Source organism: Pongo pygmaeus, chromosome 1 (assembly GCF_028885625.2).
Source record: "Pongo pygmaeus isolate AG05252 chromosome 1, NHGRI_mPonPyg2-v2.0_pri, whole genome shotgun sequence".
Classification (NCBI taxonomy): domain Eukaryota; kingdom Metazoa; phylum Chordata; class Mammalia; order Primates; family Hominidae; genus Pongo; species Pongo pygmaeus.
This window is the reverse complement of record NC_072373.2, coordinates 79,270,824-79,415,002: the sequence shown is the minus strand read 5'-3', so window position 1 is coordinate 79,415,002 and position 144,179 is coordinate 79,270,824. Positions and strand designations below refer to the sequence as shown.

Here is a 144,179-nt window from a genome sequence, read left to right as displayed (position 1 = left end):
CCTTCCCTTCTCCACATTGAAGGTTGCTAGTCCTCCTGTCATTACTCAGGAATGATGATACAGGGCAAGGAAGGAAGCAAACACAGACCAAAGTCATTCTGCCCATTGTTTCTAAAAGCCCAAGCTTCAGAGGAAATGATTGGATGTGGAGTTTGCTGAGGAGGCAAAAAGAAGGAAATTCTATAGCATGAACAAACGGAAAATTATTTCCATTAGGTTGAAAATCACCCTGCCCCTTTTGAGCTAGTGGGTTGAAAGAAAAGAAAGAGATTTGTGAGCTGTTAGAGTAGAAGAGATCAACATCCTGCTTCTCAGGGCACCACAGGAAATGTTCTGAGACCTCCAAGAGGATCTGGCTGAGCAGTTCTCAGGCAGAAGAACACACAAGCAATCTCATCAAGAAAGGGTCTGTGCTGGAAACATTCCAGAAGCAGTAGGAATCTGTTGGTCCTGAAAGGGTCATGTGGGCAGAAGACATTTCCATGGCTATCAATGTGGCAGAAAGACTGAAGACAAGGTGCCTCACTCCTAGTCTTCACCCTGTATAAAATCTAAAAACTATACTGTAACCCAGAATGGAGAAGTCCAAGAAATATTAATGTTTATGTTTTTTGTCTCATGTGTTGCAGTCTTAAAATAGGAATTAAATTGATTTGACAGGGAGGTTGCAACATTTCTTTCTGACCTGAATTTGTAGACATGGCAACACTTTTATTAGATTCTTATGCTCTTTTTAAAAAATTTATTTTCCCCTTAAAGAGTGCAAACTTAGCATTCAAATTATTTTGAAGAATTGTTTCTCTAGCTCTCTTTTAATAGAATTCACCATCTTCAGAAACTTAATAGACATGGGACATGGAAGTCTTTAGCAAAATAGACTTTATTGCTGCAAAAACTACTTGGGATTAAACCCAATATAAATTAATTCAATATAAAACGAAAGGAAAGAAAAATCAAAACGAGAACAAATAAGGAGTTCAGAGGGGTCAAAGATGCTAATATTAATAATATTATAGTCCCCTGATTATGAACAGTGACAACTTGGCCTTGTTTTACACCATTGCTACCGCAGCTCTCCTCTTGTTCAAATGTTTTTTCTTTTTTTTCCCTTTTTTTTTTTTTTTTTTTTGAGACAGAGTCTCTGTTGCCCAGGCTTGAGTGCAGTGGCATGATCTTGGCTCACTGCAACCAACCTCTGCCTCCCAGTTTCAAGCGATTCTCATGCCTCAGCCTCCCGAGTAGCTGGGACTACAGGAAAATGCCACCATGCCCAGCTAATTTTTTTTTTTTTTTGGTATTTTTAGTAGAGACGAGGTTTCACCATGTTGCCCAAGCTGGTCTCAAACCCCTGAACTCAGGCAATCTGCCCGTCTTGGCCTCCCAGAGTGCTAGGATTATAGGTGTGAGCCACAGTGTCTGGCCTCTTGTTCCAGTTTTTGGTTTTTTTTTTTTTTGGTTTTTTTTTTTTTTTTTTTTTTTTGCTTCTTTAAAATCTCCTGACCCAAACAGTATTATTGTTAGGGACATCACATAAAAAATTACTGCAGTTATTGGCATTTCAGCTTAGGAATTATTCCAAGTTTCTGATCATTCAGGGCTCTTTTAACCCCATCATGAACGGGTTCTCTTAAATCTCCAGTCTCCCTTGCTTTTGGATCTTGGCTTTCCCATCTGTTGGCTGCCCAACCTCAGACCATCCTTACTGTTTTGGGTTGAATTGTATCTCACCCTCTCCCCTCAAAAGATATGTTGTAGTCTTATCCAGTGCCTCAGAATATGACCTTCATAAAGGCCTAAAGATGGAGTATTCACGGAGATAATGAAGGAAAAATCACTGGTACCCAATATGACTGGTGCTTTGCAAAAAGGAGACAGAAATACATAGAGGGAAGACAATGTGAAGAGACACAGAGAAAATACAGCCATCTATAAGCCAAGAAGAGAGGCCTGGAACAGATCCTTCCCTCACAATACTCAGAAGGAACGACTGCTGTGGATATATTGATTTCAGACTTCTGGCTTTCAGAGCTGTGAGACAATTAATGTCTGTTGTTTAAGCCACTCAGTTCATGGTACTTTGTCATGGCAGCACTAGCAAATGACTACACTCATCCTAACCTGACACTACCTTCTATTAATTGTTCTTTGGCTTCAGGCACTGAAGCCAAAGTCAGGATGCTGCTACCCTATGGAAACACAGCAGCAAAACAACACACGCTCCTTATGCTTCACTTATCAGGAGAAGTAAACTGGATAGCCACCCCGTGGGCTTCAGAAATATTTTTGCTATATAACTCTATCTATTTAATAGTAATGATTAGGATTAGTCTCTTTCAAACACATAATTCACTATTGCATTAATTCATAAACATTGTCAAGAGTATTGTTCACAGTATCACCCATATATCTAAATAAAATCCTACGTAAGAAACATCTTCTGAAATTCAGTGTTTCACAATTTGGTGATACCTATAAAACTTTCAAATGTAATGATAATCCATGACCGAGCAATTCTACATGGCTCTTAGGTAGGCAAAAGCTTGGAGTGTTTGTGGAACATGATAAAGGCCAGCCTTAGTCTTTAGGTGCTTCAAGATATGGATCTTGGCCAGGCAGCGTAGCTCATGCCTGTAATTCAGCACTTTCGGAGGCTGAAGCAGGTGGAAGGCTTGAGCCTAGGAATTCGAGGACAGCCTGAGCAACATGGCAAAACCCTATCTCTACCAAAAAATACAAAAATTAGCCAGGCGTGATGGCACCTGCCTGTAGTCCCAGCTACTGAGGGGGTGGGACACTGAGATGGGAGAATCACTTGAACTCAGGGTGGGGCAGAGGTTGAAGTGAGCCCCCTGGTTGCATCACTGCACTCCAGCCTGGGTGACAGAGGAAGATGCTGTCTCAAAAAAATAATAGTAATAATAAAGTAAATTTAAAAAAGGGTATTTCTGGAACAGTCTGTTCTTCATCTTAGCGAACAATCAAGGTTACAGCAAAGTGAAAAATATTCCTAAAACATAAAATGCACGCCTGTAATCCCAGCACTTTGGGAGGTTGAGGCGGGTGAATCACCTGAGGTCAGGAGTTTGAGACCAGCTTGGCCAGCATGGTGAAACCCCGTCTCTACTAAAAATACAAAAATTAGCGAGGCGCAGTGGTGGGCACCTGTAATCCCAGCCACTTGGCAGGCTGAGGCAGGAAAATCGCATGAGCCTGGGAGGTGGAGGTTGCAGTGGGCCAAGATTGTTCCATTGCACTCCAGCCTGGGTAACAGAGTGAGACTCCATCTCAGAACAAAACAAAAAAACAAAAAACAAAACATAAAATATTTTCTGTTTGGCCCTTTTGACTCCTTGGAATTTACAACGTTTAGACTGAGGGTTTCAGTTTAATGTAGACCTCATCTATACCATATACGTGTGACCCTTCACGTTGTGGGTCCTCAAATATGAGATTAAGGCTAATGATGCTGATATGATCAAGTTAATAGAGTAGAGGCAAATTCAGGTATGTCTTTTCAAAGAGTTCTGCAGCATAGCTGAGATAGCCCTCACCCCATATATATGGCCATGATGATGGGCTGCTTGTGAATTATTTTTTGTGTTGTCATTTTTTCAATTGACAAGTAAAGATTGTATACATTTATGGTGTACAGCATGATGTTTTGATATATGTATAACTTGTGAGATGGCTAAATTGAATTATTTAACATATGCATTACCTTACATACTTTTTTTTTTTTTTTTTTTGAGAGAGAGTCTCCCTCTGTCACCCAGGCTGGAGTGCAGTGGCACAATCTTGGCTTACTGCAAGCTCCACCTCCAGGGTTCATGCCATTCTCCTGCCTCAGCCTCCCAAGCAGCTGGGACTACAGGCGCCTGCCACCACGCCCGGCTAATTTTTTGTATTTTTAGTAGAGATGAGGTTTCACCGTGTTAGCCAAGGTGGTCTCGATCTCCTGACTTCGTGATCCATCCGCCTTGGCCTCCCAAAGTGCTGAGATTACAGGCATGAGCCACCGTGCCTGGCCTACTTACCATTCTTTATGAGAACCTGTAAAATCTCTCCTAGAAATTTTTAAGTATAAAATATATTGTTCTTAACTGTAGTCACCATGATATACAGTAGATCTCTTAAAGTTATCCCTGTTGTTTAACTGAAACTTTGTGTTATTTGACCAATATCTCCCCCATTAAACATCATTTTACTCTCTGTTTCTAGGAGTTAGACTTTTTGTTTGTTTGTTTGTTTGTTTTTAGATGGAGTCTCACTTTGTCACCAGGCTGGAGTACAGTGGCACAATCTTGGCTCGCTGCAACCTCTGCCTCTGCCTCCCAGTGAGATGTAAAGCCAGCTGGACTTCCTGGGTCGAGTGGGGACTTGGACAACTTCTCTGTCTTACAAGAGGATTGTAAAATGCACCAATCAGCAGTCTGTAGCTAGGATTGTAAAATGCACCAATCAGCGCTCTGTAGCTAGCAAGAGGTTTGTAAAATGCACCAATCAGTGCTCTGTAAAAATGCACCAGTGTTCTGTAGCTAGCAAGAGGTTTGTAAAATGGACCAATCAGCACTCTGTAAAATGGACCAATGAGCAGAAGTCTAAAAGTAACCAATCACGGGGAGGATTGAGAAAAGGGCATTCTGATAGGACAGAAGCAGGACATGGGGGGAGACAAATAAGGGAATAAAAGCTGGCCACCCCAGCCGGCAGCAGCAACCCACTTGGGTTCCCTTCCATGCTGTAGAAGCTTTGTTCTTTTGCTCTTCACAATAAATCTTGCTGCTGCTCACTCTTTGGGTCCATGCCATCTTTAAGAGCTAAAACACTCACTGTGATGGTCCATGGCTCCATTCTTGAAGTCAGCAAGACCACGAACCCACCGGAAGGAACCAACTCCAGACACACCAGTTTCAACTGATTATCCTGCCTCAGCCTCTTGAGTAGCTGGGACTACGGGTGCATGCCACCACGCCCAGCTAACTTTTGTATTTTTAGTAGAGACGGGGTTTCACCATGTTGGCAAGGATTATCTCGATCTCTTGACCTTGTGATCCACCTGCCTTGGCCTCTCAAAGTGCTAGGATTACAGGCATGAGCCACCATGCCCGGCCAGAGTTAGACATTTTTACACTCACATGGGAATGAGGACATTTGGTACTTATCTTTCTGTGCTTGGCTTATTTCAGTTAACATAATGTCCTCCAGATTCATTCATGTTGTCGAAAATTACAGTATTTTCTTCCTTTTTTAAGGCTGAATAGTATATATTTTGATTTGTAGTTGTATATATGTTTGATTTGTAACTGACTACATTATTGTGGATATATACTATATTTTCTTTCTTCATTCATCTGCTGATGGCCACTTAGATTGATTCCACATCTTGGCTATTGTGAGCAGTGCTGTAATGAACAGAGGAATGCAGTTATCCTTCAAGAGTCTGATTTCATATATGCCCAGTAGTGGGATTGCTATATCATATGGTACTTCTATTTTTAATTTTTTGAGGAACCTCCATACTGTTTTCCATAATAGCTGTACTAATTTACATTCCTGCCAACAGTATGTGAGGGTTCTCTTTTCTCCAGTCTCACTGGAATAAGCCAGTTTCCTGAGGCTTGGTTGCACCAGGGCCAAGAGTACCTACAGTTCAGAGGGGGTGAGCAGAGATTAAGTTGGTGCAAGTTTTTTAAAATGAAATATAAATTAACAAATATGAATTATTAATATGAAAACTGATGCCTTATTTTACACCCAGAAGAAACAAACACTGTGCACCTGCTTCTGTAATCCTTATGTAAGTGAAGGAAGTGCTGTGCTTTAGACTTTATTGTGGTTTCTTTGGCTTCTATCTGCCCCCAAAGAAAACAAATACATACACAGCTGTTACAGCACTTGCTTTCTACTCCAGAAAAGGGCAAGTGTGGAATAGAAATATTGGGTGCCTTCAGACATTGCCTAATAACTAAAAAGTGTCAAGCAGCAGGACTCTCCTAGTTCCCAGTAAGGAGGCACTAATTCATTATAAAAGCAACCCTGCACCTGCAGTGATAGCTGTTTTATGCTCATCTGTGTACTGGAGGCTGTCCTTGCATAACTGTGAGTCTGAGGCTAAGGAAATAACATCACTACTGTGAGCCTGGAGAAAGAATGCACAATGGTGATTCCAAAACCAAAGGAGACAGATTTTCAGTCACACTGGGATAGACCAGTTTCCAAGCCTTGGTCCCATCAAAACTAAAAGTGCCTTCAGTTCAGAGGTGGTAAGCAGGGATAAAGTCAGTGCCGTTTTTTTTTTTTTTTTTTTTTTTTTTTAATGAAGTATAAACCAAAGACTTGAGAATTCTAGGCTATGCCCATTTAAAATTCTTTCAAAGGTCCAGGCAGCTGCAATACAATAGGTGCTTGGCTGAAGTTGACAATGTCAGTGAATTTAACCTTTCTTTCAACTGTTTTTTCTCATTGTCATTATTGGTGGTTTTGATGAAGGATTAGGTGATATATGGAGAATATCTTTTGGGCTTTATTTTAACACATCCCATTGGTAAAAGAGAGATGGACTGTCCTTTGACATTTCCTCTAGAAAGCTCTTGTCTTTTCTTTCTACTATAAATCAAGTAATCTTGTAATGATTTTAAATATGAATTATTTGGCATAAAATGAAGATACTAATTACAAATGCTATGAATCATGTTACAGAAATATATTTACTGGTTCATCCAACCAACGTTGATTGATCCCTGAGAGCCAACTACAGGTTGTGCCAAACACTGGGAGAACAGAGATAATAAAAACACTCCATACCCAGAAGAAACACACATTTTAACAGGGGAAAATAGACATGTGAACTAATAAAAGCAATAGAATTTGATATATTCTATGATAAGAGGGTAAACTATGATTCAACAGGGCCCAAAGATGAGAGTGATCAAATAAGATTTCTAGAGGAAGTAAAGTTTGAGTCAATTTCTTGAAATAGGACCAAATACAGGTTTTCAGGAGAAGGACAAATTCTCCAAGCAGATAAAACTAAAAATGTGAAAGTAGAGTCTGAAATAGTCTGACACAGTTATACAGCTGAAGATAGATTCGATCAGAATAAGGGTGCAACTCTTTATTTATTAAATAAGTTCCTTAGAGTAGTGAACAAGATATGTTCAGTCCATGCCCACAGGAAGACTATGTTACATTAATGAAGGCAGATTTTAAAAATTACTATGTGAATAGATAAATAATATAATTACAAAGTATAAGTGCATATAAAGAGAAAGAAAAGTGGGGGCTGAGATAGAAAATTGGGCAAAGAAGATGAGAAGGGCCAGAAGTATTCCTTAAAGTTCAGGAAGTGTTTTTGTGAGAGGTGGCTTTGAAACTGACACCTGAAGAATGAGCAAAAGCTAATCTTTAGCAAAGCAGGTGAGATAACCATTACAGACAAGTAAAGGGCACAAGCTAAGTCCCTGATACATGAAAAGGAAGGTAGGAGATAATGCTAATCTAGTCAATGTAAGGAAGTGCATGCCATCACTATACTAAGATATTCATCCACTCTTTTACTGGCAATAAGGAACCACTGGATAATATTAAAAGAGACAAATATGATAATATTCTTTTTAAGAAATCCACTTTGGTGGCATGGTGGAGAGATATTGATCATAATGAAACCAGTTAGCAAATTACTGCAGTAGTCCAGTCAGTGGAGACAGAATTGAGGCAAACAATATTAAGGAAAGAGAATTGAAAGGACTTAATTTCTTTTTGGATATAGGATTTTTTTTTTTTTTTTGAGACAAGGTCTCATTCTGCCACACGGGCTGAAGTGCAGTGGTGTGATCACAGCTCACTGCAGCCTCTACCTCCTGGGTTCAGGTGATCCTCCCACTTCAGACTCCTGGGTAGCTGCTACTACAGGCATGCACCACTATGCCTGGCTATTTTTTTTTTTTTTTTTGTATTTTTTGTAGAGATGAGATCTCACTATTTGCCCAGCCTGGTCTTGAGCACCTGGGTTCAAGCAATCTGCCCTTGTAGACCTCTCAAAGTGCTGAGATTACAGGTGTGAGCCATTGATCCCAGCCCTGGGTAATTCCTTTCTATTTGCTTTATTTTACTTTTACTTATTGCTTATAATACAAGAAATGAATGTAAATTTGGAAGAAATAAATAATCACCAAACAAAAAATTATACAATTAAATCATGAAAAATTCCAACACGTGCACTTTCTTCCAGTCTCATTTCTATGCAAATACATAGTTTATAAATATGCTTGCCTAATTTTTTTCACGTAACACCTGTACTGTGAATATCTTTCCAAATCAGTAACTCCATTGACTTCATTATTTTAATAGCTACACAATATTTAATTGCATTTATAATTTATTTAATCACCCCATTATTAGACTCTTTGGTCGTTTCCATATTTTTTATTATAAAAATGCTGTAAGGAACATTACTTCGTATAGATCATTGTCTTCTTTTTTGATTGTGTTCTAAGCATTTATTCCTAAAAGCTGGATTATTATGCCATAGCAATTTTTTAATGCTTTTAATACAATTTACCAAAATACTCTCCAAAAGATCTCCAAAAAAAAAAAAAAGGAACTTTTTTTTTTTGAGACAGGGTCTCACTATGTTGCCCAGGCTGGTCTTGAACTACTGAGCTTAAGCAATCCACCTGCCTAGGCCTACAAAAATACTGGGATTACAGGTGTGAACCACAGTGCCTGGCCAAAACAAGTAACTTTTATTGGGACTGCATTACATTTACTGATTAATTTGGAGATAATTGGCATTTTTAATATATTGAGTATTTTCATCTGGGTAGGAAATGCCCGTCCATGTCAAGGTATATCTTCTTTTATGTCCTTCAACAGTGCTTTCTTAGTCTTCTTTTGTATGCCTTACACATTTCTTTTTCATTTTGCACTTAGGTATTTGAAATTTTATTATCATTATGATTGGGTATTTTATTTAACATCATGTATTCTGACTGACTATATTTGATATCTAGAAAAACTTTGGAATTTCAAATGTTTGATTTGTAACTGACTACATTATTGAATTCATTAGTTTTAAGGAACTTTTTTTGTTGATTTTTTATTTTATGGTATTTGGTAAATTTACTTTCTCTTTCCAGTATTATTACATTATTACATAGTTTCCCTATCTAATCATGTTAGTTGGCATTTTCTGTATAGTCTTATATAATCATTGCAATGATAGACTCCTTTCATTAGTCTTGACTTTAATGAGAATTTCTGTAGGATTACATCATGATGAATGATATTGTTCAATCATTTTAAGGTATGCATTTTTATCATGTTAAAAAGTCACTCTCTAATTCTATTTTTTAAAGTTTTATTGAGAATATATGCTCAATTTTATTAAACGCCATCCAAGTATCACTTCTGATACTTTTTATTTGATGAATAATGGTAATACCTATTTTGCTATCAAACCATCCATTTCTTTTGCTTAGTCATTATGGCTTGGCATTTTAATAAATAGTTTAGGTTGTTTAGTTAATATTTTGTTTAGGAAATTGGTGAGTCTTTTGATTTTTGTGCTCTAAGACTTTGGTATCCAGATTGTGCTAGCTATATTTTTAAAAATTAGAAACAGCCAATTCTAGCAATTTAATTAATCCTTTCTCTAGTTTTCTATACAGCTATATGTTCCTTCTTGGTGTTTCCATTGTAATTTATACATTTAAAATGGGATAATATATATTTTTAAATAATATATAATAGCACATAGTATATTATAAAACTATAGAAGTGTAATATATTTTTAATGTCATAAGATATAAATATAATATACAATGCATATTAAAATGTATACCTTTCTTTTATATTTCTTTTATATTTATATTTATAAAGTTAATGTATACATGTAACTTTCTAGTTATTCAGAAATATTAATCTACCTGAAGGTGGTAAATAGGAATGGAAAAGAAAAAAGCAAGAAAATAGTTGACATTCAACTTCTGACTACCAAAAATGGGACTTTTTAGTCATTTTTGTGACAGTATTCTCAGAAGGCTGGCATTGTGGAGAGAGTAAATAAATTTCCGTTTTTAAACTTTCTTTATAATATCAAGAATTAGGACAGGCTGACCTCAATATCAAGCTCTCAAGGGTAGAGAGAATTCATAGGCATAATTCCTTCCCATACAGGGAAGGGAGAATAATATGGCCTAATATTGGTCTAATAGATTATGAGAAGGAAAGGAGAAAAAGAGGTAGGAGGAGGTAAAGGTCAGACCTTGTCCCTCAGACGTTCTCCCCATGGGGGCCCCATCTTCCCCATCTTTCACTAACTCCAAGAGCTTGTCTCCCTACTTCCCAAAGACCAGAGTTTTGGAACTCTGAAAAGAGATGGCCTCACAGGGTACAATCCTGTATCAAAATAAAATGGTGGAGAGACTTGGCTTGCTTGTAAGGCCTGAGTTAGCCATTAAAAGACTCCCTCATCTCCTCTAGTATATGGAAGGGATCCAGAAGTTTGCATGCTTCATGGTGTGGAGCAGGGCGGGAGTGAGAAAGGTAATTGAGTTGAGTCATTAGACCTGTAAGAGACTGCTGCGGTAAACAGTGAGAGGACCTACTCAATATACTAGTGCTGGGAAGCTGAACCCAGCTGGCTCAGATTGAGAGGAATGTGCAATCCTGGAGAGAGTTGAACTGGAGCTTAGTGAGTCGGGGAAGACTAATATAAACTGATCAGCTAAGTGAAAAAACACTTTTATTAATAATAACTGCAAAAGGGAGCCCAAGGATTGATCCCCACCACTTTGTCACAGAGAAACTAAAAGTCAACATAGAACTTCTATTCATGGAAGTTAGACTCTCTCTTCCCAGCTTCTAGTAGACTTTAGACCCCTCCTTGATATACAGTAAGTTGTCACTTAATGTTGTCCATAGGTTCTTGAAAACTGTAACTTTAAGAAAAACAGCATATAACAAAACCAATTTTGACATAGGCTAATTTGATATAAACAAGATTTAAGTTCCTATGGCATACTTCTGGTCACATACACACAAAAATCACCAAGCTTCTTAAAAAAAAAGAACACCAAATACTTCTAATATGAAACATTGAAATAAAAGTGAGCTCTACATACGTCAAAGAAAGGTTAATAAAAGCAAGTAAGACACGTATTTATCCAATTTTTGGCGAATCATTGAGTGACAATGGTCATAGTGGTGGTGGGTTAAATCAAAGAATAATGTTTGCAAAGCAAAAATTGTAATGAGCTCTTCCTACCCACACACCATTAGAAAATAATAACAAATGTGGTGGGCTTGCCAAGTGCTTTTGTACTGCATCATTTATTGCCATGCATTGTATGATTATTGTACACTTTACTGATTTTTATTTGACAATAATTTGTGTCTATTCATTCATTTCCCAAACCATTTATTCCAGTTCAGGGTCATGGATGGCCTCCCATGACCCTATCCCAGCCGCTCAGGATGCAAGGCGAGAATTAACCCTGAACAGGACGCCATTCCATCTCAGGGCTGTTCACCCACACACACCCACTTAGACTGGGACCAGTGAGACACAACAATTCACCTAATGTGCACAGCTTTGGGATATGGGAGGAAACTGGAGTATCCAAGAAACCCCATGAAGGCATGGGGAGAACATGCAAATTTCACACAGACAATGACCCTGGTCAGAAATCAAATTTTTTCTTCATCAATTTTATAGCAAAATGATATTGAGTAAAATGACATTATCTGAAGATCTGCTGTACTAAAATGCCATTGTAGAAGAAACTCAGAGGAAGGGAAAGCAAACTGAAAGACTGAGCATTGACATCCCCAAAGAGATGAAGTTATCTTTGAGAGACTATTATACACTCCCCAGGGGTTTGAGATGCTGTTAATTACTTAATTTAGGCTTTCCTTTGGCCCTGATGGATGAAGGGCTAGGATAAATAGATGTTATAGAAATTTTAAAAAATACTTCTTTTAAGATTTGAGAAATAGTGTGTTCAATCATTGACTCTACCACACAGTTGTTTTTACAAATATCAGTTTGTTTTTCTTCCCTCTTAGATAGTGAGCACACTGTAGGCAGATCTGATTTTTTTTTTTTTTAACCCCTCAGAATTGGTAGGCACTAGACACCTTTTTAGTAAGTGAATAAATGTGTGTCTAACTCAGAAAGGCCTGAAGGATTGTTTTAAAAATACACATTTTGCTGGTTAGGCTTTGAGATAAACAAACATGAAAAGTGCAATGAAGACACACATCTTGTTGAGAAATAAAGTTTTAGGTGAAAAGGTGAAATAGTTAAGAATCTGCAAATATAGAAAAATCAAGACATACAAGGGTTATTGTGTTGAATTATATTGGACCTTCAATCTCAAATGCCATTAACAACAATATGGGCAATAAGAGCATTGTAATCCTCACTTCTTGTGCTGTCTGACTCAGTATTTATACTTTTTATTTGATCTTCAATAAAGCTCCCTTTGTTCTCACACATGAGTAATGGGTTCAAGGTTTTTATTCTTCTTCTCACTGCAGTAGGGTGCAGTAGCTGAAAATTTTCTTCAACTTATGTAAGTTCGGATTTTTTCAGTTGAAGCTGTTATCTCCAGAAAGAACATACCTCACCAACACAATCCAGAGGCAGAGCCATGACAAATCTTCCTTTCTGTCCAAAAAGAGGAGCCTGATTCCTAGCACCTGAGAAACATACTGATAACAATATGCATCCCGATGTGACATGGCAAATGAGTTTTTCGTTGCAAAGAACGAATACCTTTCAAAAATAGGGTAGGTGTAAAGATAAAGAGAAAAAATAATCTAAGTACAAGTAGTCTCTGATTTATAGGCTAAGTATCCATTTTGTAATTCCCTCTTTTCCACTGTTTTACCAAGAAAAACAGCAAGTCTGGATGCTGACTATATTACCTCCCTCTTTACTCCATCTTCAGGAAAAGCATTCAAAAACTAGACAGATTCTAAAACAATCCATGTTAACCCTACTTTGGGATATGAACCCTTTAATAAGATAAGCAAAGATATCACTGTTTTCCTCTTCCTTGTGATATTTTTATGTTTTCAATTGCCAGTGTAGTGCAAAGTAACTCAAGGAGATCAAGTGAGGGTGGAGTAGAGGCTAAGGGAGGGAAACAGAGCGATTTGGGGGACTAAATTTACTCTAAATCTTACCTATACAGTTTCAGACCATTGAATTGTTCTAAATTTACATCATTAATGCATTCCGACATGATACACCATCTAGCAAGGTGGTTAAGAGTCCAAGCCTGGTCATCAGAGGGAACCAGATTCTAATCATGCCTGGGCGATCCCCTGGGAAATCTACTTGTTTGATTTTCTTATCTGTAAAAGAAAATAGTAAAACTTACCTTATGGGGTTATTGTGAAGATTAAATAAGATAAAGAATATACACTTAGCACAGTGTTTAACATATAGCAAATACTCATTAAGCCATTATTACTATTACTACAGTTCCTTGGTTATAAAATTGAGGTCAGTGTGAACAACTGGATAGCTGGGAGAGAATTATCATGGCCTTATATATTTCAGATGCCTGTGTGCAATGCTATATACTTAGCATATAATTTCATCAGACACAAAAAAGCATAGTTAAAATCCTGCTAAATATTAGAAGGCAATTTGTGAAAACATTTTATGTTTTTTAGAGCAATTAACATTCTGTTTTAAGCAGAATAAAAATTCACATTTCCTACTCATTCTTATAGAAATCCTCTGTGGTAGATAAATACCAAAAACTGAGCCTCTGATTTCTTGCTTGAACTATAGTTTCTGTAAGAAATGTAATAATATGAGATGTTTTCAGCTTGGGAAGTAGAATATGGAGAGAACCATTTTTCCTCTTAAATAAATGAAATGTACAAACTGTACTCTGTGCCTGTCATTTTTTAATCAACATTATCTTTGTGAGATTTAACCATGTTGTTGCATGTAGCAGCAGACAGTATTCAACTATATAAATATATTAATTTCTTTTTACCCATAATACTGATATTTGGGTTATTTGCATTTTGGGTCTGGTACAAATAGTGCATTACTGTTTGTGTGTGTGTGTGTGTGAGTGTGTGTGTATTTCTTTGGGTACATGTATGAAAGCATTTCTGTTGGATTGTTACCTATGACCCAGAATAAAATGTCTGGGTCATGGCATATATTTGACTTTAGTAGGTGCTGCTGGTTTTCAAAAGTTGTACCAATTTACATTCCCTGAAGCAGTGTATGGGAGTTTCAGTTGGTTGTACAAAGTTACCAGCAGTATATGAGTAGTTCAGTGTATGAGAGTGGTGTTCAAACTATTCTAAATTCTTAAAAGCACTGTCTATTTCATTTAACTATTTTGGTGAATGTATGATGTTATCTTAATGTGGCTTTAGACTAGATATATCACTATGTCATTTTCACATAAAAAGAGTTTTATTTCTTTCTTTCCAATTTTTAAAATTAGTTTTTCTTCTTTTCTGTTGTACTGCCTAGGGCCTTAAAAGAATGTAAATACAAATGATATTAGTAGGCATCCTTTTCTCATTCTAAATCTCGGGGGGAAAGCTTTGAATATTTTACCAGCAAGTATAATTTTTTCAGTAGGCTTTTCATAAGTGTTATTTACCAGATTGAGGGACTTGTTTTGTATCCCCAGTTTGTTAAGGTTTTTAAAAATTATTATGAATGCATAATTTTATCAAATACTATTTCTTCACGAGTTTAGATAAACATGTAATTTTTCTCTTCTATTCTCTTAAAGTGGTGAATGACATTGATTGACTTTTTAATATTAAACCAGTTTTGCATTCCTGGAATAAACTCAACTTGATTGTGAAGTATTATGATTTTTGTATATTACTCAATTTGATTTGTCAGTATTTCATATAATAGTTTTGTTTGTTTACTTATAGATATTGACCTGTAATTTTCCTTTTTTGGTGATTTTCTTTTCTTATAATGTCCCATTTTGGTTTTGTTTTCAAAGTATGCTGGCCTCATAAAACAAGTTGAGACATGTGTCTTTTTTTTTTTTTTTTTTTTTTTTTTTTTGAGACGGAGTCTCGCTCTGTCGCCCAGGCTGGAGTGTAGTGGTGCAATCTTGGCTCACTGCAAGCTCCGCCCCCCGGGGTTCACGCCATTCTCCTGCCTCAGCCTCCAGAGTAGCTGGGACTACAGGCGCGCCCGCCACTACACTCGGCTAATTTTTTGTATTTTTAGTAGAGACAGGGTTTTACCGTGTTAGCCAGGATGGTCTCGATCTCCTGACCTCGTGATCCGCCCGCCTCGGCCTCCCAAAGTGCTGGGATTACAGGCATGAGCCACCGCGCCCGGCCGACATGTGTCCTCTTTACTCATTCTTCAGAAGAGTATTTATAATATTACTATTATTTCTTCTTTAAATTAGTGAAAAAATTGATCCTTCATGCCATCTGAGTCTGTCTGAAGATCTCTGAGTGGAAAAGATTAATTCAATTTCTTTAAAATGTGTAAGATTACTCATAATTATTCTTGTGTTAATCTTGTTAAATTCTATTCTCTTTTGTTTGTTTGTTCGTTTGAGACGGAGTCTCACTCTGTCGCCAGGCTGGAGTGCAGTGGCGAGATCTTGGCTCACTGCAACCTCTGACTCCCTGGTTCAAGCGATTCTCCTGCCTCAGCCTCCGGAACAGCTGGGACTACAGGCGCGCCACCACACCCAGCTAATTTTTGTATTTTTAGTGGAGACCGGTTTTCAACATGTTAGCCAGGATGGTCTCCATCTTCTGACCTCGTGATCCACCCGCCTCGGCCTCCCAAAGTGCTGGGATTACAGGCGTGATACACCGCGCCCGGCTTTTTTTTTTTTTTTTTTTTTTTTGAGGAGTCTTAGTCTGTCGCCTAGGCTGGAGTGCAATGGCGCCATCTCAGCTCACTGCAACCTCCACCTCCCGGGTTCAAGCGATTCTCCTGCCTCAGCCTCCCAAGTAACTGGGATTACAGGTGCCTGCCACCACACCTGGCTATTTTTTTTGTGTGTGTATTTTTAGTAGAGACAGGTTTTCACCATGTTGGCCAGGCTGGTCTCGAACTCCTGACTTCAGGTGATCCACCCGCCTAGGCTTCCCAAAGTGCTGGGATTGCAGGCGTGAGCTACCGTGCCCGGCCATTAAATTCTGTTTTTAAAGGATCTGTACATTTCTTCTGAATTTTCAAATTTATTTGAATGAAAACATAATTACTCTCGATTTATTTAATATATAGAGATCTGTGTTGATTCCCCCTTTTTTACCCCAATATTGATAATTCATTTTTTTCTCTTTTGTTCTTTCTTAGACTGGCAAATAACTTACTGATTTTCTTGGTCTATTCGAAGTATCTGCTTTTAGCTTTGTGGACTTTCTCCATTATACCTCCTTTTTTTTCTATCTTATTAGTTTCAATTAATCTTTATTTTTTCTTTTATTCTACTTTATTAGTGTTTAATCTTCAGTTTTTTATATTTTTGAGATAGATACTTGAATCACAAGTTTTCAATTCTTTTTTCCCTAATATATCTTAAGACTATAACACTATAAAATCTCCATTACAAATATCCTTAGATGCATTCTATATGTTGGATATGTAGGATTTCCATTGTGTAGTCCAAAATGTTTCTAGCTTCCATTTAAATTTCTTCTTTGATAAATAGTTTATGGAATAAAATAGCTTAATTTCCAAGCATACTGGAATCTTCTGGTTATTTCTTCTGATTATGTCTTTATTTTACACTTGAGTTCTAGCTTGAGCATTTAATTGACTAGTTTCAATGCCTTGAATAATTTTGAGACTCATTTAATGGCTCTGCATATATTTTTCTGCCTTAGTCCATTTTCTGTTGCTACAACTGAATACCTGAGATTGGGTAATTTATAACGAAAATAAATTTATTTTTCATAGTTCTGGTGACTGGGAAGTCCAAGTTCTTGGAGCCACATCTGGTGAGAGCCCTATTACTGGTAGAGACTTTCTTTAGAGCCCCCAAGGTGGCATCACATGGCAAGGGAGCTTATTAGAGACAGCCAAACTGGCTTTAATAACAGACCCACTCTCATGATAACTAACCCACTCCTGCAAACCTATTAATCCATTGATGAGGACAGAGCCCTCATAACCCTTTTAAAGGCCCCATCACATTTTAAAGTTCTCATCTCTTAATACTGTTACACTGGGGACTGAGTTTCCACATGAGTTTTGAAAGAGACAAACATTCAAACCACAGTGCATATAGTCATTAACATTTTGGTCAATGTTATATATGCACTTGGAAAAAATATACATAGTTCGTCATAGTCGACTTCAGTGTTCCATATGTGTCAATTAGGCCAAGTATTTTTCAGACCTCCCCTCTTTTTAATAATTTTTTTTGTTTTTTTATGTTATGGAGAAAGATATATTAAATATTCTCTATAATTATGGTTTTGTATATTTCTCCTCTTGGTCCATCTAATTTTTAATATTTATTTTTGGAAGCCACACTAATAGATGCATACAAAGTTTAATTGTAATGTTTTCCTATAACATTCACTTTATTAGTTGTTATTAAATGTCCTTTTTCATGTCTAAAATTGTTTCTTCCTTTTAAGCTTATCTTTTCTGGTACTCATATTCTTTGTTTTGCTGATCTTTTCACAAAATATTCTTCTCATTCTTTTGCTTTTAACTTCTCTTTTTCTTTATATTTAAGGAGTAGCTCTTGTAGCAATCTGTAGCAGCATGATGCTTCTTGTCTTTTAATTAGTGTATTTAGACCATAAGACATTATTGTTATTATTATTTTTACAGTCAATATTCATTCAGACTTACTGACATATTTGCCATTTATTTTGCACTTTATTTCTTCCTGAATTTCTATGTTTCTAGGTAAAATCATTTAGAAACTGTTTAGTGTGAATTTGCTGGTAGCAAATTGATCTCAAGTTTTACTTTGTCTGAAACTATCTTCATTTTGTTTTAACAAAGATACTTTCACTAGGCATAGAACTTCAGAAGGGCAGTTATTTGTTTCCAGTACTTAAAAAATGTCATCCCATTGTCCCTGGTTTTCATTGTTTCTGTTGAGCAGTCAGCCTAAAGTCTTGCTTTTGCTACTTTGGGGCCAAAATATCTTTATTTCTCTGGCCATTTAAAAATTTTTCCTTTTTGTTGTTTGTGTTTTGTTTGTATCTCACCAGTCTTATTATGATGTATGTAGGTATCATTTTCTTTTATTTGTATTTATTCATCTTGTTGTTTAAAGAGCCTCTTGAATCAGTGACTTGATGTCTTCCATCAACTTTGGACAAATTTTAATCAAACCCCCAATTTATTTAAATTTCCCCCATCCCCTCTTTATTCTTCTTCTGAAATTCAACTACATGGATGTTAGATATTATCTGTATGTCTATATCTTATCATATATATCTCTTCTGTTTTTTTCTATACTTCTCATTATTTTTGCTCTCTGCTTCCGTTTTTTCTTCTGACCTATTTATTTTCCAGCTCACTAATTCCCTCTTGAGCTGTGTCACATATCCTGATAAACTCATCTCTTGAGTTCTTAAGCTCAGTTTTTGCATTTTTTAGTTCTAGAAATTTCATTTGATTCTTATAGTTCCATGTTTTCTTGTGAAATTCTTATCTTATCATTTATTACTTTGATTATGTTAATTAGTTATTTTTTAGTCCATGTCTGCTATCTCCAAAATCTGGGCCATCTTTTTCTGTTGTGTATTGTTTCTCTCAAACTAATTTTTTAATACACTAGATTTTTTGGTGCCTTTTTTTGTTATTTTTATCAAATGTTGGACATTTTGTATAAACATTAAAATGATTCTAGGCCAGATGTGGTGGCTCACGCCTGTAATCCCGGCACTTTGGGAGGCTGAGGTGGGTGGATCACTTTAGGTCAGGAGTTCAAGACCAGCCTTGCCAACAGAGTGAAACCCTGTCTCTGCTAACAATATGAAAATTAGCCAGGTGTGGTGGCAGGCACCTGCAATCCCAGCTACTTGGGAGGCTGAGACAGTAGAATCACTTGAACTTGGGAGGCAGAGGTTGCAGTGAGCCGAGATCACACCACTGCCCTCCAGCCTGGGTGACAGAGCAAGACTTTGTCTCAAAAAAAAAAAAAAAAATGACTCTAGTGCTATATTCCTCCAGAGAGGATTCAACCTATCTTGAAAGGCAACAGAGAGACAGATTAGCTCAATCCAACCTGGGACTAAACTCAGTCTTTCTAAGGCTCAGTCTACATGCAATTTTTTTGCGTTCATAGGGTGTAGCTTTCCAGGACTTCTAACAGAGAGCCTGGATTGTTTCTTACGGATTCTTCTCCTTGACATGAACTTCAGTTTTTGTCTCCTTAGTATTGTCAAGTTGCAAAAATCTCTGATTTGCCATTACTCACATTATGTTCTGCTTCTTAGCCTTTTGCCTATGCAGCTTAATTGGCTAATACCTTGTGGGGAAAACTGATGTGAATGTTGGTCTCATTTGTCTCAACCTCCCTTCTCTATAAAATCTCATCAATACCAAACTCCAATTTCTCTTCCTCCAAAGCCATACAGTTGCATAAATCTCTACTGTTCTCCTTTTTTAAACAAATACTATCTCTTTTTTCAGTCTTTTGTTCTATTCCAAAGTGCTGCCGATAACCCAAGGATAAAAATGGAATGAAACAAGTCTGACTTACCTCAGAGCATCCTTGTCTGGAATATACGGTTGCTCAAGTCTTGATCGCCTTGGCAGGTGTCTGATATTTGAAGTGAGGAAGATATAAATATTTTTAGGTTCTTAAGTTGCTTTTGCAGGGAGCACTACTCTTCTGCTCTAAGCTACTACATCATTGCCAAAAGAATTTCTGAACTAACTTTTAGTGAGTATTTATTACTTGCCAGCCACTATGTTAGGTCTTACTTATTATCTTACTTTTTTTTTTTTTTTTTTTTGAGATGGAGTCTTGCTCTGTCACCCAGGCTGGAGTGCAGTGGCACAATCTCAGCTCACGGCAAGCTCTGCCTCCCGGGTTCACGCCATTCTCCTGCCTCAGCCTCCCGAGTAGCTGGGACTACAGGTGCCCGCCACCACACCTGGCCAAGTTTTTGTATTTTTAGTAGAGACAGGGTTTCGCCATGTTAGCCAGGATGGTCTTGATCTCCTGACCTCCTGATCCGCCCCCCTCAGCCTCCTAAAGTGCTGGGATTACAGGCGTGAGCCACCACTCCCAGCCTTACTTTTTTTTCAGATGTACTTTGAGCTTCTGAGACTGAAAGTGTGAGACTCAGAGGAACTAAGTTACTTGCTCAAAATTTCTTTAAAGAGTTAGAAGCAAAGAATAAACTTTCAAAGCCTCTAAAGCCTCTAGTCTTTACACCACATTAGGGACAAAGTAGGATGTAATACAGTGTCTAGTAATGGTTAAAGATTAATGGTGAACTACTACTTTATGTCATTTGGTCCAAAATAGAATATAAATGTTGATATCTTTGATCCTGTGTAATAATTTTTAATGGAGACTGAGACACACAATAGTAATGAGTATTAGAGAGGTCACTAAATCTCTTTTCATATTTTGAAGAAAATAATTCTGACTTTTGGCTTAAAGGAGCAGATGATGCTCAAAAGAACAAATCAGGAAAGAGGAAAGAATAAAAGGGTAAGTAGCAAAAGGAAGTGTTTTTTTTTTCCAGTATGTATTTCGGAGATAGGTAGTTTTGGTGCTTTAAATGCAGAGCTGGGTACCAGGTTCATGAAAGACAAAGGTATGTATTGTATAAAGAGGTGAATGGTGACTTAACAAAATGTGGAAATAATAGGTTTGTGATCTGCAAAGTGCTGATATAACACATTATTTTAGACTTTTTAATAAAAGCTAGTTTTCTTATTTCCACTATATAAATCCTTACTTCTTTCTGTAGTGATAAAGGCAAGAAAAGAATGTCAGGAAAGAATGACAACTGGAGGTAGTGACAAATGTAACTGGTCCTATATACACTCATACCTTTTACACTGAGTTCCTCACATACACATTATCTCAAAGCATCACTTTGAGGCAGGAAAGAAAAAAAAGTCTCTGAAATTTTGTGAAATTACTGTGGAGAAAAACTTGAAATAAGGCAGATTCGGGTGTCTTTAACAAGATAAAAACAAGAAAAATTAGGGTAAAATATATACCTAACCTAACAGGTATAAAGGGACAAAAGAAGTTGTGACCAGCTTGGATGTTTACCTGTGAGCTAGCATTATAGGAAAAGTGGAGATCTTGGAGAAAAGAGAGAGACAAGTTCAGAAATTTAGAGATTTATAGAAGGGGAGGAAAGCAGGCAGAGAAGTGGGCTGTACTTGGTTCCAGATTTATGGGAGCAGGAAGCCAAGGAAGGTTATCTAAAGTGGCACACACACCAGGTATGCTATAAATAAGCACCAAAGTCAGCTGAAGAACCTTATGCATTTCAAATCAGCCTAACTTACCCAGGTCCAGAGAATTTTGTATTTGTACTGTTAGATTCCATCTCACATCTGCCTGGCCTGGAAACAGAGCTTCAGGGCCCAAAAGTTGAAGAGCTTGCAGAGGCACCAACCTAGTCTGGGATCTCAGTTTAGATGTCTTATTCAGGGCCAATAATCTGGTGAGTATGCAGGTTCTCAAATTCTCAGAGTGAGACACAAGAAAACCTACCAGGCGTGAATTCTTCCTGCAAAGGAATGAGGGGTTGGCATTGGTTTCTCTTGCAGCTCTGTGTGCTGCTGCTTGCCTAGAGCCATTCCCATTTTAAAGCATCTAAGTTACATGCATATGCCCATCCTTAAAGGATTTTTCTAAAATAGGAAGATAGCAAGAATTAAGCTTCCTATTATCCTGTGAAGCCCAGAAGAATCTGAGCATAAGGTAAAGAGTGGAGGAAGAGAACTAACATTTGTTGAGTATTGATTATGATAAGGCATTTTTCCTTTATTCTCTTTCTTAATCCTCTCAATAGCCATTTGTGGTACATCTGAATCGGCCTGGTGAGTAAGATTTGGGTTCCTCAAGACAGAGAAAGTATGACACTTGCATACTCATATTTCCTCTGAGAGCATCTGGCAAGACACCTGGACTACTAACTGTTGTTATGTTTATATAATATGAACACACTATAAATATAATACATACATATTCACATATAGTGTTGCCTATTCACCTCCTTCAGTATTATTTTATTTTCAGTTCCAATTCCATAAGGATGTATTGGCTATTTTGCATCAGGATTGATGCTAGCTAGATAATATAGTCAGACCTGGAGGTGGTATCGAAGAGGAAGGAATTTGGGATAATTCCTAGGTTTACTACTGGGGCAAGAGTTTAAGTTTATGTTTCTTCAATAAATGTGCAGATCCAGCAAGGAGATATCTATCTTTTTTTTCTTCAGAGCTTACTATATGCTAAGCACTGTGATAAATTGATTGCCTGCATTCTTATTTAATTTTCACAAATATATATGGTAGGTGCCATAATAAGCATTATTTGAGAGATGAGTAAGCTGAGGCTTGGAGTGGTAACTTGCTCAGTTTGCACAAAATGACAGTAAGTAGGTGGACAAGCTTAAGGTTTACATTTTGGACTAATTGACAAACAGGTGGTAGTTAACTGCTATGGTTTGGATATGGTTTGTTTGTTGCCACCAAAGCTCATGTTGAAATTTGATCCCTAGTGAGTGCGAGTTGGAGGTGGGGCCTAGTGGGGGCTGTTTGGTTTATGGCAGTGGATCCCTCATGAATGGGCTCAGTGCTGTTCTAGCATTAGTAAAAACATTCTTGTTCTCACAAGAGTGAATTAGTTCTCAGGAGAATGGATTCTCATGAGAGCAGGTTGTTATAAGCTGGGATGCCCCTAAGGTTTCCCTCTCTTCACACATGTCCACTTCCCCTTTTACCCTCTCTGCCATATTGTGATGCAGCAGAATAGGTCTCACCAGAAGCCAGGACTTGAACTTGAACTTATACTTGAACTTCTCAGCCTGCAGAACCATGAGCTAAACAAACCTCTTTTCTTTATAAATGACCTAGTCTCAGGTATTCTTTTTTTTTTGGAGACAGAGTCTTGCTCTGTTGCCCAGGCTGGAGTGCAGTGGCGAGATCTCGGCTCACTGCAAGCTCCACCTCTTGGGTTCATGCCATTCTCCTGCCTCAGCCTCCCAAGTAGCTGGGACTACAGACGTCTGCCACCACGCCTGGCTAATTTTTTGTATTTTTAGTAGAGACGGGGTTTCACTGTGTTAGCCAGGATGGTCTCCATCTCCTGACTTTGTGATCTGCCCGCCTCAGCCTCCCAATCAGATATTCTTTTATAACAACATAAAACAGACCAAGACATAACTCATAAAAAGTATGATATCTTCTAAGAACAACCTATTTATTTTGAAAGACAGTAAAATGAAGACCAGAATTCTGGAGAATATAAATATTTAAGGAGTGAGCAGAGAAAAAGGAGTACACTATGAAAACCAAAATAAGTGGTCAGAGAAATAGAGGACCAGGAGAAATATACTCAAAAAAAAAAAAAAAAGATGCTCAACACTATCAATTATAGCATAAGCATTTAGCAAAATAAGGCCTGAGGAATACTTACTGCATTTGTAAATGTGCAGGTCACTGATGTCTTTAGCTAAAGCTGCCTCGGTGATATATGCAAAGTCAGTGTCCAGCCAGTGATTTGAGGAGCAGATGGGCTTAATGAAACTATTCTAGGTCCCACCTGAATATATTGGGCTTCCCAGCCTATAACAGAGCGGATCAATTACCAGCTCATTACTTGGAAATATATTTTTAGTCTGACTTCCTTTGATTATTATAAAATTTCAAAATAATTCAATGGGGCTATTGGATAAAGAATAGAGCATAGGAGAAATGCTCCTGAAATAACACTTATTATTACAAGAATCAGAATTGGAAGGATGAAAGAGAGTTCCTTTCAAGCCTGACATAAAGAATCCTAAAAACATTAAAATATGGGAACCCTGCAGAATCCATTTTGCATTTGTCTTTTCCCCTATATCACTGCTAATGAATATGTCCTAGATTGTCAACCATGAGAAGGAAAACATTTTGATTCCCACAGCATGTTATTTGCCTGAGAGTGGTGTTGTCTTCTTTATGTGTCATGGAACCTGTGACCTGTCACCTAATTATCATGTTAGTTTATTAACATGTCAGGGAGTGCAACCCCTGGTTTCCACCTCAGAGAGGAAATTGCTTAGGGTGGGAGACATTCTGCTAGCCAGAAAAGGCAGAGTTCTGCCAACTTTCAGTGCCAGGGAAACCCTAGACAGTAATCAGTACCAAACCTGACTATTAATAGGACCACCCAAAGGCACATGGCTGGGAACCAAACCTCTCTCCTACCTTCGTCTGATCTATTGGCAAGTTTCCTTGCTAGATCCAGCTTTGCTCCCACTTACCTAGGGAGGAATTCGAAAACAGGAGTTATTGTAAAGGAGGTAGGGCAGAAGGAATGGTTGGAAAGTGGGTCTCAGATGCTGGAAGGGTCATAAGGGAGAAGTTTCTGGTTAGTTACATCATGCAGGGCTTCAAACTTCAAAAAATAATAATTGATGGATGGAAGTCAAAGCTAAAGCCAAAGAAAGGCCTACACATGTTCAGAGATTTTGAGTTACAAATTCTCTTTTTCCAACTCTCTCTCCCACCCCCAAAAGTCACATGGGGAAAGCAAAGTAGTGATTAAGGAACTACAGGGGCAACAGCAGGCTATTCTCCAGGACCTTCTAAATGCCAGGCCAAGCCTGCCGCCTGCTTGGGAGATGAGTATGTGCTGTCCGCTAAAGCTTCCTCAAGTCTCCTCTCCTGACATCTTTCTGCCAGATGGTCGTTCGAATTCTTAGGGTGCTTGGCCTTCCTGGTTCCTACAACGTGAGCCAAGCCCAGAGAACTTTGGTCCTTCAATTTCCCCGTTGCTCCACCCCTCTTGCGAGCAGGACCTGGAGCCTGGAGGTCAAGGAGAGGCTAGGAGCAGCGACCTATGGGGCTCTGGGAAGGAGCTCCCGGCTTGCCTATGGGTGCCCTGGGGAGAGCATCACCTCCGGCTCAGAGGGTTTCGGGAACGCCTTCTCCAGCTCAAGCACGCCTTTTGTCGTTTATGAGGTGAACGCATTATCAGCTCTGTCTTGAATTTCCCTGAAGGGTTATCCCGATATTTTAAAATTGCAATCCAGACTCTCAACAAATTACAAATGTGTGTAAACATAATCAGAGTGTGGATCCAATCCACTTGTAATTGCTAATAGAAAAAAAGGAAAAGAAAAAACCCACAAAGACTTAAACAAGCAAGAAAAGCCGGGGGGCGGTGGGGGGATCAGTTCTGCAGGGTGTTTGCCTTTGTGATTTGCTTCCTAGGAGACCGTCCCAACGCGTCCCGCAGCCCACCCTACCTCGCAACTCCCTGCGGTGATGTCTGGGCTAGAGGAATCCAGGGCTTGGTCCCTGCAGCTGAGGCCTACGGGATATCCCGGGAAAGAGCAGCCTCTCCCGAGTGGTGAAGAGTCCCTCAAGCCTTCGCGCTCTGGTGACCTCGCGGGATTCTGAGAAAAGCACTGCGGAACGGCGGGAGAGGGCCCTGCTGCTTGCTTCGAGCCCCCGCCCCCACCCCTTGCGCCCCGGGGACCGCAACTAAGTCCCCGACGCCGCTCTTCCCTTTTCCTGAATACCCTGGGACTGTGCTCCCGAGTTCCAGCTCCTAGGACTCAAAGACACTCTCCGTTCCTCACTCTTCAAAGGCCACCTCCTTTTCTAGAGGTGGGCTCCCCGACCTTGCGCTTTTAGAGCTGCAGGAGCGGCGCTGCACAGGTCTGACAAGCCCAGCTCATTGGCGGGTATTTGAGCCATCAGTCCGAAAGACATTTGGGGAAAATATTGCACATAGAAATTCATATTATACATTATGTATATTATATAATATTATATATATAGTCCATAAATTAGTAAGTGTGTGCGGTGTTTTTCTTGAAACCGTTAGCATCCTAGTTGGTATTGGTGGTATTGGTTGATATTAACACGAATGACAAGTGGGTGATTTTCAAGAAGCACCCGGTGCCTCTAGAGAATGCGTCGGAATATCAGCGGAGACGACTGCGTATGCCTCCGGATGCCCATCTATAAACTCTCTTGCTTGTGGCTATTCCTCGTTCCCCAACCATATTGACCATTCACCTGGATAAGGCAATTTCCTCGAAAGGGCGATCTGAGGACGCTGACCCCCTAAATGACTGAGGACGCTGGATCTTTAGGGGAAACATCGTGTCTTGGGGGTGCCAAAAGTCCCCAGCCCTTACCCACACCTTTGTCACGACGGGCAATTCGGTCTGTGTAGGGGAAAAACAGCAACGTTAAAATGCAACTGTGTAAATGAGGATAGAGAATGCGAAAGGAGGGAGAGGCAAGGAGCTGCTCTATTTCTAGGGAGGTGTTGGGAAGACTGATCCGCTCCAAGGACAAACCGCTGGGAAGGGAAAAACGGCCCACATCGAACTGGATGCCGGGTGGAAACCTCTCTGCGCTGTTAGATTGCGTCCAGTACAGCAGATGGCAAGAGCACGTGCGGCGCTCAGCTTAGGCTCTCGGAGGCAGCTGAGTTGGAAATCCCGAAGGAAGGCACCCACAAGCTCCCACTCTGCGCTGGCCCACCCGCGTGCACTCCCACCCCCCACGCGCGTCCCTGGCTCAGAAGCACACAAATATTTACTGCTTAGAGCCGGTACCGCTGGGGAGATCGAGCGACGTGCGCGGCGCACAGTGCGGCCCTGGCAGGGCTCTGGGCTCCGGGTCGGGGGTTCGAGCGGCCAAGGGATGGGGTGGGGGCGGGGAGAGTGGGGGGAGGGCGAAGGACCGCCGAGAGGAGGGGGGAGTGGGTGGGCTAATGATGAAAAAGTCTCCTCCATCCCAGCTCCTTAATTAAATGCATGGAAAGAACCGAGGCGAGCACATCTGGTTTCAATCTGCAGCCCTTTGATGGCATCAAATGTTCTTTTCCCAGATCAGGGCTGGAAGTTCTGGGCTAACTATGGCCGTTTGGAGCCCAGAAACCATTTACACACACTCGTACCCTTCTTTCTCTCCAGTCGAGCCTCTTGGCTATAGGACGAAAAAAAAAAAAAAAAAGTCTAGCAATCAAGGGAGTGCGGGAGTACGGATGCGTGTGTGTGTGTGTGTGTGTGCGCGCGTTTAAAGAACATAAAACGCCACAAATAAGCAATTAATATTTTACTTAGTCGTTATATAGTAACTCATTTCTAATGAGACTGTTAAAGCTGTTACCAAATTCCAACAGGTCATGAAAAAATTGCTCAGCACCTCTCTGTCTTCTGTCAGGTTACGGCTCCGCAGACGGACGACAGAGGATTATCCGCAAACTTAGATGGGGGTTCCTCCCCCGCTCTCTGTCCTCCCGCCACCACAGCCAGGCTGGACGCAGAACTGCACGGAAGCCTCCCCAACTCCTGCCTCTGGGAGTGCTCCTGCCTGCTCCAAAGAATCTGGGCAGCGGGACCCTCTGGGTTTAGCGTCCTCGCCTGGGGAAGCAACTTTGGCCTTACCGTGGAAGTTACAAAATTGGCGGGGGTAGGGAGAAAGATTATAATATATATTTGGAGTCCTTTCCTCCAGTTTAATAAACACGTACTTTTCTCATTGCCCTAGCCCTGGTATTCCTAATGGCGGGGAAAGCCTCAAATAAACTCGGTGCCCTCTGGATCTCCCCAGTCTGCCTTTAGTCCTTGCGAGAGGCGTGAGAGAGCTTCCCATTATCATCCCTCTTGTTATTTTTACTACATTATTTAATAGGCTCCCTCTACGGAACCAAAAATAGCCTTAATATGCTTACTTTCTCCCTGTACTCCACCCAAAACTATTAGAACAGCAGAAAATTGTTTTTTTTGGGGGGGGGTGGGGGTTTGGGGGAAGGCAGAAGGAGAAGAAAATTTGATTGTGATGGTGGCGGATTTTTTCCAAATTTCCCCACAGCTGTTATCAAAACATGCAAATGAGATTTTCCAACAGGATCTTAAACAAATCTGGAGGAGTTAATGCCGAAGCAAAATAATCAGCACGTTTGAAGTGACTGTGAGTTTCAGTTTGTCTTTTCTCCCCGTGATATTATTGCAGGGGAATGATAATTAGACCTTTAGAAATCCAAAGGGGCTCTCTTGCTCTCTTCCCTCTCTCATTTCTCTTCTCTCGTTCTCTCTCTCTCTCTCCCTTCCTCCCTCCCTCTCTCCCTCCCTCTCTCTTGCTCCCTCCCTCTCCCTTTCTCTCTAACTCTGATGTTGGCAAAGGGGGTTTTCTTAATCAGACTGTTTTTTGGTCCCAGGGAAAGGAGGAAGAAGGAGATTGTGATGGAGAAAGGGGGTCTGTGAAACGTCAGGCACGGCACAAAGGCTTTGCCACGTAATTACAGGCTCCTATTAAGTCGAGATCTGCCCTCCCAGGGGTCTCCAATTTTCTTGTATTCCCTACAAAGCCTCCTCTGCATGCCAGTTTGTGCCTTTTGAAGTGCCAGAGAGCTTCTTGATCCAACTGAGAAGGAAAAAGGAGCCCAGCAAGAAGAGGGGGAGAGACAGAAGGGAAAGGGGGGAACCCACCAGCACCCTCCGTCGGACTCTTGAAGCCTTTTTTTTATTCTTCTTCTTATTTTTTTTTTACTCTTTACAAAAAGTAAAGTGAGAATCCTGCTCTCTAATACATCTGCAAGACATCACCCTCTCCTCCTGAAACTTTAGTCACTCCTGAGAATCCACAGGAGTGCAGAGAGGGGGGAACACGTTTTCTTGAAGATGTTTTAAAGCTGGAACAAGCCTTCTTCTGTTGGTGCTTGAACTCTTGCCTGGGAATAACTTTTTTAACCTTTAAAAAAACCATTCACTTTGATTCTTCTCTCCCACTCCTTCTCTCTTCTTCTGTTTGCCTAACTCCCCCGCCCTGCTGGCCTCCGCTTTCCTCTCTCCCCCTTATTATTATTTTTAGTCTGTGCGTGTGGACACTTTTGGAGAGTTGGAAGGGATTTTTTTCTCCTGACTTGAACATAGGGTGACTTTTTAATATTGTATTTTAGTGTGGATTATCTCTTTGGACCGCGCCGGACTTGGCCTCAGGAAAGCAACCAAGGCTGCGGAAGGCGGCTGGTGCAGAACGCTCTGCTCTACAGAAGGGGGTCCCCCGCCCTCTTTTCCAATTTTTTTTTTTTTGGCCTTCCTCTCCTTCCCTCCCTCTTCCTCTCTCTCTCTCTCTCTCTCTCTCTCTCTCTCTCTCTCCACTACCCCCCTCTTTCTTCCCCACTCGGCTCCTCTCCCCCCTCGCGCCCACAGCGTTTGGTGTTGATTCGAGCGGGAAGAGGGGGGTGGGTGGGATCGGTGGGGGAGACCATGACCTCCAGCTACGGGCACGTTCTGGAGCGGCAACCGGCGCTGGGCGGCCGCTTGGACAGCCCGGGCAACCTCGACACCCTGCAGGCGAAAAAGAACTTCTCCGTCAGTCACCTGCTAGACCTGGAGGAAGCCGGGGACATGGTGGCGGCACAGGCGGACGAGAACGTGGGCGAGGCTGGCCGGAGCCTGCTGGAGTCGCCGGGACTCACCAGCGGCAGCGACACCCCGCAGCAGGACAGTGAGTGAGGGGCGCATGCCCACGGGGGTGTGTGCCCGGGACAGAGGGCGGGGACCCGTGTAGGGCAGCTAGAGCCCGTCCGCGGCCAGAAAGACAAGGTCCTGGGACCAGGAGAGGTGATGGCAGACTTCAAAGGAAGGGCCAGTCAGAGGGGAAACCAGATGAGAAAAGCGGGTCTCGGCCGAGGGCATAGCCAAGGAGGACGCTGGAGAGAGGCTCCCAAGGTCCGGGGACACTCCTAGGCCCTGCGGTCTCAGGCAGAGACTCTGTCCGCGGCGGACTCTCTTTACTTCGGCCAGGCACCGGCTCGGTTCATCCCGCACGCGGGGCGGTGGGGCTGGGCTGGGAAAAGGTCTTAGCGGCGTGCAAACTCAGAGAGCCAGCGCTGTTTGGGAAAGCAGCAGGTTAAAGATGCTGAGTCGGGTTGGAAGGGCTTCTCTCGGGCAGCGTATGACGGCTTGAGGGAGGGCACCAGGCACAGGGAGCAGGACTTGGCGCTGCTCAGGCTGCACACTCCATGCAGGCACCGTAAGGCCGGGCGCGACCGGGAGGCCGCGAGAGAACGCCCGGCCCGAGACGCTGGAGCTGCTCTCTGCCCCCTGCTGTTGCCTCTACCGCAAATGGGTTTGACACTGGCAGAGTCAAAAGCCCGGCTGACTGGGGAAAACTCAGGCCAAGCAAAGGGAATGTCCTTTACGGGTGAAACCTGAAATCCAGCCCCGCATGATCCCGCACAGGCGAGCTGCATCCGGGAGGCGCGGGCTTCAGTGCGGAGGCCAGTGTCACCTTAGAGGAGCTCTCCCTATTGGCTCTTAAACGTCCAGAAAAGTCCAGTTTCCCTTCCCCATCCTCACCAACCAACCTCGCGACCCATGAAAATCTCGCTTAGCTAGTGCCTTAAAAAGAGACTGCAATTGTATCCCCATGTCCCCAAGTCTGTAACAGACCGGTCACCCTGTTCATCCCAGGTGACATGTGGCCAGATACGTACAGATACTCCCTCTTCTCGAGGTTGCAAGAGTCTGAACTTAGCTGTAAGTTCTCAAATGAGGCTGGTCGCTTTCTATGTCAGTAGTTGCTGGTTACCATTTTGTCTTCAAATTTGGAAATCGTGGAACCAGGGGGCCCGCCAGCATTCTATGATTTTCACAAAACATTGCCTATTTCAGACTCTCAAAGAATAGACATGCAAATCAAACTGCACATAGAAACAATTGGAAACAGGGCCCGGGCACAGTGGTGGCCCCGCGGGCCACGCTAAAGCAAGCCGCAGAGAGAGCCTCTGGTGTGCTCAGGGCGCCTGGTCTTCACCCTGCTTCCTTAGTTCCGGCATGGGCGCCCCTGGGTGTTTTTACCCAAAAGCGGCCTAGGGCGGATCCACCCAATGCACTAGCAGACGGCTACAGGAACTGAATGAGGAAGTCTGGCCTGGACATCAGAGAAAGGTGGCCAACTCTGAGGAATGAAGAACCAGGTGTCCCCAAGTTCCGCATAAAGAGCTAGGCGCAGAGACAGAGACGTTCTGTTTAGGGTTTGGGTGCTTGAGAGGCTGCACCCGCAGCATTACTTAAGTGTTTGCATAGGCACTCTTAGTTCTAACAAAATGCACTGAGAAATACTATGATTGTTTTTAAAAGTTTTACCAGGGAAAATGAAAAACGAAAAATGTAGGGAGAGTCCAGTCGTGGTGGCTCATGCCTGTAATCCTAGCACTTTGGGTGGCCGAGGCGGGCAGATCACGAGGTCAGGAGTTCGAGACCAGCCTGACCAACGTGGTGAAACCCCTCTCTCCTAAAAATACAAAAATTAGCCGGGCGTAGTGCCGAGCGCCTGTAATCCCAGTTACTCAGCAGGTTGAGGCAGGAGAATCGCTTAAACCCGGGAAGCGGAGGTTGCAGCCAGCCCAGATAGTGCCACTGCACTCCAGCCTGGATGACAGAGTGAGACTCCGTCTCAAAAAAAAAGTAGGGAGAACAGCATTTGGTGTAGACCCCAGCTTCGCCAATTCTGCACGTCCAGTCGTTTCTGTTTTGCCAGGACGACTTATTAATTGCAGCGTTTACCACTGTTCGGATACTAGAGGCTGGACCCACAACAGAAAACAGGACCACGAAGAAACTTCTGCTTAGAAGACCAGAGTGGGGCAGGAGAGACTAGATGCTGCTTTGCCCTATGAGGAGGCTGGAGGATGAGAAAACCAGGGCCAAGGCCAGCGGCCTCGGCCAGCCTGGGGAATAAGCCAGCCGTGGTGGCTCTCAGATGCTGCAGGGGAAGAGGGATGCAAATTGTACCGTTGTTTGTCTCTGAGTGGACGCCACTCCCGAGAAGGGAGCTCGGGATTCGTCGTGACCTTAGAGTGGGTATGGAGCCGGGCTGGCCAGAGGAAGCTAGCTATGGAGCGCCCCCGAGCAGATTCGGATGCGACGCGCGGTGGCTGGGAGGCTGCCCTGGACTGGGGACTGGCTTCTGTGAGACCTGAGCCTGGCACCTCAGAGGCCCTGTGGAGCACGTGGCGTCCTCAGGAGCGCTCGAGGACAAGCTCAGCATCCCGGGCGGAGTTGGGGACTGTATGTCCCAGGAGAAGGGGAGAAGACTCTAGAAACTCGCCCACGTGATACTTGGGCTCATCTCAGAGTTACAATAACTAGAGAGGCCTTGTGGGGAGAAGACCCAGAAAGGAAACTGAGGCTCAGAAAGAGGATGCTCTGAGGAAGCATGATCAAGAGACAGCTTCGGAAGGAGGCCGCAGAAGGCAGAGCGAGGTGATGGGGACGAAGTGACAGGCACCTGGAGCTAGGAAAGTAGCCGAGAAACACATACACGCACACACACACACACACACACACACACCCCAGGCCTTGCTTCCTGGAGAGATGAGGGTAGTGTTCTAACGAATAGTTTGTTGCTTTTATAAGCACTTTTCTCAACCTCTCTTTTCTCCGCTGGCATGAGAATAGGAGGGCCTGATGAGTCTTATGGTAGCAAGCGTCCAGGGTTACCAGCATCCCTAGTTCTTGGGCTCCCATCAAGAGTTGCCAAGAAAGCTGTTGTGAGCTACTTGGAAGTCAGGACAGCTGGGCCTCCAGCTTGCAGTGACAATGAGGCTCAGACTGTAAATCAGGGAAGAGGGGAGTGTCTCGGGAAAGGATGGCTAGAGCAGACTCTCCTCCACCCACAAAGGGACACAGGGATGGAACCAGGAGTCTAGCGCTCTTTGTATCCCGCTGGAAGTCTACTCGAGTGGGAAACGATTGTCTCCTGCAGAGAGATGGGGAACATTAAAAAGAAGCCTTTGGCTCTTTTAGCTATATAGAAACAGTCCTTGTCCTTTCTAAATTTTCTCTTCAGCTGAAATTAGCAAAACAAACTCCACTTACATCTTCAATATCAGATTCTTAATTTTGCAAAATTCCTAACTATAACCTGGGCCGAATATAGTTAGAAGGAGTAGGTATTGTCTAAAGTGAGGGCTTCTCCCAGACCCTCCCCACCCCACTCACCATCAGCAATTCTGTCCCCACTCCCAGGTTGGTTGATATTCACTACACTGTCCTCTCTGTAGAATGCTTTCTTTCCCTTTTTACTGAGTCTCCCAAACTAGTAAATTCTCAACTTCTGTGCTCAAATACATTAAGTGTTCAAAGAAATAGTTCTTTAACATTGTTTGGGATCCAGTGGCTAATGGGAGACTGTGGAGTGTGAATGGGGGTGGTGGCAGAACGTGGGTAATCAGGGAGAGGAAAGAGGAACAGGTCATAAAAATAGGCAGACCTACTTCAATGAGGACAGTGCATCCCGCTGTCATTTCTTAAAGTGAACTTCTGCAAACTCTTTAAAAAAAATGCGCCTGCCTTCCACGTTTCCAACCTCTAAATTAGTGAAACCAGATTGTCCTAATAAGACCTTTTGTTGGAAACACATGTAGTCATAAAAAGGTAGACGGAAAGTCAATTAGACACGCGCGCACACACGCGCACATTCACAAGCCGGTGCTAAGTGTGCACCCGGCGCAGCTGGCTCCCGGGCCGCGGCGGGATGCAAATGCAAAACAGCGACGCGGGAAATCGATTTGTCACAAAGGGAGAGGTGTAAACGCAGCGCAAAGGAATTGCTTGCCCAGTCTACCAGCCACACTCTCTCGGGACCTTGCCCAGCCAACTTCTCTAGGCCAGAGAAACGCCCAGGAGAGCGGGAACATTTTCTAGGGCGCTCCCAAGTTGGAATTCGCATCACAGTAATATCAACTTCTAGAGTCTCAGCGTTTGCAACAACCCTGGCGCCAGAAATTTTCTTATGCAGCACCATCCTGGGACTCTGGAGCCCGTGCTGGCAGTCTAAATTTGAGCTTCAATTATCTCGTTGAAGAGGGGAGCCAATGAAATATATAGCTTTAAGGTTGGCCTGGAAACTTTTCTCTTTAGAGGAGGTGAAACATAGGATTAAGTGCCTCACTAAGTCCCCAAAGCTGAATGTCAAGGCCAGCCAAGAGGTGGTGATTTCGGTTTATTTTACATGCAGAGGTAGGGGCCCGGGTGACCTCCTTCTCTTAGAATTTTGGGGAAATTGACAGTCCAGTGACTCCTACCCACTTTTGGGTGAAGGACGATTTGGAATTTGAAGTGTGGGGAGACAGGCCTGTGAAGTCCGAAGGACTCACCGGGCCTCCAGATCACCCAATTCTGGAATGCAGTGAATACCCACCCCCATGGTTCAGAGCATCTCTCCCATGCGTTAGACGTCGTGCAGTCCTGCATTTTGGCTGAGACACCTAACCCCGGTGCACTCAGGTCAGAGCGCCAGGGTTTCAGGCAGACAGCAATGGGTCACACGGGTCCTTATAGTTCCTTCCTCTTCCCAGGAGTGTCATTTTAGATTTTACAACACGAGCGAATAAATCATCTGCAAACCAACAAGATGTCACCTTCAGGCTCCCCGCTGCAAGCAAAAAAAAAAAAAAAAAAAAAAAAAAAAAAAAAAGTCCATTCAGAAGCAGTGATGCCTTTCTATTCCACCGACCCAGCTTTGAATGTCTCTCCCAGCCAGGACCCTTTTCCAAGAAATAACAACTGTAGATTTTCAACCACGACGATCCCTAGACCAGTCTGATTTTTTATTTTAAAAGGCATGTTTCTTTTACAATCCCTCTCCTACACACTGTTTCCCGCTCCATCCATCAGCCTACCATACCACCATCGCAGACCCCTAACTCCTGAAAAACCCTCCTCCTTGGCGGAAGCACTAGGGCCCTCAGGTACGGGATTGTTGCAAAGGTCTGTACGTGCCTGTGCCTGCATTGCGACCCCCAGCGCGCCTCCAGTTCCAAGGCCGAGCCCACTTTCAACCGCTCTGGAAATATGAATGTATTTTTCCCCCCTTTAGAAGAAGTTATACGAGGAACAACTTTTTGAAATCTGGAGTGTGTTTGTAGAGACGGAGATAAGGATTGAATTTCGCTTATTTTTCTACAGGTGATGAAAGTGTTTTGGGGGTCAGAGTATCCTCTCAAGGAAAAAGTAAAACGTGGGGGCTCGCATTCTCTATCCAAGCCTTTGTAAGTTTAATTAACAGGACCCTTAAATTATTCCTTAGAGCTACAGATAAAAAATTACAGGCAATGTTTGGATAAGGGGCCAGCTCTCCGTGTCCAAACATTTAGAGAACTGCCTGTGAGTGCACACCGTTGTAATCTGATTGGGCGCCCTTTGTCGAATTCTGTGTTTACTTTGATGCTATTTGAGTACCATTCCCATTGTTTGAATGTCCTTTAACTCCGTTTACAACAATATATTAATAAAGAGGATGCATATGTCACGTTATGTATCCACAAGAATTTGGATTCCTTTAAAATCAAACGGCTTGGTGAGCAGGCAAACACTCAAAACCCAACAGTCTCAAACAGCAATAATAATATGAGCAAATGGCTGCCATGCCCCCCTTTTCTCCAAATGCTGTTTATTCTAAAATCAATAAGTTAGGAGATACATTGCAGAGAAAGTCATTAGTGGTTCAGGGTCGGCAGGTTTGTTTTTCAGGTGTAGATGTTCTTGAGTAATACCTCTCCACTGTGGACTAAATATTAGTAGATTGCCGTTGTCATTTTTCTAATTTAATGCGGCAGCCTCAAGGAAGTACTCATCCAGACAATTATGGGGTATCGATTTTTAACTTTAAGATTAAAAAATACCATATTTCACTTGCCTTGGGACTACTTTTCTTGATAAAAAAATATCTGGGAAGATGATTTTAGGGCCATGTTAGCGTAGGGGAGGGGAATAAAGGCACAAAGGGTGGTTGGTTAAGGAAATTTTATGAAAGAAAATTAAGAAAACATGTCAGAATAAATCAATCAGATGCACAAGTGAGTTAGAGGAATCTGAGGACAACCAGCAGCTTGGGGATTCTTCTGTTCCCCCGGTTCTCAGATATAGGAATAAGGGTCTGAGTTATGCCCAGAATACATTCGTCGGGTACTGGATGTCCCAGTCCCTTAGCTGTGCCACGTAATGAAGAAGCTCTAATTCCCGAGAACTTTGGGGCTTATTTTTACCATCATTGAGTCCGCCCAGGCTCAGCTCTCTTACAAAGGGATAAATCTGAAATTCATGTATTAATTTGAATCCCCAAGATCCGAGTTATGAGAAAGGACAAGGGCAGGTTCTACTCCTATTTTGTTTACTTTCACCGAGTTACTGCGAAGTGATTGGAAACTTTCTTAACGGGCAGAGAGAGAATACACGGAAACTCGGATGCAGTAATAAAGTTGACATAGGAGTCGGAACAGGGGGCTCTTTTTGGATCTCACTTTTACTGGGGCTTGAGGGTGTGGAATGGGTGGAAGAGTAATTAACTTAATGAAGAATTTTAACGTTGAAAACAGAGCCCACAGTATTTTTGGTTATAGTGGTGTGGTCTCTGCCTCGGCAAAGAGACAAACACCCCCACCCCATCTTCGCAGTTCTCCTCTCTGCTGCACCGAAGCCAGGCGCTGCTTTCCCTCCGGGTAAATGAGCGGCAAGCCTCTCCAGACGCATTCCTCCTTGCCCTCTTTCGCCGAAAGGGGGCGCGCTCCTCCCAGGCGGCGCTGGTACCTATCCTGCCTTCAAAAATCTCTGGGTTCCTGCAGGAGAGACAGTAACAAAACGTGGGAAATAATAGCTCGAAGACACTTCAGGGACTATAGGAATATAAGCTGCACACACATGCATCTTAATGGAAACATGTAGACAGCTGGCAGGAGCATTGGCTGCCTGCCTCTTCTCCTTTCAAATGAGGGTGGTCGGGGTTCCAGGGTGGCAGGAGGGGAGTGGGGCCAGATGACCGTGGATGGAATTGGTGGGTGCTAGGACTGACGCCTGGGTTCCATGGCGGAGGAGAGGATTTGTCCCCATGGAGCTGTGTGGACTTTTCTGCATATGTACTTGAGGTCTTTAAAGAAAGAAGGGCAGATCTGAGAAATGGAGAAGTGGCTGGTATTAGTGAGACGTTGAAAAACTGCCGCAGAAGCCCTCACAGTGCCTGGAGTGTTAAGACAGAAAAGAAAACTTGGCACCATAGAGTTTTAGGCCCTGGGATCAGGGTAACCTTTCCTCCTCACGAAAGAACAATAACTGCCCCAAATCTTGTGTGAGCCTGCAACTTGGGTACCTAAAGCCATTTGCAATCTGCAAATCTGACTCCTGGCCTCCACTGATCCTCCATTTTTGGGCAAGAGTTTCAAGAGACTCACAGGACAGATGAGGATAAATTTTTAACCCCTTCTGTAAATTTAGGGATTTTCGACTTCTTACCACTCCCTGACAATGGGGGTCAACAAATCAAGGCAACGGTGAGAGTAACAAACTGGAATAATGAATATTTTGTCTTCATAGCATAGATGATGGTTAATACATACTTTCCAAGATAATCTGAGCTGGAGTGTTCACTAGAAACAGGAGCACAAGGCCAGAACTGTAAGGGAAATTGCTTTCCCACAAACGTTTGTCTGAGAATGAGAACATTCACCCCATTCACCTAATTTCTCATCATCAGTCATGTCATTATATTTTCAAGGACCTCACAGTGCTGGAAAGTGGTGTAGTTATAAATAAGCATAAAAACAGATGGGTGATCCCAGTCCTCTAAATATATTCGGGGATGCCAAATCTTTTCAAAGAGAATTCATATATACAACTTAAAGGCCGAGGAGCCCAACTCAATCAAAATTTGAGCCAGGATGTGCTAAGTTCAATCAGCTTGAATATGGGCAAAGTGTTAGACCTAGCCAGCACTTCAGATATATACAGAGAACCACATTTTCTCAAGTTTCCATTGTTATTTTCCACACAAATTTAGTGTTAGTCTTCAAAGGGATTGTCAGATTTGGTTTGGGCCCGGAGGATGGTGAGAGTCAGTGCCCCAGGCTCCTGTCCTTGTCTACTCCCCTTTTTTTGGTACTCTCTGCTTCAACAGTTTGCCGAAAATCTGTGTTGCAGAGAAAATTGACACCTAGAGGCCACAGAGGTCTCCTAAATGTTGTTTTCTAGGATCCTTAGAAAACAAGAGGACTGTTGAGCTCACTTATATGTAATATACCTGGTATCTTTATGTATTTTTCTTCTCTGCTAATTCATTTTATAATAGCCAAGTTAGAGACTTCCTGGAGATTTAGGTTTTGGGGACTGGATATCATTCTGTTTTATTTTCAGCTAACTCATAAATATATGAAGTTGAAAGTTCCCATTGAAGTAGGTATTCAATGTAAACCTTTATACCTGGGCATTTTCACATATCACCATTAATTCAAACTGGGAGGTAACATTAAATAATTATGTACATTGTGACTTTCCATTTTCTACCAGTGCTGCTTCCCTAAATACTGGTCTAGATTCCAGCAGTAGTATACTACTGGGACAGTTGCTAAATTGTTGCCTGTGTTGAGTTAATGCTTACCAAGTGAGAGAATGAGCTCTCCATCCTTGGTGGAACACCTTTCTAATCTAGCCTAAGTACTAGCCACTTTACCCTCCCCTTCCCATTTCATACCTTTTGCCTAGGACGTATCTTCTAGGCCCACCATTTTAATAACCATCTACATACTAACCACTCCCAGTTTACAGCTTCAAGACTCTCCATTGGAGCTGCAGTCCATATCTGCAGCCACTTATTTGACATTTCCATTTGAACATCACAAACGTGCTTCGACCTCAACATCAACAAAACATGGAACTAACGAACTTTCTTTCCCCAATCTGATCCTCCTACAGCTTTCCCTGTTTTCCCATATGGTAACATGTGGATGCAAGACTCAGGCACTTCAGACTCATCCTTGACTCTCCTTCCTTTATGATTCTGTTCCATCCATCCCCAAATCCTATCAAGTTTACCTTCTAAAATAATTTGAATTCATCTACTATTTAAATCTCTATCCTGGCTCATCTGCACTGCTGTACCACCCTCCTAGCCTGTGGAAACTCTCTGTATCCATGCTTGTCCTTAATGTGTTGGTTACGAAGACTGGATATAATAGATCCCTAAAGAATATTTGTTGAATTTCCAAATGATAAATGCTAGTGTATTTTTCTACAAATACATGTAAAAAAATCATGTCATGTTCTTTCTTTAGAACTCACAATCACTTTTCATTCTTTACATCAAAATTGAATTGTTTATCTTGATTTTAAAAATCACTCTTGATAGTCTACCTTCCCATCCCTGCTCTAGCAGCCTGCCTGATACCTCTCTCTCTCTCTCTCTCTGTCTGTCACACACACACACACACACACACACACACACAGATTGTAACTGTTTTCCTATTGTTCCCTAGTATGCTAGCTAGACTAGTATACTAACTCCCTGTGCTCTAGTCTCCTTTCATGTGCTCTGGTCTCATTTTGGCTTCTCTGACTTCTGATGTGAAGTATCCTTGCTCTGTGCCTTGTTTTTGCAAATCTTCCCATGCTTTCTTCCAAGATTCTGCTCCCATCACACCTCCTTGCGAAACCTTCTCTGACTACTTTATTCCAGACCACACAAATCTCTTTTCTCAAGACTTACTATGGAAATAACAATCAGTGGCTCCACAAGTAGTGCTCAATTGTTTTCTAAATGTTTTATGATTATCTAGATTTTTTTAAGATTTAGAGACTTTTGGGGAAAAGGTGTATTCTGCAGTGTACAACACCGCTGCAGTAAGCAAATTTTTTTTTGTACAGAATACTTCTACTGTTTTTGTAATCCTTTTTTTCTCCCCTCCTCCCCATCTCTGTTTTTGTAATCTTAACGGCAAGTAATTTTTTAAATTATAGGAGTAATACCAAAGTGTAATACATGTTCATTTTTGGAAATGTATTATTGTACATTTAAAAATTGAAACGGGACTATCAAGACACCAATTTTTCACCAGTCTGAGCTAGATACAATTAATATTTTGGTGTTAAAATATTTTCTTTTAAACTTTTTACACAATTGGCATCATATTGCATTAACATTCTTCATTATTGATTTGTCTTTACTCAGTGGAAAAAGTTTTAACCCCATTTTCAAAGACTGTGTTTCTCTAAAATTAAAAAACTGCGTAAGCATTTAACCCACTTGCTCTGATCAGAAAAATTAAACAAACATGCACCACACTAACAACAGTTCTCCAAGGATTGTGAAAGCTGTGGCATCAGTTAATTCCCAGCTTTCTCAAGTTCCAGTGGGTACATTTTCAGCAGTAAAGTCCTTCAGAGTAAACAACTTCTTTTCCTTTTCTGCTTGTTCTAGCAGGGAACCTTCCCTAGATATGAGCACATGTCTTCTTTTGAGATGGGAAAAGCCTGCGTAATACCTAAAGGATGTTCTTAGACCACAGTTAGAGAACTACTCCTCCAAAAATTTTGGGGGAAAAATTTTGTAGCAAAGTAGAAATTTTCTATTACTCTTGGTCCCTGAATCTTGAATTTTTAAAATTAAATGTCTTAAGGCTCATACATGCTTTTTGAAAGAAAGAAGGAGGAAAATGACATTTATTTCTTTATACCTTTTAGAGGTATGGGTAAGATAGTGACATCTTCCAGGACATGATAGTATGGTTTGACAGAGGAAGAAGCAATTATAAAAAATTGAAGATAGTGCATTTACCCAGACATGAGCATCTACAGCATCTCAGCTTTTTAAAATGTGATAATTTCAGGGAAACAACATATTTTATTATTATGAAGTCTATTTAAAAATTGTTCCCAAGCAAGTGGACATTAAAACATTTGCCTGATGAATACAAATATTTTATTTAGGGAAAGTATTAACAAGTGATGTAAAATCCCATAGAACAGAAATTTTAACTTATGAATGACATATATGTTAATAATTAATCTTTCTCCTCATGAGAAAGGGAGAAGAGAGAGAGTAAACACCATTTTTGAAAACTAAAAACCACACTTGCCTAATAAAAGTTTCTGAAGTTCCCCCACGTTGCCTATTTCTAAGAGAGGAAAGAAAGAGAACCACCCAGAGAGCTCTTGGCCTGTAACCAGATGTGCTGTTCAACAGTTCTAATCCTCAAGATCAGGGCAAGACCACAGGATGAATCCTCAACACATTTAAGAAATAAAATGTAATTTAGTTCATTAATCATGGAACCAAAATCTGCAGTTTTGCTAGCCATATTTCAAAGACTGAATCCCCCTTCTGACAAGAGAAATAGAAAATAATATCACTCCACATTTGACTGTTACAGTCTGTTCTTAGCTTTCCTCAGGGAAGAAATTTTTCCTGGTATGATCGTTCTTACTCAGAATATACGGACTGCTGTTTAAATTTATATCTCCCCTCTCTCTTTTTTTTTCTTTACCTCAACGTTCTTTTTTTTCTGGGTAGTGAGAATATCTGTTTTCTGAACTGTTTTGGGCTTTTTGATTTGGAGAATCAGAGCTACCTTGAAGGCCAGGATATCCAATCTATGTAGTCCTTGAAATATAATCATTTCAGCTGAATTAATATACTCAGACTGCTGGTTTATTTAGATGACTTACTTTGTCATAAAGAATTAATAAAATTCTTAATATGAAAGATAAGTTGGGATAAAACATAAAACTGCTTCACAAACTTTAAGAAAATGTGCAAATGCTGCTATGTTCTATAAAGCCAATTTTAACAAATAAGGTAGGGCTAATGTAATTATTTTCATTTTACAGATAGAAAAACTGTGGCTTGGAGCTGCTCTGATCCCATTTTATTTATTTTTCATTATATTCCATGATCTTTGATGTCAGCCAAATTCTTCTAGATGCATTATTATCTGGTGAAATCATACTGAGTTAGGAATGAAGAGTCTAGCATGCTATTTCATAACATATTGCCATGCTGCACAGACCTTTTTAAATTCCTCTGGTTCATGTTCTTCATTATAAAATTGGCATGTGACTGCTGCACCTATCTTCTTCATGCTAACACAGCAGGTCGGAAAGAGATTGTGTTTGTGAAAATATTTGAGAAATAAAGGGCTAAATGTATGTGAGTTGTCATACTATAAGGGAGTGAATGGAGAATTTTCTAAATTAAGTTGTCAAGTAACAATAAAAAAACAAGAATGCATTTTGTTGGATTTATAGCAAGATCTCAAAATGTGAAATATTTTAAATTTAGATTTAGACACGTTAGGAGTCTTCATGTGTTTTACGTTGGATTCAGAAAATTCTGTGTTAAATTATGGTTCCACCATTTATTAATACCTGCCAATTGATTTTAGACAAATCTCTGTGTCTCAATTTCATCATCTATAAAACCGGCACATTAATATTTATCACACAGATTTGTTATTTGGAATAATAAAATGATGTAAGCAAAATGCCTAGTACCCTAATCAAATAAATGCTTTATTATAAATTGTTATAAATGCCCTTTAGGGCAAGCATTTATTTGAGTGCCTTCAGTGGGAGTGGTGGTAGGGTACTGGGCATTTTGCTTACATTATTTTCACCCCACAGTACCTCTGACTAGTATGACTTATTTCAGGCATGGATATATGTCCACTGTGGCTTCCCAATCAATGTTGGAGGCCATTTAGTGCCATTGAAATTAGGAATATTTGCATATTCCAAAAGCCATACTCTTACAGCATGTCACTTATTGAGTCTATTTGTTTTCTATCTACAATTAGAAACGATGCCTCATAACTTTCAGTGATACTTATAAGGCCACACCATGAGTATCTGGAAGAGCCAGGAGTTTGGCTCAGAAGTTCCTGACTATGGTTATCACCTTTAGGTCACCCTTCTTCTCTCAGCGTGAAACAATAACACAGATCATTTTATATTTTTGGATGGCACCAATATTAAAGATTTTACAGGGATTTAAGACGTTACAGTGATTGAAGAAGACAAATCCCTTTCCTCTAGCTTCTGAATTTTATAGAGACTCTATGACATATGCTTGGGACACAAGGTGTTAAGGTTTCTTATTCCAGACCTGACATAGCTAGTAAATTTCTGGAGGCCGACTACGTTAATTTCTCTCTGTCATTTAGTGCCTCTAACATAGCACTACCTTACTACTCCACTGAGATTTCTGTGGGTTTACTTAATTTTTTGTACATGAATAATGCTCACCATGTTAACTATAATTATACATAAAGTTGCCATTCTTTTGCCAACTTAGATTTCCTAAACCAGTTGAGTAAGATAAACATTCTGTCCTCCATTTGATATGTGACCTGTTTTCATACATATTTTCCTTTGAAATCTGATAAGCCTGGAAGACATACAGATGGCACTTCTATATCATGAAACATCCAGGACTCTATTTTTTTGCCAAGCAATCAACAATTAAATCTCTCTGGCATATTTGAGCAATAGATCAGCAAGGCTAGCAGTTGTGGTACATGTGGAGAAAACTGGTCACCATGGGTGAGGCACTTTGACAAGTTTATTGCAAGGCTAGTGTGCTTGTGGTCTAGGAAAGTAGCTTAACATGTGCCTTATGCAAGAGAGAAGGGGCAGGTCAGCCCCAACATGCTAAGTGAGTGTTAGGCAAAGATTAGGAGCACAGCTCTCTTGGCAATAGCATTCTGATATATGGAAAAGTGTTTGTGTGTGTGTTTGCTAAAAATGCTGTCAATATTTTATCATATTGTGTAGTATCTCTAACTGGGGATGTAGATAACTCTGGGTCTCTGTTCTTTGGAGTACATGAAGCCCTTCCTCATCTAGGAAGATTTTCTTTTGGCCGTTGTTTTTCTTCTTCTGTCTATGTCTCTCCCATATGTGCAGTTCATGTCTAACAATTTAGAGAATAGGAATGAGAGAAATAACAGATTATGAGATTCTTACTCTAATGTCCTTATACTCTAATCCTGCATATCTTCAATGTGATGTCTGGTTCACTTGCATCAGAATGAACTGAGGTTTCTCAAAATGCAAATTCCAGGGCCCCACTCATACCCAGTGAATCAGAATCTCCAAAGCATATGCATATTAAATATCCCAGATGATTTTTATATCCCACAAAGTCTGAAAACACTGATCTAGACCACTTTCTCCCATAGCAATTGGTATTGAGTAATATTTTCCTCATGACATCCACTGTATCCTGTGTGTTCCATTGTTATTTAACTCTCCTTAAGTGTCAGTCTCATCTCTTCAAAGGAGTACATACAGCTTTAAAGACAAGGACAGAGGCAAACAGTTTAAGCCTCAGAGCACTTATCATGGTGCTTTTTATATTATAGGAGGCTTAACAAACAGTTACTGAATAAACAAATATGTGAACAAACAAGTGAGAAATAAAGAGCACATATATAGCACTTATTAGGCATCTGGCATTTTGTTAAGCACTCCACATAAAACCAAGAAAAACAATGTGAGGCAACTATCAGGGGATGTAAAAATTCTAAGTAAGACTAACTGTTTTATTTATTTATTTATTTTTTGAGGTGGAGTCTGGCTCTGTCGCCCAGGCTGGAGTGCAGTGGCACAATCTTGGCTCACTGCAAGCTCCACCTCCCAGGTTCACGCCATTCTCCTGCCTTAGCCTCCTGAGTAGCTGGTACTACAGGCACCCTCCACCACGCCTGACTAATTTTTTGTATTTTTAGTAGAGACGGGGTTTCACTGTGTTAGCCAGGATGGTCTCGATCTCCTGACCTTGTGATCTGCCCGCCTCAGCCTCCCAAAGTGCTGGGATTACAGGCATTTTATTTTTTGTCATATATTGACAAATTGTGGTTGTACATATTAAAACTAATTTTATGTGGTTGTTAGCACTTATTCTAGAAGAAAAAACATGTGTCAAAGAAGTGGCAACCTACCCCATGGATGACGTTTGCAATTTAATTTTAGTTTTAAGCATGTTTTTAAATGAAAGTTTATCTTCTTTTCTTACAAAGTCCTTTCTTACTTTCAGACAGTTGATAAAGCACAATATTTCTACTTTGAAATTTTGTTTACTTATCTTTTTTATGGTCTGATAAAGCCAAGTTTTAATTTTCCCCTTTTTCAGATGCTGATTTTTGAAAAGGTTGTGTATGAAATTTCAACATAACCTTTCCAAATGTATCATTTAAAGACAACAGCATTTATTCCACTAGTAGTTTTGACATATGCTAAAGTTATATCTCAAATATCCCCTTTTAAGGTATGTTTCAGGGCTCTTGTCCTAAATGGATTTTCTATTAAATATCAGGCTTTTTTTTCTAATAAAGTATATATAATTATGAATTGTTGTCCAAAGGATGTATTTGTTCATCTGCCTTGAATGACAGACCAATGAATGAATTAAAAGGAACTACATTTAGAAAAGCAGGATAAGTATGATTTTAGAAAACTTGAAGGAAGAAAACAAGAAAGAAGGGCACTTGTAGAGATGTGAAGGGGCAGAAAACAGAGGTGAAAGGGTTTCCTGGACCCACGTCTGTAGTAGAGACCACTACTGAGTTACAGTTCTCTAAGCCCATCTGGGATCCTTTGGTGACATGAATTTTGCTCTAGTGGTTTATGACATCACTGGAACCCCGTTGGTGAAATTACAACTTCATAATTCACAGTTAGCTCTTGTTTATTTTATATTTAATCATTTGTGGCACATACTGGCAGCATACTCAGGGGAACTATGTGGTTATGCTCCTGCAAATCTTGTTGTTGCATAATTAAGTACGTCAGAAGTAATTCACCAAGTGTCATAACATCCCATAGTTCAGGCCTTGCAGATGCTGGCATTGGTTATGATTGTCCTGAAAGTTATCCCGGCTGCATCACCTTCTCAATGAGTTTTCCTTTTGGAGGAACAGTTACCAAAGACAGCTGGCCTTCCTGGTTTAAATAAAATACAATTTTCTGAGTAGCAAGCATATTGCTTCTGTAGAAAGACAACTCCAGAACCATGTAGGAGTGACTTCTATAATGTGACTGTAAAATGTGGTTCTATTCCTGTTAACCCATGGGTATGCAAAATGTATCAATGAAACGACAAAGGCAGTTTTTAGGTGAGCGAGGAAACTTCGGATTTGTCTCCATATTTATTTGTGTTTAACCTTGAGACTCAGAAATGATTCCACTTAACTTGTGCCTTTGGGTCTCTTAATGGAAGAAGGGAGCTAAAGGGAAGAAATTAAGGTGTACTGAGTACCATAATGGATCAGGTACTGTGCTGGGTAATTTATACTAATTATGTTGTTTAAATTTTCACAATAATGCTGAGTGATAGATATTGCCACCCCCACCTTACCAATAGGGCTTTGAGACTCAGAGGAGTTGGAACAATGTGCCTGAAGCCTCAAAGTTAGTTATTGACAAACCAGAACTTGTCTTGACCCCTCTGTTCTACTGTATTCCAGTATCTTCTAACTTTTTCTCCAGTGGTTAGAAAATTGGAAGGAAGTGGTTGAATTCAATGGTTTTTCAGTGGCATTTATTCAGTGGAACATAGAACTCTTGTAACTGTGGTACCTGACTGTGCTAGAATTACAAATTAAAACTGCAAATAATCCTTCAAAAAATGTTATCTTTGCAAAAAACAAAAAAAAAAACCCCTCTTGATAGCACTAGATATTTAGATGTCAGATAAGCAGCAAAACTGAAGTCAATTACAGGGCTCAGTGAATGTAAATGAAGAAGTGAGTTGGAAGATAGTACTAGAGAAGAAACAGGTGAGCCAGAGAACTTTCCTGAAGGTGAGGAGTTGATTTTGACCATGGTCCTTCCAAAAGTATGGCCTTGAACATGCCACCCAGCCCTTATGAGCTCTAATCACAGGAATAATAGAAATATCTTCTTGACAAGTCTATTGAAGATTAAATCAGATATTTATGTATCAACCTTAACTCACAGGTGGAACCAAGCACCTAATTTGCATAATCTAATATTGAATTGTAAAATACTGACAAAAAGGTGACAGGTTCAACATTTCTGATTATGTTCTCTGTTGCTGTGGAAATGAATTTTTATAGCCAAGAATATAATCTTATTTAAAAGATTCAGACGGTTGTTTCTAATTTGGCTGTTTGGAACTGGAAATTCATTTGTCCAAATGCAATGTTTTAATTTGTGATTAGGTTCCTAGGAAACCTCCAAAAGATTAGTGGATGGGTGATACAGTTGAACTGTAGTGTAAATGGAAGCAGCTAGTGTGTTGCATCCTGGAAGAAATAGATTTGTGGCTCAGAATGAGGAAGAAAGGGATGGCCCTTCTCTCTTTACTGGTATAGGACCAAAATTTAGGCAAAATTTAGAACTAGATGAATTTAGTCTCTCGGCAGCCTTCTCCAAACCCCTTCTCCCCTGACCTCTAAGGTCTGAATTCAATGTTCCTTCTGTGTGCTCCCATGTTCTCAGTCACCCTTGATAGTATTATCACACTGCATGGCTTAAGAATGCCAGTGAGGTTTTGGTGCCTCAGTCACATCCTACTCACTCCTCTTCTCTAGAGTTCCCCATAAGGAAGATAAACACATAGAACAGTAGCTGAAGAGGAAATAAGGTACTGAATTATCATCATCTAGGCAAACACTCCATAAACTCTGGGCACCCCATGCCCCCATCTCCTGGGATTTGTTAGTATAACAAAGTTGGAGGCCTAGGTTTAAATCTGTTATGTTTGTAGAACAGACTTCCATGCCCATCTCTTTTTCTTTCTCTCACTCATTTTTTTTCATACATATTTGGCAAATATGTCTTGAGTACCTACTATGTGCCAGTCATTATGCTAGGTTCTGGGATGCAGCAGTGAATAAAATAGACACGTTGCTTTTTCTCCTGAACCTTATATTCTCCTGGGAAAAAGAGGCAATAAACAAATAAATGAACACACACCTAGATAAGTAATTCAATTGTGATTAGTAAGTTTTATGAAAGAAATGAAACAGGCTATTTGAGCAGGAATATGAAAGAAAAGAAGGAGAGCTAACTATGTAGAGAGCAGGGTGAAAAGCCTTCCAGGCAGAGGAAGTGAACAGCAAGTGCAAAGGCCCTGAGGAAGGAACAAGCTTGATATGGTCAAGGAACAGAAAGAAGGTCAATGTGACTGGAAGATAGTAAGTGATGAGACTTTGAGAGATGATAAAGTCAGAGAGGTATGTAGGGGCCAGGTGACAGAGACTTGTAGGTCACACTGAGGAACTGGGTTTCTATTCTAAGTGTGATGACAATGGGAAGTCAGGGGAGAGATTGAAACTGGAGAGTTTTGTAATGTGATTTATGTCTTTAAAAGAACAACCCGACTGCTTTATGGAGAATGGATATTAGAGGACGAAGGAGAAGAAGTTGGGAGGTTATTGCAACAGGCCAGATGAGAGATGATGGTGTCTTGAACTGGCTGTATGGGTTAGGACAGAGCGGCAGTGGTAGCCACCCAGAGTGTGCCTCCTACAGGGGCTCAGGAGGCTGATGGAGCCAGTGGAGTTTAGCAAATGAAAGAGGAAAAGAGGGGACAATATGAATGAGGCTGTGCAGCCTGGCCTGGAGGACTGACCTAGGACATTTATCTTTCTTGGTCTCATCTTTTCTCTGTTTCCATACCTGGGTTTTCTCTCAAACTTCGAAGCCTTACCATGGTGGGCTCCCTGGAAGCAGCTGCAGTGGGAGAAGGAGTGGTTGGTTGTGTGCAGTGGGGTATGAAATAGGAGCAATTTATTTTGATTTCGTTATTTGAAAGGTTAGAGCCTATAATTCAGGTACTGCCTTTAATTTTCCTAGAAAGGAAGGGTTCTGCTTTAAATTCTGCAAAATTCTCTGTAATTTAGCAAAACATCAGAAGGCAGCATTGCTAAAGACTGCAATTCAGATATGTGAAGACTTGTGTAACTGAAATGTCTTCAGAAGTTATTAGTGTTTCCTAGGTCTTAGTCTCTTCTTTTTAGTGTGTATGCATTAATGGAGCCAAAGGTCAGAAATCAGTCAGGTCTTTTCTCCAAGCAAACAATGAAATAGTAACCAAAATTCAGGGGAGCTAAAATCAGAAAATTATACCCACCACCAGTTTTTTGGTTAACAAGTATGCATTGTATTCAGCATCATGCCAAGCATTTTAGAGGATATTAAAGAAGTGAATGGCATGACCTCTTGCCAATCATCCAGCTGGCGAGATGGATCTAAAATTGTGCCTCACATAGTTCATATTCAGCATGATTTTAACATGTCTGCTCCTGGGGTCATAGATCCTGTTCCTCCTCTTTTCCCTATCACTCAGTGGTCCCTCATGCTCTCAGGTGGCACCTGCTCAAAATGTTAATAGCAACCTCAACTTCTTCCTGTCTTTTATTCTCTATGCCTATTTCTCAGGCTTATCCTCTGTTTTCCAAGACAGACATTTTATCTCAGAAACTTAATCAGATCTTTTCTTATAGTTTCTTACAGATGGAACTTTGTATGACCCCGAAGTGATTCCAGGCTATGAGAATTTTAAACCCATAGGAAACAACTAGTTGGAATACTATCAGAATAAACTATTTGTATAGATACATCTTGCTTTTAAAGATTTGGAATCGGCCGGGCGGGATGGCTTATACCTGTAGTCCCAGCACTTTGGGAGGCCGAGGCAAGTAGATCACTAGAGGTTAGGAGTTCAAGACTAGCTTGGTCAACATGATGAAACCTCATCTGTACTAAAAATACAAAAATTAGCTGGGCATGGTGGTACACGCCTGTAATCCCAGCTACTCAGGAGGGTGAGGCAGGAGAATCACTTGAACCCGGGAGGCGGAGGTTGCAGTGAGCCAAGATCACGCCACTGCATTCCAGCCTGGACAACAGAGTGAAACTCCATCTCACACACACAAAAAAAGATTTGGAATCTCAGATACTTTAAGCATTCTGCAGTTTGCAGCACCATGAAGAAAGTTAAGAAATGCCTCACTATTTCATTTTTCTCAGCGTCTTGAGCTTTCCAACATTTTTCATGATTTTAAAAATAATTTGGCAAAGGATAAGTTATAATCAGCATAAACCTAGAGTTATGCCATTGATTAGGTAGACCATGCAGAGAAGTTTAGTATTTGAAAAGAAAAACTGGACTTCATGTAAACTGAAGCTTGGAACAAGAAAGTCATCTGACTTCCAAATTACAATTTAGAACCTACCAGTTTTTTAATTTCTTGGCACAGGAAATTTAATCAATATTTTTTCTGATGCTGAAATATTGGTTTTGGACCAGGGCTTATTTGAGGTTTATCTCTTCTTTTGAGCTTTCACTAATGTCTTTATTAATGATCTGAAATAAGGAACGGAGAAGAAAATTGGGTCAGAATAAGCCAGTTGACACCATTTGTGGCTGGACCCATTATCCTTGCTCACCTCCTGATGCAGGAGGACACCAAGGACTGTGTGAGGTGGGTGAGGCCACAGCCTGGGAAATCTTGTCAAAGGGTGATTCAAGTGTGGGCTAGCAGCTGACTCAGGAACAACCCGGCAGTGCTCTGAAGGCTGACTCAAGCTAGGGGATTTGTTACGCCATCTGCAAGACACATTTAGAGGGAAAATGATTTGGTAATGAAAGTGCTGTCATCCAAACTTGAAAGTTTAAAAAGTATTCATTTTGATAGATGGAGACTAAAAGATTTTGGAATTTGGAGTCAGAAAATCTAGATTTCAATTCTGCCTCTATTTCTGCCACTCTTGGCTTGTATTACCTACCTGTAAAATGAAAACGGTAATGCCTGCTTGATTTCTTTCTTTCTTTCTTTCTTTTTTTTAATCATGGAGTCTGAAGAGGGCACAATGTGGAGGAAAGGTTATATATGGTTTGAAGTCTAATGAATACCCCTATGAAGCTCTAATATAATAAGAGGGTAACAAGCTGCTAGGGATTCAGAGGGTGGATTTTTCATATCTAGCAAGGGTATATAAGGACAGGCCTTGAGTGCCCAAGGCAGCATGTGAATGCAACTTCAGTGTAATTGATTTTTTTTTTTTACAAGTCAGACTACTGAGAGTTAAGAACAATATAAACACTAAACAAGCAAATTCAATTGGACATATACCTGTTCATTCCCACAAGAGATTGAACTGAAGGGTGAGGCCTGTGAATTTCATTGGCAGTAGTCAATATTGCTTCACTCTGTTATAGTTAAAATGTAGACCGTCTGCCTCCAAGGCTGTCAATCCGGCACTTTTCACCAGCATTAAGCTCACTTAAAAATGATTTGAAACAACATTACATTAAAAAAAAAGCCTGGTAGATCCTTAGTTAAGGGTACAAAAAAAAAACAAGTTGCTATTTACGTTTCAGATATTTTTTAAAAATACTGTCTGGTGAGTGGAAAATGGCAGCTTGGAAAAAATGCTGGCTTAGAGGACCAAAAACCTAAGAGGGCAAGAGCAGGCAGCTCTGTGCTTCATAAGCGAGCTTTTCTTTAAAAGGAGCTACAGCAGCACTGGGGCACAGGGGAAGCAGAAGGGAAGGAAGAGACATGGGGAATAGAATTTCTTGTTCCAATAATCCCATAGTTTTCAGCAAGGTCAAAAGTCTGAGAGTTGTGTAGAGCCTTGGGGAGTGGGTCTAAGAAAAATGTGACCTGCCAAGGTCAGCAATTCTGACACTGATTCAAATTCTAGCCTTAGGGGGTAGCTGTTTGATGAGAACAGAGAAGGAGGTGGCATGAATAGATGACATTTAGCATTGGTAGGAGACGGGCGGCTGCAGCGGCTTGTGCAGTCGATTCCATGAGAGATATTTCCAGAACAGAGTCGCCTCTTAATTGCCAGCATATGGATTTACCACTTGGTGTATTCTTTTGAAATCTATAGTTGACACCTCTCTCTAACTTGCACACTCCAGAGTTTCTTTATTTCCTTATCAGATAATCTACACTTTGAGGATTCAAAATCATTTGGAAATGAAACAAAAATGAGGAAACTATGTAACGTGGGAGATGGAACTATAATAACATTGGTTGAGTGCCTTATAAATGGTTATGCCTTGCCTCACTCCATTAGTTAGAATAAACAAGAATTGACTGGACGCTTCTCCAATCCCATCCCAAATGCACATCATTTAAGTTTTCTTACTAATTAAGTATCCTCCCCCAGCCCCCCGCCCTCAGAGTACCACAAGGTTAAACAAAAAGCAAGATTTCTATGATAAGAAGAGCTTTTTACAAAAAGGTCACCTTGACCATTTAGGATTTCTCTCTCTTTCTCTCTCTCTTTTTTTTTTTTAATTTTACAAGTCAGAATGTTGTGAGTGAAGAACAAAATAAACACTAAACAGGCAATTTCCAAAACCCCATTTGTGAAGGCTGGTTTTTAAACGATGAGAAAATGTCTGCATTGCACATTTACAGTCTGTTGAAAGCATATTTGGTGAACAAGCCCGTTGGAGGCATTTATTGAAACTAAACAAGAACTCTTGGTCTACAAGTCTCCTTCTCTAGCCTCTTAAAGGCAATCTGTTTGGATGCTCAGGGGTGCTCCCCAACTTTTGTGAATTCTGTCTTTTCTTTCCTGCCTTAAGCTAGCAGTAGATGACGTTTGCTTCGACAGAGCAGCAGGACACAAGGGCTAAGAACACGGACTTGATATAGCACCCTTCTCCCGTCACTTAATTGTTCTATGAAGTCACCCTCTGAGCCTCACTTTCCTTTTCTCTAAAATGAGGATTATAATACATCCTTTATAGGGTTTTTGTAAGCATTAAGTAAAATAATGTAGAGGATGTGGTTAGCATTGTGCCTCGCGTGTAGCAAGTCCCTGCTTAATGGAAGTTATTTTATAGCATGTACTTGATTCTTATTTTACAATTGAACAGACATTGTGGAGTCCGTTATCACTCAGCCATAAAAACTGTGTGGATATATCCTTGAAATATTTGTAAACATCTGGAAACAATTTAGTCTGAGGACACTTTAGGTAACTAAAGGGACTCATTCTCAAAATGAATATATAGTCTCAGGAGACACCAGGGTCAAAGAGCAAGTGACCAAATACTTCTACTCAATTCAAAAAGCTCTGTGGTGAGGAAAAGGGGAAAAAGAAAGGAGAAAGAGAAGGACCAGGAAAGAGAAATAGCTAATCATCAAGAATATTTTGATTGAGAAGCAATGTGTTGCTTACTCTATAATTTAGAAGTCAAGCATGTAGGCATACATTCATTCGCTTGCTATGTGATCTCTAAATTCATTGTCATACTTCTCAAAAGTTGCTATTATTATTATTTTTCTATTACCCTAAAGATCTTGAGAGATGAAATAAATCCTGGAGCTTGTTGTTGACTTTGGACCCAGAAAGCAGTATAAAATAAGAATGTAAGGAAAACTAACACTCCAAGTACAAAGTGGGTCCAAAAAATGTAATGTTATATAGTGTTAATATATATTTCTGAAACTGGACTGTACTTAGGCAGAAAATTAAGGTATCTTTTTTTTCTATGTTTCTTAAAAATTGCTTTTATTTAACCAACCCATTTGAAAAAGTAATGGAATTTTTAAAAATTTACTCTTAAAGATAGCTTTGTCTGGTATGTTTCAACAGTTTCTAACTTTTAATATCCTTGAAAATTAATTTCAGGTGAATGTTCAGGGTTTTACAGATTTATGAAATTTATTTACCAATAAAATTTTATGTTTAAAAGGTATGAATATTTACTTATTTAAATAAAGACATATAAATAAGCCTCCTATAGTCTGCTGACTATATCATTTCATAGATGAAAGAACATTATAAGACCAAAATAATAAAATTGCTGTGCTTGCAAAGTAAAATAAATGGTCATATTTAACATATAAAACTTTACTATGTTATACTGATTTTTGCACCCATTTAATTGTGAAACTTGAAGAGTTTGTCTTTGTTCTGGGAACTGTTTACAGGAAATTTCTGATTGACATTTTTTTCTTCCCATATCTTAACTATATACTTGCTAATTTCAGTATTGAAACTTATTTGATAATTTTGTGCTGACTCAAGTTCAAGTGAAATTCATATTATTCTTTAGCTATACATCTTTTGGTTTTTAGTTCTGTGACAATATAATTGTTATCAATATACATTAGCAATCAATAGCATATTGATAATGAGTTGAAAGATTAACTGAGCTAAACGTAGATATTTGAGACTTTTTCTTCAGGAATTATTGATTTGAAGTTGTATTTAATCTATCAGAATATGCTCTTTTCTAATCCATTGGTTCCCAATCTCAGATTCCCTAACTTCTTGGGGCAGTAATAGAGGACCTTTATTTTTTTTCTGTTATTTCAAAAAGATTAATAAAAATGTATGTTTACTCTCTATAAGCAAAAAAAGAACTTTAAGATTTTTGACAGGATTGATAATAATTTAGTGAGACTCTTTCTGTGGAGCTGTGTACTGTTCTTAGAACAAAGTAAGGACTCATTAAAAAGCTGAATAAATCAATGAATGAACAATATTCCTGGCTATCTCAGGCTAAATGATATCATAGTCTGACAATTTTGAATTTACTTAATGCAAATGACAAAATATAGTTGATTTAGTAGAAAAGGTTTTAAATCATGGAATCTATGTGGGAAGGCAGTCCATGGGGCTGCAACAATTGAGAACATTCATAAAGATGTGAGTGGAAACAAGGGTGAGTTTTGAGGAAGATTTGTGTATTTAATGTTTATATGCCTGTGACCAGATGTCTATGCCAAGAAGCACATGTTTTTGTTTTTGTTGTAGACTGAAAGTTTACGGTTCCAAGGTCCTGATACTTATCAGCTTTAAAAAAATCGTTTTCATTTTTTAGGTAGTTTTCTTGCTTTTGGGCACCAGGTGGCGATATGGAGTCAGGTGGGGAGTGCATGGGGTACAGAGGTTGGGTTGTCATAAAGACCAAGCATCTGTAGAGCGAACTGATGAGATTTAATATTCCGTCTCTCTCTGTCTGTCTGTCTGTCTCTCTCTCTGTGTGTGTGTGTGTGTGTGTGTGCGTGTGTGTGTATGTGTGTGTGAGAGAGATCCAAAAAGAGAAAACTTTGTAAAGATTTGGTTCCATTTTGTCTGAGAAAGACTGGATTGGCATTCCTCATCCGTATGAAACACTTTTCTCAACAGATTCCATACAATATATCGCTTGGAAAATTCAAGAGCTGCCAGGTCTCTAGCTCTTGCTAGCATTTGGTTAGCATTTCACTCTATATAAGATCCTTACTCCTCCCCTCCCCCCCATTTTTTCAACATTTACTGGGCACCTATAATGTCCTATGCACTGTAATAAGTATTAGAAATATTGCATCAGATAAGGTCTGGTCTGTGCCCCCATGAGCTTAGAGTTTAGCAGAGATAGACATATGAACCCTAAATCAGCTGCACGTTATGGCTTCTGCGATGGAGTCAGGATCAAGGCAGGATATAGAAGGGTCACAAGGATGAACTTAGCTCAGTGGGTAAAGAAAAACATCATGGGAGATATGAACTATAAGCTGAATAGCGGCAGATGAGTAGATATTCATCACTTAGAATAGACTTGGAGAGAGAAATTGTAATAATCAATTTTGCTCCTTTGAACCCTTCAGGTGTGTGTGGTGCATATGAGAAAGTCGGTTGGAACCCTTCAGGTGTGTGTGGTGCATATGAGAAAGTCGGTTGGAACCCTTCAGGTGTGTGTGGTGCATATGAGAAAGTCGGTTGGATCTTAGCATTTATTGATAATAATACTCATAAGCACAATCTGTAGTTAACATTACCAGCCTAGTTTTTGAATTGGAAAATGTGAGAAAATAAATGTTTGGTAAAATTCAACTTCCCTACTTCCTCCTATATATGAGAATTTGTGAGATAAGAATAATTATAATATAAATTAGACTTTAAGTATTCAAATGTTTTTATTGGGTCACGGCAGATTAAATATGTGCCACCTGAATTATGTACCAGAGAGGCCCTGGAACTGTGACTCTGGGAAGGTATCAATAAAATTAAATTTAGAAGATATTCAGAGAGATAGATATTTCAGAAAATGTAAGAAACTACAGAGAGAACAGTAAGTTAGCTCAATGCAGTCTTTGCTGTGAGCATCAAAATAAGGAAATGCATGAACTGGTCAGACATAGTCCATCAGAAAAGGCTTGATTCCAAAGAGAAGGTACCCATGGTTTTATCTAGATGGACAAAAAGAGGCTTGAGAGGATAATGTAATGAAAAGATGCTTGACAAAATTTAGGGATGGATAATACACTAATTTGTGTTTTTGAAAGCTATTGAGAGAGCAAGGTAATGTAGCCTTTGAAGTGAGGGCCATATTTTATTCACCACTGTTTTTCCAGTGCCAATCATAGACCTGGAAAATGGTTGTGCAAAAGGTATTTGTTGAATGAATAAATGAAAGAAATAAAGCAGATGGGTTGCATGTTTGCAACCAAAGATTGGATTAAAAAATGTTTATTAGCCAACCAGAGAGTGAAATATAAAGTAATGTCTTTTAGAAACTGTTGATGGATTTAATCAGATCAAACTTACATAAATAATGAGAAACAGCTTGCTTTTATAGAGTTGCCACTCAAATGGATTCTGACATCACTAAGAAGAAATTTATTCCCTCTTTTCCTTCCCTTTCCTTCCATTTCCTTTCCTTTCCTTTCTTTCCTTTCCTTTCCTTTCCTTCCTTTCCTTTCCTTTCCTTCCTTCTTCCCTCTCTCCCTCTCTTCCTTCCTTCCTCCCTCCCTCCTTGCCTGCCTCTCTTCCCCCACCTTTTTTAGTTCTTTTTAATATTTTTGTTTTTTTCAGATATATTGTTGTGTTAATTGCTTTCTTTAATTTCATTCTTTCCTCTTCTCTCTTTCTTTCTTTTCCCTTCTCTTTTCACCTTTTCTCCCCTCCTCTCCTTCCCTCTTTCTCTTCCACTCTTGTGTGTTGTGACAAAGGTAGTATTGAAAATAAACAAAATGAAGCATAGTCCAAATGGTTTAATGTAAAGGATGAAAATATTAACTCTGTTCCCTGGGTTGTGGTCAACAGAGTTCCAGCAGCAGGTTTCAGAGCACTATGGGGCCTTCTGTTAGGGTGAGGGGAAGCAGTGTTCTCTAAGCCTGCCTTATCAGCACATTTATTCAAGAAATATTTAATGCACAGTTATTGTGTGCTTGGTACTGTGTTAAGTGCTATGAGGAATACAAAGCTCCCTGTCCTTTAGGAAACTTAAGAGGTCATATATGGGTCTAGAATCTAGACTCTAGATATACACATAAATATAATATCAAATGGAAAGTCATGCCATGAGAGAAGAGCCAATTCCATAATAAAGTTGTTTTTATCCTGGCAGACCAAAATTGAAGTTGGATCTATTCAGGTTTACATTTCCAGGAAAAATATGCATTTGTATTATTAATAACAATTGTCCAAGATCAGGAAGCCCTTTCCAATAACTGACATAAATCCTTATGGGGTAAGAACCCAATTTATTTTCCATTGTTTCAATATTTTTGATTAAATTCTTAATTTGAAGGGTTTAACTCAAAATAAGAGCCTACAAAATTCCAATAAATAGAATTGGCGAGCCTGTCGGGATATCTTTCCTTAATTCACTCTTGACATATTTTACAATGTAGCTAACTTTCTAGAATGTAGTTAAGGGATCACCTTACATTATTCTTAAATTGTTGTGTGTATTTGATGAAAAATTAAAGCTGTTTTTTTTTTTTTAAATTCAGGTCACTAGAGTTCTACTATTTTTTAAGAACCAAGTCTGTTCTAGTTGAATCTTTTTTTCTTTCAAGATGGGAAGTAATAATCTACAACAAGTACTGGTGATTAAAATGGGTTGAATAGAGAATCTTCATGGAAATAAGTGGAAAAAACCCCTTAACTAACTAACAAATCCTGTCTCTCTCTCTCTCTCTCTCACACACACACAGACACACATGCACACGCACATGCATCTCTCACATTTTTCTGCAACTGAGACTTCTAGAATTTTTATATCATCAAAAGGCTTACCTTCTGCAGAAAGCCCTTGACCCTGAGGTGCCTTGGGAAATTTTAGGACTTGGCCTAATCCTATATATATTCCAGACAAATTTTGACAGCCTTATTGCTTTTCATCATGAAGTGATCCTGGAACTTTTCCTAAATATTCAGGCATGTTAACACCAGCATCTTGATTCACTTCCAACCCAACCTTCAATTTATTCCACTTAGGCTAGTCACAGCATTTTTCCCCAGTCCTTCTGTGACCTAAGCAATTTTGGGAGACTGCAATGTGTGCTGTTAATATTTGTAGCATTCTCAGGAGACAGAAGCTATAGAAAAGCTAAATACCATGGTTTTGTTATTACTACTAATTACAGGGCTCTACCTCAAAGGAATCAGGGTGAGAAGAGATGAGTTAGCATTGATAAATGACTCGCAAAATAGAATATGCTGTAGAAAGGTACTAAATATACTATAAAGAGTGGGGACAGCATGCAAATGTGATTAGGGAGGTGGGGTCAAAGGGGAAACACTGGAATACGGGTGTACTTAGGGTCAGTACGACCAAATTCTAGTATGATGTAATTTCCTGCACATACCAATCTCAGAGGCAGGCTCTCAGGAAAGAGGATATTTGATATGGCAGTACAGACTTTCTTATGAAGGGTACCAGGAAAGAACAACAGCTGACTTTTTTGCTGGGCTGTGATCTTCCACTTTCCCTATCTGCCAGCCCCCACTAAAATCAATAATCACTGTTGTAAATAATTTGGAAATGTATGCTGTTAGATAAAACTTACTCAGCTAGACTCTTAAAAGAAAAACTATTAGAAATAAGAAATTTGATAGTGTGGATAGTATGATGGAAGCTGACAATTTATTATTTAAAATTTCTTTGGAAGTTGGATCAAAAAGATGAGAAGCTCAGACCTTGAATCAGACTAAATTTACAAGAGGAGACACAAGATCGAGGGGCATTTATTTTCTAAGAAATCCGATCTGAATGGGGAAAATGAGATGTAGTGGCAAGGCAGTGGGTCTGCATAGTATACAACTCAGGCAAGGTTTGTGCCCACAAAGAAAAATGGTTGGGAGCAATAATTCCATCTTATTTATACATATTTTATTACTAGTTTTTTTTTCATGTGTTCACCACACAGAGATTCCATGAAGCAAAGAGAGCTTAGTTTTGTAAAGAACTTTGCAATTTTCCTGGAGGAAAGTTGTCGCCACGAAGAACTTTATTACCACATACTTTGGTTTCCAGGTGCAAGTGAGTCCAAACCCCAGGTGCAAATATATCCAAATTTCAGCACCATAAGGTTTCAGTTTCTCACTTGTGTTTCTTTATAGTACCTGCCAACACATGAAACACGGTAGAAAGGTTTGATCAATTTTTTTAAAATGAATTTAGGAAAAAATAGTAACTTACAGAAACTTTGAATTCAGAGTTGAAAGAGAGCTTATAAATGATCAAACCAAACCTATTCTGGGAGCCGAAATTCCTTCTCCGGTATTCCTGGCAGACAGGATCCGGCCTTGCTTAAAGATTTTCACACAGAACAGCTGTTTTCGTTGTAGAGTGGAAATGATTCTTATGAAATTTATATGAAAATTCTGTGAATGTCTATGTGTATGTGCATGCATAATTTATATTTCCATCTAGGAAAGGCATATTCCCTATATAATTGCATTTGCTTATTCAAAAGCTAGTCACATGGGTTGAGAAGTATGAGGGTACTTATGGGGAAAATAAGACAGAATTAGGATAGTACTTTAAATCTGGGAAATGTGCCCACAGTATTTACCGCTGTTTTAAGAAAGCATATTTATGCTTTTAGTACCAAGCAGATCTTCTTGTTGATTCAGGACTTCTGCTATTTTACAATGAAAGCAGATTGTAAATGAAACTTTACTGATTTTCCTTTTTCCCTTTCCTGTAGTAATCAAATGCTCTCAGCCACTGGATCTAATGAGTAACAGCTGTGCTTGAAGTGGCCTTATAGATAAAAATTAAAAGTATGATAACATCTAAGGATTTTGTTGCTTTTAGAATAACAGTAGACTTAGGAATTAAGAGGAGGCTAAAGCCATCAATGCTTCTAATATGTCAGTCAGCCTCTTCATGTAGTAAGTTGGAGAAACTGACATAGTCTAACAATCCGATGCATTGGGAGATATGCTGCGGTGATCTGACCTTACTTGTAGTTGCAAAGACTTGCACTGGAAGAGTCTGTCTCCCCAGTGATGGTGGAGATGGTTTGCTAAATGTCCTTGAAGGCCTGATTTGCAAGATATCTGATGTTGTTATGATTAAATGCAATAACCATACCCCATGAACTATTAGAGACAGAAGGAGCTAGAGAGGGTGCCCTTCCAAATCTCTTACTGGCAAAATGAGGAAACTGAAGTGATTTGCACAAGATCAGCCAGCTAGCTGCACAACTGTGACTGGAAACTGAACTCCTACATAATAATGCTCATTATGTCCCACCAATGGCTTTCCCATAGCTGCATTATGGTTGTAGCCACTCTAAACAAGATGCTATTTTAATACTACATACCTAAGTTTCAATCAGTTGGATGTTTTTCTCTTTTTACCAAAACCTTTTTAGAACATATTTGATACTAGTGTCATTTGTCTGTTGACATACGCTTGGTGGAAGGAGTAATTGTCCTGGGGGAGAAAGGCTATTCTTCTCTGCTGGGGATGTGGGGGATCCTCAGTCACAGTTGAATAGAAAAGAGTATTTTCTTCTTCAGAATCAAGACCACAATTTTTTTATGTGGCCAGGCTTGAGTTTTTTCAACTTAATTAAACATATCAATTCAAATCAATTATATTTCCTATTAGTTCAAACACTTCTCCAGTCAACAACAAATCTGTAAAGAGTCCCTGAGTGCCTGCCCTCACTCTCACACACATTTCTTTGTGTGATCAGTATGAACGTGCATCTTTTCCTTCAAATATCATGATCCCCATCCTTATTTTCTCTTTTCCTTTATTTTCCTGGGTATGCTTTTTTTCCCCCCTCTCTATTCTCTGAGACCTTTGATGGAACCTTTATGGAATGCATAGCACATGCTTGTAGCAATTTAGGATGACTTTTCTAGGATCATCCAGATGTCCAGTGTGGAGAAATAAAATAAAACATGCTTTTCTCTACATTTCAACATAAAGGCTTTGTTTGGCCTTTTAGTTTTCTGTATCTTTAGCAGTAGACATGTCCAAAGACCAGTAGAGAAAAAGAGACAGAAGGGATCAGCATTTGCCTCACACCTGCACTGGTCACTCATTCAAGGTGCAAAGTAGGCAGGAGCAAAGGAGAGAGTGACACATGAAAAGTATCCAGGCCATATGGCAGTAGGACAAGCCAGGCATGCTTGTCTAGGTCTATTTGTAAACCCTGTGGGTGTTATCCCCACACTGCAAGAATAGTGATAAATACGTCATTAACCTTGACCAGCTGTGACATGTCTATATTAGAGAAAAAGAGGCAACCCTGAATCTTAACATTATATTTTATGTCTTACATTGCCTATTCTCTAGTATGCAGTTCTCAGATAGGAATGTGCTACAGTATTCCAATAGTTATGAAAAGATAACATAAGGTGCAGCCAGCAGTCCAGAAGAGATGTGGTTAAGATTTGTCAAACTATTTGAAGTCGTTTATAAGTAAAAATACCTCACTCAATGATTCTTACTAATTCAATTTTCCAGTAAAAAAAAGGGCAAAGAACACATTTTGCCATTTGTGCTAGAGATTAATATGCCTTTATTTACATGCAAATTACTTTAAAAGGTAGGAAAACCTATAAAATTTTAAAGGTTCCACACTGGGGGCTTACACTAAGAGTCTTTGTCAAATAAAATGAATTCTCGCAAATCTGCTTTGAGCTACTTTCTTTGCCTCTAAGCACAGCCTCTCTTAGAGGAAGGAAATGGTAAAGTTCTCACAGAGAAAGAAAACGTTTACCACTCAGTAAAAATCCCTGGGCCTCACTGTATGAAAGCTTTAATTTAGCTCGGCTCATTCCTCCATGAGTTAATTTAGAACACCAATAAAAGGAGATTATTTTTGGACTGAGAATCTGCCTGGCACATTTTTTGAACTTAATAGAGCTAAATAAAACTATCCAAACTCCTGTGATTTTTGGAGGAGGTCATCACAAGCGATAGCCCTGTGATAGTTTTCATGAACATAGCAGACCAAACGTGAAGGAACATTCTCTAATCTGGAGAGATTAGGGGCCTCATACATGAATAGAGCCACTTCTTAAATACACATTAACTGGAAAAGATATGGAATGTGAACATGCATGCACACGCTCTCCAGGCAGGAGACAGCCAGGAGAAATGGAAAGCGCAGAGGCCTAGGAGTAAGATAAGCCATGTCTTAGCTTTGGCTGTGCTGGGGAACTAATTTCCATTGGGAAAACAGCTTCATCTCTTGGAACATTAGTTACTTTTGTAAAATGGGAACATGATCTCCCTTGAAGGGTTATAATATTGCATGTGTAAAAGTTTTATAAATGCATAATCTTCCAAGTGTGATATTTTTGTTTTGATTTATTTACTTGCCTGTATTTTCTATTTTCTTCTAATAATAAATGTAAGACAAGCTTATCTTAAAGAATTAGAGAAATATACAGAAAGGAAGATAAGGGAAAAAGTCTTCATTATTGCATCATTCAGAGGTTTTTCTTCTAATCTTTGCATTATTCAAAGACACTTTCTTCCAATCTTTTGCTGAACATTTTCTTATATAGTTAAGAATACACCATATTTGTAGCTGGAATCCTTAAAAATATATATATTTTACATATATATAAATATACATATATTTATATATGCATATATATACATATACAGATATCTATACACATATATAGATATATAAATATATACATATATAGATATATAAATATATATACATATATAGATATATAAATATATATACATATATAAATATGTACATATAAAGATATATAAATATGTATATATAAATATGTAGAAATAGTTCTCTCTATAAATATATAGATATACAAATATGTATATCTATATATACATGTATAAATAGATTTAGATCTAGGTCTGGATATATTTATATGTATCTAGATCTAGATCTATATATGAATCACTGTGTTCTTTTGTATTATTAAAAGGCCTTTATGTAACATAACTTTTAATACTGCATATTCCACCTCCCCATCATCATCATCTTTATCTTTGTTAGTATCATCTCCAAGATCATTATCATCATCATTGGTTAAACACTATGAGCCAAATCATATGTAAGTGGTTTACACATATTACGCTATTTTACTTTATTCTCAAGAACTATTCACATTTGTAAATGGAGACAAATATAGCCAAGAAAAACAAAAATATTGAAGAGAATAATAATCATCTGTAAGTTTTGTGCCTCTGACAGAAACTCCAGGACCATTTCAAACTAACTTAACTGGCAACAAGGTGACAGAAACACTGATTATTACCTTGTACTTTTTTGGAAAGTTAAAGCTAAATAAGGCTATATACTTATATATGTTTCTTGAAAGAGATTTCTTACCATTATATAACCACTTAAGAAAAACACTTTTTAAAAAAATTAAAAACTGAAAAACAAAGTGTCTCTTTATTTTTCAGTTCCTAAAGAATGGAATCATTTAAAGATGGGGAAATGCTTCAGCTCAATGCAAAAAGGCTTCTTCCAAGAATACATAGGCACTATTCAGGGTTTAGAAAGTTGTTTTAGAATCACAGTAGAGGCCTTTTGCTTATTAAAATAGACTATTTTTTTTCCTGACCATTTAGTCTTGCAAAGCAGCTGAGAGGAGTAACACCATATTATTTCTTCAGCTTTCAGATATCTATCTAGTAATTTCCATTTTCATCCACAGAACACATTCAGAGCAGAACTGGAGTAAAGTTGTTGCTGATTTGATTTGGCTAATGTTTCTTAAGAAATGACGGTGGCACAACTGTCACATCTTTCTGCCAAAACCTTGTCAGTCCAGCAGTCTCCACTGGATGAGGTGAAGGGAGAGGAGGGCTGGAGATAGGAGAGTCAGTCCTGAGAGGGGAGGAGGGTGGCTAAGGAAGTGTCAAGGGGGTCTCTGGAGAAGGGGCCCTGGGCTATTAGCTAGCTGTCTAATCCTCCCCTCAGCAAGGCCTTTTGGCTGCCAAGACTGTTATCCTGTGTGCAGTGTTGATGGTCTGTAATCCTTTGTCAGAGTAATTGACGGTGAAGTCTGCACTTTTGCAGCTAATGATAAATAGGGCTTTTAAAGGTTGTAATTTCTTGTTTAACTGATGCCAGTTGCAAATACTTTGTGCTGAGGAATAATTCCTCTCTGCCAAATAAAATACAGTGGAAGTCTGTGGTGTGTTTTTCAGCTTATTGTTAGTCACAGCTTTCCTGACAGAGCACTTTCTATGCAGGAGATAAATGCTCAGGCCGTCCGGCTGCCAATTTCAGCACATAAAGGACTTTTCTGTGGAAAAGACCTCTGTTTCTCTAGTGAACATTAATAAGGATTTGTATTTATTTTACTTTTTATTTTATTCTTTTACAAAACCCTTTCAGAGGGGCAAATGTTTACTTCCTTGCAATGAGAATTATTTGAGTTTTTAAATGGGTCTCATTTCTTTCTCTGTCCCATTCGTGAGCTCTGGTTTGCACACAGCTCCTCTAGATAAATGGCAAGAAGATGGCTCTCTAGTCTGTTCACAGAAAACTGTATTATGGGCAATGGGATTGGGGAAAGGCTTCCCCAAGGGTCTGTGCACCACAAGACTGAAGGGAAAATTATAGTAAAAGGGGCCAGAGGATGGCAAAAAGGAGAGAAATCAGATTCCTATGGGCTCAAAGAAAGATTGGCTTGCTTGGATATAAACTGAGATTCATACCTTTCACAATGAAACAAAGCAACACAAAAGTGCACCGAGAAATACCAGTGTGCCTCAAAAGTGCAAGTGAATGGATTTGAGAAGGAGTCTCACTCTGTCGCCCGGACTGGAGTGTGGTGGCGTGATCTAGGCTCACTGCAACCTCCCCCTCCTGGGTTCAAGTGATTCCCCTGCCTCAGCCTGCCAAGTAGCTGGGATTACAGGCACCTGCCACCACGCTCAGGTAATTTTTGTATTTTTAGTAGAGATGGGGCGAGGCTGGTCTTGAACTCCTGACCTCAGGTGATCTGCCGGCCTCAACCTCTCAAAGTACTGGAATTACAAGTGTGAGCCACTGAGCCCAGCCAAGTGGATGGATTTCAAGGGTTTTCATATATATGCCTATAATCATATTTAAATGTATTGATGGAGTTACAAACTTAAAAATGTCCTATGGCCTCCTGTGGCCATTTTTTTAAGCAAATGAAACACCATATTCAATTTTATGCATTTGGAAATTTTTTTTTTGTGAATGAGTTGGTTCAAGCCAAACTCATTCATAGGAAATAATTCGCGAGCCCAGGAAGTCCAGTAGGTCTCAGGCGAAATGTTGGCAGGTGGAGGTGCTTCTAGCTAGTATAGAACCGCCGATGAGTGTGTTATGGCAGGTTTTATTATAGGGTGGGAGAACCTTTAGGATATATATTCAGACCATTTGGAAAGTCCTTCAGAGCTCTTCCATACATTAAAAAATGACATGTCCTTGTGTCTTGAATTCCTGCTTTACTTATCTAGTAATTTAGATACACGTGTATGTCATAGATTGAAAGAAAGATGACCAGGAGAATTAAAAACAGACCTAGACAGGGGAGAAAGTGGGAGATGAGGGACAGAGACATTGTGGTGAAAGTTCAGCAATCAGAGAGGCCTTGAGCATCCTATCCATTAAAAGTAGCAGACAGGCTGTATTATTAGTACTGTCCTTCTGAATCTGTAAAGCATTAATGTTTGTCTCATGCCCAGCCAAAACCAAACTCCAAGTTACCAGGATGCTACCTGGGGACAAAACTGCTCCTATCACCCACTTTGCTGCTGAAAACCCATTACTGACTGTCCTACCCTGGAGGGTGCAGTTCAAAGAGTCTTAGCATGTTGGGAAAGGTCCTCTACCATCTGGCCCTACTTTCCCACTACAGCTTCATCTTCTCTTCTTAAAGCTCCCAAATGCTCGGCTGAGACAACATAGGGAAATCATGATCATATCATTTACCAGCACTGCATTCCTGAGAAGTCTATTTTTCTGAACTCCTGAAATTAGGACAGTGACATAGTTTTTCATAGGGCTGTTATGAGGAATAAATGAGGTAAAAATCCACTTTTAGGAATGAGTAATACTGCCTTTATCACCCTGCTCTGTCCATTACAAACAGTATTTTTCCACTGGTCAAAATGTGTATTTTTCCATCAACATCTAGTGCAATTAGTTCCTCTTCTTTATGACTCATCTATTATCTCATCTATTAAGGTACAGTTGATCCTTCCTTTGCATCACAACTTTACAATATATATCCTCCATTATCTTACATAACTCATTTTTGAAGTTACTCGCTTATATGTCTGTTTTTCCTCACTAAATTTTGAGCTCCTTGTGGGAACGATTGACCTTTCATACTTATCAGCCAGTACTCACCACCAGTAGTAAGCATATATTACATTAAATAGAAAGAAAACACAACATAGGAACTCTGAATTGTGATTTGTCACTGCAACTTAATTTGAATTCCATGGTTTAAAGGCTCATATAATCCTTGGGCATGAAATCAGTTTAACTTGTGGGCATCTGATCATTCCATTTCTACTCAGGCCAAATGTTTTGCTTGTTTTGTTCAAGAATTACAAATTTAGAGTTTATGAAATTTTCTTTCCAAAAACTATTAAGAAGTAGAAGAATTTTTTTTAAGAAAAGATTTTATTCAAAAGGGTTATTGCCACAGGGAGAATGCTTCAACTACAAGTTTTACAAATGTCCTAAAGTCAGACAGAAAATAGATTTTGTTTATTATATTATTATTTTTAATTGACACATTATAATTGTACTTGTTTATACAGTACAGCATGATATTCCGATACATGCATGCAATGTGTCATGATCAAATCAGAGTAATTATTAATAGCATACCCATCATCTGAAACATTTATCTTTTTTTGTGTTGGGAACACTCAAAATCCTCTTTTCTATTTGAAGATATACATTAATTATTTTATAGTCACCTGATAGCACTATAGAACAGCAGTCCCCAACCTTTTTGACACCAGGGACCGGTTTCATGGAAGTCAATTTTCCCATGGATGGGGGAAGGCAGGGGGAGGGGGTGAGAAAGGTTTTGGAATGAAACTTCCTCCTCAGCTCATCAGGCATTAATTTAGATTATCATAAGGAACCTGCAACCTAGATCCCGCGCATGCGCAGTTCACAATAGGGGGGGTTTCTGCTCCTACGAGAATCTAATGCTACCGCTGATTTGACAGGAGGCAGAGCTCAGGCAGTAATGCTCACTCACCTGCCGCCCACCTCCCGCTGTGTGGTCCTGTTCCTATCAGGCCACGGACTGTTACTGGTCCATGGCTCTGGGGGTTGGAGACTAGAACACTAGTTGAAACTAGAACACTAGAATTACTCCTCTTATCTAGCTATAATTTTGTATCTGTTATTAACCAACCTCTCCCTATCCTCTCCTCCCCTCACCCTTTCAAGCCTCTAATAACCACAATTGTACTCTCTACTTGGAAGAACTTTTAAGAAGTGGATTTGTCGGACTCCTCCCTATGGAGTTGGCAGTGCTGTATAGTGGGTGTGTGTGCAGGCAAAGCAGATCCATATTTCTGTTAACAAATGTAATTTATAACAAGTAAAAAGAGAACTATTCAACTTAATTTCTTAAGAGTGAGGGTAACTAGTTCCCAGGATTGAGGCTTTTGCCCGTATTCATATAAGAAGGTATCACGTTTTCCATTCTTCTATCACATGAGCACCCTCTAAAGGGTAAACGCTCAAATTTAAAATTTTATTTTTATGGTACTTAAGGCAAAAAGACAATATAACGTGGGTCTCCCATAAATGGCAATAGCAGAGTGTTTTTTAAAACTTGGAAAGTGTTTTTTGGGAGGGATAGCATTAGGAGATATACCTAATGCTAAATGGCGAGTTAATGGGTGCAGCACACCAGCATGGCACATGTATACGTATGTAACTAAGCTGTGCACATGTACCCTAAAACTTAAAGTATAATAATAATAAAAAAAACCCAGAAAGCTAGGTTGCAGCATTTCAATAATTTACGATGTTGGGTGAAATGGATGGGTAGATCTATGCAATTATCTTGCTCTGATTGGCTTCGTGCATAATCAGATTAATACTTCCACTATTCTGAGAGGGATTTATAACCATTTGATCAAGAGAAGAACAGAAATATCTTGCAGGCTGGAACTTCAGTTTGCAAAGCCAGATCAAATGCTCAGAGGCATTTCTTTGAAGAAAACATCTCATGAAAATCATAGAATTGCAATCCAATCGTATCAAGAAGTTTATCTATCTAATTTAATTTCTGGGTTAAAATTATACCCAATACACTGTCATGAATTCCTGTCCATTTCTTAAAAGTTCTTCCACTTCTTAATAGTTTATAGGAAGAAAATTTTATAACCTCTGAATTCTTTCAGGATCATTGGTTCTACAAATGTCAAGTGTTTCAGAACTTGGGCTCTGTAGCCAAACTACCAGACGTCGTCCATTGTGTGCCCTGGGCCTGGATGATCAGCTCCCTAAGCCTTGGTCTCCTCATCTGCAAAACCTCCTAGTGTAGTGAAATACGAAATGGTCCATGTAGCACTTAACAGAGGTTCTTAGCAAGTAGTTAGTACTTAATAATTGTTTGTTATTCAGAAATATTTATTAAGTACTTACTTGGTAAATCATATTGACTTGACATTACATTAGTTCCTGGAAATTATATAGGAAAAGTCCAAAATATTGTCTCTGTCTTCACAGAGTTTATAATAATAATACATTATATAATAGTATTTTTTTTAAGTCATCTTACTTGAACCTCACAACAACTCTTTAAAGCATTTAGGACACTTTCCATTGGTATTTTACATTTTATTTCAGAACTTGGGCTCTGTAGCCAAACTACCAGATATCAGCTGCATGCCCTGGGCTCAGGCAAGATGAGTGAGTTTGCTGAAAGACGGTGAGTGACAGGACTGGCTCTCAAGGCTCTGTCTTCTAATTAATGTCATTTCCAGTCCATGTCAGCTCTTCCCCCTGAATATGTAGTTGAGACCAAAATACATAGAAAACAAAGAAGACATCATGGAAATATACAGCCATGTGCTAAATTGTGTGAATCGAGCACTAGCTCAGAGTTAAAGAAGGAGAATAATTAATGTGGCCTAGAGTACTGGGAAAAGCAAAACAAAAATAAAAATTTTAATTAAAGGTAAAACTAATCAACTTACCCACTGACCATTTTTATTCTGAAATATAACTAAACATTGATTTCCCCAAATGTTAAACTAGATAAATGTAACTTTGCTTAGTTTTGTTAAAATTTATTAAATTAACACTTTTTAAAATTAAAATTGTATTGTATCCTTTTGTTATACTATAAACACATTTAGAATATAAACGAAATAACATACGTGAGGTATTTTATGATCTTTGAAAGAAAGGCCTATATAAATGCAACCTCTCAACGCTGAGAAGTTGTGAACACAATTAATTTTCTCTCTCATGGAATTCTTTCCAACTGCACTGAGAATAAAGTGGGGGACATAGATTTCTACTTATTTTTCTAAAGTTCAAGAATCTCTAAGCTGTGGTTAACTTTTGGCATGAGACCACAAAAAACACACTCCAAATATTCATCATATTCATAGGTTAAGTAGGGTACACAAGATGTAATTGATTTATTGGCCATTGGTCACTGCAGTCGTTGTATAGGCCTGAATGCAAACTTGCCTTCTCAGCTGTACTCTGTTCTTAAAGGAACCTTGAGAAGCAAGATAGACTTTGAAAAGCTGGTGTCATACATCTTTCCTGTTTCCTGTCCTTAGCCTCCACAAATGATGATCTTGGAGAAACTCAACTTCATGAGAGTCTTTGTTGGAACAAATAAAATGGTAAATAGATTTTCCCCAACAGATCTGCACCCGGTGTGTAATAGACTATACCCAAAACATTTCCAAATCTTCAATATTAGTCTTTCACGCTCAGTCTGGAGAACTAAATTTTTTTTCTGGATTCTCTCCTTTTGGAAGAGGCATCATCTTGGGATCAAACTAACAGGCCTAGATTCTGTTGTTACTGGATGCTTTGTGCCATTATTTTTCCAGCCCTGACAAGAAACTGCTCTTCTAGAGGGACCCATAAAACTTACCTAGTGGCTTTGGTCTGAACTTTGAAACATACACTGCAAAGAGTTCCAAAGGCACACGTGTTATTTGGGTCCTAGTGGAATGGTCTCAATATATAAACTCTCACAATTTAATGGAAGAACATCCTTAATGATTCACCTTAAATGTACCCCATTCTTTTTTTTTGTCACCACTTTGTCACTTTCCTACTCCATGTTTGTATCACATAGCAATTTAAGACCTCATTTATATAGTTCATGGTTGTGCCAACCAGCATAATCTGGCAATTTACTTCACTAGGAACCTTACATCCTCTGCCTTGGTTTATTTCGATTTTAGACATTATATATATATACACACACATATATATATATACACATATATATATACACACACATATATATATATATATCTATGTTTGGCAGGGTCTCACTCTGTTGCCCAGGCTGGAGTGCAGTGGCACAATCATGGGCTCAGTGCAGCCTCAACCACCTGGGCTCAGGTGATCTTCCCACCTCAGCCTCCCAGGTAGCTGGGACTACAGGAGCATGCTACCACACCCAGCTAATATTTGTTATTTTTGTAGAGACAGGGTTTCGCAATGTTGCTCAGGCTGGTCTCAAACTCCCAGGCTCAAGTGATTCACCTGCGCTGGCATCCCAAAGTGCTGGAATTATAGGTGTGAGCCACCTCTCCTGGCCCTGAAATCTCTACTTAAAATATATATTTTTTGTTTACTGCTAAGTTCAGCAGGCAGTGATATCATGTGAGCTATTGTCTGGGAGCTCCGACCAGAAACTACTATGTCAAAGTGAGCTACCAGATACAGTTAGTACTGTACTAGGTAACAACAGTAGGTCTCAGCAGTTTTAGTGGGCTATGCAGAGAACTCAAACAAGTAAAACTTTTGCATCGCAAGAGGTCGTTCTTTCTCACGTGAGCAATTGAATCTGCTTCTAGTTCTCATGTTTCTAGCACTGTTGTTACCAGTTCAACTTTGGGTTCTCTGAGCTAAGTCAAACACATACCCACATAGACACACACACACACACACACACACACACACACACACAAACATTTTATAAGAAATTATGCCCCCCACCCTTAAATGTTAGATTTTTTAAAAACTCTGGAACTTTATAAATAGTTTTTCGATAGTTTTCTCTGGTCTCTTGTTAAGTATTTGAATACCTGCTAAATCTGAACATTATCTTTAAAAGTTATCTAAAAGAACATAAGCATTCATGCAATGTTGAAATAACCCTGATATCTGCAAATATCATTACTAGTGTTATTTAAAAATAGTCAAATACATTGCAGATTTGACCACAGGAATGTGTATCCATGGAATTACACAGTATCTAGTTAATCCATTGTTAAATTCATAGATTCCAAAAATGGAGATAATTAGTAATTAAGTATATTATTCTTCAGTATATACCTCTTTGAAGGCACAGATTTATCTATTGGTCAAGTACTTGAAGAAGAGTTTGTAATTTAAAATTAGAAAGAGTTATTAAAAACAATTTAACACTATGCCCTTTTTCAACAGCAACAGTAATAGAAACCTAGATTGGCAAAGTTACAGTCTCAAGATCACATGACTTTTTTGGGCCAGAGACAGAGAACTCAGGTTGTCTGGCTTCTGATCCACTGACGTTCCCCCATACCCCATTATATAAAGTTGACTTCTCATACATTTCTATGAAAAAACTTTACTAACATTGAATTGCTGAAAATGTGGGAAAGAGTGTAAAGTTATAATTGTATAAATTTCGTCTGGGGCTATGATTAATTAGAGATAAGTTTTGATATAAAAAATGGGGTCTCTCAGGCCAAGAAGTTACCTATATTCGTATCACTTGGTGACCACCTACACTTAATGGCCAGAAAAGCTCAGTGCCATTTGGTCTTGGGAAGACCTGAGACTGGTGCTCAAACTGGAATTCTCAGCAGGGCGCGGTGGCTCACACCTGTAATCTCAACACTTTGGGAGGCTGAGGCAGGAGGATTGCATGAGACTAGGAGTTCAAGACTAGTCTTGGCAACATAGTGAGATCCCAAACCTACCAAAAAAAAGATTGCTGGGCATGGTGGTGCACACCTGTAGTCCCAGCTACTGGGGAGGCTGAGGCAGGAGGATCACTTGAGCCCAGTAATTTGAGGTTGGAGTGAGCTGTGATTATGCCACAGTACCCCAGCCTGGGTGACAGAGTGAGACCCTGTCCTTAAAAAAAAAGAAAAAGAAAAAGAAAAAAAGATACCTGGATGTGTCTAGGAAAGAAAATTGTAAGAATCCTTCTAGCCAAGAAGCTTTCTCCTCAAACTAACAGATTTGTAGTAAAGGAATAAGTTTAATGATATCATCAGGGAAAGTATGACCACTACTACTAAAAAGCCGTAGTATAGAAATAACCAAAGAGAACAAAGTGAAGGAGCCCAGCAGGGGTCTGCAGAACACAGCTGAATAGCAAGAAAGGAAAATATTTCCTTTTAACTCTCTCCTTGGCTTGATTAAAAAAAAATTAAAATGTAGCTTAGAATGTCCCCACCTTTGCCCAGATCAGTTATCATACACACATCTTCTTTAATTTACTTAATGCAAACACTGTGTTTATAAAATCTGATTTTCTCAAATCCTTTCTTCCATCTACTCACCTAATCAGTATATGTTTTCTATAAGAATCTCCTGAGTCCATGAAATTTTCAAGTTTATTAGTAGGATACTGTATTTTAAAGGTGCTGACTTCTGAGTAAATTAACCACATAATTACACCCTGTGTCATTTTAATCAAATAGATTAAAGAAAAGAAATAAGAAGGCTGGTAAATGAAACTTTTACCAATTGTTAGAAATGCACTTGCAGTGGAATTAAACACTAGTATATCCAGTTTGTCCTTGTTCTTGGTTCAACATATTACTATCAAAGTCCTTTTACAAAGTAATTCAAAAATTGGAAAATTTTTAGAAATAGGGAAAACCTGAAAAAAGACCCAAGGTTATATGAGGAAATATATCTGTAATTGCCATGTAAGTCATATTGGAAACAGATGCCAAGGAACAGAATGACCCAGGTGGTGATTAAAGAGTCATTGTCCTTCCTTAACCTTATCTTCCTTTTCTGGTTATCATTTTATGTTTAATCAATACAACTTTTTATTAGGTCTTTCCTTCATCCTGCTTTCTTCCTGTTATGAGTTGAGCAGTGTAAATTCTTCTTGCCAAATTTCGGATGATGAGGATTTGGAAGTGTTGGCCACGACATGAGTCACAGTGACACACAGATTACTCATAGATTTCCACTCCAGGCAGACAGAATGACTATTAACAAGGACTTCTTTAGGGCTGTTCAACAACAGAGGACATGATTCAGTGGAATAAGATTATTCCACATGAATTTTTGGGTGTTTTACCCAAATGTAACTTTTTTTTTCACATATGACCTTAGTGCATCGGCTTCCTTACTAGTTAAAACAGTCACATATCCTTGGAGAGGAAATCACCATATAATTAAGGCTTAGGTGTGGTTGGCAGGCCGTAATGTTCCTGTATATTGGAGAATGAATTAGCCAGGCTTTTGCCCAAGCTCCTTTGCCAGAGAAAGGGAACAGAAAACATGGTGACTAGAAATGACTAACTAGAAGAAAATACAACCTCAAGCTAAATATGTTTTTTGGAACATAGAAATAACTGTATCAGGTCACACCTTTTGAGACTTCCTTTGTCTTTTCCAGGAGCAAGATGGTCAATAATTCCATATGTGTCATCATTATCAAAGTCAAACATTTATTGAGCACTACTAAGAGGTTTAGGGCTCTATTCTACACACTTTGTTCACCTGCCTTCAAGGCTTACTTTCTAATCGGAATAATTACTGCTGCAAAGTCATTCACTGAGAAAGTGCATAAGAAACCTGCATAACACTTGATCCTGGAATTTACATGTGTTACAAAAATGCAGTAAGCAGGAAATTTTGTGTGTCAAGACCTTATTACAGAAACTGATCCCTGAGTGGTCAGGTTTGGTGGCTGAGTGTGAATGGACCAGGTTGTTCAGAATAGGCACTTTCACCAAGCAGAGTCTAACATATTAATTTAATAATTCTAAGAAAAGTACCCAAAATATGGAAGACTAATGTCAGGTGCCGCGATAGCACAGTTAACAAGTTAGGTAAGGTGCCTACCCTCATGAAGCTATATTCTAGTGTGAGACAATCAACATAAATAATTACAGACTGTCATAAGTGTTATAAAGCAGATGGTTAAGATGCTGGATGAAGAATAGTGAGAAGCCTACTTCTGATTGTTGATCACAGAAGGTTCCTACAAAGAACTGACAGGTCAGCTGAGACTTAGGGAAGGAGAAGGAGCCATTAATGTAAAAGTTAGTAGGTATGGGTAAGGTCTGTGATGTGTTATTAGGCAAAGAAAGACAAGGTCAGAGAAAAGTATAAATGAAAAGGACAAGAAAATTATGTTTTTATCACCATTAGCAATACAACTAGAGTGGAGTGATTGGGTGAGAAATAATAGGTCAGCTGAGAACAGGATGCTAAGCTTCAGGTATGACAAAGAGAGGCCCATGCAGTGTTTTCTAACCTTGCACTCTCTTTGGTATATTTGTCCTCCTTCCTGGCCCATTCCTGGCTCTGATGGCCACCAAGTGTACTAGAATATTTTTTTTTTCTACTGTTATGTTACTTGTCAAGTGCTTTTGACTTCTTTCTCCAGATCAGTTATAAAGTAAGTATCTTGAAGTGTAGACAACATACAACATTTCTCTCTACTCAGAGCGTCTCATTGCTTGGCATGTAGGTGCTCAATAGATATTTGTTCAAATGAATGAATAAAGTGATAGTGAGAGGATGCTAAAGTCAAGATTGAATGTAACCATTGTTAGTGGCATCCATTTTGGGATTAGCCTAAAATGGTTGATATAGGCAGTGTTTGCAGCAAGTCTGATGCCACTTGACTCATGGTTAAGAGGTCAAAGATGGCAGAGAAATGAAGTATGTAGTTATTCTTATCTCCTTTCAGTAAATTTAGAAGATAGAATAACTCTTTATAGTTATTGTAAAAAACATCTTAGGTTTCTTCTTTCTCTAGACTGTGGTTAGAGGTAAACTAATGTCTTCTAAAGATTCACATTGATTTCAGTCTGGAGTATATCCCTGCAGAGTGCTGTGGGCATGGAGGAATATGTCAATCATTGAAGCTTTCCCCAGGCCTGGTAATTACATTACAGCCGTTATGCAAGATAAAATCCAGCCTAACTTTTTCTCAAAAAAGTAAAAAATCACACCACCAACACCATCACCACCAAAAGAATATAATTCAGTCATCACGCTAAATGAGCAATTATTGAAAGATTTTTTATTAGGCTAGGCATTGGAAATGTAAAAACTATCCTATAACTCCACAATGCTGAATTTGAAACAGATCTTAGTCCCATAGCCCAACCTACAATTATGCCAGTTAGGACACTTTTGAGGGCTAACATCACAGGCTTTCCCAGTAACTCCCCCGAATTAGAATCAAAGTCTCCTTATTCCCAATCCAAAGCCATTTCCACTATTGCTCCATAATACTTATTTTACAATAAAATATAAGCAAATGTGTACAACTAGTTCTCCCAATTTGTATCATTTAAAAATATATGTATCACTTGTATCTTAAAGCAGTTGTCATGGACTAAATCTTTATATCCTCCCCAAATTCATATATTGAACCCGTAACCGCCAGTGTGACACTATTTGGAAGTAAGGCCTTTGAAAGGTAATAAGGTGTAGATGAGGTCACGTGAGTGAGTCCTCATGATGGAATTAGTGTCTTTATAAGAAGAGACCAGGAAGCTTGCTCTCTTTTGCTCTCTCTGCCATATGAGGATATAGTAAGAAGGCAGTTGTTTGCAGGCCAGGAAGCAGGCCCTCAACAGGAACCCAAATAGGCCAGCCCCCTCATCCTGAGACTTCCAGCCTCTGAAACATATTTCTGCTGTCTAAACTACCCAGTCTATAGTATTTTGTTTTGGCAGCCTGAGCTGACTAAGACAACAACCCATTTTACAGATACGGAAATTGAAATCTTCGGATGTTAAAGAATGGTATTTTCCTCAAAAAAGTCAAGCTTTAAGCCACTATTTACACTTTGACTTTTCTTAGTTTTTAAATAAAATTTGAATTTTTGTTCTTTAAAGAGAATTTTATTTCATCTAAAAAGTATTTTAAAATATCAAGCTTCTTATGTTGACCATTTTAGCGTGTTTTCATCTTCAGATTTATTTGGCATCCAAGACGAGAGTAACACCAAGAAGAACTTTGATATCCTTTTCAGCCCTCTTCATTTATTCTATATAGTGTTACAGAATTACCTTTGGTTCTATGTCTTACTGTGATGGAAAGCTAATTCTCTGTTACTGTGGCTTTCTCTGCTATAAGCACCTTGTCCTTTTAACACAAGATAAAAAATTATAAGAAAATTCAAGTCATACTTTTGTTCTCGTAAGTTCAAATGCCTTGTAGCTGTCTTTCTATCTAAGCAGAGAAGCTCTGCTCCATCACTCCTGTCCTTCTAAGAGCTGAGCTTACTCATTAACTATATATATCTCCTTCATTCCTGTCTGCTTCCAGTCTTGGTTTTTTAGAACTTGTGCTTACCAGATTTTTCTTTAGAACATTAAAAATTATAACCAAAAAGATAAGGAATCATTGAAAAAGGTGAGATATGATGCTTGCCTCTCATGAAAACACTAGTTTCTACTGGTAGTGGCAAGATTGATGTTGTCTCTTTTATGAAGTAACAGCAGTCTCACTGCAAAGGGAAAAAAACCTCAGCAGAAGAAGACAAGAGCATATGCCTCATCCTCAGCTCTGTTTGTAATCCTAGTCAAATTCCTAGTCAAATACCAGGCACTTCCAAGGAGACCACACATCTGGAATATTGCAAGTTTAGAAAGCTTCTAATATCTCAGTCAGAAGTCACTCTTTTCCCGGAATTTTGGTTTCTTCCTATCCTTTTGGAATTTACCAAAATAATCAGACATTTCTTTTTAAAAGAGTCACTGAATAAATAATGAGTAATATGACTCAACTGTTGTGTTTTTAGGCATATGGTAACCAAATTAGTTAACCAAAAGCAAATAGGCTGGGAAATAATTGAATTTTCATAACCTGTCTTTAGCTCTTGGCTTTCTTTTCTTTCCTGTCTTTTCTTCTGAAGCTAATTTCTAGTGAGACTATTTGTTAAAGGTACCAATTGCTTATCCGTCTGAGTACTAGAATCTATTTGCTTTCTAGATTTTTTTTTCCAAAATTTGAATTTAGGAAGGCAAGTTGGCTTTTTAGAAAGCCAAGAATTGAATAATAGCAAAAAAATGCCCCAAATGGAACTTTTGGGACAAACACCTGTGCATGATATATATGCTTGTGCAATTTTGAGTCTACCCCATATCTCAGTTCTTGCTGATTTTTAAAGCTTTTATTCATTTTTCCAGTTTCCTAGTTCTGTTATGCTCTCCATCAAACGTGACCAAGCCATATAAACGTATTTGAATGGCTTTCTCACTTTCTCTCCAGTTATTCTGTGATAGAAATCTTACTGAACAGCTAAATAACAACAAAGAGTGAGCAGAAGAGTAAAGGTACAGCAGCAATGTCTTTGACCAGCCCATTTTTGAGAACACATTATGGTAGCAGTGGTAGCAGTAAAATCCACCACTTGTCAAATGCCTACTATGTGTCAGCCTATGTGCCTTTTATGCATTTATTAAATTTTCAAATGACCCCGGGATGCAGGTGATCCTACTCCCATTTTATCATTTTGGAAACTGAGCCTCAGACAAGTGAAGCATCTTATCCAAGGCCACACAGCTAGTCAGTGGCAGGATCTGTATGAGAACAAAGGTTGTTCTTATTTCTAAGCTGGTTTACTTTCTACTCCACTCCACTTCCAACTATGCTTCCATCCCAATTACAGCTAGTTGGGTCTGACAAAAAGATTCTTATTTTCCCCTTTTTTGGCATCCTGCAATGAATTGAAAAAATGAGTAAACTGGTAATACATCTATAGAAAAATTGGAGGTAGCTTACATATCTGAAGCCAGAATTTCATGTCTTTATCAAAGAGAAGGTACTCTGTTCAATAATGCATCTCTTACAGTAAGAATTCTAACATATTCATGAATACATTATTGTTATTCATATCAGTAAATTTTGGATTCATGAATACATTAGTATTATTAGTAGTATTATTATTTCATGTCTGATTATTCACTTACTGAACATTGATAAGAGCTTCAATTAAATACAAACACAAATGTTGTGCTCTGGAGTTATAGTCTAAAACAGATTCATCATCACATGGAAAATGCTCACATAATGCGGTGGGGCGGGGAGATTTATCAACATAGCCTCAGAAGTAAGTACAGTTCCAATATGGGACTACATGGAAAACCTTGCTTTGTGTTGGATATTCTCAGGGGTTCTGATCAATAATCCTTTAAGGAAAATGTCTTAAGAGAGTTAAAGCGCTTAAGGTGATATGGATTGTGTTAACATTTTTGGTGCTATAGAAATGTATTTGTTTTATAGAGGTGAAAAGAAATATATAACAAAGAAGCTAAAAACAGTGCAAATCACATTAGAGTACCTCATATTCTTGAGTGTTTTCTACTTGAAAGGAGGGTTGGCTATATTGAGAGAGTTAAATTTTGAGCTGTCTACACAGAACCACTGTTGCTTTACACAGAGCCACTGACTCATCTCTTTGATCAAAACCATTCAAAATAATGTAATTTTACACTTCTTAGAGCATTTTCTTCTCCAGAGAACATATGTCATTTCCCAAATTACATATAAGATGTTTTAATTCTATTTGCTAAGGCTTAGTCTGATACTTGACTAAAAATGAACCAAGTCTATACCAAGATGACAGTAAAGACCACCATACAAAGTTTAGGGGCTTTAGTGTGCTATAGTTCAGGTAGCTGTGCTGTGATAATGCACAATAGCTGCACAGTTGGGTATTTGTATTGGCAGAGATTTATTCACTCTTGATACTTGCTGGGAGTCAATGATGGAGGACCGCTGAAGGACTATGCTGTTGAGATGGTGCGGGTGTGCTGCTAAACTTGGCTTTGGTCATTGTGATGCACTAAGCTCAGTCTATATTGCAACAGTTTTCCCGGTTAAGTTACCCATGTACCATTTATCAGGGCACATATTAGAAAGATGCTGTCCTAATTTCAGTTAATGCTAAGTGTAGCCAAAGAAACTCAAATGAATGCCACAGCTCTATTTCACTGCTTTTCATAGGCCTTGCAATAAAAGCTAAACGGTTTTTAGTGGCTTTTGCAATTACACTTCCTTTCAATTTTCCAAAGGTTACAGGGCCTGAACCACACAAATCCCATTAAAGTAAGTAGCTGTTGTGCAATATAAGTTCCTTTGAAAACATTCTTCAATGCCCATAAAATGATCAGCAGGCTGCACTTTAGATCCGCTTGCCTGCCATGCTTTCAACCAAAAGGCAGATGACAAGCTTTGATGTGGTAGTTGGTTTCTGCTACTGGAGCTGGCATTTTATCTTCTTGCATCAGATTTTTTCCCAAACTGATGTGACCCAGGCATAGGAAACGCATTTTTCTTCAGATTTTATTCCTAAAATATGTTTTTACCGTACCTTTAAATTACATTTGGCTGACCAATGATTTGGAATCTCTAAGGTTCCTCCCACAGGATGCAGAGCAGAAGAGGGTGAGGGGCGTTGGAGTTAGCTGAAGCTTCCATGGCGAGTGCAAGGCCTTAGTGAATAGGGATTGCCACATGCTGTCAGGACCCCATGCTTGAGGATGGCACTTTATGCCTTCTTCTCCACCTTCCCTCTAGGGCAACTTCAGCAGCCACATGAGGAGTCCAGAGTGAACTTCACACTAGAGCCAAGGTCAGGGCTATTGTTCTCTTTAACTCATATTTGAATGCACAGAGGGTACCCTACCTTGGGCTTACAGCCTTCTTTTCTCAAGAAGTTCTTCATATGTATTCTAACATTGTGATCCATTAGAAACATCCATCTCTTTTAGTACCTCTTTCTTGTGTATTTTCTTGGTGGTTTAAGTAATTCATGTATCCTGCAGCCGCTTTTCTAGTAAAGGATAAAAATGAAAGAATAATTCCTACATTTGCAAAGGAATCAGACCACAAGACTTTTTCCCTCTCTAAATCTGGTGACTATCCTATCTGATAAAGAAACACTGCAAAAGAATTTTTCCTCTGCGGGTAAAACTATCCAGAGACAAAAGACAATGCTAACATAATTACTTGCTATGTATTGTTAAAAAGAATAATTGGAATTCAGAAATTACCCGGTCCTTTAAAACTTTAAATAAATCACTAAAATTCTTATATTCTAGGACTGCTTCTATACCATGACATTACTATAACTCTTTCAACTTTTACTGTAATGTAATATGTCAAGGAATCCTGTCTCTTTTCTATAGAAATACCTGAATGCATTAAGGTGACAAAATATTTACATAGAAAATATTGAACCATAATTTTTAAAAAGTATTTGATAATATACTAATATATATATATATAAATTTAGAGCCTGGGAAATCAATATGAATTGGTGCTATCAGAAAAGATTTATAGGGAAGGTATGATTTGAGATGTGTTTTAGGAACAGAGAGATTTTAAACTGTGTCCTAAAGTGAAAATCATCTCCTATGATTGTGGGAGAAGATAGAAGATGGGGCATTCTACTAAGCTAAAATAACCCCGCACTTATTTAATTGATAAAGCAAGGACTTATGGATATCATTGTAAAGAAGAATGCAAGAACATCTGGATCAAAATGGCTTCCTAGATAAGAATGGTTGCATTTTTTAATGGCTATTCTGGTAGAAAGGACAACATGTGATATTCATCGACCCTCTTTCTCAGACCCTCTTTATAACAGCTAGTATGGAAAAATCTGTCTTTCCTATAAATATTTTCCCTGGGGAATGGTTTCCATTTATGTGCCGGATGCTTTGTTGTTTCTCTCTTGCACAGCGTGTATGTTGTCATCTGCACTTAAGAGTGGAATAGAATTGGGAATCCTGGTTTCTCGCTCTGGCTGGAGGTCCGAAGTCCGCATTGTGATTTTGGGCAAGTCACATTGTTCTTGTAGATCTAATTTAACTCATCTGTAAAATAAGATGGTTGAATTAGACAATTTCATGGGTTTCATTAGATGCCAATATTTTATGACTCATGATCCCAGCAAGTCTACACCTATTTATAAGGCTGTTTTGCTTGTTTTTACTAAGAGTGACAATAACTACATATATTCAGTTTACTCGATCATCAAAAAAATTATAAAATCCATAAACACTTTGGATTTGAAATATTGCGACTTTGATAAAAAATGTATCCATGTAGGCCAGGCGCAGTGGCTCATGCCTGTAATCCCAGCACTTTGGGAGGCCGAGGCAGGTGGATCACGAGGTCAGGAGATCGAGACCATCCTGGCTAACACGGTGAAACCCCATCTCTACTAAAAATACAAAAAATTAGCTGGGCATGGTGGCAGGTGCCTGTAGTCCCAGCTACTCGGGACGCTGAGGCAGGAGAATGGTGTGAACCCAGGAGGCCGAGGTTGCGGTAAGCCGAGATCACGCCACTACACTCCAGCCTGGGTGACAGAGCAAGACTCCATCTCAAAAAAAAAAAAAATGTATTCATGTTTCCGCTGGTTATTCTACGACTTGGTGAATCCTTCCCGTTTTAGAATGCCAAAGAATGAGATGCATCCTAATATCCAATGGGATGTCAGTATCAGACAGCATGTTTCAAAATCAACCTTCACCGTAGTTGTTTTTGCAAGAAAAGATGACCCTCTTGGAATTAGTAAAAATACACTGCTTTCTCTCCCCTGAATTCAACCAGAGCCAAGGATCTGATAAATGTGTTTATCACAGGTCCTTCAGATGCCCTGCATTTGTAAACCTCTACAGTGTTTATGTTTCCTTTTGTACTGCTGAAAATACCGTGCTGGGTCCTGTTCTGCATTCTTAGGGTAAAACAGGGAGCTCACACTTTGTGATTAGTGAGCAAAGACAGACCATCCCCAGGACTGCTGCTCGAGCTGTCTCTGTTGCCCGCTCATCGTCTCTTTCTATTATACTTGCACTCTGAAGGACATTTGCCAGAGCCAAACTCCCTGGATCCCTGTTATTTGTGTCTTTTCTCACCTTCAACATGATCTGAACTAGTGTTTTCATTTGTTAAAAACAACAAGAACATTCACTGGGAAACTTTTGCTGGAATTGCTTCAGGTCATCATAGCTATTTATTCCCTGTCATAAACTATAATTCTCCATTCCCCTTACTCCCACATCAGGGGAGTTGGTGGTTTATGGTGGACAGTCAGTGGAATTTGATTGAACAGTGGAATATTTCAAAGAACTACTGAGATTATGTAGCAGGTTGTAATACTAAGAACAAAACATAAAATATTCTTGGTCTTGATTGCAGTTGGCAGTACAAGAAGAAATAGGCTTATAAAACAACATAAAAGATTTATAATTTGTGGTTGCACCTAAGAAAGAATTTTCTTTGAGAGAAGAAAACAAATCATGGGATTGGCTTAATAGGGGATTTTCTCTATATGATTAAAAATAATGGCTTAGGGTCTAATTGGTCTCAGTTAAAACAATGTACAGAAGCTAAGGATTTTTTTTTTTTTTGCAGACTTCTGTTTCGGGGGCATGAAATACAGATTATTGTGCTATCACAAGGGCTTGTATTACTTAGAAAGACCTGAAGTATGAGACAAAATGATTTGGAAAAATGAACAGGAATGGGAGGAATGCTTCCAAATATTAAATAGGAAGGAGAACGCAAGTGCAATGTAACTACTGAAAGGTATTTAATCCTAGGTGTTTGAATTCTAGTGCTGATCTTATTGCAAACTAATTTTGCTAATAGCTAGTGGTATAATCAGTGATGTTGGTTGGAATATTTTAGGCATTGGTAGATCTCAAAAATTATTATTAAATTTGCTCCATTTCCAAGATGCAGCTGATCTTACATTCTTACTGAGTGTCACAGAAGTGCCACCAAAGCTGGGCCCTAAGGTGAGGCACCACAAATGTAAAATACCAAAGAGAAGGTTGACTGCGCGAAACCATGAAGCAGAGAGAATGGTATGGTAGCTGCTTGGCTGGAGGAATCTGGTTGAGATCATATGACATTTTTTTCTACAGAAACAGTCTTCTAAGGACAAGAGGAGTTTCACGTTTTCCCTGAAAACAAATTCAACAAGCATTTACTATATCTGGGTGCTTTAATTATCAAGAAGAAATGTGCAGTCTCTATTCTAAGCTTCAAGGGTATTCCTGGTAAGGAAGCATTGATGAAGAAGGATTCTCTTAGCAAAAGACTTAGAGGCCTCAGTTATCAGGCCTCTGGATTTCAGCTACATTTTGACTCTATACACAAATCTAGATCATTCCCTCAATTTGTAATAAAAACAATATTAGAGCTGAGGTAGGTGTCATCATGACTTGTGCTAATAGTTTTGCTGAGTACATTGTATGTTTATAATCAGAGAGAATCAGGAGAATTTGCATATTAGAACAGAGAGCCAAAAGTACTTTCTAAATAGCGAATGGCCAAGCTCTCCTTTTTCTCCCCATCCTCACTCCAGCGCCTCATAATTTTCTTTGGGCTGAGCCTCTTTGGGGAAAAGCTATGGGGAATGTAAGTCCAGTTCATTAGATGGAGCATGTGACTTGGGTTTCAGCAGCATGGTGTTGCAAATCTCTGGGACCTAGACAGGCTCTGCAGAGCTCAGGCCTTAGGGTGATAATTTGATGGAGGTGTCAGCACAGTTGGTATTCGACTCAGTTTCACATATACATCACTCCTGACTGGGCTGAGTAGGGGCAGCAGGAGAGGAGCATACTACACTCTGACTGCTACGGACAACCTGGACAATTATCTCACCAGGCTACCTTCAGGGGAACTCAGAGAAAACCAAGGAAGGATCTTGACATGTAAAAATGGAGTTGTGATTCTTCAAAGGTCCCTAAGATCTCAGGGTCCTAGAACTCAAGTTTGAGTGAAACATTTTCAGGGATCTTTCTGAACTGTTTCCTGTTCTTGGGTTCTCAGGGAGTAAGCCCCAGGCTAATGTTAGCTTGGGTTGATGGCATTGTAGCACTAGTCCTGATCTAGGCTGAGGCCTCTGAAGCCTGCCTTTGCAACAGCATGGAGCCTTGAGTGAATGCTGTTAGAAATGACTTGCTGCTTCAAGGAGAGTGCATGGTAAAACAAATCCCTGTAATGTGGTTTGAACATAGTTTCCTCTCTATAACTCTACATTTGTATTCATGTATATATGTTAGGAGAGAAGGAACCAGGAGATAATTGGTTTACTTGATTATTAAACTATGTGAGTGAGCATAATATTGTCAAAGACAAATAAGGTACGAAACCATCTACTCTTCTTTCTTTATCTCTAGAGAAGTCCAAAGAACATGGGCAGGGGTAAGATTTTCCTTGACAAACAGGCATCAAGGAGCATGCAAGTAATGTCTCTCTGACAATTCAGGTCTTGTCCCAGATTCAGAGGCAACAGCCAAGCATTAGAATTGCTGGGATTCTTGACATATGATCTTGAGAGCACTAATGGCCACGTTTGCACATGCAAAGTGGCATTTGGCTATAGGACTTTGATAAAGATGTGAGCAAATGAAGCAAGATCTTACTATAGATATACTGTAAAAAAGTCTTAACTGGGACTCCTACAGTGAATTTGGCTTCTTTTCATCATTGTGTTCTATTCCAGATGATCAGCTGAACTCAGAAGAAAAAAAGAAGAGAAAGCAGCGAAGGAATAGGACAACCTTCAATAGCAGCCAGCTGCAGGCTTTGGAGCGTGTCTTTGAGCGGACACACTATCCTGATGCTTTTGTGCGAGAAGACCTTGCCCGCCGGGTGAACCTCACCGAGGCCAGAGTGCAGGTAACTCAAGCTGTGGGAGGCTGGCACCAAGTAGTACGCTCCTCAGAGGCACATCTCTGAAGACTGTTTAAAAACACAAATTATAGCCCAGCACAGTGGCTCATGTCTGCAATCTCAGCACGTTGGGAGGTTGAGGCAGGCACATTGCTTGAGTTCAGGAATTCGAAACCAGCCTGGGCAACACAGTGAGACCTCATCTTTACCAAAAATACAAAATAAATAAATAACTAGCCAGGCATGGTGGTGTGTGCCTGTGGTCCCAGCTTCTTGGAAGGCTGAGGTGGGAGGATTGCTAGAGCCTGGGGGGTGGAGGTTGCAGTGAGCTGAGATCGCGCCACTGCACCCCAGCCTGGGTGACAAGAGTGAGACCCTGTCTCAAAAATAAATAAAAAAATAAACAAACAAACAAACAAATAATACCCAAGTTATAGGCTTCAGATGGGAGCTGGTACTCATAAGGGTTACATATGGTCAGCATGAGGACAGAATCCTGTTTCCAGCTGTGTTTCTTTGGGCAGCAAGTATTTTCTAAAATAAAATTGAATGCCTTCAGGTAGGGCAGAATAATCCTTGCTACAGGTTCCTCTCCCAGCACCCCTTTCTTTCTGACACTTCCAGATTTATGTGATATACATTGTCCATCTGAGTATTTTACTCTGCACCCTTAGATTTCAATTTGATCTCAAAGTGGTTAAAGAGATGAATTCTCTGTTTCCTACCTCAGCTCTTCTCCCCAGTCTTCAAGAAACTTGTTGTCAGTACACATGAGTATGAGCACTGATGGAGTGGGAAATGAATACTTAGGAACTGAGTTAAGAGCACACTTAAGTGGATGATTTTATTTTCCTTCAGTGTCTCTGTGAACTGAAAGAAGGTAAGAGCATGAAAGGCAGGAAAAAGAGAATAGCCATTCTTTCTAACATTAGTGCCATGACACACCAACTGCAAGCCAGACATCTAGAACATGATACAACCTGTGATTAACAGTCATAACAATATGTAATACTAACACTACTGGAGCCCTTATATGCCAAGTAGTGTTCTTTACATAAGTAATCTATTTCATCCTCACACCAATTCAGTGATGTGGATAGTATTCTTCATTTTGCAGATGAGAAAACAGAGACACGGAGAGGTCAAAGTATTTTGCACAACATCACATAGCTAGGAAGTGTCTGAAATAGGATTTGAATGCAGATATGCAGATCCAGAGTTCATGCTTTTAATTACCACTCCCCTTCACCCCCCCAAAAAAACTGAACGAATAAGAGTCTCCTGGCTAAATGCCTTTTCAAGTAATGCTTTGTTGTGTCTCTGCTGAAAGATCTTGTCTTCCATATTGCCAGTAGCAAGATGCTGTTTTGATAAGGTGGGTAGGTCCAATCTGTCTTGTCTTCCTTACAAAATTATTGTTTGTATATCTATGTTCAGTCTGAGTGTTAATAATTTCTTTCTGCAAATGATAACCCTCTTGAACAGCCAGAACTTGAGCTAGACCCCAGGGTAGATTCCTAGCTCATTGATTAGGGCCTGTGTCTATGGAGGAGGCACAGTACATAGTGGGAGACCACTGTGGATTTGATGCAGAGATCCTGGCACTCCCTTCAGCCTGAAGAGAAAGTGTGAACGTTTTCCCATGGGGAAACAGGGACCTCACCAAGAAGTACTCCCCAAGAGAAAAAAGAAAAATGTCACTGACAAAAGAAGAAAGTCATGGGAGCCTGTGGGGCCCCTGAGGGTAGGTTAGGAGGAAGTGTGAGTGCAGGTGTCCCCTTGGGCTCAAGTGAGAGTGACCCACAGGCACAACACTCAGTTTTGCTCTCCCATTCACCATCCGGTGCAGATTATGCAATTTGTCTTCCCACACCCTCTTCCCCCACACTGCTTACCGCAAATCTCTAACTGTGCTGTTAAATCCATTCCTCTCTCCTCAAAAACCCCATGTCTTTTATGCCACGCCTCAGCTTGCAGTGGTGTAATGAATACTTTTAGTCCAGTAACCCACAGCACACTAATATGCCACTTTTGCTAAGGAGATCTAAATTTTAAATAAGGAAACCTGCAGAAGGCAATGGTGGACATTTATGAAAGACCAATTTTGGGGTTGGGGGACTCTCTTGCCCCTATCATGACAGGGAAATACCTTTTTTATATGTTGGAACTATTTTTTATTTCTCTTTTCCCACCCTGTTATGATTTAATGACTTTTAGAGCAGTGAACATTTCCTAAGTGAGTAGAGCAGAGTTCACCCTTCATGACTTTATTCTTTCCCCATGAAAGCCTACCTTTTCCCAGTCTGAACCAATCCCTTCTGATTCTGGGCTTCTTTGTGTTTATGGCATTTATCATAACATGAAATGTATTATATTGAGTTGTATCTGGGCCAACTTCTCCCACAGGACTGAGGAGGCCTCTTGGATGGAGGCCATGTTTTATTCATCTTTGCAAAGTTTATTTTTTTCTTCTTTTCCTCTTTTTTTCCTCATACACTTATCAAGCACATATTATACTCTTGAACCCAGTTTTGTTTTGCTGGGGATGAATAAGATACCGACCCTCTCCTTAAGGATGTTTGGACTGGGGTGGAGAAGATAGATGCACAAACCATACACTTATGATATCATAACATGATTCCTACATCAGTGGAATGTACAATAATTAGTGATAGACCAGAGGAAGGAATGATCTAATCTGCCTAGGGGAAAAGAGAGAGAATTTATGTTTATTAGGCACTAATTCTGGGCCGACTCTCAAAACTATCCTGTAAGTACATATTGTTATCTCCAATTGATTAGGAGACAAAGGAGCAGAGAAATTAAACAACTCCCAGGACAAATCTTCAAAGTAGTGTAGCCAGTATGACTTTTAAGTCATGTTCAATGTCAAAGTTGAACTTTGAAAAAAATATATGGGCTTTGATACCTGGACAAAGTGGGGAAGAATATAATAGGCAAAGGAAATACTCGGTGTGAGTATTTTTAGGTAGGAAATAGCCTAACACATCTAGGAGTCCACAGGTAATTTTGAGCACAGGGTAGGGGCTGGAGCCATAGAGGGCCAGTGTATGAAGTTAGAGTGATGTGGTTTGTGGCTGGATTGATGGACAAAGAGCTAATTCCTGAACAGCCTTAGTTCTATGATTAAGAAGTTTTTATTTTATTCTGTGAGTAACGGGGAGCCAGTAGATGATATAAAACAAGGCACTAATGTGATTATATTAACATTTAAGATGATAGCTCTAAGAGCAATGTGAAGGCACATTAGAAACAGAAGAGCCAGGAGTCTGGGAAGCCAAGTCTAGTTTCCACCTTGGCCAGTTTCCACCCAGGCCCTTCATGCTGAACAGCTCTACAGAGCACCGATCACGTGGTAATTTATGTGTATGTTGTCCCCTCGAGCTGTACAACTGCTCACTCCACAAAAAGAGTTTTCTTCTCCCATACCTTGTTATACATTTCTATAATTGCACTTAAAATACTTGTTTTGTAGTTTTTCAAATTTACATGTCTTCATTTAATAGGTTTTGATCTGCTTAAAAGCAGAGAATAAGTTTCTCATCTCTCTCTTTCCAGCATTTAGCACAGGGCCTAGACCATAGCAGGTGCTCCATAAAGATTTCTTGAACGAGTAAATGAATGAGCAGAATTCCATAGCACTCTAGAAGAGTTGTATGATCATGAATTGGATGTCCTTGAGTTCAGAAGCTCAGCCATTTATTATTTATGTGAATTTCAACAGATTACAGTCATACAATGCTTAACAACGGGGATCTGTTCTGAGAACTGCATTTTTAGGTGATTTTGTCATTGTGCAAACATCATGGAGTCTACTTACACAAATCTAGATGGTATAACTGACTGCACACCTAGGCTATAGGGTATAGCTTATTGCTCTTAGGTCACAAGCCTGTACAGCATATTACTCTACCGAATAATGTAGGCAATTGTAATACCATGGTAAGTATTTGCATATCTAGTCATATCAAATTGCAAAAATTTGATAATTTAATGAGACCACCATCGTATATGAGATCCATCATTATGTGGTGCATGACTGTATTTAATCTCATTGAAATTGCTTTCTCAACTGTAAAATAGAAATAATAAAACCTAATATGTGGAATTGTCATGTTGACTAGAATTAATGTATGTAGTGTGCTTATATAAGTTCCTAGCTCTAGTAACACTTAACAAACGATATCGTTTGCCCACTTTTTCATGGGATTGCTTGTTTTTTTCTTATAAATTTGTTTAAGCTCCTTGTAGATTCTGGATATTAGACCTTTGTCAGATGGATAGATTACAAAAATCTTCTCCCATTCTGTGGGTTGCCTGTTCACTCTGATGGTAGTTTATTTTTCTGTGCAGAAGCTCTTTAATTAGATCCCATTTGTCAATTTTTGCTTTTGTTGAAATTGTTTTTGACGTTTTCGTCATGAAATCTTTGCCTATGCCTATGTCCTGAATGATATTGCCTATATTTTCTTCAAGAGTTTTTATAGTTTGGGGTTTTATACTTAAATTTTTAATGTATCTTGAGTTAATTTTTGTATATGGTGTAACAAAGAGGTCTAGTTTCAGTTTTCTGCAGATGGCTAGCCAGTTCTCCAAGCACCATTTATTAAATAGGGAAGGAATCCTTTCCCCATAGCTTGTTTTTGTCAGGTTTGATGAATATCAGATGGTTGTAAATGTACAGTCTTTTCTGAGTTCTCTATTCTGTTCCATTGGTCTGTGTGTGTGCTTTTGTACTAATACCATGCTTTTTTGGTTACTGTAGCCTTGCAGTATAGTTTGAAGTCAGATAGTGTGATGCCTTCAGCTTTGTTCTTTTTGCTGAGGATTGTCTTGGCCATATGGGCTCTTTTTTGTTCTATATAAATTTTAAAGTAGATTTTTCTAATTCTGTGAACAATGTGAATGATAATTTAATGGGAATAGCATTAGATCTATAAATTACTTTGGCCATATAGCCATTTTTGTGATAGTGATTCTTCCTATCCATGAGCATAGAATGTTTTTCCATTTGTTTGTGTCCTCTCTGACTTCCTTGAGCAATGGTTTTTAGTTCTCCTTGAAGAGGTGCTTTACTTCTCTTGTTAGCTGTATTCCCAGGTTTTGTATTCTCTTTGTAGCAATTGTGAATGGGAGTTCATTCATGATTTGGCTCTCTGCTTTTCTGTTGTAGGTGTATAGGAATACTTGTGATTTTTGCATACTGATTTTGCACCCTGAGACTTTGCTGAAGTTGCTTATCAGCTTAAGAAGTTTTTGGGGTGAGATGATAGGGTTTTCTAGATACAGGATCAGGTCATCTGCAAACAGAGACAGTGTGACTTATGTAGCAAACCTACACATCCTGCTCACATATCCCAGAACTTATAAAATAAAATAAAAATAAATAAAATTAAATGATAGGTTTATTATTAGTTGTAGCAAATGCTGCCAGTGCTGTCCATTTCCCTTGAACCCTACAATTAGGTGTAGTCTGGTCAGCTTCCAACTTTCAGTGCCTGCATTTCTGTGCCAGCAGTTTCTTTCTAGAACTTCAGGAGAGTGCCCTGCCTTCAGCATTCCAGAAGTGCTGGAACATTAAAAGCCAATGACTGACAGGATCCAGTGTACACACACCCAGCTCTATCACCCCCAAGAGGGATAACTCTGAAGTGTGTGTTCTACATTAGTCTTAGTCTTCAGGGTCTCTGCAGGATTGAGCTACCACAGAGATAGCCGGTTTAGTAGTACACCGTTTAGTGGCTGCCTTTTCTTCTCTGTTACTTCCTTGCTCCCCAAATGGTGTTCCTTGCACCTCCCAAATAAAACACTTCCTTCTTAAATCTTTGTTGGAACATCTACTTTTAGGAGATGGGGAATTTTCTTAAAATATAATTATTATGAAAGCAGATGAAATTTTCACATTTTGAAGAATTTTGAAAAAGCTTTTAGAAAAGTCATTATTTCTGTGGCAGAAGTCTAACGAGATTTTTCTTCATTTTTCTTGGTTACAAGTGTAACAGGGATTATAACCCATATTTTGCTGTCCCGTGGTTAAGTCACAGATCCCATCTCTGGAGACCTGATTACTGGAGAATTTCATGGTCTTGTTGTAATAGTCTTGACCTTTAAGAATGGCCCTCATGAGGGAAGGCGGATGGCATGTTTCTATTGTTCTATGGAGAATTCCATAGCCATCTTATATCTTCTTTGGGAAGGCATTATATAGTAAAATCAAGCAGAATTTCTTTCATGTAACCCCTTCTTCTTTGTTTTTCCTCTCTTTCCTTATGCCTTCTCGCCTCCTAACAATCCTCCAGGTGTGGTTTCAGAACCGAAGAGCCAAGTTCCGCAGGAATGAGAGAGCCATGCTAGCCAATAAAAATGCTTCCCTCCTCAAATCCTACTCAGGAGACGTGACTGCTGTGGAGCAGCCCATCGTACCTCGTCCTGCTCCGAGACCCACCGATTATCTCTCCTGGGGGACAGCGTCTCCGTACAGGTGAATGACTGGCCCACTCTTCCTTGCTCCACTTCCACATGTTTCTCAGCGGTCGGTCATGTTTCAAGCTGCTTGTGCAGCTCACTGACATTTCTTACTGGGTTAATCTCTTCAGAGACATTCAGTTTGCTGACATCCCCACATTTTCCCAGGAGATTATAAGCTGCCCCAGGAGCAGGGTTTGGGGCAGAAGTGAGAGGGGCAGGCTATCTCACCAATTTCCTCTTGGACTCAGGAACTCTTGCAAAGGTTTCAAAGATGAGGAAGAATCTAAAAGAAAAGATCATTAAGCTGTGCCCAGTGTTCCTCTTGCAGCAATTCTGGAGCAAAACTTTACCCTGTTTCCAAATTTAAGCTAAATTCGTTGTATTATGCAAATGTAGGGACTTAACTTGTAAAACTCCAAGTATAGGGCCAAATGCAAACTTTGCAGTAAAACTGGCTTTGAATTAAACAAAAGAAGAAGGAAGGAAGAAAGAAAGGAAAGAAGGAAGGAAGGAAAAAGAGAGGGACTATGACAGAGAGAGAAGGAAAGAAAACCCAAGTTCATTCTGATCGCTTTCATGGCCAAGGTTCTTTGTTAGTAGGTGTGAATTTCTTATAATGCCAAATGCCTTCCTAATCTATTGCTAATTCTTGTCTACTTGTCTGAAGGTTTCTCTGGGGATCAGTTTGTGTGTATTTGTGTGTGTGTGTGTGTGTGTCTGTGTGTGTTTCTTTTAAATAAAAAAGGAATGTATAATTTACACTAAACTTTTATATTAAAAAGTTGAACATTTTAAAAGAAACAACAGAGTACTATTTCAATCTCATAAAGAGGCTTTTAACCTCTAATTATTATGCTGTTCAGAAAATATAGGCTGCCAGAATGGAAGCTGAGACACAAGTTCCTAACCCATTGGATTAGTCTAGAGTGCCTTTCTTTGAAAATGTACCTGAGTACTCTGAGACAGCAGGCCAAGCCTACGTGTTCTCCCTGGCTGATTTCAGTGGAGGAAGAACTATTCACAAATTCGTTTATTATGCTTTTGTTTACCTTTTTATTGTCAAGGTTAATTATTGGTTTAAGGAGAGGTTTTAAATGAAATATAGGAGATTATGTCTCAGATGAAGTTGAATTTCTGACATGAAATGCTACATTTTTGAAATGCAAGTGTTTTTCAAAGGTTCATAGCTTTAATCAAAGCAAAAAGCCTCATCTAAAAGTTTCTTTCTGTTCCAAATCAGTTCCTTTAGAGAAACATGGTAAATGCATTTGGAAATTTGTTTTAATTCCGTGTTATAAAATTAGCCTGAATTCTTTTGGTCTTAGCACATAGAGACCCTACGTCTAGGAAAGTCTTATTCTGGGCCCTATTGCACTCAGATGTGGTGTGCCTTGCTGATCTTGAAACATTAGTTATATCTGTGTGCCCTATTTTAAATTTAAACTCCTCTCTTATAAGATTTACTACAAATACATTTTTTGAAGACCATTGTAAAATCACATATTCTCTAATATTTTAAATAAATGAAAGGCTGCTTTATTTCTCTTATAAATATTGGTATAAGAGAAATTTCGTATGTTCATGAACACGCTAAATGGCTTGGAAAATGGGTGTGGTTCAAAGCCTAATGCTTCAAGATCTCTGGTTTGAATTTGGTCACAACCAGGAAGTATTGCCCCTTTTTCTGTCTAGGTCCTCCATAGGAACTTTTCATATCAGCCATAAACAATCCAGATGGCTGCCACATGGTCCTTACCAGTGAGAGGCTTCACACAGCACACTGCATGAATGGGGATGAAATCATTCCTGAATTAATATAGGGTTATATTACTTGGACCTCAGCCATTTGAGCCTCAGTGTCTGCATCATACGTGTTTAGTATATGGACATCTAACTGAAATTATTAACATGGCAATTTATGCGTGCCTTTTTTGGAAATATTCTATCTTAATGGAAAGATATGTAGAAATACTGGATACATTTTTAAAAACATCCATAATTCACCATCTTGACATAACTAGTATATTCATTTTTGTGATTAGAGTTCAATATTTTATATAGATGCAGCCTTAGTGTATATATTATTTTGTATTCTGCTCTTTTCACTTAAAATCATATAACCTAGTACACTTTACTCATTTCTTGGTATGCTTTTATATCATTTCTCTCTTAGAAATTGGATTTGTAAAAATTAATTTAGAAAATCATAAAATCTGTTCATATTCTGTATGAAGAATAAATTAATCTTCAGATATAAGCAGAAAAGTGATGTTAAAACAATAATTTAATCAATAATAATGTTTTTTGATCCAATGTTGACGAAGTGTTTATATTTTGGTTAATTTCTAAAAGTAGAAAAAAGCTATTCTGTTATTTGGAGAATTTTCTGCTATGTTTAGAACCAAACTATGTTATGATTTCACACTTTGAAGCTTGATAGGAAATATTGTTAAGGAAATAAAAAAGAAAAACAAGTGATCCAAAGCAAAGGTAATGATAGACCTTTTGTGTTATGAAAAATTAACTCACTGTTCTTGTTGGTACTATTATGTCAAGTTAGTTATCTCACATGTGACACTCATTAAAAGGCATTTCTCTTGGTTAATTCTTGGAACACTCTTGTGTGATAGCTCTGTCTAGCTGTGCTTCCAAAGAAGAGACTAAACACTTGCCCAAATTTAAGTCTTCAGCAAGGAGAATTAGAACTAATGCTTGTGTTCCTTGTTTTCATCCAACATGTTAAGCCACACGACTATATTTTCATTCAAATTAAATCTTGCATTGTATTGAAAGTAGTAAAAAAAGTATAAGATTGGAAAACTATCTAAAATCCCCTTTTTATGCAAGAGCTATCTCAGATCAGTGAGGCATGACTGCAGCTGAGGTCCACACTCTGTGGGGACTTCATCCCATTGGACTGATAGATGTGGCTTGGTCATACAAGCCAGGGACAGTGAGCAGACAGTTTTGCCAGAAAGGATAGTTTGCTGACTTCCACAGTTATCCCCTGAAAAAAGAAAGGAGAAAACCAAGGCATAAAAGCAGTTATTTGCATATGGTCAGAATTTTGGGTTGGAAAATAGCCAACATACTTTTTTCTGGGTGTCTTTTACATCCAGAGTGATGGATGTGTAATTTATTGTTCAAACTGGGACATTTTTTAGAGTGAAAGGGGAGCATTATTAATAATTATACTAGGACAACAGGTATAAGCCAGGATTGTCCCTAGCAAACTGGGACATATAGTTTGCTCTAATTATAGCTTGTCATGACCTCACTCATTCCCTTGAGCATGTGAGAGGTGATGACATTAGGCAGGCAACTGAGTCACCAGAGGGACAAAGCATTCCCTAACATGGACACTGTTGTCCTGGCAGGTGCCTTCTTTATCCATCCATGGCCAGTTAAAGGAAGCTTGTTTTTGGCACACACACCCATTGCTTAACTCAGAACTATTTTTCTTAGGCGACTTGTAAGAGTGAAAGCACCCACAAGCACCAGAATTATTCAGACTCACTAATCTTGCAGTGCTTTGCTTCTTGGGTAGCAGTGATCAACCAAGTCCTGAACTTTTGACTGTTATTTGAGATGAAGTAGGAAAGAAACATTTTCCCAGAGACATCTTTTCCTAGGTGAAGTGGGTAGTGAATGGCCTGGTTTTGCATTATTGACCTGAAGTGCCATTTCCAGAGGGAGGGCTGGGCTTAAAAGAAAGCTAGTGATGAGTGAAAGAGAGGCCAGCTATCCTTGTCCACAGCTTCCCTCCCCATCCTTCTCCTCCCCTCATTTGATCGTGGTCATGGTGCTGCCTGACATCTGCTGAACGCATTTGGCTTATTTCTCCCTTTCACACTTTCAAAAATAGATCCTCGTCCCTCCCAAGATGTTGTTTACACGAGGGGCTTCATAACGGATTCTAACGGAAGACACTGAAAAGGTAACTTGTCAGAGGGGGAAGAGGGAGGCTGCTTGGGGTAGGGTTTAAGTGGGAATTCAGAGTGTTTAAGAAAGTGGGGGTTGCAGTTCTAGAAATTTCAGCAGTGAAGTCCTCAAGTGAGGAATATTATTGGTAACCAGAGCTACAAGAAAGCATGTCCACGAAATGAAGCGTAGTGTGATACTAGTCTAGAGCAGGGCTCTTCAGAGATTGCTGTGCACAGGAAACATCTGGGATCGCGTGACTGTGCAAACTCTGATTCACTAAGTCCAGGGTGGAGCTTGGATTCTGTATCTCTAACTTGCTTCTAGGTGATGCTGATGCCGCTGACACTTTGTACACATTTTGAATAGTGAGACTTGGTAGGTTATGGGACAGGGTTCGGAAGAACTATGTTCTTGTCCTGGCTTCTGCTGCTCCTCAGGCCAGTCAGATCATTGCTCTCTTATGTAGCTTTGTATCTAACATGAAGCTAGCAATAGTCTCCCTATTGCTTATTTCACAGGGGTGTTTGGAACCTATTGATTAGCAATGTGCACTTCAAAAAAAGTCTTGCAACAATAGAAAGATACAAGAGGCTTTATATATAAAAGTATTTCTAAAATGAAAAGTTAAACATAACAGAAAGATCACTGAACATACAGTACAAACGGAAAGCTTACCAATGAAATGTGCAAGTGTGTTCACTTTAAGAGATAAATATACGTATTAGAAAATCAACTTCTGAATTTCCAAACAGAAGTTAGAAACAGAAGTTAGTTATTTAAATCACAAAAGATCCCTTTCCAAAGAATTTACCAGATCTCTTTTTAAAAGTAAATTTCCCTAGGAAAACTGGTATTACATTTTATCAAGTGAAGCAAGTATGCCTCCATTGTTCTTGCACTGACAAAAGAACAGACCAGAGACTTTCTGCAACTTCTATGCATCACAGTCTTGAACACTGTAACCTCTACAGTCTTTGAAAAATCCTGAGCTAGTGAAACCCAAGGATTTCAGGAAAACTCATAGACTTCTCGGCTGACAGATTTCTCTTTAGGGTGAAATTGTAAACATCTTGTCATCATTTGTTCAAAGGGCCAAATAGAAAACAAAGAGTTGAAAATAGAGTCAGGTATTATTTTTTTCCCAAGCTATCAATTGTTTTGTGATTTGTGGGACTTAACACTACAGGTGTTTAGAAAGCAGAGAGGCAGTTGTCCATATGTTTCCTGGCTTTAAAATCGTAGTACGAATAGTATTTTCCATATTTCCTCAATGTTTGACAGTCATTTTAACACATTTTTTTTTTCCTCACAACTTTCAGGGTAGGTTGAAATGATAAAAAATGATTCGTCCCAGCGAAAACAGTACGCCACCTCTGCTGGTGGTTAGCATTCTGCTATCTATGGCTGTGTTGCATCTGTTAGGAATCTCCAAATAAGGAAATGGAAACATTTGAAGCTGATTTAAATGTGTCAGCTCAGTGCAGGTTAGCTGAATCAATAGATGGGGTGCAAGCATTTATTATTAATCTCTAATTTCTCAACGCATTTTATTCAGTAACGTGGTTTCTTGGTCACTGACACAAAGAACTTAACTAAAACTAACTAAAAATGGGGCTTTAGCCAAAGCCTAAAAACTCAGTCCCAGAACTTATGTCTGTACCCCGCTTCCAAGAATAAGTGGGTTTTACTTAGAAGGCAAGATCAACAGGCAGGATCTCTGGTTGTTGTTAAGCAGGCTTCTGGTTGTTGTCATGTGCTTAATCTGTACAAATCACTTAGTTTCAATCTCACCATTTTACCCAAGCAAGCTTAAACCTGTATAGGAAGGACTGGTCATTTTACATGCTCTGAATGGCCCTATAAATTGGTTGAAAACAGTTAATTACCCTCTTTGGACCTTTAAGAAAATATTTCAGGGTTCTCTTTCTTCTTTCTTTTCTTAAAGCAGAACTTCAGAAGTTTCCATGACATGGAAAGCAGATGGTCACAAACAATTTCATATTGGCAGCCACTCAAGGCTCTCTTGCATCTGTTGACACTTTAGGAGGCAGGTCCTCTGCATCTTACTTCTAATGCCATTTTTGAAGAATGACTAAGCTACTCTTAGAGTACTCACTCACAAATTCTGTCTTTTCTGACTTGTAATACAAGTTTTGCTTTTCACTGGTATATCCAAGGACTGCTCACTGCTTGCCTATATGGCACCCTTAGCTCAAATTGAGAAGCTAGATCCATGTCAAACTACTGGAAAACAGACTTGCAATTATTTAGTATGTGTACAAAATATTATTAGAATCCCTATTTGTAGGATTACATATTCTAAACATTTGTTAAGAGGCTGTGAAATAAGATGGCTTCGGTTCTTTTATCCTACTTCTTATGGCTATGGAATGCTGGAACAAGTTAAATCAATTTTGAAAGTTTATACATTTCCTAAGCATTTATCAAGTGAAAATGTTATCACCTATCAAGCTCCTAGGGAACTGCTAAATTCATTCATTAAAAACAACTACTTTTTAATCCACTAATTTGAGGGATACCTATAAGGCATTGTCACAGACTTGCCTCTGGTGGTGTTCTTATACAATGCCACCATATAATCAGGTGAGGGCACTGTTCTTTACTGTGGAAAAGCAGGCTGCCATTTATGTGAAAAATGTGCCAGTGAATATCCAATCTCCTGCGTAATAGATGATCTGAATTCCCATTAATTTGTTTTTGAGATAGAAAGTGCATTAACATTCATCTCATTTGGGATATTACTGTCTTGCCTACATTCGAGAGAGAAACTCAGTATTTCCAAGAAATGTGTTACCCTGCTAAGTCCTCAGACTAGAATATCAGGTGGTAAAGCTAGTTGACTCTGAAATCACTACAACAAAAACGGTTATGCAATAGACAACTTGTAATTGTTATTATAGGATACATTTCTGGGAAATAGCAATAGCGTCTTCAGTAAACTAAAATAATCTCCCCAAGGTTCTAATCTCCCTTTTTGGCTAAAGAGATGGAATACAGCTTTGATTATCTAAGAAAGGGCACATTTCTGTTACATCAGACTTTGCTTGTCCAGAATCTCAAAAAACACATCATCTTTCAGAAAATTAGACCAAGTACTTAAAAGCACAATATTCTATGACAATCTACAATTTAGCATAAGAAAATTTTTCTTTATACTCTCTCATAAGTTTTAGGTTTCTGTTTTCAGAAGCCATTCAAATTTGTTCTCAATACTTAGCAAATAATACAGACAACTCCTAATTCCAGCTTCTTTTCTATGTGTTTACAATTTCACTAATTGTGCATCATCTTTAGGGCTTAATTCTCTCACAGAAACCTGATTAAGAAAGGTTGACTTGGTTGATTTTATAATAATCTATGACTTAGGTACATTTCCCAAATCCAATAGTCTTTTTTTCTCAGATACTTAGATCTTTGGATTCTTGGTATACCCTAGAAATTTTTTGAATATAGGTTTTGTGGGTTTACATACATTTATGATAAGGTCTTGAATGGAACCGTGAACAAAGTGATAATACGTATATGGGCTTTGAAAATAAATGACATTTCTTGGTATATTCTAAAACAAACTTGTCCCACTTTAGTGTATCGTTCTGGTCATTTATCTCACTTCTAATTTAAACCTACCTTAACTGGGAACTCTTCTGCTTCTATCCCTTGGTAGGCAGTGGTAGAAGTGATAGTCTAAACTGTACTAATAACTTGTTCAGTTTTTATTGTGAAATATATTTTTTGATGGATCCAAGTATACACAGTCACCAGCTCCTGATTTTGTCATGTCCTACTGACTTTGCACTTTCTATTAAGATAGTAAAATTGGCAGTAAGGACCAGTTCCTATGAATAAAAGCATATTGGTAAGATTTTTTTTTTTTTAAGAAATCATTGCTCACAGCAGAATGACAGAAACCAATGACACTGAGCAGGAATCAATTTAATCATACTATATATAGATATTTCTTAGTTATCTGTCTATTCATTGAACACATGGTACTAGATATGGTGTCATTTCTACCTGAGGAAACAGTTGTGAACAAGGCAGATGTAGTGTCTGATCTATGGAGCTTATAGTTGAAACAGTGATAGATACTAAACAAATTATTAACTAAACTTGAATCAAGTGCTAAAAGCAAAAGTTTAGTGTGCTATAAAAGAACATAGCCTTGTCTAGAGGGTTGAGATCATCTATCATGAAATGATGAGTAAGAGTGAAGCAGGCAAAACTGAATTAGAAGAAGGTAGGATCCTTTTGAAACCTTTCTGAGTCTCCTGTGTCAGAACACATACATGTATGTGTGCACACACACACACATAGTCACCCATACACTTAACCAGGGCTATAAAGATTTTAAATTAAAGATGTATATTTCTGGAAAGACCTAGTGATCTGGGACTCATTATATTTCTTAACTTAATTTTCTTGAGTTAATTATTAGTAACTGAGCTGAAATAGGTTATTATGAGTTTTGACTCCATGGTGTCCCAAATAAGTATCAATGATATATTCTATTTGTGGAGTAGCTTTAGTTTTCTCTCTTTCTGATCTTGTCACTTGATCCCCAGAACCACAAACTCTTATATGGCTGACAAAATTCCATTGGAATGCAGGCAACAGAAGAGCACATGTCATTCCATTTATAAGTCTATCTCATTCCAGCCCTGACTTGAAAGGGATTTTGCTAATCTTAGAAGCAACTAAAAACATTTTTATTTAAGTAAAATACGTATCCTTTTAACTATTTAGTAGAAAGAGTAATTTGCTATTAAGTCTATAAAACCATTTCTTTTTCCTTTAACAGAGATTCATGGATGCGATTAACAGAAACCCACCAATGATAAATTTCTGCCTAGCGGTGTTTTTAGGTCCTAATTGTAATCTCTGACAAAGAAAAACAACTTCAGATTTTTCTCAGCAATAAAGACAGTGAGAAACAGTTACCTCTGAAGTCAAGAATGCTGAAAATGGAGATTTTGATAGTTTATCTAGGAGATTTAAACATTTTCAAAATATCTGACCCAAAAGGCAGTGTGTGCTATTCAAGTTCTTTTGAGGAGGTTTTAAAATCAAGGCCGGTGGGTTAGTAACCTCTTGATTCAGCAATGCTTGGTGCTATCAACCAGTAAATTAAGAATGGCAGAGAATGTATGTTGGGTTGTTTAACTGGTTCTCCAGGCACATTATTTTATTATGGTATTTGTTATCTAAAATGTGTTAGAATTAAGGTCAGTTGTCTAGAGTGAAGGAGCAAAATTCCCTTTAGTTTATTTTCAAATGCTTGTTTCTATTCCCCACTGCTCCCACAGGCTGGGGAGGTAGGCACGACAAGAGATTAAATACTGTTTTAATAAGTCAGCTGATGAAACACCTGCTATTCAACTTGAGCAACTTTCTTCTCTCACCTCAGAAATAAATCATTACTCACTGTATCCACCACAACAAATACCTCTCCCTCCCTTTCCTCACTCTACACCACTTTCTCCTGCTCTTCAAAACATGACCACTCTTCTCTAAGTACCTTAGACGAATGGAAAGCTGGGGCTGTAAGGGACCCTAGAGGTCATTTAGTCCAAGCCATTGCCCCTGCCTGCCCCCATGCTGAGAGTACATCCATCTGGGGCACAGACTTGCAGCTTTGTGAAACTAATGCCTGTTATTCTCCCTGCTCTCTCCTTTGTCCCTACAGCGCCATGGCTACTTATTCTGCCACATGTGCCAACAATAGCCCTGCACAGGGCATCAACATGGCCAACAGCATTGCCAACCTGAGACTGAAGGCCAAGGAATATAGTTTACAGAGGAACCAGGTGCCAACAGTCAACTGAGGAAAAAAAATAATTAAACAGGCCTAAGAAGAAATCAAAAACCATAAGACACCTATCCCGCTCTGTTATTTCTTCATCTGCTGGGGGAAAAAAGTAAATTACAAACAAACAAACAAAGCAGAACTAAAATATTGGGACCATGGCAGAGAAAAGCAGGAGAGGAGCAAAATGAAAATTAGTTAACAAATGTTCCTCCTCCCTCTGGGATACCACCACCACTTGTTTCTGTGTGTGTTTATTTTGTTTTTCTTTCTATTCATGCTTTGCTTAATGTACTCCAGGCTTCTTCAGCTAGGTTCAGCCCACCCACCCCCATGATTGTATGAAGTTTCTAAAAAAACTACAGCAGCCAAAGAAACCATATACATATATATATCCAGAATGATTGCCTCTACTGTCCTCATTGACTTGTTTGAACCTCAGTGCCTTACCCTGTCCTCTTCCCAGTTCTCTTTATAGGAGCTCTAGGAGCTTTTGAAAAGCCAAAGTCTTTCTGAAGAATCTGTGCTGGACAGACATAATTCCCTTTCTCATTGTCTCCATCTTTGTTGGTCATGGTAAGGTTTTTCCATCAGCCTCTGAAAAAATAGTTGTGCACAACATCTGGTCACTGGACTGTCTGATCCAATGTAATTGGCTGCGTCTGGCTAATTCTAAGCACTAAGGTCTACATCTAAGCTATAGATTTAAGCTTGAAGCTATAGATTATATCACTATCACCACCACCCCTCACCCCACGCAATCAATCAATCAATCATCTTAAGTTAAAGATATTTGTTGTCTTTGAATGATTTGCTGTCACAGACTATTTGGTAGAAGAAATATTTTTCACCTGAGAGAGGAAGAGAAATTTCTCTAGTAACACAAAGAGTGAGTTGTAAAAGGCATGCCCACATCTCTTTCGTGCCTTAAGATAGTGAGATGCACACATATATATACTGTATATATTTATATATTTATATATATATTTCATATATATATATAAAATATTGCAAGCTTAAGTTTGCAATTTCCCAAACAATACAAAAAGCAAATTACACACCATCACCACTGTTCTTATCTCTATAGTGATGAGACATTAATTAGGGATCTTGCTGCTTTTCTTTTTCTACACAAAATTTTCATTAAAGCCACAGAATAATTGATAGGGCAGCTGTTTGAGAACAGTTCCCATTTTCACATTAGGGCTTTAAATGAATGAGAAACTATTTGAGGCTATAAAAATGTCCTTGAGTTTGGAGCCTGAGCTCTGGTGAAATGCTGATACATCTGATCTATCATGGGAATTGCAGTTAGAGAGAGGAGGGAATACCATTTAGTCATCTACCCATTCTTCACTTAGCAGGAATGTGAAAGAAAGGCACATGTTTAAGAGGAATACCTAAAGGTTTTTCTAAATTCCAGCATTTAAAAGACAATTGTGGGCTATTTTTATCTTTTAATATTTTGAAATAAAGTTTAGTGTCTAGGGCTGGGAGCCAGGACCGATCTTTCATTTCTTTTTCTTTGTTCCCAGCCATGCTTTTGTAACTTGCCAGGTGGACTTGACCAACTACATTACCATGCTGTGCCTCAGTTTACCCATTTGTAAAATGGGATTAACAATACTTACCTACCTCACAGGGGTGTTGTGAGGCTCTATTCATTTGCTCCTTTATTCTTTCCTGTATTCTCTGTATGTCCAGCACTTTGTAGCCATGGGAGGAAAGGGACTATAAAAGTGTACAATGTTAATGGAATGATACGGTACCTGAAAGCCTTGTTTTCTAGTAAGAAAATGCTACCTTGCTGTACATACTTATAACCTTGTATTTGGAAATGAGAAATAGGTTTATATTTTCAGATCTTTCAAAAATCACATCATTTGACCAAAGAATAATTTAAGACACAGAGAACAGATTTTTTAATTTATATTTTCATCCTGACCAGCTTAGTTCTAATAATTTTTAGTTGTGAGTGATTAAAAACTTTGGATCAATTTTGGTCAAATATGCCAACTTTGTAGTCTGAGTGACAGGCAAGGATTTTTGGGTTTAAGATGCACTTTTAGCACACATTTGTATTTCCCTTGGCATATCAGATTGAGCTAATGGTGATGTTATTTCAATCTAACAGCCACCAATCTGAAATTGTATTTCAAATGTTGATTCTGTAGTTCTTTAAATAATAATGAAGCTCATCTTATACATTTTGCTTTCACCAATTGATTCCTTCTTCTTTTAACCCACTATTAAAACATTTCTTACTGAATGGTTCATGTAGGCTTGCTGAACAGCACGCATTACTTGCTTCCTGAAGATTTCCCCCATTCATCCATTTGTCCCATTAGTTGCTGTGGATTATCAAGTTTTGAAGGAACAGTACATCCCAAAAGACTGAAACATTCTAAGTGAAATGAGTATAATCCAAGAAACTGGTGAACTTTGGAGCTTTGGAGCTTGGAGAGAATGGCTAAGAAGATTTGAATTATAGGGAGGGAACAGAAATCATACATGAAAAGGTTTTACTGAGAAGGGGAAAACCTTAGATAGAGGGACATGCGAAACAAAATCATTTGAAATTTTGATTCAGACATCCATTTCCAGTGGCAAACAGCAAAGCCTGAACCCATAAACCCAAATGATAGGTGAAATTGGGTGGTTTTATCCAATGTCTCAAGCAAGCAATATCTGGGAATATCATAGAGTAACCAGTGCTGGTCAGCCAAAGAAACATTCACTGCTGGTGAACCAATAACATAAGCATGTATTATCTAAGCACTTGATCAAGAAATATACATGTTGTACAAGCTCTCAATTTTGTTCATTTATTATCAGTTTTTTAAAATACAAGTTTGGTATGTGATTTGGAAAAGATGCCTTCTGGATCTTAAGCCACTTGTCAGTGGAGGTCTTCAGGGCCACAAATGTCAAGACATATCCCTGTTCCTCACCATCATGATACCAGATACAGGTGAATACATAGGAACTATCTGCCTGTGTCCTCAATCTCCCTTCAAACAAGATGCTGATTTGTAGGGTACTTGGCAGGTTAAATTAAACCAGAAGACATGACTTAATAAAAAAGGGAATGACGTTTAGGGTATAAAGATCTCATAAGAAATGTAATATGTAAATTATATCTTGCTTTATGTTGTAAAATATACATTGTTTGCGCTAGAATAGAAATGATTTCTTTTCAATAAAAAGAAAGAAGGACACTACCATGTCTTTTGTCATATACATTTGAGCCTGCTGATTCTTTTCTCTTTGAACTTCAAAAACACAGATCTGCTAGAATCTGAGATTACATGCAGAAGAGTGAAGGTAAGAAGGGCTTATAGACAAGAGAACTTTATCCGAGTGTGATATTATTTTCTATAAAACAGGAAAATAATCTATTTTTCCTCAGAAACAAAGACAATGGTAGGAAGAAGAGGGGACACTTACTATTATAATAGATGAGAATAGAGTGGAACTTTTATGAGAGTTTAGCATTTTTAAAACTAATATCTTTAACATTCACAATACCGGACACCATATGGAAAAGACTTCATATAAGCATGGCTGTTTCTTCTGGAGTAAATAAATAGAAAAATAAAATTTCTTAAGCATCCATTGTGCATAGCATGGGGTGTGTGGTCATGGGGAGGACAGAAAAACCAAATTGTGAGACATAAATGCTGTTTTCATATCAATTAAAATCTGGTTTAAAAACCCTAGCATGCAAAAATAAGCAACAGTTCAAGAAAATATATTAATAAGTATCAAACAGAACAGATAAAAGGAGTTCAGAAGAGGAAGAGAGAGAACATGCTGTGAGCTGAAGTGGGAGACGGTTTTACAGAGGAACTGGGACTTGAATTTCATCAGTAAGGATCTGGACAGGTGAAGAACAGGTGATGTCTTTTCAAATGAGGGCATGGAGAAGAAGGGGTGAAGGCAGGGATATAGGAATGAGGAATTTGTGTTCAAAGATGTATGGCAAGACGGGCCTGGATAAGATGGAGAGTTAATTTTAAAGTTGAATGGAAGATACTAGAGATGCAAGTTGAGGCTTAATCTTGCAGGGTACCACATGTCAAAGACATTTGGACTTTTCCTCAGGCCACAGAGATCAACTGAAGGCTTTTGAGCAGAAAAAAGCCATGTGAAAAAATGCTACTTTAGGCCAGGCATGGTGGCTCACGCCTGTAATCCCAGCACTTTGGGAGGCCGAGGAGGGCGGATCACAAGGTCAGGAGATCAAGACCATCCTGACTAACACAGTGAAACCCCATCTCTACTAAAAATAGAAAAAATTAGCCAGGCGTGGTGGCGGGTGCCTGTAGTCTCAGCTACTTGGGAGGTTGAGGCAGGAGAATGGCGTGAACCTGGGAGGTGGAGCTTGCAGTGAGCCGAGATTGCGCCACCGAACTCGAGCCTGGGCGACAGAGCGAGACTCCGTCTCAAAAAAAAAAAAAAAAAAATGCTACTTTAGCAGGATTATTCTGGTGAAAGAATGAAGGTAAACTAGAGCAGAACAGGAACTGGAAGCAGATCATATAGAGGTTGCTGCAAGGGGAACAAAAAAGAAAGGATGATTAGAAAACATCTTGCAAGGAAAGAATCATTGGGACTTCATAGCAAGAAAAAGAGAATGGAGTCAAAGGTAATATTGGTTCAAAACGTGGGGACTGGGAAAATGAATCACTGACAAAGCTGACAAAATCTACCCAAAATGGAAAAGACCAAACTACAGAAGATAAGCACAGTTTTTGTTGTATTATTGAAGCTGAAAATCCAAATGTAAGCATCCAGTAAGTGAAGACATAAAAATGGGACTTGGTACCAAAGTCGAAGATGGAGATATAAGTTTGAAATAATTTTTAAGGAGGTGATACTTAGAGGTACAATAACAAATGGGTTCATTGAAATGAGAGAGTGCCATTATGACTCAAATAATTATTCCCAGTAAATGACTTAAAGTAGTTTCAGCCAGGGAGGAAGACTATACTTTGAAGAACATCTCTAGTTGGGGAGATGGCTAATAAAGTGTATTTAAAATAAGCTGTTTGAAAAATAGGAGGAGATTTAAGCTTATTTATTATTCCAGAGTTGAGAGGTTTTCAAAAAGAAGGGAATGTTTAATATATTAAAATATTAAAGAGAAGGCCAGCTAATTGGGAATGGAGGAAAGGCCATTGGATTCATGACTTTCAAAAGTACAGTTCACCAGAGTGTTGGAGGGGTAAGGTTGATTTAGCAAGTTATGGTAGGAATAAATGCTTTTAAAAAATGGAACCCCTTGCATGGCATTATAAGCTTACTAATAAGGATTCTTTCAGTTGCAAGTAGCAGAAACATCAAACTAGTCAAATTTATAAAGAGGCTTTATTTGAAGGACAGCTCACCCAGCTGAGACATGCTGCCAGAGCCAGGACAGCCCCAGGGATCCTAGACCCTGGAACAAAGCCTGTACCTGTTTTTGTCAAGTTGGGCTGCTATAACAAGATACCATAGACTGGTAGCTTTAAAAACACACAGTTATTTCTCACAGTTCTGGAGGCTGGGAAATGCAAGATCAGGATGCTGGCAGATTCCGTGTCTGGTGAGGGCCCTTTTCCTGAGACAGCCATCTTCTTGTGGCTTTACACGGCAAAAAGAGTGAGCTCTAGTTTCTTCCTCTTATAAGGACATCAATTCCACAATAGTGGCTCCACCCTTATGACCTCAGCTAAACCTAATTACCCCCAAAGACCCTACGTACTAGCAATATCCAATTGGGGGTTAAAGTTCCAACATATGAATTTAGAGGGTACACAAACATGCAGTCCTTTTAAGGCAGTTATATTAGTCTGTTCTCACACTGCTAATAAAGATATACCTGAGACTGGGTAATTTATGAAAGAGAGAAGTTTAGTGGCCTCACAGTTCCACAGGGCTGGGGAGGCCTTACAATCATGGCAGAAGGCAAAGGAAGAGCAAAGGGTTGTGTTACATGGTGTCAGGCAAAAGAGCTTGTGCAAGGGAACTCTCATTTATAAAACCATCAGATCTCGTGAGACTCATTTACTACCATGAGAACAGTATGGAGCAGACCACACACATGATTCAGTTATCTCCACCTGGCCCTGCCCTTGGCATGCAGGGATTATTACAATTTGAGGTGAGATTTGGGTGGGGACACAGCCAAACCATGTCACTGCACCCCTGGTCCCCTCTAAATCTCATGTCCTCACATTTCAAAACCAATCCTGCCTTCCCAACAGTTCCCCAAGGTCTTAACTCCTTTCAGAATTAACTCAAAAGTTCAAGTCCAAAATCTCATCTTAGACAAGGCAAGTCCCTTCCACTTATGAGCCTGTAAAATCAAACGGAAGTTAGTAACTTTCTAGATACAATGGGGGTATAGTCATTGGGTAAATACACCTGTTCCAAATGGGAGAAATTGGCCAAAATGAAGGGGCTACAGACCTCATGTGAGTCCAAAATCCAGCAGCACAGTTAAATCTTAAAGCTTCAAAATGACCTCCTTTTCTTCCATGTCTCACATCCAGGGCATGCTGCTGCAAGAGGTGGGCTCCCATAGCCTTGGTCAGCTCTGCCCCTGTGGCTTTTCAGGGTACAGCGTCCCTCCTGGTTGCTTTTTCACAGGCTGGTCTTGAGTGTCTGTGGCTTTTCCATGCGCACAGTGCAAGCTGTCAGTGGATCCACCATTCTGGGGTCTGGAGGATGGTGCTGCTCTTCTCACAGTTCCACTAGGCAGTGCCCCACTCTGTGTGAGGGATCTCACCCCACATTTCCCTTCTGCACTGCTCTCGCAGAGGTTCTCCATGAAGGCTCTGCCCCTGCAGCCTCACCTCTGCCTGGACGTCCAGGCATTTTCATACATCCTCTGAAATCTAGGTGGAGGTTCTCAAACCTCGATTCTTGACTTCTGTGCACCTGCAGGCTCACCACCACATGGAAGCTGCAATGCCTTTGGGTTTGCACCCCTGAAGCCACAGCCCAAGCTGTATCTTGGTCCCTTTTAGCCATGGCTGGAGTAGCTGGGATGCAGGGCACCAAGTCCCTAGGCTATACACAGCAAAGAGGCCCTGGGCCCAGACCATTAAACCATTTTTTCCTTCTAGGCCTCCAGGCCTGTGATGGGAGGGCTGCTGTGAAGGTCTCTGACATGCCCTGGAGACATTTTCTCCATTGTCTTTGTGACTAACATTTGTCTCCTTGTTATTTATGCAAATTGCTACAGCCAGCTTGAATTTCTCCTTAGAAAATGGCTTTTTCTTTTCTATTGCATCATCAGGCTGCAAATTTTTCAAACTTTTATGCTCTGCTTCCTCTTGAACACTTTGCTGCTTAGAAATTTCTTCTGCCAGATGCCCTAAATCATTTCTCTCAAGTTCAAAGTTCCAAAAATCTCTAGAGCAGGGGCAAAATGCCACCAGTCTCTTTGCTAAAACATAGCAAGAGTCACCTTTGCTCCAGTTCCCAACAAGTTCCTCATCTCCATCTGAGACCACCTCAGCCTGGACTATATTGTCCATATCATTCACTATCAGCATTTTGATCGAAGTCATCCAACAAGTCTCCAGGAAGTTGCAAAGTTTCCCACATCTTCCTGTCTTCTTCTGAGCCCTCCAAACTGTTCCAGCCTCTGTCTGTTACCCAGTTCCAAAGTCGCTTTCACATTTTTGGGTATCTTTATGGCAATACCTCACTCTACTGGTACCAATTTACTGTATTAGTCTCTTCTCACACTGCTAATAAAGACATGCCCAAGACTGGGTAATTTATTTTTTATTTTATTTTAGTTTTTGAGACAGGGTCTCACTCTATCACCCAGGCTGGAGTGCAGTAGCATGATCTCAGCTCACTGCAAACTCTGCCTCCCAGGTTCACGCCATTCTCCTGCCTCAGCCTCCCGAGTAGCTGGGACTACAGGCACTCATCACAATGCCTGATTAATTTTTTTGTATTTTTAGTAGAGATGAGGTTACACCATGTTAGCCAGGATGGTCTCAATCTCCTGACCTCGTAATCCACCCGACTCAGCCTCTCAAAGTGCTGGGATTACAGGCGTGAGCCACCGCACCCGGCCAAGACTGGGTAATTTATAAAGGAAAGAGGCTTAGTGGGTCTCACATTCTACATGGCTGGAGAGGCCTCACAATCATGGTGGAAGGTGAAGAAAGAGCAAAGAGTTGTCTTACATGGTGGCAGACAAAAGAGCTTGTGCAGGGGAACTTCCGTTCTCAAAACCATCAGATCTCATGAGACTTATTCACTACCACGAGAGCAGTATGGTGGAAACCACCTACATGATTCAAGTATCTCCATTTGGTCCCATACTTGACAGGTGAGGATTATTAAAATATGAGGTGAGATTTGGGTGAGGACACAACCAAACCATAGCAATAAGTCCTTACCCTTCTGTCAGGCAAGGCCCATATGCCATGCCCTGAGTCTCACCTATATTCATCTGACTGTGTCCCTCTCCTGAGAAAAGAGTTTATGGAGCCACCTGCGTTTGCCCACCTGGAGCCTACACCCCCAGTTCTTGACCACACTCCAGTACTTGAGATTTGAAATTCCCTAAACAAGTGATCCCAAGCCCACTCTCAGGGCCCGAACAGGCTCTTCTTGTGGTTCATATATCATTGAGAGGTAGTCAAAAGGCTACTTTTGGTGGAGGTGAGAGTGTGCAAGTAGACCTGGGTTATGTGTGCTACAGTTGCCCCCACCCCACACACACACATCCACTTTTGGTGCACAATGGGGCTCGGGTGAGGAGAGAAATGGGAAGGCCACAGGCTGGGGCCAAGGTCTAACCCCCTTCTCCACCACTGCCATGTTCTGGAAAGAAAATCCAAATAGTATGAGAATCCTAACAGCAAACCTGGTTGTTTAAGTCATTATGAAGGTATGTTTGTTATAGTAGGAGACTAGAACATACTTTAACAGTCTGTTAGCTTGATTTATAACATAAATATATGGATATAAATATGCAGACCTTCCATTTGTACTCTTTCCCTGGGCACAAGACTGGACAAGAGCTCAACACTCCAGCATTCTGTCTATTTCCCTCTCTTATTTTGGCCTCTTACTTTCTCTTATCTTAATTCTTTCCAACTAATCAGCCTTTGAGCAGACAAATAGTATGGGTAGTGGCAGCTTGAGATTCACATTCTAATGAGGGGCAAAGAATCTTCCATGCTGGTTCTAAGCAGAACAATGCAGGGGAAAGATTCTGGTTGGCCTGGCTAGGGTTATGCGGCTTTCTGAACTAGCACTGTGGTCAGGGAGGGGGGAATCCTCTGATTGACCAGACTGCTTTATGAGGGACACTCTGATACGCAGATCCATGAGTATCACAGGGAAATAGTCGTGGAGCAGGAGCAGTCTTCTATAAGAAGGGAAATGCTATACCGGAAGGAAAGGGACAACGGACTGACAAAAGCAGCAGAGATTCAACACATTCCATGCTGCGGGCCCCAGCACACACACCACTTTATTCCCATTCATAGTGCCTCTGCTTAACATGATGCCCAAAACTCTCAAGAACACTTATCTCAGAACTCTGAGGCACCCATATTTTTCAGTTAGATCTGTAGGTCTAACTTATGATCCTGTCATCTATAGCTAAGGTATTTTAACCATTCCTATGGGTGTGGAGAAGAGAGGCTAACAACAATAAAATTTTCATTTAAGGAAGAGTAAAGGGGAAGATATATATATAGTGTTCACTTGTCTGTAGCATGTGACACCAGGAACACGGAGGACTCAATTCCTTGACAATAAAGTGGTTTCATTGGTCAGTCTATCCAGCACACACGTCTGCCTACTTCACCCTTTGTTCCCCATGCACGCCCAGGCCTGGGAAACAGGCACTGCTCTATTATCCACCTGGATGAGTGACATACACCCTTTAAGATCTGGCTTGGCTGCTCTTTGATTCAATTTCTGGAGATTCCATAACTAGACATTAATATTGTTGAGTCAGAAATGTTGTTGAGTTATATTCTTGAGCCTGAACCCATCCCAACCCCACTTTATTTTTTTATTTTTATTTTTTCTTGACAGGACTCAGAGATCTGCTCATTCCTAGGACCTCAATTTAAAGGCTTCATTCTAATCTTCTGCCTTTGGATAGAACGACACAAGAGTTTTAGGCAGAGATAATCTGTCCTTGTCAGGCAAGATCCCAGCAGATTGTAATTTACAGTGAGAGGGGGAGTGGAGTCCCGGCCCGTGGGGAGCAAGGACAGCAGGAAGGGATTGGGAAGGGGCTGGGGAAAGAAGATTTGCAGTCATTTCTCTAGCTCCTCTTAAGCCTCAATAATTTTCACTGCGTTTCACAATTCCTGACTTTGTTTGAAAATGGGAAAATGTTTCTACCATTTGGCAGATTCTGACCCTCAGTATGACACTCAGGAGTCTTGGGTAGCTGGCCTCAAATTGAGATCCTCCAGCTCTTCAAACTACCACAGGTCATCTAGGCCTAGATTTGAAGGCGTGTACTTAGTAACACTCCACTTTCATCTATCCATTTTTACATTTCTGTTCAGGTACATTTCAGTTGTAAGTGGCAGCAACCCAACTCAAATTAGGCTAAGAGTCAATCAGAATATTTATTAGATGGATGGGATGTGGTCACAGGATGAAAGGGAGATTTATAAGAATCAGAGTAACTCTGAGAACCTCAGGTCCTGGAACTGAGACTTGATGTCACCAGGACTCCATCTCCCACCTCTGCAGGCAAATTTTCTCCTTGCAGTAGGGAAAGGGGCTGCTTGAAGGTGCAGACTTACCTCCATTTAGCTTTGGAAGAAGGCTCTTAGAAACAAGCTGCTATTATAAAAATCTCGAGGGAGAATTCTGTTTTCTTGGCTTGTTGTATGTACACTCATGAGCCAATCATTGTGCCTTGGAGGTGCAGGTGTACTGAGTAGCCAGACCAGCATTGCCTGCCTGTCTAAGACACCACTTGGGTGCCAATGCAACTCCTCTTGTCCCCACTTGCAGCCCAGTCATTACTGCAGTACCCAGTCTCCATGATATTTCCACCAGCTTTGAAGATAGAACTTCAACTAAACCAATAGATAAATGCTCCCCACTTTTCATCTACATGCATACAATTATTGACCATCAGTGACCATTGAAGTGGTGGACACCTTGATCATGCATCCTTTTTACCTGTATTCTCTCAACCCCTCATTCCAGCTCTGTGGAATCAGTTTCCAAGTAAACTTCCTGCATATCAGCCATTACTTCCAACTCCACTTTTTGGGGGGCTTAGGCTGCATCCTTCTCAAAACTATGAGGACTGGGTAGTGGAGATCTGTTGTTATAAGAAGATAAATGAGGAAATGAAATGTAGGCAGACAAAAATAGCACAGGTACACCAGAGAAAAGAAGAAGAAAGAGAGCACTTTTGATTGCAAATTGTTTTTAGCTCAATTGGTATTACCTATTTCTTCTTACTAATGTTGGCAAATATTTGCTGCAAATACTTCAATTAAAACTATAACAACTTCTTTCCTCTTACCTGTGGAAGAGAGAATTAGCATTTTAGCAAAATCCATTTGCTCTTCCTTCTGGGCACACAGGTAGATTTCATTTCTCAGCATCTCTTGCAGGTAGATCTGGTCTCATGACTAATTCCTAGCCAACAGAATGTGAGCATAAATGGAATTTGACAATTTCAATCCTCCCATTCAGACCTCCCATTCACTCTTCTTGCTATTTATTCCATCTGGCTGACTAAGGTGACAACTTCTGATCAACTTTGGAAGCCACATTTTAAAGACAGTAAAGTAACAGTCAGCCTGGACACAGAAAAGTGACAGCATAAAGAAACGCTGCAACCCTCACTGACCTGGAACCATCCTGGAGTGTTGTACAACAGAGAAATAAAGTTCCATTCTGTTGAACCATTACACGGCAAGGTCTATTTGTTACTGCAACTCAGCCCAACGTAAAAATATCTCCCTCTTCTTTCTCTCTCTCTCCCTCCTTCCCTTCCCTCCTACTCTCCCTTCCCTTCTGCCTTTCTTCCTTCCGTACCACCAGCATTTCAACATCCCTGTGGTAACTCATAGACTTACAGTTCTCAATGAACAGGGGAAATTATTCTCCCATATTGGATATTTGAATATGTAATACATAGTCTTGTGGCACCTTGTGCCCTTGGATTATAACCTAATAAAGTAAATTGAATGTTATAGCAAATAAATACACTAAATAACCCTTTCAAGAAATTAATGCCTGACACTCTGGAGTTCATGGAAAATATTTCAAACTGTTGTTTTAGTTATAAAAAGTCAGTATTCCTAAAAGGAAGATATCTAGGTCATTGACAAATTAAAGACATCTGAAAACTATTTCCTAGAACCACATATTTATTTGTTTAGTGTCATTCAGTTAAGCAGAGGTAAAATAAGGCTAGCAATCCTGGACAGTTAGAGAAACTCACACGTGCACAGGAAGACATGAACAAAAATGTTCATTGCAGCATGGTTTGCAATGACAAAATATTGGAGACAAACAAAATGTCCTTCAATGGGAGAATAAACATACTGTGACATGTTCAAACAATGGAATACTATTCAGAAATAGAAAATGAAGGAAACACAGCTACATTTATTCACTTAGAAACATAACTTTTAGGGGAGGACATGTTGTAGAAAGATGTGCCACCCTTTATAAAAAGTTTAAAAATGCACACTCTAATAGTATGTTGTTTGTAAACATATATGTATGCAGTAAAAATGCAAAAAAATCATAGAAGTGAGAAATAATTTCATAAAATTTCTGAATTGTTTCAGAAACAATTTCAGCAAAAGCAGCTTCTGAACAAGGGGGTGGAGGATAGGATTGGGACAGGTACACTGGGTGCTTCTAATACATCTGAAATATTTTATTTCTTAAAAATATGAGAATAAAATATGACAAAATATTAAATTTGATAAAAGCTGGGTGGTGAGTACAACATGTTTATGGTGTTAACCTCTGTACTTCTCTGTGATTATTATAGTTCAAAATTTGTTAAATGTAGAAAGAAAGAATGGGCAGGTATATTTTACAACCTCAGCAGAGGGAGATGTGGGATTGGGGTGGGTATGTTTGTGCAATCCTTGTCTTTGCTTTAGATAAGCAGGGAGGAGGGAAATCGTAATATATTTTTAAGAAAACTACAGAAAGTTTTGTTGCATGCAATTCAACTTGTCCAGTCAAGCTTTTAGATGTAAAAGAGTCAAAGTGTCTAAAAGATTTCTACCAAAAATGTCTCCCTTGGTTTACTACTGTACCTAAATTGCCACAAGCAGAGACTTATTCTTGCCTTCACCGCAGTTTCTAGGAGTCTCCCATTAATTCTGCTGCACAGGGGGCATGGGCTCAACCCATGCCTTGAGATAATTATTAACCATTTCCACAACTGCTTGGTCTTAAAGGAATAGGACATAGTTTTGATGCATGAGACGAGGCAAAAGAGAAGTACATGTGTGAGGTCTGGGAGGATTCTGCTGCAGAATAGCAAGCATTAACAGGAATTCTTCAGAGGGGAATTTCAGGGGACAACATGATGTAATGGAAAAAACATGGACCTTGGTTCTAGTTCCTGCTTAGCTACTTACTTTCAGTGTAATCTTGGGCAAGTTGCTTATCCCCTGAGTCTTTTTTCTTCTTTTGTAAAATGATACCTACCTCAGAGATTAGTGGCAAAATTAAAGGAGACGACATACATGAAATATTAACACAGTACCTGTGTCACACTTCAGGCTCCCTTTTCCTTCCATACCATCAAATGACAACTCAGATACATTGGCAAGAGTCCTGGGCTGCAGATCAGGGGGCTCAGGTTCTCTGTGTGGCATTACAGCAAAAGAAATTCAAAGATGAGAGTAATGTGGCAGTGAGAAGAGGAAGAAAACTGCAGAAAGGAAAAGAGGGAGTACATGGAATGTGTGTGACTGCTCTGCTCTTTCCAGAAGTACATACAACATGTTTTCCCTGTTGCTTAGCTACACAAGGCTGAGGGTTTGGGTTTCTTCCCCCTTACATATAAAAATGGCACTCAGAAGTTTTGAAGCCCCTTTTCTCAGCACAACGGAAAGTCTACAGAATAGTAACTGAGAGGACTTCTGACGAATTTCTTTTTCCTCTAACAAAAGAACCTATTTTCTAGTAACAAAATAGCCTAGCCCCAAAGCAGTAGAGTGTAGAATTAATTTTTGAGTGAATAAAAGTCCCTGGAAGTATTTTGTTTAAATCCCCTCTCCCTGCTGTTTGTGCAATGCCCCTTCTTGTCAGGGATGAAGTGTTAGAAGCCAGTTAGTTACGGAGAAATTTCTTCATCCAGGGGAGCAGTCCCTACTTCTCCTGACCTACTCAATCCCACTCTTCCTGGCTCCAGGTGAGTTTTCAAAGGGCCTACTTGAAGTTAATGCTTGGTTTTCCATCAGTAAGGCAGAAAGCAGGCATCGTAGGCCTATGGATGAATACAGAATTGTCCTCTGAGCCTCAGAAAACCAATATCTGGGCTGGCTCCCATAAGCCCCTGCTGTGTGTACCTCTAGGTACCTAACTCAGCTTTTGCTGTGTCAGGGAAAGAATGCATCTCCTTCTCCACTTCACTCCAACACCAAATAAATTGCTGCTGGTCAGACAGAATTTTAAAATTTTGCAAATATGCTGTTGACAGGAGATACATAAAATGCAAAGATAGAATTTTGAACATAAAAGTGTGAGAAAATATACATCAGATGAATACTAGGCAAAAGAAATCTGGTCTACCCACATCAATAACAGATAATGTAGACATTAATGCAAAGACCACTGTTAGGGCTCAGGAAGATCATTAGATAATGATAAAAAGACAAAATTGTTCAACATAAAGCTATAAAAATTTTAGATAACACCTAACAACACTTAATAACAGGCTTTAAGATTTATAAAGGATAAATCAATAGAATCACAAGAAGGAATTTATAAATCCACAACCACAGTTGGAAATTTTAACATACCTGTCAGTAAATGATAAAGATTTAAAATCAGAAAGCTTATAGAAGAGTTAAATAATACCGTTAACAAGCATAATCTTTATAACTATTTATAATATAATTTTAAATATCAACGAACTCATTTTTATTGTAAATTAATTAAATACAATTAACAAAAGAAATATGATGGGGTAAACATCATGGCCCATGTTTGAAAAGTCATAGACAATACAGAATAGGAGAGCCAGGAAGACATTTCCACATTTTAAGGAAGGGAGATAACAGGCATTGTATCTATTATGTATGTATAGGGACAAGTCCTACACCCAATCTAAGGTTTTGATGACTTGGCTTCTGGGTACATCAGAGCAACCCTATTTTTTATCCCACTGTACTGAGTTCAGGAGTGTACCTGGACTGGGCTCGTATTGGTCTACCCAGACTGAGGGAGATGCCTGAAAGTACTATACCAAACTGTACCAAGTAATCATATAGTATATTGTATAGTAGTAAGTTTGATTATCTCAAGCATATATGCGGACCAATCTATGCTCAGTGCTCAGACCTGCTCTGTTTTTTCTTTTTTTTTTTTTTGAGATGGAGTTTCACTCTTGTTGCCCAAGCTGGAGTGCAATGGCATAATCTCAGCTCACTGCAACCTCCGTCTCCCGGGTTCAAGCAATTCTCCTTCCTTAGCTTCCTGAGTAGCTGGGATTACAGGTGTGTACTACCATGCCCGGAAAATTTTTTGTATTTTTAGTAGAAGTGGGGTTTCACCATGTTAGCCAGGATGGTCTTGAACTCTTGACCTCAGGTGATCTGCCCACCTCGGCCTCCCAAAGTGTTGGGATTACAGGTGTGAGCCACTGCGCCAAGCCTCTGGTTTTATATATGATAGCCTGAAGAGGCATAGCAGCTAGGCTACCTGAAGACTGATGTGACTGTCATTCACTTGGACTTTGTAATCTACAAATGCGCAGGATTTAGGGTATGGAAACTTACCCATCCTTCTGTCCTGGAATATCTGCTGGGTATCCTAACAGCACTTTCTTTAAAGATCTTTTAGAAAAATGAATCCAGATTGATTTACTGATGTGATGTCTGTGTTTGTTTTTTCGGTCAATCCAAGCCCCTTACTAACATTTTTCGTCATGTTTGGTTTTGCTTCCCAGAAAACAGTTGAGCAGAGGTTTTTGAGTAAAAAGTTGGGGGTTGGGGGAGGAGAGAATATGGAACGAACGGGGTAGAATGTGTTCATTATACTTCTTTAAGTCAGAAGAATTAGTAAACTGATAGATTAGGAGATTCTAAAAACACTTGCTCATCTTCATTTTTGGAGGCCTTTAAAAAATGAGGAAATTTATTATGGCGGGGCTTTTGTACTCCTTTACTTGATGTCTTTATCCTTAGGCTGGCGGCTGAAAGCTGAAAATGTCCAAGAAGATTTTGAGTAAGTTTCTCATTTCTCAACAGGAAAAAATAGACAAATATGAGACAGATGATGACATTGTACAAATGAATAAAAATTTTTACTGTCTGCACAATCATGCCCAAAGTTCATGCTTATTCATTAGCATACTTGAGGACTTTGTTGTAGGTACATTTTTACTCAATATTTTAATCAATTACTTCTGTAAAGGTAAAAAAATTCTATTGTTTATCAAAATAGTGAAAAATCTTGTGATTCAAGTGCATTATTTTTTAAAGACTTGACCCAAAAGTGAGCCAAAGTAACTTGGCATATTTGACCAAAAGTAACTTGGGTCACTTTGACCCAAGTCTTGAAAATATAGTTAATGCACTTGAATCACAAGATTCATTTGAGATGGTCCTCATTTTAAATAGATGTTAGATAATGGGTTAGTGGGCTCCTAATTCCAGGAGAAATGAAACGTTATTGAAGTAACGTTCTTCACTAGTTTTAACTTCCACTACACACCCATTAGAATGGCTAAAATTAGGGAGATTGACAAAAACAAATATTGGTAAAGATGTAGAACAACTAGAAATCTTAAACATTGCTTGTGGGAATTAAAATTTATATAATCTCGTGGAAAGCAGTTTGTTAGTTTCTTACCTAGCTGAAAACGAAGTCATCATAAAACCAAATTATATTCCTAAGTATTTCTCCAAGAGAAATGAAAACATTCAGTTATATAGAGACTTAAACACAAATGTTTGTAGCGATTTTATTCATAATAGTACCAAATGGAAACAACCTAAATGCCCACAACAGGTGAGTGGATAGACATTTGTGGTATATACATAAAATAGAATTACTGCATGACAATAAGAAGGATCAAATCACTGATCCAGGCGACAACATGGATATATCTCAAAAACAGGTTGAGAGCAAGAAGATAAAGCAAAGGAGTGCATATATTTAATTCCATTATGTGAGACTCTAGAAAGGAAAAATCTATAGGAGTAGAAATAAGTCCAGTGGGTTGCCTAGGGCTTCGGTTGGGGAAATTGACTGTGAAGGTCATAAGGAATCTGTCTTAGCTAATGGAATAGTTCCCTATCATGGCTGGCATGGTGGTTACATGACTATATACATTTGTTAAAGATTATTAAACTGTACTCCTGAAATATGTACATTTTATTTTATGTAAATTATGCCTCAATACAGTTGATTAAAACAGTATAATTGTATAAATCTACAAAAAAGTAGACCAATAAAGTATGTAGTAATGGAAACAGAAGCTCCATGAATGCCCTTATGATGTAAGGTTTGATCTGTAAGATGTGGGATCTAGGAACGGAAGCCGTTGATCAATACATTGAGCTGCAAAGTAATAAACAAACTGTTGGCATATGTTGATTAATTCAATTAATTGGACATCCACACCAAAAACAAAATTCCCACTATGACTTCAGAGAATATCATATATGCAGACCTGCCCTTGAGGCCTAAAGAACATTGGCTAACATCAGACAACAAGCACTGATAATCATTATTATCATATTGGTTATTATATTTGATAATATATATACTTCTCTTGGTGAATAACATTAATATATCTCTATATCAAATTTCCTATAGTCTTTTATTGGAAGACAATAATGTCAATACCAAATACAAACTGAGGAAGATTTTTCAATGGAGATAATATGCTTACATTTCACATGAATATGAACTATCTTGCCAAGTAAGGTCTCACTGTACATCCCAGAATGACAATTATATGGAAAAATTAGTCTTTAAAAAATTAAAAATGATAGACATCATAGAATGGAATATAAAAGCTAGAAGACAATTTAGATAAAATCACAGATTGACCCCTATTGGTTCTGCTAAAATTTTCTCTGCAAAGAGATACATGTATGGTGAGTTCTAGGGGCAAGCCTCAAATAAGAATTATATAACAGACTCTGTCCAGATGGAGCCTCACCTGTTTGAGTGATGAAAAAGTGACGTCTGCGCTTCAAATTTGAATCAGATATCCATGTAAGAATAATTTTAAAATACCCTTTTACACTATTCTTGTATATCTTCAATGCTGAATGGCATGGCACCAACGCGAGCAAGATGCCAGCTTCTAGTTAGCTAACAAGTGTTGTTCTTTGGGTTCACTGTGGACCTCGCCATCTCTCAAGTTTCTTTGAGGTTCTAAGCCTTCTTATGACAAAATCAATCACAAAAAAGAAAAAAAAAGAAAAAACCCATCATATTTTACTTGCTGCACAGTTCTATCACATAGATTTCAGAAAAAACCTTTAGTGATGACGAATTTTCCTAATTATGCTTGAGAACCTGACACAGAGTTATGAGAGTGGCTTCATGTTTGCTGCCCAGTTTAAACTAAAAATTGTCCAATTGCTAAACCAAACATACCCCCAGTTTGCCAAGAAAAATAATCTATTTTCCTATTTCCTGTGCTTCATCAGGGTACAAAACATAAAATAAGCCAAAATTCCTCCACAGTGGGCTTGCAATCTTAAAGAGACCATTATTTTCTATGCAGAAAGTAAAATATTTTTTCCAGGACCAATTTTCTTGCTGACTATATTGAGCATTGAGAAATCAGTGAGAGTCTCCTTGGGAAAAATTGAATTGATAGGGGAATCTGGCTTGAGAAAACAGGAAGTGGGTTTCTATTGCTGTATACCGCCAGGAGAGAATGGGACTTCTAGACTACATTGTTGAAGGTGTGCGAATAATTCCTGGAGACAGTGACTATTTCTTTTGGTGCTTATCTAAACCAAAGCAAAGTTAGTCCATTACTCCTCATTTAAGGACAAAGCTAGGCTAATTCTGATGAATTTTTCTGCACTCTCTTTTCAAGGAAGAGGAGATCAAGTTGGGAAAGACCAATGCAACACTTAAAAAGTCTTTTTGTTCAAACATATTTCATCCATTAGGGTAATGTTTTCTTCAGGCTTGTCCAGGAATAAATCCCAACCTTCTCCCCTTAAGATCCGAAAGACACAGCTGATTTGTTTTCAGTTGGGGCAATGAAATGTTTAAATGGGAAACACATGTCCATTTGGTCGGGCGAGGACATGCTAGGAAGCTTCTTGTTTATGAGGCTCCCATTCAGGAATAATCTGACAGCCACAGAAAGACTAAACAAGCAACTAGCAATTAACTCCTAAATAATACCTCTTCCTGGGAAGATAGTGGATTTTAATTCCATGTAGGATACTCATTACCTAACATAAGGCTTAAAAGGCTCTTTATTTCAAAAAGGAGGAAATATTGTTAAAAAACCTCACTTAGTTGTTGCCCTTCTCTTTCTTGGAACACGAGTCATTTGCCCTAACTGCTGTACCCAAATGCTCATGACCCCAGATTGCTGCCTGTCCTAAGTAGTGTTTCCCAACAGGTATTTCTTCCTAGCATTTCTTCTACCTGAATATACTTTTCTAAATCCTAGATCCCAAGAAAAATCAGCTGAAACATTGGAGAAATGTGAAAAATATTATATTCTGACAGAATTAAACTCCATAAACAACATAGAAAACTTATTGAGTCAAATGAGTCTCAGAAAGTGATGCCACTTGGAGCAGAAGTTTAAGGTTCATATTTTTGTTACCAGGACAGGAGCACATAAGAGTGAAGTGGTCACAGTGTAATCAGTTTTGCTTGTAGATGCTTGTAGTTTAACTATGTGCTCATGGCCTTGTATGCTGCTAATGGTGAATCATTCTTGTAAATAAAATTAATATTTTTATGTTTTATTGTATTAAATATTTTATACAAATTCTGTGAGTAGTGTTTCAAGAAATAATGGGTTTGGGAAGCAAAACAAGTTCTTATATTGGTAATATTGATATGTGACTCTGTATACTCCTGTTATCTTGTTAGATAATCTGAATGTTACCTTATTTAAATAACATTAATAATTTAAAGAAATAATTTTTAGATATCCATAATAATGAGTGAAGAGTGTAAAGAATGTTGGAAATAATTTAAGAATAACTTAGGACTTTTGAAATTCGTGAGAATTCCCAGAAATTCTCATCACTTGTTCCCTAAATCCCTAAGATTAACACCTTTCAGAATTTGGAATGCTAGTCCTATGTGAATTTAGGAAGAAACTTCATTCTAGAATGGAATATGGGGGCCCTGGTGTTAAGTGTCCAAGCAAAGAATGTTGAAAACATTTTGAACTTAGCAATTGGAAGAGTAGAAATAGACCCTCCTTCAGAAACTTGACCACTATCTGGCCTTAAGCAAGTCACTTGGCCTCTTGAGACTCATCTACAATATGGACATACTCATACTTACTGGATTGTTGATAATACCAAATAAGGTTTGGAATTCTACCCCTTTATGTACTCTAGATAAATAAAAAGCACAAATTCAGGCAATAATCTCAAGTGATCTTTGCTAAATTTTCTGTGTCATGTATAAATTTGCATAGGACAATAACTGGAGTTAATAATAAATGAATAAGTATTATTTATTACTTACTAAGTATTATTATTAAACACACATTTTAAAGATACCCACAATAATGAATAAAGAGTGTCAAGATTGTTATCAGTACTTCAGGGCTGACCGGAAAATTGGTAGAAACAGCTTTGTGGCCAGTTCCAATTACATATTCTGTCCCTGGTAAGGAGTCTTTCTGTGTACAAAAGAGGACCAGGAAAGGGTGTGGTGAATGGCTCATGGACTTTGAGATCTGGGGGGGGTGATTGGTGACTGCTGCCTCCAACTGGGCTCCAGATTCAGTAGCCTTTCTTTGTTCAATATTGGAAAACCTTTCACCAGTCTAAAGAGAAAACACAAAGAAAAGATCAGCCAGAACAGAAAATCAAAGGTCAGGTGTGGCCCAAGAATGCCACCACATTTTTGAGGTCATTAGGACACCGTAGTCATCCAGTTTTCCATTGTTTCCAAATTTCCATTATTGAAGTACCATTTTATGCTTTCTACAACATCTGCGTAACACCTGTATTCTTATTTACTTAGCATTTTTCTTTAATTTGGCCCATTTTTAAACTTAGCTTTATCCCAAACGTAATAAACTTGAAATTATTGATTGATGTGCAAATTATATTTCTCTAAGGCACATTTACATAACTATTACATATATCATAGCATATTGGTACACAACTATAACACTAAGCAAATGTCCATCTGTGTACCATCAAAAATCATCTCATCAACCACTGAACCACACTTTGGGAAGACTCAGAGGCCATTTTCACTGAGTTTAGTAACAAAGCCTAAAGGAAAGTCATCTTAAGTGAATAAGGGAAGCAAACCTGGACAGTTACACAGAACCTTGCACTCAGAAAGGCCCCATGCCTGCTTTAATGCTGTATTAGTCTGTTCTTACATTGCTATAAAGAACTACCAAGACTGGGTAATTTATAAAGAAAAGAGGTTTAATTGACTCAGTTCTGTGGGCTGTAAAGGCTTCTGCTTCTGGGGAGGCCTCAGGAAACTTACAGTCATTGTAGAAGGTGAAGAAGAAGCAGGTGTGGTCCTCACATGGCCAGAGCAGGAGAGAGGCAGAGAGAGAGAGAGAGAGAGAGAGAGAGAGAGAAAAGGGAGATGCTATACACTTTCAAATAACCAGATCTCATGACTTGAGAACAGCAAGGGGGAAGTTCATGACCATGATTTAATCACCTCCCACCAGGACCTTCCTAAAACAGTGTGAATTACAATTTGACATGAAATTTGACTGGGGACACAGATACAAACAATATCAAATGCTCTACTGCCACTTCTTGAAATTCTCAATTATTGGTGAATAAAAGATCCCACTTTATTATTCACCAGGTTTTGCAAATTATAGAGCCAGTCCTGAAGAGGTAAAGGAATATAAAAGGTATAGCATAAGAACATGGCTCAGCTGTAATGCTGAAATTCATTTTACATCAACAGCTCCTTTATAGTGACTCATTAAATAGTCATTAGAAAAACTACCACCAAAAAGCTATACAACATATCCATGGGAGATAAAATGGAAATATTAGGTGTTTCTTATCTAATATTAAAGCTTATAGTCAGGTTGGGGAGATAACACTGATATTCATTAAGCAATTAGAGATTCTATAATTAAGAGCTATATTGTATGTTGTGGGTAATAATAACAATAGTAGTTTAAGAGAGAAAGACATCTTCGAGGACAGGAGTAGTGGGAGAAGATGTGAAAGGAAGGATTTGAGCCATTTGATGGCTCACATATCTATTTTTAGAAATGTCTCTACTAAGCTTCTCATGTACAACCCTTCAGAGTCTAGTCCCAACCTCTCTCTCCAGCTTCATCTTTGACCAGTCTCTTCAAATACAGAACTGTGTCTAATATTTACAAAACTCAGGACAAGAGTGTCAATGGAATAAGGATGATGCTGGCCTCATAAAATGAGTTAGGGAGGAGTCCCTCTTTTTCTATTGTTTGGAATAGTTTCAGAAGGAATAGTTCCAGCTCCTCTTTGTAACACTGGTAGAATTTGGCTGTGAATCCATCTGTTCCTGAGCTTTTTTTGGTTGGTAGGCTATTAATTATTGCCTCAATTTCAGAACTTGTTATTGGCCTATTCAGAGATTTGGTTTTTCCTGGTTTAGTCTTGGGAGGGTGTATGTGTCCAGGAATTTATCCATTTCTTCTAGATTTTCTAGTTTATTTGCATAGGGGTGTTTATAGTATTCTCTGATGGTAGTTTGTGTTTCTGTGGGATCAGTGGTGATATCCCCTTTATCATTTTTATTGCATGTTTTGATTCTTCTCTCTTTTTTTCTGTATTAGTCTGGCTAGCAGTTTATCTATTTTGTTAATCTTTTCAAAAAACCAGTTCCTGGGTTCACTGATTTTTTTGAAGGGTTTTTTGTGTCTCTATCTCCTTCAGTTCTGCTCTGATCTTGCTTATTTCTTGTCTTCTGCTAGCTTTTGAATTTGTTTGCCCTTGTTTCTCTAGCTCTTTTAGTTTTGATGTTGGGGTGTCGATTTTAGATCTTTCCAGCTTTCTGATGTTGGCATTTAGTGCTATAAATTTCTCTCTAAACACTGCCTTAGATGTGTCCCAGAGATTCTGATACATTGTGTATTTTTTCTCATTGGTTTCAAAGGACTTATTTATTTCTGCCTTAATTTCATTATTTACCCAGTAGTCATTCAGGAGCAGGTTGTTCAGTTTCCATGTAGTTGTGCATTTCTGAGTGAGTTTCTTAATCCTGAATTCTAATTTGATTGCACCATGGTCTGAGAGACTGTTTGTTATGATTTCCATTCTTTTACATTTGCTCAGGAGTGTTTTACTTCCAATTATGTGGCCAGGTTTAGAATAAGTGCAATGTAGTGCTGAGAAGAATGTATATTCTGTTGATTTGGGGTGAAGAGTTCTGTAGATATCTATTACGTCAGCTTGTTCCAGAGCTGAGTTCAAGTCCTGAATATCCTTGTTAATTTTCTGTCTTGTTGATCTGTGTAATATTGACAGTGGGTGTTAAAATCTCCCACTATTATTGTGCGGGAGTCTAAGTCTCTTTGTAGGTCTCTAAGAACTTGCTTTATGAATCTGGGTGCTCCTATATTTGGTGCATATAAATTTAGGATAGTTAGGTCTTCTTATTGCATTGATCCCTTTACTATTATGTAAGGCCCTTCTTTGTCTTTTTTGATCTTTCTTGGTTTAAAGTCTGTTTTATCAGAGAGTAGGATTGCAACCCCTGCTTTTTTTGCTTTCCATTTTCTTGGTAAATATTCCTCCATCCCTTTATTCTGAGCCTATGTGTGTCTTTGCATGTGAGATGGGTCTCCTGAATACAGCACACCGATGGGTCTTGACCCTTTATCCAATATGGCAGTTTGTGTCTTTTAATTGGGGCATTTAGCCCATTTGCATTTAAAGTTAATATTGTTTTGTGTGAATTTGATCCTGTCATTATGATGCTAGCTGGTTAGTTTGCAAAACGTGGCAGAGACACAACAACAACAACAAAAAATTCAGGCCAATATCCCTGATGAACATCGACGTGAAAATCCTCAATAAAATATTGGCAAACTGAATCCAGCAGCACATCAAAAAGCTTATCCACCACGATTAAGTCAGCTTCATCCCTGGGATGAAAGGCTGGCTCAACATACACAAATCAATAAACATGGTCCATCACATAAACAGAACCAATGACAAAACCACATGATGATTTCAATAGATGCAGAAGAGGCCTTCAATAAAATTCAACACCGCTTCATGCTAAAAACTCTCAATAAACTAGGCATTGATGGAATGTATCTCAAAATAATAAGAGCTATTTATGAAAAACCCACAGCTAATATCATACTGAACAGGCAATAGGTGGAAGCATTCCCTTTGAAAACTGGCACAAGAGAACGATGCCGTCTCTCACCACTCCTATTCAACATAGAATTGGATGTTCTGGCCAGGGAAATCAGGCAAGAGAAAGAAATCAAATGTATTCAAATAGAAAGAGAGGGAGTCAAATTGTCTCTATTTGCAGATGGCATGATTGTATATTGAGAAAACTCCATCATCTCGGCCCAAAAACTCCTTAAGCTGATAAGCAACTTCAGCAAAGTCTCAGGATAAAAAAATAATGTGCAAAAATCACAAGGGTTCCTATACAATGATAATAGACAAACAGACAAATCATGAGTGAACTCCCATTCACAATTGCTACAAAGAGAATAAAATACCTAGGAATGCAACTTACAAGGGATGTGAAGGACCTCTTCAAGGAGAATTTCAGACCACTGCTCAAGGCAATAAGAGAGGACACAGACAAATGGAAGAACATTCCATGCTCATGGATAGGAAGAACATCGTGAAAATACTGCCCAAAGTAATTTATAGATTCAATGCTATTCCCATCAAGCTACCATTGACTTTCTTCACAGAATTAAAAAAAAAAACTACTTTAAATTTCATATGGAACCAAAAAAGAGCCCATATAGCCAAGAAAATCCTTAGCACAAAGGACAAAGCTGGAGGCATTACATATACTACCTGACTTCAAACTATGCTGCAAGGCTACAGTAATGAAAACAGCATGGTACTGGTACCAAAACAGTTATATAAACCAATGGAACAGAACAGGGGTCTCAGAAATAATGCCAAACATCTACAACCATCTGATCTTTGACAACCCTGACAAAAACAAGCAATGGGGAAAAGATTCCCTATTTAATACATGATGTTGGGAAAACTAGCTAGCCATATGCAGAAAACTGAAACTGGACCTTTTCCTTACACCTTGTACAAACTTTATTTATTTATTTTTTTTGGGGGGGGGCTTAAACAACAGGAATTTATTTATTTATTTATTTTATTTATTTTTATTTTATTTCATTATTATTATACTTTAAGTTTTAGGGTACATGTGCACAATATGCAGGTTAGTTACATATGTACACATGTGCCATGCTGGTGCGCTGCACCCATTAACTCGTCATTTAGCATTAGGTATATCTCCTAAAGCTATCCCTCCCCCTTCCCCCAACCCCCCAACAGTCCCCAGAGTGTGATGTTCCCCTTCCTGTGTCCATGTGTTCTCATTGTTCAATTCCCACCTATGAGTGAGAATATGCGGTGTTTGGTTTTTTGTTCTTGCCATAGTTTACTGAGAATGATGATTTCCAATTTCATCCATGTCCCTACAAAGGACGTGAACTCATCATTTTTTGTGGCTGCATAGTATTCCATGGTGTATATGTGCCACATTTTCTTAATCCAGTCTATCATTGTTGGACATTTGGGTTGGTTCCAAGTCTTTGCTATTGTGAATAGTGCCACAATAAACATACGTGTTCATGTGTCTTTATAGCAGCATAATTTATAGTCCTTTGGGTATATACCCAGTAATGGGATGGCTGGGTCAAATGGAATTTCTAGTTCTAGATCCCTGAGGAATCACCACACTGAATTCCACAAGGGTTGAACTAGTTTACAGTCCCACCAACAATGTAAAAGTGTTCCTATTTCTCCACATCCTCTCCAGCACCTGTTGTTTCCTGACTTTTTAATGATTGCCATTCTAACTGGTGTGAGATGGTATCTCATTGTGGTTTTGATTTGCATTTCTCTGATGGCCAGTGATGGTGAGCATTTTTTCATGTGTTTTTTGGCTGCATAAATGTCTTCTTTTGAGAAGTGTCTGTTCATGTCCTTCGCCCACTTTTTGATAGGGTTGTTTGTTTTTTCTTGTAAATTTGTTGGAGTTCATTGTAGATTCTGGATATTAGCCCTTTGTCAGATGAGTAGGTTGTGAAAATTTTCTCCCATTTTATAGGTTGCCTGTTCACTCTGATGGTAGTTTCTTTTGCTGTGCAGAAGCTCTTTAGTTTAATGAGATCCCATCTGTCAATTTTTGCTTTTGTTGCCATTGCTTTTGGTGTTTTAGACATGAAGTCCTTGCCCATGCCTATGTCCTGAATGGTAATGCCTAGGTTTTCTTCTAGGGTTTTTATGGTTTTAGGTCTAACGTTTAAGTCTTTAATCCATCTTGAATTAATTTTTGCACCTTATACAAACTTTAACTCAAGATGAATTAAAGACTTAAATGTAAGATCTAAATCCATAAAAACCCTAGAAGAAAACCTAGGCAATATCATTCAGGAAATAGGCATGGGCAAAGACTTCATGACTAAAACACCAAAAGCAATGGCAACAAAAGCCAAAATTGACAAATGGCATCTAATTAAACTAAAGATGTTCTGCAAAACAAAAGAAATTATCATCGGAGTGAACAGGCAACCTACAGAATGGGAGAAAATTTTTACAATCTATCCATCTGACAAAGGGTTAATATCCAAAATCTACAAAGAATTTAAACAAATTTACTAGCAAAAAACAAACAACCCCATCAAAAAGTGGGAGGATATGAACAGACAGTTCTCAAAAGAAGACATTTATGCAGCCAACAAACATGAAAAAAACCTAATCATCACTGGTCATCAGAGAAATGCAAATCGAAACCACAATGAGATATCATCTCATGCCAGTTAGAATGGCGATCATTAAAAAGTCAGGAAACTACAGATGCTGGAGAGGAGAAATACAACCCCTTTTCGTATTCATGGAGAAATAAGAACCCTTTTACACTGTTGGTGGGAGTGTAAATTATTTCAATCATTGTGGAAGACAGTGTGGCGATTCCTCAAGGATCTAGAACCAGAAATACCATTCGATCCAGCAATCCCATTACTGGGTATATACCCAAAGGATTATAAATCATTCTACTGTAAAGACACATGCACACATATGTTTATTGTGGCACTGTTCACAATAGCAAAGACTTGGAACCAAACCAAATGCCCATCAATGTCAATGATAGACTGGATAAACAAAATGTGGCACATATACACCATGGAATACTATGCAGCCATAAAAAAGTATGAGTTCATGTCCTTTGCAGGGACATGGATGAAGCTGAAAACCATCATTCTCAACAAACTAACACAGGAACAGAAAAACAAACACCACATGTTCTCACTTGTAAGTGGGAGCTGAACAATGAGAAACATGGACACAGGGTGGGGAACATCACACACTGGGGCCTTTTGGGGGTGGGGGACTAGGGGAGGGATAGCATAAGGAGAAATACCTAATGTAGATGATGGGTTGATGGGTGCGGCAAACCACCATGGCACGTGTATACCTATGTAACAAACCTGCACATTCTGCACATGTATCCCAGAACTTAAAGTATAACAAATAAATAAATACTAAAAAAAAAAGAGTGTGAATGGAGTCTCACATACCATCTATTTCGATATTTAAAAGTTATAAATCAAGGTAACACACAGGTAAATAAAACACACCATACTATGCTATGTTGATTATCCTACATTTATAGCAATCTGAAAGGCTAGTTTTAACTTTAGAATTCCTGGACTCCTAGGAGCTCTACTCTGGGAATTCTGGATCCCTGGAATTCAAGATAATCCCTGGAAACCAAACTCTGGTCAGCAAAGGCTGAAGCGCTGGCTCTGGGTGAGCCAGTCCCCTTGCCAATGGACTTCTTATTCTTACAAAGCATGTAGCTGGAAAAGGGCTGAAACATGGCCCTCTAACACCCAGAACCCAGGACAGATACTGCCAATATTTCCTATATTTTACCCCTCTCCCAGTTTCTCCTTTTCCCTAAAAAGTGTCTTTTAGTATCTCTCCATCTTTGCATACATCACTCCCTCACTCCCCCGCTTTCTTTTTTGTGTAGAACACCCACGCTGACTCTGTTTGAATAAGACCTTGTTCAAGTGACATTTTATCTTTGAAGCTTTGCAAACTTTCTTAGGTAAAGATAGTTCATTTATGCTTTGCCGTCCCTTGGCATTTTGTTTATGTCTCTTTGATGGCCTTTGTTACTCTGCATTGGAATTACTGTCTTTCTCCACCACACCATGAATGCTTTGTGCATGTTTGGTCTCTTGTACCAAAAGAGTGATTGGCGACACATAGTATTCCTTCTTATAAATATATTTACTGAGGGAATCAATGAATTAAATATACTCTTGTGGCCCCAAATATGCCATGCTATGTAAAAATTTATTTATCTTGAAGCATTACTTGTCTCTAAGAGTAGATGTAAGCATCTACATGACACTGTCCTAGTGGGAACTGGAAACACTCAGTCCATCCAGATGTTTGGTATCATGTGGATAAATCTCCAGATGATTGACTGAATTTTTCAGTTTTCATTGGAATGATTGGCATTGTGTATATATGGCCTTATGTTATCAGCCCTGCACTTGTGCCACAGTGGGTTCAAAAAGTTACTATTACAGACACAAATACTTAGTGAGCTGTTAATGGAACACACCATTCTTCATCATATGCTACTCATGTGAAAGCTGACAAGTTTAGTGCCAAAGGTGATTTCAGTCCATCAGTCCTCATTGTCATTATCAACTAGCATGTATTAAGCATTCACATGTGCAAAGCACATTTTCAAATGAAAGACATCATGACAAACATTAGCTGATGAAAGGGTTTTTTTTTTTTTTTTTTAAGCTGTGGAATCAACTTTCTGGCTGCCTACTACGCTATTTTATAAGAATTTGCCTAAAGAGAGTTCAAAGCATGTACTATATTTTGATGATTAAAATTTCACTCATCATGGAAGTTCTGGTTCCCTAGTTTCTCACCCATACTTATGCCCTTGCCCTTTATCACAAACTCTGTTTATTGGGTGTGCAGTTTATTGTCACACTCTGCCACTTAGCTTAAGTAGCCGAGGTACAGTGGAAACACAGTGCACTGAGAATCAGAAGTCTGATTTCTACCTTGCCTCTGTCATTTGTTGATTTGAGGAAGATTATTTCATTTCTCAGACACTTGGTTTCCTGATTTGTAATTCTCAATACCTGCCTTACGGATTTGCTGTGAGGCTAAATTAAATAATGTATGAGAAAGTGCTCTGAAAACTCCCAAGTAATAAAAAAATATTATGGATTATTGTTATTTGACATTTGATTTGAGGTATTGCCTCTCTTCTAATACAATCTTAGATGGAGTCAAAGGAATTGTCCTTGGGGGGTCCAGATGTAACAACAAAATAGTAAAAAATAAATAAAAGCTAATAAGCAGTACTGATGATACTTGTGATGGACAGAAAACAAAGATAATCTTTTAAGCACTGATAGAAAATTTGAGGCCTGAAACTTTCCAGAGGTCTCCAAGGAGATTCCAGGACTCATGCAAATTCCAAGGGTCAATGTGCTCCTTCTATTGCACTGCCCTCTCCCAGAGAGAGTGCTCCCTTAGGGTGTTATAAAGTGAGACCTAATTTTTCATGTGCTTTTATGTGGCTCTCATGATGGAAGAGCTGGAGAGCATCAAAGATGTGGCTCAGGGTGGTGTGTGCAAGTGATTCTGTCCTGGTGGGGGCCTATGGGACCAAGTGTTGCTATCCCACGTGGGGTTGTGATGAAAGGTAGCTAGCCAACAAATATGGAGTTGTCCCTCTTTCTGGAAACAATGACATGTGGAAATGTGCCCTAGTGGCTTTTTTCTGAACAAATATATCTGGCCAACCATTTCCCACAGCTGCTGGAGACATTTAAGAACATAGACACTTAAAAAGCCCCACTTAAAGGGGAAAATATAAGCACCCATTATAGAATTGACAGAGTACATTCAGAAAAGATATTCCTTAGATGAGAACTAGTCAAGAGAAAGGCCAGAATGCTAAAAAGGAGTTGTTTTAATTGCACAACAATACCACGTGGTGGCTCTGGAAAGAACTGCACTGAGTAGAAAACGTCTAAAACCTGTTTTCTCCCCGCAGGACCTTTCTTCAAGGCATTATGTGAATTTCATGAAAACATGCACAGTTAAAAATGGAAAATTTGGTGAATATTAGGAATTTAAAAAAATGTTTCAAAGAAGCATTTTAAATGGTCATATTTTATGGAGCCTTCTCTAATGGTCCCCCAGGCAGATAGACATCTTACGATGCACAGGCAGCCCCACACAACACAGCACTCTGTGTTGCATGGTAATCAACAAGATTACTTGTCTTTCTCATCCAAAAGGTAGTAACTTTCTTGAGGACAGAGTTGTGTGTTTCATGTCTGAAAGGCAGGCTATGTGGAAAGAGCAGGTGTTCCCGTAATGGAGGTGTTTCTGCACTCACTCTTCCAGAGTTAACTATATGACTGTAAGAAAATTACTTACTTATTATACTCATTTTCCTAATCTGCAAATGGTTAAAAATTATGACTTCTTTAAAGGGTCATTGCAAGGAAGGTAAGTTCATGGGTGAATAGTGCCTAGTACATAGCAGATAAATTATTATTTATTGTTGAATATTTAAATATAAGATGCAACTGAAAAACATCTGCTCGTGTTTTTCATTTTGAAACCTCAACTGAAAAACATCTGCTCGTGTTTTTCATTTTGAAACCTGTGGATATTTTTAAAACTCAATGAAAAATAAGGGTTAAAATAAAATGATCTTTTTATACCTCCTTTGTTCTTTCTTTTAATCTTCTCTTTTACCATCTTTTCAGGAAGACACTCATTGGATTACGCTCATCTAATTTTCCTAGCCTGCCTCTAATATCTCCTACTACATGTAACAATATGCTCATAGCTTTGTGACTTGTAAGTATTCCCTCAGCCCACAAATTCACTAACATAATCTTTTCTTTCTCCATTTTACTGTCAACATTCACATGTTTCTTGCACAGGTTCTCCTCACATTTCTTCACTGTGAAAACATTACAAACTTGCAAAGCTTGTTTATTACCCATCATGATACAGGAACTAAACATACTCCTGAAGATCTCCCAATGACTTTCTTATCATCAAAATTCATGGACTTTTATAATATTATTATCTTATTTTTTAACACTGGAAGGAGTAAAAGTTCTATGTTCTAAATTCAGAGCCACAGTTGATTAATTTTATAATATTAACTGAGTCCCTCTAAAACTCTCCGGACTTTATTCTAAATACATGTACTTTGCAACATTGTGAGAATAAAATGAGACAGACTCTATGAGAGGTCTTTGGAAATTGTGAATTTTTGTACTCATATTAGGAATTATTGCTCTTAGTACTATTATCAATGGCATAAAATTAAATAGAAACAAATCCTGCTCTGGAAGACTCCACAGTCTACTGTTGAAGGAAGACCTATGCGAAATAATTTTAAAATAGTCAGGTGAGTTCCAAGAGAACCAGTATAAAACTTTTTTTGGAAAACCTGGGATGGAGTGACTATGTTGGGGAGACAAGGAGTAGGCATTTGATTGCTATCTGTGGAACTGATGAGAGAGTGATATTGATGTAGAGACATCTTTGAGTAGAATCTAAAAGGTGAATTAGACCAATGTAAGGAAGATGATTCCAAGTAAATATCCTGGTACGATACGTGTGGTGCAGTGAAAAGTAGCCAAGAGCTGTGTTGCTCAGGGAATGTATACCATTATTACATTGTGCTCATTTCCAAAAAATAAAGTTCCAGAATGGCAACAAAGACAATTGTATATTCTGATACTTCTTTAGCCTCTCCCAAATTATGTTTTAGTGATAATTCACCTTTCTTCCAATTTCCTTCAGGACAGTCTTAACTGGGAACAATTTTGCCCCCCAGGAAACACTTGGTAATGCCTGGAGACATTTTTGGTTGTCAAAACTAGGGGACAGCTACTGGCCTCTGGTGGGTAGAGGTCAGGGATGGTGCTAGGTAGCTTTCAGTGCATAGGCAGCCCCACAAAACAGAAAATTATTCAACCCCAAGTGTCAATCCTGTTGAGGCTGAGAAATTCTGATCTAGGAAAATTTCTTCCCTTAACTCCCCTCCTGTTAGGGGCACTTTGGACATCATTTGCTTTAATTATCTTACCTCCTCACTTTATTATCTCATACGTCAATATCTGAAAATGCTTCACATATTATTTTGTATTTCCTTTTCTCAGATGGGTAATGTGGTTTCTGTTTCCTGCTAGGCTCTTTTGACCAGTTTTTGAGTAAAACAGAAGGAAGCTAGAGCCAGAGATTGAAGGTGAGTTTTCATGAAGGTTTAGTGAGGCATTGCGGTAGAGGAGTTTACAGTGGAGTGGAAATCACACAAACAACATAGCTCTGTCCCTAAGGTAATTAAACAGTTATTAAACCCTGCTCACCCATTCCATGAATCCTAGAAATCCAAAGACTTCTTCAAGACTTCTGCAAATTTCTTGGCAGAGGTGGAATGGGGAGTTGGATTGATATTCTAATGTTTACCTCTGCTTTTTATTCAAATTGTGTCTATGTGTTACACAGTGACCCAGATATAAAACATAGCTCCTTCTCTCTCAGCACTTCCATTTCCACACAGCATGCAGGCATGAGTTTAGCATGCAGAGGAGTATTTGGCAGTAACTGGGAGACCTAGGAGGGCTTCACACTGCACAAGTGGAAACACTGTTTAATTATATGTCAGACTTTTCCAATCTAAAAATGTCTCCATCTCCAGGATCGCGCCACTGCACTCCAGCCTGAGCGACAGACCAAGATTCCATCAAAAACAAAAACAAACAAAAAAAGAAACTTCCACTTACAAATGGACTTACAGACATTCCCTTGGCCCACAAATTCACTAACTGAATCTTTTCCTTTGGTCTGCATAGATGCCAGCCTCACATCACCTAAGAGGCTACTTGTTCATGCTTGCCTTCCCTCTCATGAGTAAAACAGTCTCATGCAGAAGAATTTACCATCTATTTGTTTCTCAGGCCTCTATCTAGGCAACATCCATGCCTACAAGGTCTTACCTTCAATCCTAGGTTGCTTATCAGAGTATTTTACTAAACAGTCATTTTTCTGTGTAAGAGAAAATCTGGTGCCAGCTATTAGGATAGTAAATTTTTATTTGCTGGGTAGAGACTGAGATGGAGGAGAAAGGCATTCTATCCATGTTTCCTTAGAACAGAGATGGCCCTGGAACCTTGCAGATAGGCCGAATGAGGAGCGTCAGGTGACAGCACCATGGACAGCAGGGGCAGTAGCTAAAGGGAACTGTCCCATGGCTTTGTGAGAAGGCATCTACTGACAGGCAGTGGGGAGAGTGGGAGATGGAAAGAAGTTAGGGAGGAAAAACACAACAGATGTGTGATGGTAGCCGTAGTGGGAAGACTGATTTGTCAGCATATACAGCACTTCATAGAGATTTCAAGACATAATTGGGAGAGACTGTGGAAGCCAGAGGTCCCCATAAGCAGGTAAGTGCAGAATACCGGAGAACTGTATATCACTCTATCCCTATAATTCCAAGTGAGGCCTGAGGACATTCATGTTGCATTTTATGTAAATGAGCACAAGCCCTATTTCAGGACATTCTAGTAGCCTTGCTTTGGGGTCAAGAACATTCCTTATAGCCGTAGCACAAATGCAACTTTTTTTGTGATGCATTCACCTACTTAATTTAAAAAGAATGCATTTTTGAATTTATTATATTGAAAATTAATTGAAGATGTACACATATGTCTTAATAATTTTTTTGCTAGTTTAACTCAAAAGATTAACCTCAAGGGACAGTCCTCTACAGTCCAGTTTATATCCTCCTCTACTTCCATTTTATAGCTGCCATGCCTGTTTGTCACCCAGCAGGAATGAAATCCCTAATACCAGTCATATGCTGGCCACTGAAAAGAGAGGAGAATCTGATGCTATAGAAAATTGCTTCACGCTGGGGTTTGAAGAACCCATCCATAGTCTACACAGTCCTCATGATTATAAATATACACGTGTGGGTAGTATTATAATCTTGGAAATTAGTACATATTCCTGGAATGCTCAGGGACAAGAGATAAATAATGCATGTGCATATATAATATGTATATGCACATAAATAATGCCTATCTGCTAGAATAAAGGTGTGGATCATAGCTTGTGGAAATGTTTAATAATTTAAGAGGAGGGGAGGAGCCAAGATGGCCGAATAGGAACAGCTCCGGTCTACAGCTCCCAGCGTGAGCGACGCAGAAGACAGGTGATTTCTGCATTTCCATCTGAGGTACCGTGTTCATCTCACTAGGGAGTGCCAGACAGTGGGTGCAGGTCAGTGGGTGAGTGCACCACGCACCAGCCGAAGCAGGGGCGAGGCATTGCCTCACTCAGGAACTCAGGAAGCGCAAGGGGTCAGGGAGTTCCCTTTCCAGGGGTGACAGACGGCACCTGGAAAATCGGGCCACTCCCACCCGAATACTGTGCTTTTCCGATGGGCTTAGGAAACAGTGCCCCAGGAAATTATAGCCCACACCTGGCTCAGAGGGTCCTACGCCCACGGAGTCTCGCTGATTGCTAGCACAGCAGTCTGAGATCAAACAGCAAGTCGGCAGGGAGGCTGGGGGAGGGGCGTCCGCCGTTGCCCAGGCTCGCTTAGGTAAACAAAGCAGCCTGGAAGCTTGAACTGGGTGGAGCCCACCACAGCTCAAGGAGGCCTGCCTGCCTCTGTAGGCTCCACCTCTGGGGGCAGGGCACAGACAAACAAAAAGACAGCAGTAACCTCTGCAGACTTAAATGTCCCTGTCTCACAGCTTTGAGGAGAGCAGTGGTTCTCCCAGCACGCAGCTGGAGATCTGAGAACCAGCAGACTGCCTCCTCAAGTGGGTCCCTGACCCCTGACCTCCGAGCAGCCTAACTGGGAGACACCCCCCAGCAGGGGCAGACTGACACCTCACACGGCCGGCCAGGTACTCCAACAGACCTGCAGCTGAGGGTCCTGTTAGACGGAAAACTAACAGAAAGGACATCCACACCAAAAACCCATCTGTACATCACCATCATCAAAGACCAAAAGTAGATAAAACCACAAAGATGGGGAAAAAACAGCAGAAAAACTGGAAACTCTAAAAAGCAGAGTACCTCTCCTCCTCCAAAGGAACGCAGTTCCTCACCAGCAACGGAAAAAAGCTGGACGGAGAATGACTTTGACGAGCTGAGAGAAGAAGGCTTCAGACGATCAAATTACTCCGAGCTACGGGAGGATATTCAAACCAAAGGCAAAGAGGTTGAAAACTTTGAAAAAAATTTAGAAGAATGTATAACTAGAATAACCAATACAGAGAAATGCTTAAAGGAGCTGATGGAGCTGAAAACCAAGGCTCGAGAACTACGTGAAGAATGCAGAAGCCTCAGGAGCTGATGCGATCAAATGGAAGAAAGGGTATCAGCCCTGGAAGATGAAATGAATGAAATGAAGCGAGAAGGGAAGTTTAGAGAAAAAAGAATAAAAAGAAACGAGCAAAGCCTCCAAGAAATGTGGGACTATGTGAAAAGACCGAATCTACGTCTGATTGGTGTACCTGAAAGTGACAGGGAGAACGGAAACAAGTTGGAAAACACTCTGCCGGATACTATCCAGGAGAACTTCCCCAATCTAGCAAGGCAGGCCAACATTTAGATTCAGGAAATACAGAGAACGCCACAAAGATATTCCTCGAGAAGAGCAACTCCAAGACACATAATTGTCAGATTCACCAAAGTTGAAATGAAGGAAAAAATGTTAAGGGCAGCCAGAGAGAAAGGTCGGGTTATCATCAAAGGGAAGCCCATCAGACTAACAGCGGATCTCTCGGCAGAAACCCTACAAACCAGAAGAGAGTGGGGGCCAATATTCAACATTCTTAAAGAAAAGAATTTTCAACCCAGAATTTCATATCCAGCCAAACTAAGCTTCATAAGTGAAGGAGAAATAAAATACTTTACAGACAAGCAAATGCTGAGAGATTTTGTCACCACCAGGCCTGCCCTAAAAGAGCTCCTAAAGGAAGTGCGAAACATGGAAAGGCACAACCGGTACCAGCCACTGCAAAATCATGCCATAATGTAAAGACCATTGAGACTAGGAAGAGACTGCATCAACTAACGAGCAAAATAACCAGCTAACATCATAATGACAGGATCAAATTCACACATAACAATATTAACTTTAAATGTAAATGGACTAAATGCTCCAATTAAAAGACACAGACTGGCAAATTGGATAAAGACTCAAGACCCATCAGTGTGCTGTATTCAGGAAACCCATCTCACGTGCAGAGACACAAATAGGCTCAAAAAAAGGATGGAGGAAGATCTACCAAGCAAATGGAAAACAAAAAAAGGCAGGGGTTGCAATCCTAGTCTCTGATAAAACAGACTTTAAACCAACAAAGATCAAAAGAGACAAAGAAGGCCATTACATAATGGTAAAGGGTTTAATTCAACAAGAAGAGCTAACTATCCTAAATATATATGCACCCAATACAGGAGCACCCAGATTCATAAAGCAAGTCCTGAGTGACCTACAAAGAGACTTAGACTCCCACACATTAATAATGGGAGACTTTAACACCCCACTGTCAACATTAGACAGATCAACGAGACAGAAAGTCAACAAGGATACCCAGGAATTGAACTCAGCTCTGCACCAAGCGGACTTAATAGACATCTACAGAACTCTCCACCCCAAATCAACAGAATATACATTTTTTTCAGCACCACACCACACCTATTCCAAAATTGACCACATACTTGGAAGTAAAGCTCTCCTCAATACATGTAAAAGAACAGAAATTATAACAAACTATCTCTCAGATCACAGTGCATTCAAGCTAGAACTCAGGATTAAGAATCTCACTCAAAACCGCTCAACTACATGGAAACTGAACAACCTGCTCCTGAATGACTACTGGGTACATAGCGAAATGAAGGCAGAAATAAAGATGTTCTTTGAAACCAACGAGAACCAAGACACAACATACCAGAATCTCTGGGATGCATTCAAAGCAGTATGTAGAGGGAAATTTATAGCACTAAATGCCCACAAGAGAAAGCAGGAAAGATCCAAAATTGACACCCTAACATCACAATTAAAAGAACTAGAAAAGCAAGAGCAAACACATTCAAAAGCTAGCAGAAGGTAAGAAATAACTAAAATCAGAGCAGAACTGAAGGAAATAGAGACACAAAAAACCCTTCAAAAAACTAATGAATCCAGGAGCTGGTTTTTTGAAAGGATCAACAAAACTGATAGACCACTAGCAAGATTAATAAAGAAAAAAAGAGAGAAAAATCAAATAGATGCAATAAAAAATGATAAAGGGGATATCACCACCGATCCCACAGAAATACAAACTACCATCAGAGAATACTACGAACACCTCTATGCAAATAAACTAGAAAATCTAGAAGAAATGGATAAATTCCTCAACACATACACCCTCCCAAGACTAAACCAGGAAGACGTTGACTCTCTGAATAGACCAATAACAGGAGCTGAAATTGTGGCAATAATCAATAGCTTACCAACCAAAAAAAGTCCAGGACCAGATGGGTTCACAGCCGAATTCTACCAGAGGTACAAGGAAGAACTGGTACCATTCCTTCTGAAACTATTCCAATCAATAGAAAAAGAGGGAATCCTCCCTAACTCATTTTATGAGGCCAGCATCATCCTGATACCAAAGTTGGCAGAGACACAACAAAAAAAGAGAATTTTAGACCAATATCCTTGATGAACATTGATGCAAAAATCCTCAATAAAATACTGGCAAAGAGAATCCAGCAGCACATCAAAAGCTTATCCACCATGATCAAGTGGGCTTCATCCCTGGGATGCAAGGCTGGTTCAATATACGCAAATCAATAAATGTAAACCAGCATATAAACAGAACCAAAGACAAAAACCACATGATTATCTCAATAGATGCAGAAAAGGCCTTTGACAAAATTCAACAACCCTTCATGCTAAAAACTCTCAATAAATTAGGTATTGATGGGACGTATCTCAAAATAATAAGAGCTATCTATGACAAACCCACAGCCAATATCATACTGAATGGGCAAAAACTGGAAGCATTCCCTTTGAAAACTGGCACAAGACAGGGATGCACTCTCTCACCACTTCTATTCAACATAGTGTTGGAAGTTCTGGCCAGGGCAATTAGGCAGGAGAAGGAAATAAAGGGTATTCAAGTAGGAAAAGACGAAGTCAAATTGTCCCTGTTTGCAGATGACATGATTTTATATCTAGAAAACCCCATTGTCTCAGCCCAAAATCTCCTTAAGCTGATAAGCAACTTCAGCAAAGTCTCAGGATACAAAATCAATGTACAAAAATCACAAGCATTCTTATACATCAATAACAGACAGAGAGCCAAATCATCAGTGAACTCCCATTCACAATTGCTTCAAAGAGAATAAAATACCTAGGAATCCAACTTACAAGGGATGTGAAGGACCTCTTCAAGGAGAACTACAAACCACTGCTCAATGAAATAAAAGAGGATATAAACAAATGGAAGAACATTCCATGCTCATGGGTAGGAAGAATCAAGATCATGAAAATGGCCATCCTTCCCAAGGTAATTTACAGATTCAATGCCATCCCCATCAAGCTACCAATGACTTTCTTCACAGAATTGGAAAAAACTACTTTAAAGTTCATATGGAACCAAAAAAGAGCCCGCAGCGCCAAGTCAATCCTAAGCCAAAAGAACAAAGCTGGAGGCATCACACTACCTGACTTCAAACTATACTACAAGACTACAGTAACCAAAACAGCATAGTACTGGTACCAAAACAGAGATATAGATCAATGGAACAGAACAAAGCCGTCAGAAATAATGCCACATATCTACAACTATCTGATCTTTGACAAACCTGACAAAAACAAGAAATGGGGAAAGGATTCCCTATTTAATAAATGGTGCTGGGAAAACTGGCTAGCCATATGTAGAAAGCTGAAACTGGATCCCTTCATTACACCTTACACAAAAATCAATTCAAGATGGATTAAAGACTTAAACGTTAGACCTAAAACCATAAAAACCCTAGAAGAAAACCTAGGCATTACCATTCAGGACATAGGCATGGGCAAGGACTTCATGTCTAAAACACCAAAAGCAAGGGCAACAAAAGCCAAAATTGACAAATGGGATCTAATTAAACTAAAGAGCTTCTGCACAGCAAAAGAAACTACCATCAGAGTGAACAGGCAACCTACAAAATGGGAGAAAATTTTCGCAACCTACTCATCTGACAAAGGGCTAATATCCAGAATCTACAATGAACTCCAACAAATTTACAAGAAAAAAACAAACAACCCCATCAAAAAGTGGGCAAAGGTCATGAACAGACACTTCTCAAAAGAAGACATTTATGCAGCCAAAAAACACATGAAAGAATGCTCACCATCACTGGCCATCAGAGAAATGCAAATCAAAACCACAATGAGATACCATCTCACACCAGTTAGAATGGCAATCATTAAAAAGTCAGGAAACAACAGGTGCTGGAGAGGATGTGGAGAAATAGGAACACTTTTACACTGTTGGTGGGACTGTAAACTAGTTCAACCCTTGTGGAAGTCAGTGTGGCGATTCCTCAGGGATCTAGAACTAGAAATTCCATTCGACCCAGCCATCCCATTACTGGGTATATACCCAAAGGATTATAAATCATGCTGATATAAAGACACATGCACACGTATGTTTATTGCGGCATTATTCACAATAGCAAAGACTTGGAACCAACCCAAATGTCCAACAATGATAGACTGGATTAAGAAAATGTGGCACATATACACCATGGAATACTATGCAGCCATAAAAAATGATGAGTTCATGTCCTTTGTAGGGACATGGATGAAATTGGAAATCATCATTCTCAGTAAACTATCACAAGAACAAAAAACCAAACACCGCATATTCTCACTCATAGGTGGGAATTGAACAATGAGAACACATGGACACAGGAAGGGGAACATCACACTCAGGGGACTGTTGTGGGGTTGGGGGAGGGGGGAGGGATAGCATTGGGAGATATACCTAATGCTAGATGATGAGTTAGTGGGTGCAGCGCACCAGCATGGCACATGTATACATATGTAACTTACCTGCTCATTGCGCACATGTAGCATAAAACCTAAAGTATAATAATAATAATAATGAAATTAAAAAAATAATAATTTAAGAGGAAAAACAGCTGTTATGTCAGAAAGAATATTTCTACCTTAACAATATATTATTTATATATTTATCTATTAACTATGTGTTAACAACAGTCTGCTATTAAAACCGACCAATGAAGCATAGTTTAATTCATATGAATTTGAAAATAATCTATTAAAAATAGCGCGTTATTTTTGAGCTGTCACTTTTCTCACCCTTGAGTTAAATACAATTATTAAAGTTTTTACTATACTTTTGCACAATACCCAGTTTCATTTTGAAGAGCAGTTCTATTTTCTATGGAAAGATGATGGAGATATGGTAAAAGGGGAACTAGGTTACAATAGGATGTCCTAGCTTCCATTCTGGCTCTGCCATATAAGAACTATTTTTGAAGTGGAAAAAAGAGTCCTGCCCCCCTGGACTTCATCATTCTCACGTACTAAATGAGAGCTGTGTGACCTCTAAGTTCCTGCCAGCTCTGTGAATCTCTGGGAATACTAGATTTTTCTCATCTCACTCTTCCTTCTTTTACTCCTATATTAGTCAGGGTTCCCTAGATGGACAGAACTAATGGAATATATATATATATTTGACATTCCATATATATATATGACATTCCATATATATATTCCATATATATATGACATTCCATATATATATGACATTCCATATATATATATTCCATATATATATTCCATATACATATATTCCATATATATATATTCCTTATACATATATTCCATATATATATTCCATATATAGATATTCCATATAGATATATTCCATATATAGATATTCCATATAGATATTCCATATATAGATATTCCATATAGATATTCCATATATAGATATTCCATATAGATATTCCATATAGATATTCCATATATAGATATTCCATATAGATATTCCATATATAGATATTCCATATAGATATTCCATATAGATATTCCATATATAGATATTCCATATAGATATTCCATATATAGATATTCCATATAGATATTCCATATATAGATATTCCATATAGATATATTCCATATATAGATATTCCATATAGATATTCCATATAGATATTCCATATATAGATATTCCATATATAGATATTCCATATAGATATTCCATATAGATATTCCATATATAGATATTCCATATAGATATTCCATATAGATATTCCATATATAGATATTCCATATAGATATTCCATATATAGATATTCCATATATAGATATTCCATATATAGATATTCCATATAGATATTCCATATATATAGATATTCCATATAGATATTCCATATATATAGATATTCCATATAGATATTCCATATATATATATATTCCATATAGATATTCCATATATATATATTCCATATAGATATTCCATATATATATATTCCATATAGATATTCCATATATATATATTCCATATAGATATTCCCATATATATATTCCATATAGATATATTCCATAGATATATTCCATATAGATATATTCCATAGATATATTCCATATAGATATATTCCATAGATATATTCCATATAGATATATTCCATAGATATATTCCATATAGATATATTCCATAGATATATTCCATATAGATATATTCCATAGATATATTCCATAGATATATTCCATAGATATATTCCATATATATATATGAATTTATTAAGTATTAACTCACATGATCACAAAGTTCCACAATAGGCCATCTGCAAGCTGAGGAGTAAGGACAGCCAGTCCAAATTTCAAATTTCAAAACTGAAGAACTTGGAGTCCGATGCTCAAAGACAGGAAGCATCCAGCAGGGGAGAAAGATGTAGACTGGGAGGCTAGGCCAG

The 144,179-nt window shown here is 39.0% G+C and overlaps 1 protein-coding gene across 2 annotated transcripts; it reads left to right on the top strand.

Moving 5' to 3' along the window:
• The first annotated feature begins 26,593 nt into the window (after positions 1-26,593).
• Positions 26,594-104,735, top strand: PRRX1 (paired related homeobox 1). Of its 2 annotated transcripts, XM_054447730.2 has the most exons (6): positions 26,594-26,762; positions 27,377-27,625; positions 28,028-29,665; positions 85,108-85,283; positions 91,598-91,779; positions 101,395-104,735. In XM_054447730.2, the coding sequence occupies exons 3-6, from the start codon at positions 29,425-29,427 to the stop codon at positions 101,531-101,533; spliced, it is 738 nt and encodes a 245-aa protein (XP_054303705.1). In that variant the 5' UTR covers positions 26,594-26,762; positions 27,377-27,625; positions 28,028-29,424; the 3' UTR covers positions 101,534-104,735. The 2 variants fall into 2 exon arrangements, with proteins under 2 accessions (XP_054303705.1, XP_054303735.1); XM_054447760.2 differs by lacking the exons at positions 26,594-26,762; positions 27,377-27,625 and adding an exon at positions 95,632-95,703 and having other exon boundaries at positions 28,102-29,665; positions 101,395-101,472.
• Positions 104,736-144,179: the final 39,444 nt, after the last annotated feature.

What these genes read in the sequence shown, in the direction of transcription:
- PRRX1 (XM_054447730.2), top strand. Translation starts at nt 29,425, where the DNA reads ATGACCTCCAGCTACGGGCACGTTCTGGAGCGGCAACCGGCGCTGGGC. An exon ending in CGACACCCCGCAGCAGGACA is followed by an intron (nt 29,666 to 85,107) that starts GTGAGTGAGGGG and finishes GTTCTATTCCAG; the next exon opens with ATGATCAGCTGAACTCAGAA. An exon ending in TCACCGAGGCCAGAGTGCAG is followed by an intron (nt 85,284 to 91,597) that starts GTAACTCAAGCT and finishes ACAATCCTCCAG; the next exon opens with GTGTGGTTTCAGAACCGAAG.